The sequence below is a fragment of the Lissotriton helveticus genome, chromosome 2_1 (assembly GCF_964261635.1).
Source record: "Lissotriton helveticus chromosome 2_1, aLisHel1.1, whole genome shotgun sequence".
Lineage (NCBI taxonomy): Eukaryota > Metazoa > Chordata > Amphibia > Caudata > Salamandridae > Lissotriton > Lissotriton helveticus.
The window spans coordinates 1,539,351,326-1,539,495,504 of NC_136059.1; positions in this window are offsets into that span (position 1 = coordinate 1,539,351,326).

Here is a 144,179-nt window from a genome sequence, read left to right on the forward strand (position 1 = left end):
TCCCACTCCATACTACAAACAGGTCATCTATATATCTAAGCCATACTTTGACTTTTTTAAATGCCTGCATATATTGGGGGTCTGTTTGAATTTCCTCTTCCCATTTCCCTAGGAACAAGTTCGCGAAACTCGGCGCCAAGCTCGTACCCATACAAGTACCAGTAGTCTGTTTGTATAGCTCACCATTGAACATAAACACATTGTTCTCTAGGCATGTTCTTATCATGTCACCTATCATTCTTGTGTGCTCCAGGTACATTATATTACGCTCATTTAAATACGACATGCATGCATCAATGCCGTGTTTGTGTTCAATTATGGTGTACAATGCGTTAACATCCATTGTCATCAATAAATATTCTGGTTTCCAGTCTATGTTGTTAACTTTTTTCAGGAAGTCTTGAGTGTCCTTTACATATGACGGGAGCTTTCCTACATATTCCTGCAAAAAATGTTCGACGTATTTGGAGGCATTTTCGTAGACACTTCCTATAGATGACACTATAGGTCTCCCTGGCGGTGCTAGTGGGTTCTTGTGGATCTTTGGGAGAAAATAGATTATCGGCAGTTTTGGGTAATCTTTCTTTAGGAACACATATTCCTCCCATGATAAGAGGCCCTCCTCCTGCCATTTGGCTAGCTTTGACCACATTGTCAGGATGTTGTTTCTATACACTCCACCATTACGCTTACAGTAGAATGTTTCATTTTCCAACTGCCTCATGGCCTCTTCAATGTACATATCTCTGTCTTGTATGACCACATTTCCCCCCTTATCTGCTGGTCGTATTATAATAGAGGAATCAGTCGCTAGGGATTCAATCGCTTTTCTTTGTTTAAAGTTCAAATTAAAACCTCCTTCCTTTTCTCTAGAGTAGTGTTTGTATTTCAATATTGACTTAGGTGCGACGTTATGAAAAGTGTCTACATTGTCATGAGGGAGATTCGGATAAAACACAGATTTAGGTTTAAAACCCGTCAGGGCAGCTCTATCTGTAGTTATATTCCATGTCTCCATATCCTCATTATGGCTAGATATATTAATACTCTCTCCTTCCCTAAGTAGACTATGTGCTACTTGAATAGCGTTGGCATCGCCTACTTCTAAAAAGGGCTGACTAGGAGCTGTAGGTTCTTGTGCAATAAGAGTTTGAGTATCTGATCTTAGTGCATGCCATTTCTTCAGTTTTAACTTTCTTATAAAGCGAAAAATGTCTATTCTAGTCTCACTATAGTTGAATATTTCTGTTGGGCAGAATGAGAGTCCTAGGCTTAAGGTATTCTTTTCTATGTTAGTTTGCTCTCTACTTGATAAATTCACTATTGTTTTATTTACCATATCATTGTCCTCCATTATTGATTGCGCTTCTTGTAGCCCCCAAATCTGGTTCCCACTGACTCGCGTTCCACTCCTTTTCCTTTTCCTTTGTTTCCTCCTTTTTCTCCGCTGCTTGCTTCATCCGTCCCTCTTCCTGCTCCTCTTGCTTTTCCCCGTGGTCTCCCCCTGGTGCCTCTTCCTCTCTGTGCTGGAGGAGGTGAGAATCTTCCCGACTGCTGCCCCCTCTTCACCGCTCGGAATTCGTCTAAATACATCGGTTTAGATGTTATTATTTCCATTTCAGCAATTGTGCTGGTACTCTGTATGGAGCCATCCGTGTCTGACCCTTCTATGGTTTCTATATCAGGTTCTTTCCCTTGAGTGTGAGGGGTTCGGCTCACTGGAGTAGATTGTTTTATGTCGTACATATGGTCATACTTTCTGCTATACGTGAGGATGCGACCGGAATCATAGTCATTGCAATCTCTATGCAGTTTCCTTTGTTTCCTTATTTTTATGTCATCCTCATGCTGGGTCAGTCTGGCTTTCATGTCATCCTTGTATTTTTTTATGCTCGTTTGATCAGTCTCATTCTTAAGTTCTTCTTCAATGTCCATTATTTCTTTCAATATTCTCTCTCTATCCTCCCAGGCATATTTCACCAGTATACAGAGCATAGTTCTAGAGCTATTTGTTGAATTCTCAAACCACTCCTCAAGCATGCGTGGATTAGGAGATTCATGTGAGGGCGTGATATATATTCTCAATCCTCTAGGGACCATATTTTTGTCCACATAGTCTTGTAGGGATACTGCCTCCCACCATTTGGAGGTTTCATTCTTTTTCAATTTTTCATATTTTCTCAATTTTCCAATTAATGTGGTTTCCACTTGCTTCTGGGTCCCAGTCTGTTGTCCTTTACCGGGTGCTCTCGCCAACAATGACTGAGCAGCAAGTCTGCGTTGTGTGTCCTCTTCCATTTTTCTTTAATAGTGTTCGTATTACTTATTCTTTGGGCTTATCAGTAAGTTTCTCCTACGGAGCTTGAAATAGTTTTGCCGAGTGCTAAGGTTACATCACAATAGCGCCTTGGTTGTGTGTTCACGTTTCGCAGTCAGATTTTCGTTTTCTTTATATGCCCTGTGTACGTTCCTGCTTCCCTCCTTAGATAGGAGTTCCGGATGCCCTCGTAAATTATTATTTGCTTTTTCCGCCGAGTTACGCGCATTTAAATGTTCTCTTTAAATGCGCCCCTCCTGGGCTTATCAACTGTCTCTCACCATATAGGTGACTTATCACCCCGAGGTCCAATGCTCCCTCTTACACGCCCAGGACACCCGTCGGCTCCCCCGCGATCTCGGCTTTCACTCCGACGGTTTCCGCGTCTCCACGCTTTGCCGTTGGAGTTCCGGCTTTGAACTTGGGCTTACCTTCGGAATGTCCTCCGTCGGGCTGTAGGGCTGATTCGGTTGCCGTTTCTCGGGCAGGCGCCGCTTGTGGTCCGTCTTTCCCTCGCGACTGTTTCTGGACATGGGCCGGTAGTTCCACCTCGATCAGCTGCTTACTCTCCGCGGCTCGTTTCAGGGGGAACCGCCCGTAGTCTGGTGGTGCGTCGTACTGGCAGAGCCCCGTAAGATATTAAAGTTTCAATAATATCCAAAGTTATAACGCACTCTCAGAAGCCAGGATGTACACAGTGTAGTTTTATTGCTGTTACGCGTTTCGGAAGCCCTTGCTCACTTGCTCACACAACAATACCTCTGCTCTCAACCAGTTACATACACAGTTTGTGCTGGCTATAGAAACAGGACTGCACATTTAATTATGGCTGACATCTTGAAGTATGTCCATTTCACATGATTTCTTTTCTCACGATGTCTTACTTTTCTTACAAGAAAATCTTAATCCTTCTCTAAGTTAAGTACACTTTATCATTTATCGTTCTCATTCCTTCGCCACAGTGGCTGAATGTGCTATTCTGTTTCATTACCCCTATTCTTTCGCCAAGATGTCAGTCATAATGAAATGTGCAGTCCTGTTTCTATAGCCAGCATGAACTGTGTATGTAACTGGTTGAGAGCAGAGGTATTGTTGTGTGAGCAAGGGAGCAAGGGCTTCCGAAACGCGTAACAGCAATAAAACTACACTGTGTACAATCCTGGCTTCTGAGAGTGCGTTATAACTTTGGATATTATTGGAAAAAAAAAAAATATATATATATATATATAACATTTCTATGGCAAAATGAAACCCCTCATTTTGTTCCTTTGCAAATTAAATGTTTTAAGTGTTAACACTTTATTCCAATCAAGATGACTTCAGGTGTGCCATACTTTTGTCATAAGTAAGACTGTTAGCGCTCTAGTTGTTCTTTAGACTCTGGGGCATTCTGTCACTGGGCTATAGTTGGGCTACATCTGGCTGATATTTGGGCTACATTTGTTTTTTTTTGTCTCTGGTGGCCATATTTGGGCTACATTGGGTTACATTGGGCTACATTGGGCTGCATTTGGGCTCTAACATATATATAGCCCAATGTAGCCCAATATATATTTTTCAAAGTTAATTTTCGTAAAAACCACTGGAGCATATATCTTGAGACATAGCAAAGGCACATCGGGCTACCAGTCCCTACAATTTTGCCAAGTTTTGTGGAAATCCATTCAGCCGGTCGAGCTAAAAGTGAGTCCAACCGCCCTATGGAAAACTCAATGTTAAATACACGTTTTGGGACCCCCCTTTTTTCTCGGCCCCCGCTTGACGAAACCCCTCCAAACTGTAAGGGGACGCTCAGAAACAAAATGTGCCATTTTCCTGAAGATTTCAGCCAATTCCGTCCATCAACGCCAAAGTTATTCAACATAGAATTTTCAGAAAACCCTATTCAAAAAAATCCTAACTATATATACCTACTGGCGACCGCCAGTAGGTAATATATACATATATATATATATATATATATATATATATATATATATATATATATATATATATATATATATATATATATATATACATATATATATATATATATATATATTCACTGAATATATATAGGTTTCACACTAGTTATAGTTAGGAATTAGCATTAAAAAAAACCTATTAAATTCACGGAAAAAAACATAGGTTTCACACCAGTTATAGTTAGCTGGAAGTTTTACTCGCATAAAACCATTGAAATTCCCACGTTATAGTTAGTTGGACTCACTATAACTTGCGCGTGCAATGCACTGCTGATGACGTCACATATTACATCACTCATGACATGGTCAGTGACATCACTCATGACATCACTGATGAGACCATCCAGTGAATGTGTGTATTTAAAAAAAAAATATGTGTTATATATGTATATGTAAAAGTTGCTGGAAGAATAAATGTTTAAATAAGAGTTTACATGGATGTTTTTTTTTTTAAATTGATTGGTTAACTGGCTTATTAAGTGTATCTTAGTGAATACATCTATTAACAAGTAATGTTTAAATATAAATATTCAAATATATGTATTAGTGTTTCACTTTGTGTATAAGTGGCTGCATGGGTTGGTGATTAGCTACATGTGTGTGTATATGGGTTATTGGATGTTTGTTTTAATATCATTATGAGTGTCTATATGGTTTGGTGGGGGTATAACTTAGCACATAGATGCATGACTGACTGACTCTCTGCTTGTTTGTGTTTTGAAGACAGCATATGTGCAGGACTGTATGGGTGGATGAGTGTGTATATGTGTGTGTTAGTGAGTGAATGACTGTCTCACTAGTGTCTTTATCAGTGACTACATATGACTTAATCTAATATATCTGAATATTGATGTATATAAGTGCGTATATGTGAGAGTGAGGGATTGTAAGAGTTCCTGTTTAAATTAGTATGTGTTTCTATAAGTGATTTTTTAAGAGAGTAAGTATGTGTAAGTTTCCTTAGAAGTAAGGTGGTAGTGTGTGTATAGCTGTATATGCAAATAAATGGATGTTCAATAGTTTATTTGCTTGTGTGAGTATGTGTGTGAGTAACTTTTGGATGACTGTCGGTGTGTAACAGGATGTATAGGTGTATCACTACATATGATGAGTGAGTATATGTATGAGTGACTATATAGAACTGTTGGTGAATGAGTGGATGTGTATATAGATGGTGGAATTACTGAATTGGTTGTTGTAACTGGTATGGGTATCTCCATTTTTTTGAAAATTTTAGTTTCTATTTTGGATATGTGTTTCAAGGGTTACATTACAGTGAAAGGAGGTCTGTCACTCTGTCACAAGGATGGTCTCATCAGTGATGTCATGAGTGATGTCACTGACCATGTCATGAGTGATGTAATATGTGACGTCATCAGCAGTGCATTGCACGCGCAAGTTATAGTGAGTCCAACTAACTATAACGTGGGAATTTCAATGGTTTTATGCGAGTAAAACTTCCAGCTAACTATAACTGGTGTGAAACCTATGGTTTTTTCAGTGAATTTAATAGTTTTTTTTAATGCTAATTCCTAACTATAACTGGTGTGAAACCTATGTTTTTTTCAGTGAATTTCAATGGTTTTTTAATAGCAAATCTTTATAGGTATAAAAAGTGAAACATTTTAAAACTAATTTTATATTGTATAAATATGTTAATTTATTTTTTTATTTTTGACCCCGGGGCGCTCCCTGGGCGCGTACCGGTGAACGCACGGGTAAGCGCAATGTTATGGCGCGCCCCGGGGCGCGTACCGGTGATCGTCCCGATAGCGCTATTGCCGCGAACGAAAACAACATCGTGACGTATCGCGTAGCCGCCACGCCTTGCGTCATAAGACACGTATCGCGTAGCCGCGAGATGCGTCTTATGACGCACCGCGTAAGCGCACCCGGAAGCGCCCGAGCGTATACGGTCACGCATCGTAAGTGCCCCGACGCGCTTACGCTACGCGCCCCGGGACGTGCCCCAGGGCGCGTAGCGTAAGCGCGTCAAGCCATGTGACTTTAAAATAACACTTTTCATTGGTTCAGAACTTTTTTTTTTCAAAATTTTGAGAAACCCACCCATTTCTCTCACTATTGCTTTGTACTTGGAGAGAGCAAGAGGTGTTCTGTGTATTATCTTCTCATAATTTTCCTGATCTACAGCAATGGCTGCAAGGGAGTCATCCAGCAGTGATTCAGATGATTTTTTGCCTGAGGACCCTCCTCACCAGAAAAAAAAGAACCACTTCATCTGGGAAATTTTATGACATCCCTGAAGGACAAAAAAAAGTTAATGCTGCTAAAGTAACCTGCAAGATATGTGGCAGTATTTTATCCAGAGGCAATCCTCTAAAAAAATATAGCTTTGGAAATGCCAATTTAATTAGGCATGTCAAGAGAAGACACCCAAATACCTTTGCCAGGGAGAGTGTCAGGGACCTGGCACGGAATTTACCAACAGATGGCGGCAGCACCTCCACTGGTGGAGCAACACCTTCGGGAACACCACGTGGAAGAATGGTCCCTAACATACAGCCGGTGTTTGCAGGCATAAAATTTCTGTGCGTGGAGTGTGAGGAACTGCTCTGTTATGGGGAGCAGAGCGTTGAACTCCTTGCTATAAACAGACAGGAACACCGCTGCCCTCCCCGTCCCTAAATTTTCACATTTTTTTGCTCCTGTTGAGCAGTTTTGGAATCCCTGTTTTTGTTTTTCTCCTGAAAAAAATCCCCAAAAAATATAAAATCGTTTTAAAAAGTATAAAAAAATATAAAACAACAAAAAGAAAAAAAAAGTTCTTTTCAGAACTACCTTCAATTTATAAAAAAATGCTATTTAAAAAAAAAAAAGTCTGTCATTCTTTTATCTCCATGGTACGCTCCCTGGTACGCTCCACTGTGCGTGTACCGGGCGCTCCCCCCGCGAAAATCGAATTTAAAAAAAAAGTTTTTTACCCGAGGGACCCTTTTATGGCCTATGAGAAACCAACGGATAACTGTGGGTCAGAAAAAGGAACAATAACTATGTGTATGCGGCTATCAGGAGTATGTATACAGTGAAAACAAACTCAAGGACAATCACCCTTTGTGAAAGTATGTCCATCAGTTACGTATTCTGTACCGCCCAGTACATCATGTGGTCTACTCCACAGTAGGTAGTCCTTCTAATGCCTCCATAGGAGGTAGTTGTTAGGTAACGATGTCTGGTGATTGTTGGTTTGGTCGTAACTTGGAGCAGTACATTAGTGATAAGTGAAAATTAAATATGTGTTCATTTAAAATTTGGATAATGCAAGCAATATAACTTTATTCTGGAGACAAGCACATCCAATGTTAAAATCAATCAAGTGCAAAAATGAGGTCATATGGTTGAAACAAATAACCACTGACTGGGTAGTTTGGTCGACATGTTTCTGCGGACGACTAGAGGTCACTCTGTGCCTGCCGCTTCCTCAGGACCCATTCACTATTTTTGCTACTGCTTAAACGCCCAGTAGCCTGAGTGGAGTACCGACGGACAGAGCGGTGCTCCGTATTCCTGAGCTGTTTGCCAGGTGAGGCGATGCATTCTCTCCTTAAAAATAAGGAAGAAAACCAGAGATGAACAGGTGAACAGGTGACATGTAATATTTTTGCTACTGCTTAAACGTGATGTACAGAAAATTATATATACAAAAAGGAACATACATGAACAGGTGACATGTAATATTTCTGTTCATGTATGTTCCTTTTTGTATATATAATTTTCTGTACATCACGTTTAAGCAGTAGCAAAAATAGTGAATGGGTCCTGTTATATTGCTTGCATTATCCAAATTTTAAATGAACACATATTTAATTTTCACTTATCACTAATGCACTGCTCCAAGTTACGACCAAACCAACAATCACCAGACATCGTTACCTAACAACTACCTCCTATGAGGCATTAGAAGGACTACCTACTGTGGAGTAGACCACATGATGTACTGGGCGGTACAGAATACGTAACTGATGGACATACTTTCACAAAGGGTGATTGTCCTTGAGTTTGTTTTCACTGTATACATACTCCTAATAGCCGCATACACATAGTTATTGTTCCTTTTTCTGACCCACCTTTATCCGTTGGTTTCTCATAGTCTGTAAGGGGGATATAAACTGTGCCCAGGTCATTAAACAGTCCCTCGAACCCTTCTTCATTTGAATTGTATATTATATATTACCCTTTTATGGCCCCCACATCAAACCTAGTGGGTCAGGGGGGGTCTACCCTGCCCCCTTTTGATTATTTCCCCTTTTGTTTTTACCACCTCTTGTGTCTCGATCCTACCGAGACACAAGATGGCAGCCGCTCCGGACTGTTTCGAATGTTTACAGACACCCGAGAGCCAATCAGCTTGCCGTGCGCAGGTCGCGTGGCGCGCCCGGAGCGCTCCCCGGTACGCGTACCGGGGCGCGGCTCTAGATATATAAATTTTTTTTAACCTAAATTACTCAAAATCCTCTGGAGCACATATCTTGAGACATAGCAAAGGCACATCGGCTACCAGTCCCTACAATTTTGCCAAGTTTGGTGAAAATCCATTCAGCCGTTCGAGCTAAAAGTGCGACAGACTGCCCTATGGAAATTAACATGGGTAAAACACGTTTTGGGACCCGACTTTTATCTCGGCCCCCGTCTGACGGATCCCCCCCAAACTTTCAGGGAATGAGCGGAGCGCCGCGAGGCAAAGTTGCTGAACAATTCAGGCTGATTCCTCAACCGGCGCCAAAGTTATTCCAAATAGAATGTTGCGATTTCCCTATGGAAATCGATCCTAACTATAACTACCTACTGGCGACAGCCAGTAGGTAATATATATATATATATATATATATATATATATATATATATATATATATATATATATATATATATATATATATATATATATATATATATATATATATATATATATATATATATATATATATATATATATATATATATATTACCTACTGGCGGTCGCCAGTAGGTATATATAGTTAGGATTTTTTCTCTATGGGTTTTTTGAAAATTCTATGTCTAATAACTTTGGCGTTTGTGGACGGAATTGGCTGAAATTTTCAGGAAAATGGCACATTTTGTTTCTGAGCAGCCCCTGAAAATTTTGGGGGGGTTCGTCAAGGGGGGGCCGAGAAAAAAGGGGGGGCCCAAAACGCGTTTTTCCCATGTTAATTTCCATAGGGCGGTTGGCCTCACTTTTAGCCCGAACGGCTGAATGGATTTGCACGAAACTTGGCAAAATTGTAGGGACTGGTAGCCCGATGTGCCTTTTGTAGGTCTCAATATATGTGCTTCAGTGGATTTTGAGAAATTAATGTTCAAAAAAAGATATATATCTGTAGCAGCGGACTGGGCAGCGCTCCGCTACGCGTACTTTTCGCGCAACGGAGCTTTGTGAAGCGAAGCTGATTGGTTCTCCGGCGTCTGTCAACATTCCAAACAGTCCGTAGCGGCCGCCATCTTGTCTCTCGGTAGGATCGAGAGACAAGAGGAGGCCAAAGCGAAGGGGCAAATGACCATAAGGGGGCATAGTACATTGTCGCTCACCCCCTAGGTTTGATGTGGAGGTTTTAAAAGGGCCCCGCGGGGCAAAAAAAAATAAACATAATAATAATCGAACAGCTGAATGGATTTGCACGAAACTTGGCAAAATTGTAGGGACTGGTAGCCCGATGTGCCTTTGCTAGATCTCAATATATGTGCTTCAGTGGATTTTGAGAAATTAATGTTCAAAAAAAGGTATATATCTGTAACAGCGGACTGGGCAGCGCTCCGCTACGCGTACTTTTCGCGCAACGGAGCTTTGTGAAGCGAAGCTGATTGGTTCTCCGGCGTCTGTCAACATTCCAAACAGTCCGTAGCGGCCGCCATCTTGTCTCTCGGTAGGATCGAGAGACAAGAGGAGGCCAAAGCGAAGGGGCAAATGACCATAAGGGGGCATAGTACATTGTCGCTCACCCCCTAGGTTTGATGTGGAGGTTTTAAAAGGGCCCCGCGGGGCAAAAAAAATAAAAATAATAATAATCGAACAGCTGAATGGATTTGCACGAAACTTGGCAAAATTGTAGGGACTGGTAGCCCGATGTGCCTTTGCTAGATCTCAATATATGTGCTCCAGTGGATTTTGAGAAATTAACGTTCAAAAAAAGGTATATATCTGTAACAGCGCACCGCTTCGCGTACTTTTCGCGTTACGGAGCTTTGCGAAGCGAAGCTGATTGGCTCTCCGGTGTCTGTAAACATTCCAAACAGTCCGTAGCGGCCGCCATCTTGTCTCTCGGTAGGATCGAACAGCTGAATGGATTTGCACGAAACTTGGCAAAATTGTAGGGACTGGTAGCCCGATGTGCCTTTGCTAGGTCTCAATATATGTGCTTCAGTGCATTTTGAGAAATTAACGTTCAGAAACAAGATATATATCTGTAACAGCGCTCCGCTTCGCGGAGATAAAATTATATGTGTATTACCTAGCTGTTGCTAACACCAGTTAGCGACGGCTAGTAGAAGATAGCGACCATCTTGGGCCCCACTTTGCATGTGAGTGATATTTATCACTAATGTCATGCAAAGTGGGCATGCCAAGATGTTAGCGACTGGAAACAGTCGCTAACATCGCTATCTCCTATTATCAACTTTTGGAAATATTCGAGATAAGGGCGAATATCTCCAAAAGCTACCACCTGCCCTGAGCAGTTCTTAGCCATGTTATCCAATGGGAGGTGGATAACATGGCTAAGAGCATTAGCTCGGTAATGCATGAATATCGCTGAGTTTTCAGCGATATTAATGCATTGCGGTCGTTTTTTATCGTATTTCCGATAAACCTTGATAATAGCAAGGTTTATCTGCGATAATTTCTGACGGTAAAAAAATCGTTGCTAAGCATCGTTAGGGATAAATATCGCTTAACTTTGGTAATATGCCCCAACGTCTGTTAACGTTCGATTCGAAGGAAATCAGGAAGTGTTGAAAAACATTGTCTGCGCCATCTTGTCTTTTTTCAAATGCCACACTTTTGTCGTGCACGGCAGCCATTTTAGATGCCTTGACCAGACCCACTCTGTGCACGCTGTCGATCCTTAGCATGGCTCCCCACCCTCGCAAGCATCTCCCCCAGGCAGTGGTCACCCCCGCTCTCTGTCTTATGCATGGGTAATAAACCTCCCCCATCTGCGCTGCTGTTCCCTGAGAATCACACCCTGTGCCCGCCCGACACCTCCCTTTCGCCCTATTCACTACCGCACCCTCTGACACTCCTTTTCCTCTGTGTCCGATTGTCCAGGCTGGTCCTAGGGTATCAGCTAGCCCTGCAGATGTAGTTTATGGCCACAGCTGTAAAGAATCACCCCTCTTCAAAGGAGTTATAGTAGATCAAGGCCCACACTCGATGAGATCCGTCACAGCAGAAGCGTTGCTATTATCTGAAAACCATCCTGTATTGTGATTGGGGAGGGGACCGAGCCTGAAGCGGAAGATTCCAGGGATGACTGTTTGTACATCAAAGTTTTTACAATTATGTGTCACATTAAAAATATATAGCACTCCGACAAAGTAGTAAGATTATAAAACTTTAATAATTTATAAATATATACAAGAAAACAAAAATAGTAATAACATATAAACATTTTTAGGGAAAAACAACGAAGTAGCGGTCGGCTGTGCGAATAGTCCCAACGCAGCACAACGTCCAGATTTCCGGCGTGGGGCGTCGCGGGGGGTGGGTCATCAGTAGCAAACTGTTGTGCGAATAGTTCCAAGGCAGCAGAACGCGCCGAAATCTAGATGACACGAAAGTGATGTCTAGTAAGTTGCCACCCAGCAAATAACGGCATGGGGCGTCGCGGGGGGTGGGTCATCAGTAGCAAACTGTTGCGCGAATAGTTCCAAGGCAGCAGAACGATGGCACCAAGGTGATGTCCAGTAAGTTGCCGCACTGGTTTTGGTATCCTACAATGCTGCTCCGAATAACGGCGTGGAGCGCCCCGGGGGAGGCGGCGTGAACGGGCCTCTCCAGGTGGAGTGTCATCTGTTGTAGTGGGGCGCCCCTTTACCGTTTCAGTTGCCATTCCGTCCGTTTTTGGTCCACTGTGTCAAAAGCCGCAATTCAGCTGAGTTGCGCCCACTCTTGCGGTGCAGCGATAGGCGGCTGTCACAGGACTCTCAAAATGGCGGCAGGCTGTTTCCTTTTTGGGCCTGGTCCACTGAAATGGCCCTGGGACACCTTGGAAATCGGACGCTTGTCTGCTAGGTCTTGGACCCCATTCTCGAAAGCGTCCCCTCCGCCTTGAGAATTCATCAAAAGTTTTGGGGGCTCCGACTCCTGCAGGCTTCTGGTGGGGAGCGGCTGCCATGATTGCTCGCGGAATGACCACGACGGAGCCACGAGATGGTGGTGCTTTCATGCTGACGCCAGCTTCAGTCTGAAACATCCAGAAACAAGGTGGGGCTTTCATCGTTTGGGAAAAAAAAAAGTTTTCATCCTATGAAAAGTGTTGTTTTTAGGTCACATGATCATGCCTTCCATCATTAGGAAACCAAAAGTAAAATGAACCAATGAAAAGTTTTATAAACAAGTCACATGACCTGTTATGCGGCATAGGGTATAAAATGCGGAGAAAATACGTTGGCACGTGAGGCGGCGTCAGTAGCGGACCGATGTGCGAATAGGCCGAAGGCAACACAACGCGCCAAGATCCGGATGGCACCGAGGTGGTGTCCAGCAAGTTGCAGCACTGGTGTGGCCATCCTACAATGCTGAAAGTCGGCGTGGGGCGCCCCGTTGGCCTGTGAGTTTGCGTCAGTAGCGGACCGATGTGCGAATAGGCCGAAGGCAGCACAACGCGCCAAGATCCGGATGGCACCGAGGTGGTGTCTAGTAAGTTGCCGCACTGGTGTGGCTATCCAACAATGCTGAAAGTCGGCGTGGGGCGCCCCGTTGGCCTGTGAGTTTGCGTCAGTAGCAGACCGATGTGCGAATGGGGCCAAAGGCAGCGCAACAATATTTTCTGATTTGAAGACACCACAAGGCGCTGAGATGCCAAGATCCGGATGGCACCGAGGTGGTGTCTAGCAAGTTGTGGCACTGGTGTGGCCATCGTACAATGGTAAAAGTCGGCGTGGGGCGCCCTGTTGGCCTGTGAGATGGTGTCAGTAGTGGACTGATGTGTGAATGGGGCCAAAGGCAGCGCAACAATATTTTCTACTATATTTTCGGAGTAGAAGACACCACAAGGCGCTGAGATGCCAAGATCCGGATGGCACCGAGGTGATGTGTAAGTTGCGGACCGATGTGCGAATGGGGCCAAAGGCAGCTCAACAATATTTTCTGAAGAGAATACACCACAAGGCGCTGAGATGCCAAGATCCGGATGGCACCGAGGTGATGTCTAAGTTGCGGACCGATGTGCGAATGGGGCCAAAGGAAGCGTAACAAGATTTTCTGTATGGAAGATACCACTAGGCGTTGAGATGCCAAGATTCGGATGGCACCGAGGTGATGTCTAGCAAGTTGTGCCACTGGTGTGGCCATCGTACAATGGTAAAAGTCGGCGTGGGGCGCCCTATTGGCCTGTGAGATGGTGTCAGTAGCGGACTGATGTGCGAATGGGGCCAAAGGCAGCGCAACAATATTTTCTGACTGACACCACAAGGCGCTGAGATGCCAAGATCCGGATGGCATCGAGGTGATGTCTAAGTTGCGGACTGATGTGCGAATGGGGCCAAAGGCAGCGTAACAATATTTTCTGTATGGAAGATACCACTAGGCGTTGAGATGCCAAGATTCGGATGGCACCGAGGTGATGTCTAGCAAGTTGGTGTGGTCATCCTACAATGCTGAAACTCGGCGTGGGTCACCCCATTAGCCTGTGAGATGGCGTCAGTAGCGGACCGATGTGCGAATAGGCCGAAGGCAGCACAACGCGCCAAGATCCGGATGTCACCGTGGTGGTTTCATAGTTGAGAGGCACTTCATCTGCAGTGGGGCGCCGAGATCCGGATGGCACCGAGGTGATGTCTAGCAAGTTGCTGTACTTGTGTGGTCATCCTACAATGCTGAAACTCGGCGTGGGTCGCCCCATTAGCCTGTGAGATAGCTGTTCTTTGGATTTGGGCCTGGTCCACTAAAATGGCCCTGGGACACCTAAGAACTCGAACGCTCGATTTTTTTTTCCTTTCCTGTACATGCAAAAAAAGGTAAATGCCCGGTATGTTACACGCTTCATCTGCCACGATGAACTCTCCAGAGGAACCGAAAAAATATATAGTTGTGGTAACTATACCATGCATCGTCATATGGAGAGGTGGCACCAATTAATTATAGTGCTGCATAAAAGAGAGATTTGGAGGAGAACCCCTGACCTGCTAGTACATTCATCAAAGAAGTGGCACTGAGAGCTTCAGAGGCAAGGGAAACGGTCCCAAATATTTAGAAGAACTTTGGAAAGATTAAAATGACATGTTTAGATTGTGGTAAATTAATTTCATGTGGGCAGATGAGTGTTACTCTAATAAATACAGCATATGAACATCATCATAGTCGATGGTTGGTAGAGACATTTTGACTATATCCTGGACCTGCCCGTCCTCGCCCAAAATGGCGCCGGAATAAATGGGACTCGTAACTCCTTGTTGTGTACTGGTTGCAGAACCTTGAAATCACGAGATACGTATGCAGTTTTGAAGCACATGGCGGGCGGGGACGAGAATTGATTGAATATTTCGACATCCCTATTGATATTAAGTTCTGATGTGTTATTGATTACTGTACTGTTGAAAATTCGAATTAACGTCACCCATGGTACTTGCCCGTAAATGTATATCTAGATAATTTTATTGTAACTGGCCCTGTCGTATTTTAATTATAAAATGTACGTCCACCGATTCCGTAACTGTTAGACACCTTAGTTTTTGCAACCTAATGGCCCGCCCGTTACGTTCCTCTACAGTGTAAATGTCTATTCATCATATACGATTACAGTTTGCTCCGTGGCAGGCCCACGTGGTTATAGGCTCGTATTTGTATAATGAAATTTTCACAATAAAGGTTTTTAAAAGAAAACATGGTAGTAGTGTATACATTGGTAAAGTTTTTAATAATAGTGACTGTTTTAGAATCATTAAAAGGCAAGTGAAATAAAGCAGACCAATTACATGAAGGGTAAAAGGTATAATACGAAGGAACGCAGTAAAGATAAATGGTCAAGGGCTGTTGTGTTTTCTATTCCTGCAACATAAAGTGATCGATAAGAATCTCATATTCAGGCGTATCGGCGACTAAGACAGCAGGTCGACCCTCTTTTGCTCAACGGCTCCGTCATGGGACGAAGAAACGCTCTTTTTCTCGAAAAAAGAATATATTTTACTTGCAGGACAGTTGTAAAATTTCCGGGAAAGTACATTAGCCTGGAACATTATAACATATATTTAAGAGAAAATAATGTTCGGAAGTAATTAAAAGCGTAATTTTTAGGTGATATGACCAAGGCTTTCATCATTAGAATAAGAAAAGTAAAATGAACCAATGAAAAGTTTTATTAACAAGTCACATGACTTGTTATGCTTACGTTACGCGCTGCGCGCCCCGGATGACTTCCGGATGCGCTAACGCGGCGCGTCATATGACGCATTACGCGACAACGCAGGTCCAGAATATAGTCAAAATGTCTCCACCAACCAGCGGTCGAAACACAACCCCTTTCAGCAGGCTAAATAGTTCTGTTAAATGACAACAGAAGGGACAGGCAACAAGAACCATCAGTCAAAGAGGGGAGGGCTAGTTCTTCTCTACCGGGTTACATTGGGGCGCTACCGGAACTGATCGAATTGGTAGTCTACAGTGTTTCTGGATGTTTCAGACCGAAGCTGGGGTTAGCATGAGAGCAGCACCATTTCGTAGCTCCGTTGTGGCCATTCCGCAACCAATCATGGCAGCCGCTCTTTATCGTTATTTTGGGCGGGGTGGGTGGCGGAGCCGAGCTGTTTTGCAGCCATCATTGTGTGGAGTTCAGTTCATCTCACTAGTTTTGTATTTGTCATGAGGGGTTGTTCCTAATGTTTCTATTTTAGCGAGGTCAAAAAGAGATCCCATTAGTGGCCTACTGATTTTGCTCGATTCCTTTTCTTTTTTTTTACACGATTTTTCGTTATCTGCAAAGACTAAACAGAGTATTGCGACTCTGTGTTTGTTTGTAAATAGAGAATGAACCAAAGAGAACTAATTCTAAAACAGTAAATACTTGGATAACAATCAATCAAATGTAGAGAGAAGCAGGCACGACGGATTACAACGGGGGCAAAGGCCTGCGTTAACTACCTTTCACTATCTGCAAAGAGAGAGTACTCCTAATAGAAATGAGGGGGGGGGGCACCATTCAAAGCAGATCAGTGTGCATAAACACGAAAATGTTTTCACTTACCACGTACTTGACATTCGACAGCTTATGATATTTGCTATTAAAAAACCATTGAAATTCACTGAAAAAACCATAGGTTATAGACCATATATAGTTAGGAATTAGCATTTACAAAACCTTGAAAATTCACTGAAAAAACCATAGGTTATAGACCATATATAGTTAGGAATTAGCATTTAAAAAACCTTATTTTACTCACACAAAACCATTGAAATTCCATATATAGTTAGTTGCACTAACTATATATTGCGCACCCGCAATCCACTGCTGATCATGTCACATATTACATCATTCATGACATGGTCAGTGACATCACTGATGACATCACTGATGACATCTCAAATGACATCACTGATGACATCACTGATGACATCTCATTTGACATCAATGACCACATCACTGATGATATCATTCATGTGACAATACAATGCATCTCCTCACATTTTAATATAACCTCTGTTTCACCCAGTGTTAAATACAGAGTATAATTTTTGAAACCATTGACACACCAATACTAGTTACTACATACGTACTCACTGATTCCTACGTCTACACACACATTCACTCATTCACCCATACAATCATTCATACATACAATCACTCATCTTTACAACACTATCATATGCACTCATACACCTATACAGACACTCACACTCTGCCACTCATCCATGGAGTTACTCACACACCTAGTCAGTCCTGTAAAGAATCAATCACACTTCCATTTTCTTGTCTATACAGTTAAACATAGAGCACCTTACATTTTCAAACATATAGTAACACATACTTACTTTCTTATACAATCATTGATACAAGTACACATTGATCTGCACAGAGTCACACACCTCCCAGCCAGCCACACACACACTCAGTCTCCCATACAAATACTTGGACAATCAATCAATAACCCATATAGTTAATCATATAGCTACTGATCAACACATGCAGTAGTTTACAGAACAACAGACATAATGATGCACAAATTAAGACAGTTTAGTCACTAACCCATGCACTCAGTGAGACACATTTAATCACTCACTCATACATTCAGTCATGCACCTACTAAATCCTTCGTCCAGACAGTTATACATCTACTCATTCTTCAATATCTAAAACATATTTAAACTTTACAGAAACACACAGTCACTGGATGATGTCATCAGTGATGTCATCAGTGATGTCATTTGAGATGTCATCAGTGATGTCATCAGTGATGTCACTGACCATGTCATGAATGATGTAATATGTGACATGATCAGCAGTGGATTGCGGGTGCGCAATATATAGTTAGTGCAACTAACTATATATGGAATTTCAATGGTTTTGTGTGAGTAAAATAAGGTTTTTTAAATGCTAATTCCTAACTATATATGGTCTATAACCTATGGTTTTTTCAGTGAATATATATATATATATATTACCTACCGACCGCCAGTAGGTAATATATATATATATATATATATATATATATATATATATATATATATATATATATATATATATATATATATATATATATATATATATATTACCTACTGGCGGTCGCCAGTAGGTATATATAGTTAGGATTTTTTCCCTATGGGATTTTTGAAAATTCTATGTCTAATAACTTTGGCGTTTGTGGACGGAATTGGCTGAAATTTTCAGGAAAATGGAACATTTTGTTTCTGAGCAGCCCCTGGAAATTTGGGGGGAGTTCGCCCAGGGGGGGCCGAGAAAAAAGGGGGGTCCCAAAACGTGTTTTTAACATTGAGTTTTCCATAGGGCGGTTAGCCTCACTTTTAGCCCGAACGGCTGAATGGATTTGCACGAAACTTGGCAAAATTGTAGGGACTGGTAGCCCGATGTGCCTTTTGTAGGTCTCAATATATGTGCTGCAGTGGATTTTGAGAAATTAACGTTCAAAAAAAGATATATATCTGTAAGCGCGGACCAGGCAGCGCCCCGGTTCGCGGACCTTACGCGTATCGGAACTTCGCGTAGCGAAGCTGATTGGCTCTCCGGTGTCTGTCAACATTCTAAACAGTCCGGAGCGGCCGCCATCTTGTCTCTCGGTAGGATCGAGAGACAAGAGGAGGCCAAAACAAAGGGGGAAATAACCATAAGGGGGCATAGTAGATCCTCGCTGACCCCCTAGGTTTAATGTGGAGGTTTTAAAAGGGCCCCGCGGGGCAAAAAAAAATAAAAAATGTTTTTTTTTTTTTTCGTGGTTAGCGCCCGGTCCGCGAACCGGGAAGCGTTCTGGGGAGTGTACTACAATGAAAAATGAATGAAAGTCTTTTGAAATGCTGTATGTTAATTGATTGTTGGATTTGTTGATTATTTTTTATTTCCTTTATCTTCCCAGGGAGCGACCCGGTACGCGAACCGTTGAGCGCCACGGTGCGCGGACCTTAAGCGTTCCGGGAGTCCACCATTTTGTGTTTCAGTCGAATTAAGATACAAGATGGAGGGCAAATAATGTTCAGAATGGGTAGAAGGGGGCACGGTAGAGTTATCTTGACCCCCTAGGTTTTCTGAGGGTGGCTGAGGAGGCTTATATGTGCGAAAAAAAAAAAAAAAAATTTTAATTTCGCGAGGTTAGCTCCCGGTACGCGTACCGGGTAGCGCCCCAGGGAGCGTACTTTGTTGAAAATTAGTGAAAAAAGTTAGAGTAAAATAATAATTGTGAGTGATTAGATGTAGGGTAGCTCTGAGAAGAGCTTTTGGGTTTATGGTACATTTAGGTACTTATAAGTAGGTACCAATGCACATTTTTAAATTCAGAGTGAAAATTCTGTTGCCGTCATCTGAGAAGTGAACTCCATCTCCTCTGTAGATATCTTGCATGTAGTAACGCAAGTTATTGTTGTACAGGGAGCCCATTCCATGGTCTCTCATGTAAGCTGAAACAGATTTGTTTACATGCTTCCTCGACTTCTCAATTTGTGGACAAAATTGGTTTGACCACCTCCATTTCTGTCTTTGGCATATATTTGAATATACCAAGGCAGTCTGAGGAGCTGTCTTTCTTTTCACATAACTGTCTGTTTGCTTACCTTATACTTACTGTTCTTTTTTTTAAAAAATATTTTTTTGGGTTAGCTTCCGGTACGCGTACCGGGTAGCGCTCCGGGGAGCGAACTAAGAGAAATAGAGGTTGGCAGAGTTCTAAATATTCTAGCAATTTTTTTATAATGGGGAGGTAGTTCTGAAAAGAACTTTTTTTTTTATGTTTTTGTTGTTTTATATTTTTTTTAGTATTTTTTGAACATTTTTTTACTTTTTTTGTATTTTCTGAACGTTTTTAAAATTTTTTGGGTTTTTTTGGGGGGGGGGAAACAAAAACGATCCATTGTAAAGGGCTCAACAGGAGCAACAAAAAAAAAGAATTTATTTTTTGGGGCGTTTCGTACAAACATTAACATGATTTTGAATAGCTCGCAAAATCAAAGTGATGCTACTTTCCCTGTAGCAGATGAAATCGCCACATTCCACGCACACTTGCTTCACGTGCCCAAACAACATTTGGATGTTTGCGATCATCTCCCTCGCCTCTGGTCCCGACACCTCTGGAACAACCGATCTTCTTGCCATTGGGAGGGGATTTTGTTGCTCATCACGTAGCTGGGCAGCACTATAATTATTTGGGTGCCACCTACTCATATGCCGATGCATAGTGTGATTGCCGTAACTGTATTTTTTATCAGTTCCCCTTGACAATCTATCACCGCATATACGGCAAAACACGTAGCGTGCATTCACTTTTTTTTGCCCCTCAGGAATTCTATAGAATTGCCAAATGTAATTCTCCTTTCGATTGTACCTCCTGGGCTCCTCTGGCAAAAACCTTGGCTCTTCCTCCTCTTCCTCCTCTTCTTGTTCTTCCTCTTCTTGCAAAATTACTTCTGCAGGTGGTCCTCTCTTTCTTGGATTTGGTGGAGGTGGTGGGTTAGCACCAGCTGAAGCTACTAATGAAGCCATGTCAAAGTGTAAATAAAGGGTCTTTCTCTCACCAAGATGAAAGTCAGAGTGAGGAAAGAAGGAGGGGTTTTCATCATTTGGGAAAAGCAAAAGTTGTAAACCAATGAAAAGTGTTCATTTTAGATCACATGACCTAGTATTACATCATTAGGAAACCAAAAGTGAAATGAACCAATGAAAAGTGTTATTACCGAGTCACATGACCTGCTGTGTTTACGTTACGCGGTCGGCGCCGCGCCGCGGATCGCTTCCGGTTCGCGTACCGGTGCGCTTCCGGGTACGCGAACGTAGCACGTAATATGACGTATTACGCGAGAACGCGAAACGTCATGCTGACGCGACGCGTCACGATGTTGTTTTCTAACGCGAGAGGTGCGCAAAAGGAACGTTTACCGGTTCGCGGACCGGGTCGCGCCTCCGGATTGAGCTAACGGGAAGCTAACCGGTTCGCGTACCGGGAGCGAAACAAAAAAAATAATTTAAAAAAAATTGTATTAAAAACATGTAAAAAATATTTTTCTATTTAAAGAATAATACATTGTAAAGGTTTTGATATTAGCTATTAAAAAACCAATGAAATTCACTGAAAAAACCATAGGTTATAGACCATATATAGTTAGGAATTAGCATTTACAAAACCTTGAAAATTCACTGAAAAAACCATAGGTTATAGACCATATATAGTTAGGGATTAGCATTTACAAAACCTTATTTTACTCACACAAAACCAATGAAATTCCATATATAGTTAGTTGTACTAACTATATATCACGCACCCGCAATCCACTGCTGATGATGTCACATATTACATCATTCATGACATGGTCAGTGACATCACTGATGACATCACTGATGACATCTCAAATGACATCACTGATGACATCACTGATGACATCTCAAATGACATCACTGATGACATCACTGATGACATCTCAAATGACATTACTGATGACATCACTGATAAAATCATTCATGTGATAATACGATGAACCTCTTCAGACTCTAATATAACCTTAGATACACTCAGTGTAAACACAGACTCACAGATTGTCACTCATCCATGAAGTTACACACACACCTAGACAGTCATGCAAACAATCAATCACACCTCCATTTCCTTAACTATACAGTTAAACACACCTTACTTATTCAAACATATACTAAAACATATTTACTCACTTATACAATCCTGGATACAAGTTCACAATGATCCATACAGCCACTCACACATTCACTGGCTCTTATGCACAGTTATTTATATATGTCAACTCTCACATGTACTGTATTTTACATATGTACTTAATTTGACATGTAGCACTGAGATATCTATTCACTCACCAATACAGTCATGCACACAGTCAACCGCCCATACAGCTGTTTCCAACATGCACTTTTGAACCCATACATCTATGCACAGAGTCATACACTTCCCAGCCACCCACACACACACTCAGTCTCCCATACAAATGCTTGGGCAACCAATCAATAACCCATATAGTTACTCATATAGCTACTGATCAACACATGCAGCAGTTTACAGAACAACAGACATAATGATGCACAAATTAAGACAGTTTAGTCACTAACCCATGCACTCAGTGAGACACATTTAATCACTCACTCATACATTCAGTCATGCACCTACTAAATCCTTCGTCCAGACACTTATACATCGACTCATTCATACATATGTAAGACACAGTCACTTTGTGTGTGAATGTATTCCTTCTGTAAAAGTGAAGTTAGCCTAGGGCTGATTGGCCCATTCTGAATGCTGTGGAGGACAAAAGAGAATGTTTTTGATATGACACAATAGATCCGCGGATGAGGAGGTCTGACTAAAAGCCTGTATAAGTAAGCAAAAAAAAAGAAAGAAATACACACAGTCATTTTTTTGTAGCTGGCTGCTGCCATACTCCAAACCTCATCGACAGAAGCTTCATACAAGTTCTGGGTTCCTCCCTCATGTAAAAGATAGGCCGTTGACAGCATTGGTTTGCTGAAAATCAGTTAGTTACAAAGCTTCTGCAATGAAGTGCTTCAGCTGTCAGACGGTAGCCTGATCACATAATGAAGCACCGTGTTTTAAAGTGCACATTTGCTCAAACATTCCATGAACATAGAAAAAATACTTCTTCAATATATCCAAGGCCATCATGATTATTACACTTCTCAGATCCGCAACAGGTCTTTTATTTCAATTGTGACTTATTTTAACAATGCAGTATCACCACTTCTTCGAAATTATTGAGCTTGAAAAAAGACCCCAGGTGGCTTCAATACAGAAGAGAATTTCCAAACACAATTAATAACACCAAACGTTGTCTCTACTTTTATATTAGAAGCAAGTATTAGTCAGGGTACATGGGAGGGTAGATTAGCCTACTTGGGCATAACATTGTTTGTATGATGAGTAAGGCTGAACAAGGTATTTCACCGCAATTAATATGTATAAAAATGTTAGGACACTGGTTCAACCATTAGTTGGAGTTAAAAGTAATGTTTTAAATGTTGCATAGCTGAATCCTACTATGTGAGAATTTCACAGTAAGGGACATTAAGAAGAGTTGGTGATATTACGTTGGTGGTAATGAATTGATACGTATTACTGTTAGGTTGCACACCCTTGTTTTCTGAAACACAAGAAATATTTCAGCCTGTGTATACCAGATATCATGCTGAAGTGTTTTAATGTGTTTTTAGGTATATATTATTACTTATTATAATTTCATTTAGGTGAATTATGAAGTGTTAAAATAATTTTGGTCTTGGATATATTAAAAGAGTATTTGTCTACGTTATGTAATTTTAGAGCATGTATGCACTTTTTAACTCTGAACTATAATGGTGATCACGGTTGCACCTGACAGCCAAAATGCTTAAGGGCAGAAACTCTGTAATACACTGATTTAAGGAGATAAGAGTAACATCAAGGGCACATGAATAAATGAGGGCCTTGAAATCAATTGCTAGGTGAGGCTGAGCCAACAGACACATTTTTCACACTTTGAATTGTGTGATTCTATTTCTGCCAGTACTTGATATGTAAGCCCATGGCCTTTAAAATGAGTCTTGACGTTTACCTTTACTTACATATAAATCTTTTTTTCCAACTGCTATTTCAGCTTCAACGGAAAGAACTTTTGACTTGGCACAGTGGAAATGCATCCTTGTTTCAGTAAGGAATATTTGCTAATGAATGTCACACATGACTCTTGAATCATTGTTTTCTACAACCACTCATTCAGAGTGAACATATGCAGATATTAAATTCACCCCTTCATAGTTCTGTTCTGCTACATGGTTGCAATATTTTCACCATATTCATATTGTTTCTCTGGATTATGATTCTTTCTATAACCTTGATTATAATTGGGCACAGAGGGTGGGGACCATACTGGGTAGACAAAATTTTCCTAGGATGCAATATTTACAAGCAGCATTAATACCCTCTTTGGCCCAAGTTGACACTCAGAAAATTGAAAATTATGTACTTACTGCACCTAGTTCTGCATGTATCAGAGTTTATCCCCATGTTTTACTCAGGTAAATTACAGGCTCTGCAGTGATAAATTCATTACTCATTAATTTGACTGTTGTTGCACAGGGCTAAAAATTTAGCCCCGCACTGGTAATCGGGTACTCCGTCTTTTTTTGTCCCCAGGATAGTCACACTAGCACAAAGTTCTTTTTTCCATGGATTGTCACAATATTTCTCTTCCTGCTATGCTTACTGCTTTTCAAATTATCAGTATGTTCATATTATGCAGTCGGCTTGGCACATGATCAGTGCTCCCTATCTTCATCTGAATAATCACTCTGTCACTGTTCCAGTTCAACATTTTGATGGCCATATTATAGCTTTCTCTATTCATCCCTTGCTTATCCCATTACTACTTGGTTCCTTTTTAATTCCCAGACAGTCACATTAACTGTATTTTTGACCAGGTCATCACACTCCACTGTGCTATTATTGTGCTCCTTGAGGGAAGTTGGAATCTGACTACATGTTTGCCACCACTTATTTCCTGGTGTTTTGATGGTTTTTGACTTAATTTGTCTGGGAACCTGTTTTTCAGGTCCCCAGCCTGTCTGCTTTCTCTTATAAATTGATTCCATGTACTTTACACTCCAGATTGGATTCTCTGGGGTACCCTTATAAGACCCTTGTATATGATATACTATGTATGTACGACTGTGTTTCGCATAGTAAACTTTGGCTGGTTATGGGTAACATGGGTGTAGATCGCTCTATCATAAACCTTCTTCGGGAACTTTATGCTGGAGCATCTGCAAAAGTTAGATTTGGGAAAAATGGGGAATGCACCTAATCTTTTGGAATTAAAAGAGAGGTACGCCAAGGCTGTGTCCTAGCTCCATTTCTCTTCACACTCTATATTAACGATGTGGAGAGCACACTACTGAATGAGTGTAGGGACCTCCCAATGGTAGGGGAAAGGCCAATACCAACCCTGCTATACGGCGATGATGCCGTTCTTATGGCCAGAACTCCACAGGCTATGCAGAGGTTGGTTACCTCATTCTGTGATTTCATGACAAGGCTAGATTCGCGTATTAATTGTTCTAAGACCTTTACCATGTCTTGTGGATCTGGATCAAAAAATAGGAAAAGGGCACTCTATATTGGCTCTATCCCTGTTGATGTTTCCCCAACATTTTGTTACTAAGGAGTTTTAATTGACTGCAAGGGCCTATGGAATACCACTATTAGTACTAGGAGACTGCTGTTCTGCAAATCAATTATGGCCTTAAAGAACTTTAGCCATAGGATTGGGAAGAGACCAATCAATGCTAACCGGATATAAAGCTACCTGCGTAGCGATTGTAACATATGGCGCAGGTTTATGGGGACATTCCAACGTGAGCTCACTGCAGGTCGTTGAAAATCTCTTTATGAAATACTAGCAGCCCGTCCCGACCTTGTCCGGGTGCAACAGGCTTCCCCGAACCCCGCCCGCCCCGACATTGTGCAGCAGCCTGGGCCCCCGCCTGGCCCGTACCCCGCCTGCTCCGACCCCCGCCTGCCCCGACCCCCGCCTGCCCTGACCCCCGTCTGCCCCGACCCCGCCTGCCCCGACATGGGTCCCCTTACCTGAGCTGCCGCTCCTCCCGCCTGTTCGCTGCTCGCACCGCCGCTGGCCTGTCCGCTGTGTCCGCTGCTCGCACTGCCGCTGGCCTGTCCGCTGCTCCTCACGTCACCGCTCCTCCCCCGCGCCATGTCTGCCGCTCCTCGTTGAGCTCCTGGACGCCGCTCCTCCCCGCGCTCCTGACGTGAGCACGCACGTCGCGGCCGGCGCTACTTCGGAGGGACTAGTTTTTTTTACTGTAAATTTTTTAAATAACGTTTTTTAAAAAATGTATATAGCCTATAACCATCTACACACCCTGACGATTCCAACAGTGTAACGGGTGTGTGGATTGGTGCTGTGGTTCCCGAGTTTACCCGCCTCAAAGGCTGAAAGTTCGTCCTTTATTATAGTAGTATAGATCTACTAGCAGTACCACAGAGTGTTTCAACATATGTTTGTCATGTAGAATTAGGGGAGCCTTATTTGGAAGACACCATAAAAACGGCACCAATTCTACTATGGCACAGAATATGGACAGTTGATGAATGTAATTTAAACCGCACAATAATGAACAATGCGGTTGGGCTAGAGAAGAGTGATAAACTTAGTTGGCTGTGTTATGTGAGGAAATTCCTCACTTCATTGGGCATGGGGTATTATTTCACAGAACCATCTTCTTTATGTAACATTTCTAGAAAATCCTTAAAAGAAAAGTGTATGACTTATCTGCACGAGAATAGAACTAAGATTGAAATGAAGAAAATAACTGTAGTAGCTCATGAACAAATTATGTTTTCTAGAAATGTACAACCTTTTTTGAGCTTACCAATGAGTGACCAGGAAAGGTTTGTATTAATTCGTTTTAGATTGAACTTGTTGTTTCGGCTACTTAGTTTCCCAGTAATGAATGATTGGTCAAAAACTTTGATAAATTGTCTCTGCGATGAATTGTCAGTACAATCAGATATACATATATTATTTTTTTGTAAATTTTATTCTGTACCTAGACGAACGTGGGTTATTCCATTCCTGAAGACTATGGGAATTCATCGCTGTCGCCCTGCTTTTTTAACCATACAGAAGCTTGATAGTATTTTAAGTGTCGTATTTATTTCCTCATTCCTTAAAAATGTTTTTAAATCACGAAAATCAATTGTAATCTGAATTATGTGGAAATAACCTTTGTGTACTGTAATCTGCTGTATTGTAAGAATCTTTTTAATCATGATTTTCTTTTATTGTACTTTTATGGTTATTTTGTCTTAATAACCGAATAAAGTTTTGAAATTATATACTATGTACCCAGGGCATAGGTACCCCAGAGGCCTCCCAGGGGCTGCAGCATGTATTATGCCACCCCTGGGAAGCCTTCCAAAATGACACAACAGGTCTTCTACAGCAGCCTGTGTAAGGTGGTGTATGCATCCCTTATCTACCTATATCTACCTATATCTACCTTATCACTACACTTATTAACTTATCAGTCACCCCTATGGCAGGCCTTTTCTATCCTGAAGGCAGGGTGCTGGGCTTTGTGTGAGAGAGTGCCCATGCATGAGCAGAGCCCTCTGCAGCCTTCGGGATCTATCTTCTGTGGTTGTTAGTGATACAGCCTAGACCATATACTCTTAAGTGCAGTATAACCTCGCGGTGAATGCTGACTTTAAATCGGCTGCACAGGACCATGTCCTGTTTGGTGTCAAACACCTTGGAATCATACCTCCACACTAGTAACTGGTGTGGGAGGTATGATTCCTCCATGGTAGAACCACTAGTGTGGAGCACTGGGCTACCCGGTACCAGCTTTCCTTAACCCTGGCATCACAAAATGGTTGCTGCAGCCACAGGCACGATTATGCCCTTCTGCTGCTGGATGAAACTCCGACAGGAGAGACCTGGACTAGGGAGGTGTAACTACCTCCCAGACAGGCTTTAGTGTATTGGGGCTGGGCGAGTGCACTCCAAGAGTGCTCTGAAGTATGCACTGGGGGCACATTTGGTGTCCTTGTGCAGAGCCCATTTCAAACCCATTTCAGGGGCTGCCAGCCCCTGCTCGGGATGAAATTGAACAAAGGAAATGGGTATAGCCACCCCTCTTTTTAAACCCTCCCATAGGTGGGTCCCCAGTGTTTGTCCCACCCCTTCCTTGGGTATAAAGTAGGAACCCCTGACTACAGGACTTTAGAATTACCTGGACGAAACTCTGATACTGAATCCTGGAACTTCGATGAACTACACGACGCTAGATGACTGAAGAATCTCCTTTGGAGTAAAGGAGTTACTCCCCTGCGTGGCAGGCACCAAAGATGCATCTGACTGGTTTGCATCTCTGAAGCTCCGGCTGGATTCCAAAGAATTTGCAACACAAGAGGTGGGTACCCAGACGTCCCAGAGATTAACCTGAGCTCCCAGCAAAGCTGAGACCCTTAGCCCTCGTGAGGACCGTGGAACCAGAACCCCTGGACACCGTGTACATTTGCAAGTGCATATACTTCTTGGCAATCCTGAGGCTGTGTTTTGGGTTACTTGTAGCCCAGACCGAGCAGCATTTCCACCGAAGATTATTGGCCTACACTCCACAAGTGTTCCCTTCATGGGACAGCTCGAATCCAGCTCCCAGTCATTGTCGACGCCTCCTGGTCCTCTTGGCTGCAGAGTCAAGCTTCATCTCTTCGCACCTGAATCACTCGTAGGCATTAGTCTATTGTGCCCCTGGTCACTGGCAAGTGTCCCAGACTCGGTCCCCTCTGCTTTCAGGTTCTTCACATCTTTAGTCCTGTCTTGGATCACACTGGACACTTTCCTTCTTCACGGCAGCAGCACTTTGCAGCAGGTCGCCATTGAAACGACGAAATTTCCCAACACCATGTGACACCTATGCTCCGGGCTTCCATGGGTGAGGTAACTCCAGTACTCTGGTGCTCCCATGGGTGTTGGCCCTAGAACTCCTTAAGTGTAAAGGGGTTTTCTCAAAGTCCTCTCCTAAGTGCCCTTAAACTTTAAAATTCCAACCGTGACTTTCCCTTTTAGAAGCTAACGGAGCTCGTGTCTGTGTTCTCACACTGCACACGTCCCCCGTGCGTCCCCTGTGTCACTACCTTGGGTGGTTCCTTGGAGTCCCGGTGATTCTGCAAGCTCTAGGCTTTGTGTCTAGTCAAGTTGTGGTTCTTATACCACTTTCTTAATATATGGTTTGGTCTCCCCGTGGGGCCCATTGTATGGTGTGCTACTTACTTAAGTTATATTGTGTTTTTGTTGTGTACCAGGCTCTGTAATCTCATAAAGAGATTACTAGAGTGTTTAGTAATAAATACATATATGTTATATATATATATATTCACTGAAAAAACCATAGGTTATAGACCATATATAGTTAGGAATTAGCATTTACAAAACCTTATTTTACTCACACAAAACCATTGAAATTCGCATATATAGTTAGTTGCACTAACTATATATCGCGCACCCGCAATCCACTGCTGATCATGTCACAAATTACATCATTCATGACATGGTTAGTGACATGCTACAATCAAAAGAGAGAGTAAGGGAGTTTATTCACTCAGAGGTGAACTAGAGATCACTCCTATTCCCCTGGGAGGAAATGTATCAAAAACAATGAGAGGAGTATCCCCTATGAAGTTGAAGAACAGACGTATCTGGAGGGCTGGTTTTGGCAAGAAGGAAAAAATTCATCCTTTTGTTTAAAACCCCTCACTCACCAACCTAGTGGTGGCATGCTTCATCATCGGGGTCCACCTTGGCGTCCTAGCGACACCAAGGTGTGCTACGACACCTGAACTACAGTGGAGCGGGTTGTGACTGTGGGTGCGAAAAAATTCAAAGATGTTAAAAATTGTCCTGGTTGTACTCAAAAATTTAATTTTAATTATAGAGCAACTGAACAATGTTTAAAAAATACGAGGGCGAGATCCTGGTAGGGAAGTTACGGCCAAAGGATCTCTATATGTGTTGAGTGGTCAACATGTTTCTACCTTAAGGGCAATTGCCCGGTATTCATCAGGACCAGAAAAAACAGGTGGACAGGGGGTGTGTGCTCCCTAAAAAGCACACCCGTACCTTGATCCCCTGTGTACCTACTGGTAAAACAGCCAGTGGTATGTGCTGCTCAATAAAATAAGTGAGCAGATGAGAAAGTGAAAAAGAGACCTGTAGGGAGAGAAAAGGGGGGTAAACATAGTCAGGTTTAATGTAGGCTTACTCTCCTGTAACGTCGTGCAGTGTCTCAGTTGTATGAAATATAGTGCCATAAGGGGGGGGGGTTGTGATCTCCAAATAACATGATACCGCGGTGATGGGGTGAGATACTAATCAACATCTGTGCCAATAATAGGTGCACGCGGGTTGCATGCGATGTGAGCTCGGCACTTGTGTGCTTATTTATTCAGTATTTTGAGTGCCGGTATTGTAAAATACCCCCACATGACCCTATACTGATAGTTATATCCTGTGTCAGCCTCACCTAACACAACAATGTGTCATGCCCTCTTACGACCCAACACCGGCCAACAAACCATGGTCTGCCTCACTTATATTCTAGAATTAGTATTCCAATGTGTTTTTTCCCCCCTTCAGTTCTCTTATCTCATCACCTCCGTTTCTAACTCCGTTACTTGAGTATTTTAAGAGCCTCGCTGTTCACCAACAGCTCTGTTGCTCTACCTAGCGTATTTAATCGCCACAGCTAGACCGCAACAGCAGCTGGGCACTCTCCGCGGCCCAGACGTGACCGCTTTACATCCAACAAACTTGCGCCCAACAAGGAGAGGCCCAAACGGATTTGAAATTCGCCACACTTTATTGATGGAGATTAAAGCGTGCAGGCAGGAAAGGAAGCTTCACTTCTTGTAAAAATGTAAAGCGGTCACGTCTGGGCCGCGGAGAGTGCCCAGCTGCTGTTGCGGTCTAGCTGTGGCGATTAAATACGCTACAGCATTTGGAACGGGTGCCAGAGATGGTGGTTATCAAGTGCGGCGTGAGGTATGAAGAGAGCAACACTTGCCCACTTGGGAAATACAAGACTTTTTAATTCTTTTTGAAAACGGCGACTCACATGAGGACACAAGGCACTACAAAGACCATAAGGCCACTGTGTGACCACGCCCAGTGGGGCGGGATTTGGGATATTATCAGAAGCCTGAAACTGCCGTATTTCATTCGCAGAGAAAGCCGTAGCCCATGAGGAAGTGCTGACATGCACGACACGCGTCGGGCTGAACTTTTTACAAGAAGTGAAGCTTCCTTTCCTGCCTGCACGCTTTAATCTCCATCAATAAAGTGTGGCGAATTTCAAATCCGTTTGGGCCTCTCCTTGTTGGGCGCAAGTTTGTTGGATATATATATATATATATATATATATATATATATATATATATATATATATATATATATATATATGCTTACTCTCCGCGGCTCGTTTCAGGGGGAACCGCCCGTAGTCTGGTGGTGCGTCGTACTGGCAGAGCCCCGCCAGATATTAAAGTTTCAATAATATCCAAAGTTATAACGCACTCTCAGAAGCCAAGATTGTACATAGTGTAGTTTTATTGCTGTTACGCGTTTCGGAAGCCCTTGCTCCCTTGCTCACACAACAATACCTCTGCTCTCAACCAGTTACATACACAGTTCGCGCTGGCTATAGAAACAGGACTGCACATTTCATTATGGCTGACATCTTAAAGTATGTCCATTTCACATGATTTCTTTTCTCGCGATGTCTTACTTTTCTTTCAAGAAAATCTTAATCCTTCTCTAAGTTAAGTACACTTTATCATTTATCGTTCTCATTCCTTCGCCACAGTGGCTGAATGTGCTATTCTGTTTCATTACCCCTATTCTTTCGCCAAGTGGCTTTATAAGGGTCCAATGTCTCTGGGGAGTGCTAATAAAAACATTAAGTGAAAAAAACGTGAACTATAGTGAATAAATCATTACATTACTAGGTGACGTGATCTCATATTCTATCTTGTTATGAGTTCTTCCAGGTGACAGGTTCAATTGCTCGTGAAGTGCACGTGATATCTACTCTGAGCTCCTTGATTCTACCTGTTAGAATAAAACAAACGTATAATTACAATTGCGCTCCCATCACAGTTAAAAACATATGTACAGTTTCAAGCATTTCTTGTTACCATTAGATGAGAAACTCTTAAACATGATAGCCCTAAGTTATTGCAAATACCGATGAGTCAACATTTATAGTACTTTTCAATTGATACAGTATTTCCCTTTGAAGAACTATTACTATTTTCAACTTCAGGAATCATACAGGTGTACTACTAACTCTTCATGGTCATTATGCCCATAAGGCTGTCTCGTTTCTAATTCAAGGATCCGTTTGGATTCCTTCTTTCTCAGCTGTAGCTCTCTGTTTCCCCCTCTCGGGTTCAGGTTCACCTGTTCTATTGCAAAATATGTTAATAAGTTGCAATTGGATTTATGATATTGGGCAAAATGTCTCGCCACAGGGTATTGTGGGTCCCTGTTCGTGATTGCCCTCAGGTGCTGCATAACTCTGTTTTTCACCATAACTGTTGTGCTGCCCACATACCTCTTTTGACACGGACACTCAAGTACATATACTACATGTGTTGAGCTACATGTCAAAAATTGACCAATAGTCTTTCTCTTGTTCGTTCCATGAGGGATCTCAAACTCCTTTCGCATCGAGCTGTATCTGCAGGCTCTGCAGTGCCCGCACGGGAAAAATCCCACAAGGTTATGTTGGTTCCTATCCTTGTATTCTGTGATATCTCCCTTCGTAATTAAGTCCCTCAAGCTCCGACTTTTTCTGTATGTGATTGCTGGTCTTGCACTCAGTTTAGGGCCAACAATTGGGTCACTTTTCAAAATGTTCCAATTCCTTGAAATTATTTTCTTCACATTTTGAGACCCCCTGTTGTAAGTAAGGATTACTCTGGTGGTGTCATTCTCCTTATCCTCACATTCCTTTGGTGTCAGAGTATTTTCTCTTGTTATGCTTTCCATTTTAGATAAGGCCCTATTGAGGACCCATTTAGGGTAGCCCCTTTCCCTGAATCTCTGTATCATGTTGTTACTCTCTTGTTTGTACTCCTCGGTATTAGAGCAGTTTCTCCTTGCTCTTAGAAGCTCCCCATAAGGAATACTCCATTTAGGGTATCAGGGTGGCTACTAAGAGCATGGAGGACACTGTTGCCCGCAGTTTCCTTCCTGAACAATTTAGTTGTCAATCGGTCTCCTTCCGCCCTGACCTCAACATCTAAATATTTAACCTTATGTCTGTCCTTACAGTGAGTCAACTTTATGTTATAGTTGTTAACATTGAGTTGTTCCACAAAGTTTTCAGCTTCCACATCACTCCCACTCCATACTACAAACAGGTCATCTATATATCTAAGCCATACTTTGACTTTTTTAAATGCCTGCATATATTGGGGGTCTGTTTGAATTTCCTCTTCCCATTTCCCTAGGAACAAGTTCGCGAAACTCGGCGCCAAGCTCGTACCCATACAAGTACCAGTAGTCTGTTTGTATAGCTCACCATTGAACATAAACACATTGTTCTCTAGGCATGTTCTTATCATGTCACCTATCATTCTCGTGTGCTCCAGGTACATTATATTACGCTCATTTAAATAGTACATGCATGCATCAATGCCGTGTTTGTGTTCAATTATGGTGTACAATGCGTTAACATCCATTGTCATCAATAAATATTCTGGTTTCCAGTCTATGTTGTTAACTTTTTTCAGGAAGTCTTGAGTGTCCTTTACATATGACGGGAGCTTTCCTACATATTCCTGCAAAAAATGTTCGACGTATTTGGAGGCATTTTCGTAGACACTTCCTATAGATGACACTATAGGTCTCCCTGGCGGTGCTAGTGGGTTCTTGTGGATCTTTGGGAGAAAATAGATTATCGGCAATTTTGGGTAATCTTTCTTTAGGAACACATATTCCTCCCATGATAAGAGGCCCTCCTCCTGCCATTTGGCTAGCTTTGACCACATTGTCAGGATGTTGTCTCTATACACTCCACCATTACTCTTACAGTAGAATGTTTCATTTTCCAACTGCCTCATGGCCTCTTCAATGTACATATCTCTGTCTTGTATGACCACATTTCCCCCCTTATCTGCTGGTCGTATTATAATAGAGGAATCAGTCGCTAGGGATTCAATCGCTTTTCTTTGTTTAAAGTTCAAATTAAAACCTCCTTCCTTTTCTCTAGAGTAGTGTTTGTATTTCAATATTGACTTAGGTGCGACGTTATGAAAAGTGTCTACATTGTCATGAGGGAGATTCGGATAAAACACAGATTTAGGTTTAAAACCCGTCAGTGCAGCTCTATCTGTAGTTATATTCCATGTCTCCATATCCTCATTATGGCTAGATATATTATTACTCTCTCCTTCCCTAAGTAGACTATGTGCTACTTGAATAGCGTTGGCATCGCCTACTTCTAAAAAGGGCTGACTAGGAGCTGTAGGTTCTTGTGCAATAAGAGTTTGAGTATCTGATCTTAGTGCATGCCATTTCTTCAGTTTTAACTTTCTTATAAAGCGAAAAATGTCTATTCTAGTCTCACTATAGTTGAATATTTCTGTTGGGCAGAATGAGAGTCCTAGGCTTAAGGTATTCTTTTCTATGTTAGTTTGCTCTCTACTTGATAAATTCACTATTGTTTTATTTACCATATCATTGTCCTCCATTATTGATTGCGCTTCTTGTAGCCCCCAAATCTGGTTCCCACTGACTCGCGTTCCACTCCTTTTCCTTTTCCTTTGTTTCCTCCTTTTTCTCCGCTGCTTGCTTCGTCCGTCCCTCTTCCTGCTCCTCTTGCTTTTCCCCGTGGTCTCCCCCTGGTGCCTCTTCCTCTCTGTGCTGGAGGAGGTGAGAATCTTCCCGACTGCTGCCCCCTCTTCACCGCTCGGAATTCGTCTAAATACATCGGTTTAGATGTTATTATTTCCATTTCAGCAATTGTGCTGGTACTCTGTATGGAGCCATCCGTGTCTGACCCTTCTATGGTTTCTATATCAGGTTCTTTCCCTTGAGTGTGAGGGGTTCGGCTCACTGGAGTAGATTGTTTTATGTCGTACATATGGTCATACTTTCTGCTATACGTGAGGATGCGACCGGAATCATAGTCATTGCAATCTCTATGCAGTTTCCTTTGTTTCCTTATTTTTATGTCATCCTCATGCTGGGTCAGTCTGGCTTTCATGTCATCCTTGTATTTTTTTATGCTCGTTTGATCAGTCTCATTCTTAAGTTCTTCTTCAATGTCCATTATTTCTTTCAATATTCTCTCTCTATCCTCCCAGGCATATTTCACCAGTATACAGAGCATAGTTCTAGAGCTATTTGTTGAATTCTCAAACCACTCCTCAAGCATGCGTGGATTAGGAGATTCATGTGAGGGCATGATATATATTCTCAATCCTCTAGGGACCATATTTTTGTCCAGATAGTCTTGTAGGGATACTGCCTCCCACCATTTGGAGGTTTCATTCTTTTTCAATTTTTCATATTTTCTCAATTTTCCAATTAATGTGGTTTCCACTTGCTTCTGGGTCCCAGTCTGTTGTCCTTTACCGGGTGCTCTCGCCAACAATGACTGAGCAGCAAGTCTGCGTTGTGTGTCCTCTTCCATTTTTCTTTAATAGTGTTCGTATTACTTATTCTTTGGGCTTATCAGTAAGTTTCTCCTACGGAGCTTGAAATAGTTTTGCCGAGTGCTAAGGTTACATCACAATAGCGCCTTGGTTGTGTGTTCACGTTTCGCAGTCAGATTTTCGTTTTCTTTATATGCCCTGTGTACGTTCCTGCTTCCCTCCTTAGATAGGAGTTCCAGATGCCCTCGTAAATTATTATTTGCTTTTTCCACCGAGTTACGCGCATTTAAATGTTCTCTTTAAATGCGCCCCTCCTGGGCTTATCAACTGTCTCTCACCATATAGGTGACTTATCGCCCCGAGGTCCAATGCTCCCTCTTACACGCCCAGGACACCCGTCGGCTCCCCCGCGATCTCGGCTTTCACTCCGACGGTTTCCGCGTCTCCACGCTTTGCCGTCGGAGTTCCGGCTTTGAACTTGGGCTTACCTTCGGAATGTCCTCCGTCGGGCTGTAGGGCTGATTCGGTTGCCGTTTCTCGGGCAGGCGCCGCTTGTGGTCCGTCTTTCCCTCGCGACTGTTTCTGGACATGGGCCGGTAGTTCCACCTCGATCAGCTGCTTACTCTCCGCGGCTCGTTTCAGGGGGAACCGCCCGTAGTCTGGTGGTGCGTCGTACTGGCAGAGCCCCGTAAGATATTAAAGTTTCAATAATATCCAAAGTTATATTGCACTCTCAGAAGCCAGGATGTACACAGTGTAGTTTTATTGCTGTTACGCGTTTCGGAAGCCCTTGCTCCCTTGCTCACACAACAATACCTCTGCTCTCAACCAGTTACATACACAGTTTGTGCTGGCTATAGAAACAGGACTGCACATTTAATTATGGCTGACATCTTGAAGTATGTCCATTTCACATGATTTCTTTTCTCACGATGTCTTACTTTTCTTACAAGAAAATCTTAATCCTTCTCTAAGTTAAGTACACTTTATCATTTATCGTTCTCATTCCTTCGCCACAGTGGCTGAATGTGCTATTCTGTTTCATTACCCCTATTCTTTCGCCAAGATGTCAGTCATAATGAAATGTGCAGTCCTGTTTCTATAGCCAGCACGAACTGTGTATGTAACTGGTTGAGAGCAGAGGTATTGTTGTGTGAGCAAGGGAGCAAGGGCTTCCGAAACGCGTAACAGCAATAAAACTACACTGTGTACAATCCTGGCTTCTGAGAGTGCGTTATAACTTTGGATATTATTGAAAAAAACAAAAAAATATATATGTATATATATATATATATATATATATATATATATATATATATATATATATAACATTTCTATGGCAAAATGAAACCCCTCATTTTGTTCCTTTGCAAATTAAATGTTTTAAGTGTTAACACTTTATTCCAATCAAGATGACTTCAGGTGTGCCATACTTTTGTCATAAGTAAGACTGTTAGCGCTCTAGTTGTTCTTTAGACTCTGGGGCATTCTGTCACTGGGCTATAGTTGGGCTACATCTGGCTGATATTTGGGCTACATTTGTTTTTTTTGTCTCTGGTGGCCATATTTGGGCTACATTGGGCTACATTGGGCTACATTTGGGCTCTAACATATATATAGCCCAATGTAGCCCAATATATATTTTTCAAAGTTAATTTTCGTAAAAACCACTGGAGCATATATCTTGAGACATAGCAAAGGCACATCGGGATACCAGTCCCTACAATTTTGCCAAGTTTTGTGGAAATCCATTCAGCCGTTCGAGCTAAAAGTGAGTCCAACCGCCCTATGGAAAACTCAATGTTAAATACACGTTTTGAGACCCCCCTTTTTTCTCGGCCCCCGCTTGACGAAACCCCTCCAAACTTTAAGGGGACGCTCAGAAACAAAATGTGCCATTTTCCTGAAGATTTCAGCCAATTCCGTCCATCAACGCCAAAGTTATTCAACATAGAATTTTCAGAAATCCCTATTCAAAAAACTATTTTTGCTACTGCTTAAACGTGATGTACAGAAAATTACTCCACTCAGCCTACCTCCCCAAACAGCCCAGTAGGCTTAGTGGAGTACCGACGGACAGAGCGGTGCTCCGTATTCCTGAGCTGTTTGCCAGGTGAGGCGAGGCATTCTCTCCTTAAAAATAAGGAAGAAAACCAGAGATGAACAGGTGAACAGGTGACATGTAATATTTTTGCTACTGCTTAAACGTGATGTACAGAAAATTATATATACAAAAAGGAACATACATGAACAGGTGACATGTAATATTTCTGTTCATGTATGTTCCTTTTTGTATATATAATTTTCTGTACATCACGTTTAAGCAGTAGCAAAAATAGTGAATGGGTCCTGAGGAAGCGGCAGGCACAGAGTGACCTCTAGTCGTCCGCAGAAACATGTCGACCAAACTACCCAGTCAGTGGTTATTTGTTTGAACCATATGACCTCATTTTTGCACTTGATTGATTTTAACATTGGATGTGCTTGTCTCCAGAATAAAGTTATATTGCTTGCATTATCCAAATTTTAAATGAACACATATTTAATTTTCACTTATCACTAATGCACTGCTCCAAGTTATGACCAAACCAACAATCACCAGACATCGTTACCTAACAACTACCTCCTATGGAGGCATTAGAAGGACTACCTACTGTGGAGTAGACCACATGATGTACTGGGCGGTACAGAATACGTAACTGATGGACATACTTTCACAAAGGGTGATTGTCCTTGAGTTTGTTTTCACTGTATACATACTCCTGATAGCCGCATACACATAGTTATTGTTCCTTTTTCTGACCCACAGTTATCCGTTGGTTTCTCATAGTCTGTAAGGGGGATATAAACTGTGCCCAGGTCATTAAACAGTCCCTCGAACCCTTCTTCATTTGAATTGTATATTATATATTACCCTTTTATGGCCCCCACATCAAACCTAGTGGGTCAGGGGGGGTCTACCCTGCCCCCTTTTGATTATTTCCCCTTTTGGTTTTACCACCTCTTGTGTCTCGATCCTACCGAGACACAAGATGGCAGCCGCTCCGGACTGTTTCGAATGTTTACAGACACCCGAGAGCCAATCAGCTTGCCGTGCGCAGGTCGCGTGGCGCGCCCGGAGCGCTCCCCGGTACGCGTACCGGGGCGCGGCTCTAGATATATAAATTTTTTTGAACCTAAATTACTCAAAATCCTCTGGAGCACATATCTTGAGACATAGCAAAGGCACATCGGCTACCAGTCCCTACAATTTTGCCAAGTTTGGTGAAAATCCATTCAGCCGTTCGAGCTAAAAGTGCGACAGACTGCCCTATGGAAATTAACATGGGGAAAACATGTTTTGGGACCCCCCTTTTATCTCGGCCCCCGTCTGACGGATCCCCCTCAAACTTTCAGGGAATGAGCGGAGCGCCGCGAGGCAAAGTTGCTGAACAATTCAGGCTGATTCCTCAACCGGCGCCAAAGTTATTCCAAATAGAATGTTGCGATTTCCCTATGGAAATCGATCCTAACTATAACTACCTACTGGCGACCGCCAGTAGGTAATATATATATATATATATATATATATATATATATATATATATGTATATATTACCTACTGGCGGTCGCCAGTAGGTATATATAGTTAGGATTTTTTCCCTATGGGTTTTTTGAAAATTCTATGTCTAATAACTTTGGCGTTTGTGGACGGAGTTGGCTGAAATTTTCTGGAAAATGGAACATTTTGTTTCTGAGCAGCCCCTGGAAATTTGGGGGGCGTTCGTCCAGGGGGGGCCGAGAAAAAAGGGGGGTCCCAAAACGTGTTTTTAACATTGAGTTTTCCATAGGGCGGTTGGCCTCACTTTTAGGCCGAACGGCTGAATGGATTTCAACGAAACTTGGCAAAATTGTAGGGACTGGTAGCCCGATGTGCCTTTTGTAGGTCTCAATATATGTGCTCCAGTGGATTTTGAGAAATTAACGTTTAAAAAAAGATATATATCTGTAACAGCGGACCGGGCAGCTCCCCGGTTCGCGGACCGGGGCGCGTACCAGAACTACGCGTAGCGAAGCTGATTGGCTCTCCGGTGTCTGTCAACATTCTAAACAGTCCGGAGCGGCCGCCATCTTGTCTCTCGGTAGGATTGAGAGACAAGACGAGGCCAAAACAAAGGGGGAAATAACCATAAGGGGGCATAGTAGATCCTCCCTGACCCCCTAGGTTTAATGTGGAGGCTTTAAAAGGGCCCCGCGGGGCAAAAAAATAAATATTTTTTTTTTGTTTTTTTTCGTGGGTAGCGCCCGGTCCGCGAACCGGGAAGCGTTCTGGGCAGCGTACTGCAATGAAAAATGAATGAGAGACTTTTCAAATGCAGTATGTTAATTGATTGTTGGTTTTGTTGATTATTTGTTATTTTTTTTTGTTTTTTAAGCAATTATTTATTATTGTGATTGTGGTTGAAAATGTAATAACATTTCTAACATTTAACTAGTTTATTAATTACATATAAAAATGATTAAAGACTCAAACAATTTTTTAATATTACATACAATTTTATTTTTCGGATTGTTTTTCAAAATTTAATAGAACGTCTAGCATTTGACTGTCCGATATGTCCTCTTGTTGAGTGAACATAAGTTCCCACATTTGACCGTCATCATAATGAAGTAAATGATCCACAGATTCTACACATTGAACTAATTCATGGTCCCGTGATTCATCCATGAAATCTGAGTCATCATTGTCCTCAATATCTTTTTCTGTGTTGTTCTCCAGAACAATTTCAAAGGAAACATTCTGCTCACCTTCCATTTTATTGCTGTAATTTGCATAAAAAATAAATATATCAGTAGAGATAGGGCACTGTTGGGTTTAAGTTCAGACAGGTACTTGTGAGTTTATAACAGAGAAGTAATCTATGGGCACTGTATGGTTTCAGGCGTGAAGTAGTACTATTAAAAAGTGCCTGTGAAGAAGCCTAAGTAAATTCATAATTATACCACAGAAACCTAAATCAATCCATAATTATAATAAAGAAGCCTTTCTCAATGTCTAACTCTTACAGAGGGATAGTATATAACTATCTGAAAATGTTTTCAAATTTATAAAATAATATCTCACCTTCTAAAAACAAGTTTAAGTTGTGAGTGAAAATGATCTTGCAATGTAGTTCAGGAAGTAGTAGTCAAAATGGCTGTGTTTCTCTCTCTTCCTTTATATATATTCAGGTACATAACCAATCAAATGTCAGGTAAAAAAAGTAGAAAATGAAAGTAACATTTTAATTGGTTGTCAATTCCAACACTTCAGATGTGTTTTGTGAAGTAATTTACCTCACGGTATTTAGAGAGGTCTACAGGCTAAATGGCTAAATGGAATTCCAATCAAATTTGTGAAAATGATAGGGATTGGTATGTAGTATGAGCTAATCTATATTTGGTGAAATTGTCTCCAGTGGCTTTTCTGTGAACTACTTTCCCACCTTTTTTGATGGTGCGCTTCCTAGGGAGCGACCCGGTACGCGAACCGTTGAGCGCCTCGGTTCGCGGACCTTAAGCGTTCCGGGAGTCCACCATTTTGTGTTTCGGTCGAATTAAGATACAAGATGGAGGGCAAATAATGTACAGAATGGGTAGAAGGGGGCACGGTAGAGTTATCTTGACCCCCTAGGTTTTGTGAGGGTGGCTGAGGAGGCTTATATGTGCGAAAAAAAAACATTTTTTTAAAAAATTTCGCGAGGTTAGCTCCCGGTTCGCGTACCGGGTAGCGCCCCAGGGAGCGTACTTTGTTGAAAATTAGTGAAAAATGTTAGAGTAAAATAATAATTGTGAGTGATTAGATGTAGGGTAGCTCTGAGAAGAGCTTTTGGGTTTATGGTACATTTAGGTACTTATAAGTAGGTACCAATGCACATTCTTAAATTCAGAGTGAAAATTCTGTTGCCCTCATCTGAGAAGTGAACTCCATCTCCTCTGTAGATATCTTGCATGTAGTAACGCAAGTTATTGTTGTACAGGGAGCCCATTCCATGGTCTCTCATGTAAGCTGAAACAGATTTGTTTACATGCTTCCTCGACTTCTCAATTTGTGGACAAAATTGGTCTGACCACCTCCATTTCTGTCTTTGGCATATATTTGAATATACCAAGGCAGTCTGAGGAAAAAGTGCCATTAATTGCTCAAAGGTGTCCTTTAAAAGCATTTCCAGACCTACACCAGTCAAAGTGCCCAAGTCATTACCTCCACAGTGCACAATTAACAGGTCAGGTTTGGGCAAATGCATAAAGGTTTTCACCAATGGTATCAATTAGTGACATTTTAATCCTCTGTGGCCAAACCACTTAATTTCCACATCTTGTAAATTGAGGTTAGGTAAATTCCTGTTTTCAACGTACCTTTGAGCCCAGTGAATATAACTATGTCCAACAATCCAGACAGAAAACATGGTGAGAGAAGGTTCTCCTGCAGTCAGATGAAGTGTGGCAATGAAATGGCAGTTGAAAAAATGAGAGTGTAAAATGAAAAAAAAACTGTGGAGTTTCTGTGTTCATGAAGCAGTAACAGTGATTGGTGGATTTTGATTGCTGAAAACAGAAAGTTAGGGTGCATGGATGTGTTCTTTGAAAGATGTATTTTGAGTGGTCAATAAAAAATCATTAAATGAAAGAATGCACTGGATATGCAGGTGCACTGAGAGTTCAGAGTTCAATTGCAACATTGTTGTGTGAACTTGCAAACACCAGAAGTCTTCCAAGAGGTGGTTGCCATGCAGATAAGGCAGAAAGGGCAGAGGGGGGATGGGTTTTCATTTGAAAAAAAGTGAGGGAAGACTTTTGATTGGGTGACATGAGAGATATGTGTGAAGAATTACAGCATTTCTGTGCTTTTGATAGCTGCAGACTCTGGAGTGCATACCTTTTGCTCTGTTGAAGACAAATTGGTGTGTTTCTGAGACTGTTTTCAAACTCAAAGTATTTGCTAAGGTGAGAAAATATTTCTTTAATTTAGATAGAGAATAGTGTGCTTTAAGGAGAAAATTATGAATTATGTGGCGCAAATTGCTTGTAAATATGCTCCCACCTGTGCATGGAAAATTTAGATTTTGAATGTTTGTGTTACATAGACATGTTAAAAGTGATACAAACATGCTGCAAAGGCAATCAAAAAACGCTTTTATGTGTCTTAAGGACATTTTAAGTAATTTTCCCATGTGCAGTGTTTTGAAATTATGATTTGAAAATCGTTTTTGGGGAAAAGGAATTGTTTTTAAATTTATGACAAGGACATAATGGTGTATGCTTCTTTATAAGGCAATTGACTGTCCCTGATGTTATTTTTCCCATTTTAATGTAAGACCTTTCTCTGTGGCGCAAATTGCTTGTAAATATGCTCCCACCTGTGCATGGCAAATTTAGATTTTGAATGTTTGTGTTAAATAGCCATGTTAAAAGTGATACAAACATGCTGGAAAGGCAATCAAAAAACGCTTTTATGTGTCTTAAGGACATTTTAAGTCATTTTCCCATGTGCAGTGTTTTGAAATTATGATTTGAAAATCGTTTTTGGGGAAAAGGAATTGTTTTTAAATTTATGACAAGGACATAATGGTGTATGCTTCTTTATAAGGCAATTGACTGTCCCTGATGTTATTTTTCCCATTTTAATGTAAGACCTTTCTCTGTGGCGCAAATTGCTTGTAAATATGCTCCCACCTGTGCATGGTAAATTTAGATTTTAAATGTTTGTGTTACATAGCCATGTTAAAAGTGACCCAACCATGCTGGAAAGGCAATCAAAAAACACTTTCATGTGTCTTAAGGACATTTTAAGTAATTTCCCTGTGGGCAGTGTTTTCAAATTATGAATTGAAAATCGTTTTTGAGGTAAAGGAATGTTGTTTAAATTTATGTGCGCCATATGCCCCCAAATTTCGTTTTCAGGGGTGCAGCAGGGTGTTCTTGAGACACCCCTGCACCCTTGGAAAAATTCCTATTTTGTGATGAGCTAATTGCTAATCGCAAATTGCACCTTCATTCTTATGAGCCTCCTAGCCCATGGAAATGAATGGGTAATTTGCAATTAGCAATTTGCTCATTGCAAATTAGGAATGGTAAAGAATTGCTATTTATTCCTTAAAATTCGCTATTTAAGAAATGCAAAATAGTATGATGATACATATGGCGGTTCATCTCTAACAAGATAAGAAGCTTAGGGATACATTTATGATGACTGGCGCAATGAAGTGGACATCACTTACTTCATTGGTAGAGCTTTACATGTATTATGTCCTCTGTATTCTTCATCAAGCGTAACTTTAATCTGCAATCCTGAGTAGGCCTCACCTTAAACAAACCTCTGGATAGGCCACATCTTATTGTCATCCTGAATTAATCATTTAAAATGCTAGGGACAGATTTATGATAGGTGTATGCCTCTTTTGCGCCACTTAGAAAACACTGTCCATGGGGAAATGACTTAAAATGTCCTTAAGACACATGAATGTGTTTTTTTAAAACGTTTGCAATTTTTTTGGGTCACTTTTAACATGGCTATGTGACTCAAACAGTCAAAATCTAAATTCGCCATGCACAGGTGGGAGCATATTTACAAGGAATGTGCTCCATGGGGAAAGGTCTTATAATGTAATATTGGAAAAATGACGTCAGAGACACTGAAATGCCTTATAGAGAAGCATACACCATTATGTCCTTGTCATAAATTTGCAAACCATTATTTTTCCCCAAAAACGATTTTCAAATCATAATTTGAAAACACTGCACATGTGGAAATGACTAAAAATGTCCTTAATTTAAAATTTGCTATTCCTTATTTTGCGATTGCACTGAAGGATTTGCAAATTTTGCGATTCCTGAAATGCAATGTATCAAACAAAAAATATGTAAAAAATGATATTAAGGATTTGGAAACTACCACCAACTTCTAGTTTGTGGTAATTTGCGAATTCTTTTCAAAAAGCATTTTTTTCCAAAAAACAAAAGGTCCCATATGACGCCCATACATGCCCTTAGGGCATGTATGTGTGCCATATGCCCCCAAATTTCTTTTTCAGGGGTGCAGCAGGGTGTTCTTGAGATACCCCTGCACGCTTGAAAAAATTCCTATTTTGTGATGAGCTAATTGCTAATCGCAAATAAAGCAAATAAAGCGCAATAAAGTGGACATTACTTACTTCATTGGTAGGCCTTTACATGAATTATCTCCTCTGTATTCTTCATCAAGCGTAACTTTAATCTGCAATCCTGAGTAGGCCTCACCTTAAACAAACCTTTGGATAGGCCACACCTTATTGTCATCCTGGATTAATCATTTAAAATGCTAGGGACAGATTTATGATAGGTGTATGCCTCTTTTGTGCCACTGTGCGTCACTTTTATGATGCCGCTGTTCCGCCACCCATGGTGTGCTGCATTTACAATGCGGGGCATCATGGGGCAAAAATGGCACAGATGCGTGACGTATCTGTGCTGTAAAGGTAGTGATTGCTGGAGTTGTATCGCAAGTGCGATGCAGCTCAAGCAAGGCTCAGGGGTGACCCATCTCCACAATGTTGCGTCAACACCTATGCCTGCTTAAAGCAGGCGCAGGGTTTTGACGCAGCTTTCTCCTATCTGATTGTAAATACGGCACACCATGGGTCAATGTCAAGTAGTGTGTTAAGTTTTTGATCACTGTTATTGATTTACTGTTTGGTAATAATGGTTAATAACATTTTTTATTATATTTTACCACAGATTCAACTGCAGATCATTTCAAGATTTCACCATGCCAACAATAGTAAGACAGAGAAAGGCTGCAAAACGTCAAAGACAGCAGGTGAAATCAAATAATCAGCAGTCCTCTAACAAAAAGATTTGTCAAGTCACGAAGAAAGCACCGGGTAAGAGCACAAAATATTTTATAAGAAATATGTGTAGTAAAAAAAATATTACTACAGAAAATGTTTCAGTCCATAAAACGAGAAGGAATTCAAATGGAAAGGAAAGGCCAATCAAAAATTTTACTGCTAGAGCAAGAGATAACTCTGTGCATGATAGTAGAAGGAAACAACAGTTTAGGGAGATTCGTAAACGAATGTTCCGGAACAGGATAATTGGCAATTTGTTAAAAAATATTAAGAAAGGTCAACAGAAACTGGTTTTTTATAAGAGAAAAAAAAAAGTTGAGAAAGTTATTGATCAGGCATTTGAAATTAAACGTAAGTTATTTATTTTGATAATCAATAGAATTAGGAAGCTAAACAAGGCAATTTATGATTTCAAAAGAAATAGTAGATGGAAGAGAATAGTTAATCGTAGTAATTTTTGTGAAGTTTTTTCTGGAGAATGGATGCATAGTTCAAGCTCTGAGGCATTTTTCAATGAGGAGAGTTATTTCCAGGATAATGATTTGGTGCATGCAGTTGACACCAGTGGTCGAGCTTATGAAGTGAAAGATGGTTGTCCAGTTGAAAAAGAAAAACTTGTGACAACAGAGACAGAAGAGGTGTTAGGTAATGAGATTTTAGGAAGACGTCGTAAGGGTCCTGTGTACACCTGGAAGTGTAGTAGTATTTGCAGTGTGCGACAGGATTCCATCAATTTGCTTTGTGATTTTGTACGGTCATTTAATAAGAAAAGTTTGAAGCAGAAAATAAGGTTGTTGCAAGAATTAGATCCTTGCAGAGTAAGAGAAGTGACAGGTTTGCATGGTCATTCACTGGCTTGTCTTTCCAGGAGAGTATGCCAGAGTGTTTTTCATCATTTCAGGATGCTAGCAGTGCATCATAATAAAGTGAGGAAATTAGTTAGAATGTTGTATTATGCTAAGAGTCCAGCAATTATGCTTAAACAATTATGCGCTGCTCTTTTGCATGGTTCTGAAATAGATGTGAAGAATATATGTGAAGAAATTGAGTTTTGTTACTTTGGAAGTAAAGAGGAGAATGTTGAAATTGAGCAAGAAGAAGAGGGTCATGTGGAAGATAGTGTACAGGTTTCCAGTACAGATAATTTCCAGAGGGAAATTGCGACGTTTGAGGTGAAATCAAGTGAGAGGCCTAATTTCACTTGTGTGTGTTGTCGACGCACTTATTATAAGAATCAGACTAAGTTAGTGGATTTATATGCAAAAAGTGAAAGGGAAAATAATAGTGAATGGAAGGATTTCGCAACATACTTGATGGTAGAAAATTGTTTTGATTTGGGATTGGATCAACGTGTGTGTAGTTATTGTTGTTGCAAATTAAATCAAAACCAGATGCCTGCTAGAGCAGTTCATAATAATCTGGAATTGGTTGAGATTCCTTCTGAATTGAAGGATTTAAATACTTATGAATCTATTTTGATTCAAAGTATCCATCCCTTTCAGGCTATTGTAAGAATGGAGCCAAAGACAGGGAAATTGCCTCCATCAGATTTACAGAGAGGATTAAAGGGAAGAGTTGTTTATTTGCCTCTAGATTTGAAGAAAAACATTAACACAATTGGAGTAGAAAAAGTGGAAGAGGAACCTCTGATTATCTTAGTTAATGGGGTTCCAACAAAGAATAAGAAAATATGGCAAGATTTAGTAGATGTTAGGAAAGTTAAAAAGGCAACATTGTATTTGAAAAAAAAATAATAAATACTATAAGAATGTATATGTTGCAGAAGAGGAAGTAAGTGAGGAAGAGGATAGCGATTTGTGTGCTGGTCAAATTGAGAAAGTAGAACCCTCTACTAGTGAAGAAATATATGAACATTATAGTGTTCATCCTTTGCATTCCAAGGAAGTCATGGGGAATGCTATTGAGTTGTTTCAAATGAAACAAGCCAAAGGGAGTCCCATTAGTGTTTGGGAGGAAAGTTTGGAAGCTCGGTGTTTCCCACAGCTTTTTCCTACAGGTCAGGGAGGAAGATATGATGAGCGACCTCATCAAATTCCTGCTTCTGAATACCGGACTTTGCGATTGTATGCAGGAGATGCTAGGTTTCGACAATGCATTCCCTATTTGTTTCATCTCCTGTTTGAAAGCGATCTGTCTGGACTGTCATATGCAGTGAACCACATCTTGAAAAGTGGTATACACATGCAAAACATCTCGGCAAGTGACTTTATGGATAAAGTCAATGTCCAAGACAGTATTTTGGATTCTCACCTGATTAATCTCATGGCGTGTCAGCGTGGTACTAATGAGTACTGGTACCGTCGTCATGGTGATTTAAAATGTATGCTGAGGAACTTAGGTACTCCTACATGGTTCCTCACTCTCAGCTGTGCCGAGTATGGCTGGGAAGACTTACTTGAATTTCTACGAGAGGCAAATGCTAACGTAGATAACATCGAATTCAAGACACCCGGAGAACTGTGCTCTTTGGATCCAGTCAATGTATGTAGGTACTTCAATCATAGATTTGAAGCTATGATGTCTTTCATCATGAATAAGAAGAATCCACCTCTTGGAGAGGTGTTGGATTTCTTCTGGAGAAAGGAGTACCAAGCAAGAGGTGCTCCTCATATACATATGTTACTGTGGATCAAGGATGCACCTAAATTTGGAACGGATCCAGAAGACTCAGTGATGAGTTTCATCCAACAGTATTCTACGTGTGCTGTTCCAAACGCAAAGGAGAAGAAAAGTCTAAGAGAAAAAGTTCTGCGTTTCCAAAGCCATCGATGTGGAAAGTACTGCCGTCGTAAATTCCGAAACAAGGACAAGTTCTACACTAAATGTCGTTTCGGCTTTCCACGACCGGTGATTTCTAAAGGAAGAGTAAACAGTTTGATGTCTTCGCTGCGACACAATGTCATGAAGAAATCACCTAAAAACACTTACAATTTGAAGAGGAACGAAGAGTCCAAGTACATCAACGACTACAACCCGGTGATTTTGTCCATGTGGAATGCTAACATGGATATACAGTTTGTGGCTGATAACTGTATGGCTGTGGCTCGGTATGTGACGTCTTACATCACCAAAAAAGAGAAGACAGAATTGAAGGATATGTGGGAGGACATTTCCCATGAAAAGAGCCTCAGCAAGAAGTTGTACAGTTTCAGTCTGAAGATGTTGTCGCATCGAGAAATCGGAGCGTACGAATGTTCTGACCGGTTGTCTTCAGCAAGTCTCTATGCCAAGTCCAGGAGTATCGTTTGGGCGAGTCTTGGTCTTGCTGCAACGCGTAATCGAGTTCTCAAACCTGTGCGGGAAATTGAGTATTTGGCGGAAAAGGAGCCAAACAGTACCGACATTTTGAAGACCAACATGTTGGATACATATTATCCAAATCGAAGCATTCACCTCGACAATGTTTGTCTGTATGAGGTTCTTCAAAATTACATATTCAAGAGGAACATCAAAGAAGATACTGAGAAAGGAGTGTATGCTGTAATAGGAAGTGAGGGATGTCTGGTCAAGCAAAGAAAATGCCACTTGGTAAACCATCGAAAATTGAGTGGCGAATCTCCTGAAAAAAAGGAGTTTTTCTATTTAGCACTTTTGCAACTTTTCAAGCCTTGGCGTGCAGAAGAGGAACTGCTTGGAGATTTCCTCTGTTACGAAGACTCTTTCAATGCCGCCAAGGAGACCATAGAATGTCCTGCTTTTCCCAAATATGTAGAAATGTTGAATGCGGAAATTGAGCAGGAAGCAACGATTGCAGCCGAGATTGCCAGAGACAGTTCTCAGGACAGTCAGAGTTCTGCTTCATTGAGTCAGGATCCACTAGGAGGACCTGTTATTGAAAATGAAGCTGCCACTGCTATGAATGAAGTGGAAAGAGCCATGGCACATGCTCAAGAGGATGCGGTTAACTTAGAAGAGTTGGAAAGACAACTCAACGTTGAGCAGAGGAAAATATATGACGAAGTTACCATGCAAATTGATCATGGATTAAGTCATGACAAGAAAGAGTGCTCATGTACGTCGTTGAAGCCTGTCCGACTGTACGTGAGTGGAGAAGCGGGAACTGGAAAAAGTTTCCTCATTAAAGCAATTTCATGCTATTTGCAGGAAAGGACAGAGTCATCGCTGTCTTGTGTTGTCACCGCTCCAACTGGACTGGCAGCACATAATATTAAAGGGATTACTTTACATCGTTTACTGATGCTGCCAGTGGAGCATGACAACAAATTACAATATCACAAGCTATCTGGAGATGCTTGTTTTGAAGTTTCAAGAATCTTGAGGAAAATGAAACTTCTTATCATTGACGAAGTAAGCATGGTTTCCAATGTCATGCTTGCCTTTGTGCATTTGAGGATGCAAGAAGTTCTCAAAACAGAGTATGATGTGTTATTTGGTGGCAAACACATCATTGTTTTCGGAGATCTTCTGCAGCTGACACCAGTGAAAGGGCAACCTGTGTTCAAAATGCTCACGCATGAAGATACCAGGAAGTGCCTAGGCAGCATTGGCAACGTCAATATATGGTTAAACTTCAATTATGCTGAACTGCATGAAAATATGCGTCAGGCAAAGGATGAAGTTTACAAGACTATTCTACAAGATGTTAGAATTGGAAAAGTGACCGAGCATGGGAAAGAGGCTTTACATGCACGATTACTGACAAATTTATATCCAGAACAAGATGTTGTGCCTGAGAATATTTTTCAGAAAATTACTGAGAAGAAATCTGGAATATGTTTGATGCCAACTCTTGCAGAATGTGCCAAATTTAACAACAAAATGTTGCATTTAGAAAAGCAAGAGATTCTGAAACTGGAAGCTATTGATAGAGTAGAGCATATGGGATCAACAATTATTTTGTCTGAGAATCTGAAAACAAAATTGGATTCATTAGAGAAGAGTATATCTAAAACTGCAGGTTTTGAAAAGACTCTGAATGTGTGCTTGAACTGCCGTATAATTTTAAGAAGGAATTTACATGTTGAAAGAGGTCTGGTAAATGGATCAATGGGTAATGTTGTTGATTTTGTGAAATACAGAAATAGAGATGGAATTGAATTTTTAAAAATTAAATTTGATGGCATTGAGAAAGTACAGCTAATTGCTCGTTGTTCTGCTAGATTTTTGCTTGTAAAAGACTTATATGTTCGCCGTAAGCAGTTTCCTGTTTGCTTGGCATATGCGGTGACAATCCATAAATCGCAAGGTTTAAGTGTAGACAGTGCATTGGTGAATATTGGCAGTTCTGTGTTCAAGGAGGGTATGGCATATGTGGCATTGTCACGAGTTAGAACTTTATCGGGATTGTACTTGATTGAGTGTGATGTCACAAACATTTGTGCGGATCTAGATTGTGTTAAGGAATACAATAGGTTAAGAAGAGAGTATGTGCCACATTTGCCTCAGTATCCTTTGTTTGAGAAACGTGTGGTAGGCCGGAAACGAAGAAATGAGAACAATACTGGGGAGGTTGTAGCAAAAAGACAAAAAGTCAATGAACCTAAAATTACAAGCAGAAACAAAAAGGATTCTGTTGAAGATGTTGTTGGTTTTCAGTTTGAAAACAGTTCTGGTGTCAACTGCTATGCTAATGTAGTGGTTAATGTTTTGTTTTCTCTAAAAAATGTAAAAGAAGAGATTGTGGTCAATTCTGATCAAAGATTTTGCAGTTTGTTAAATTCTGTGTTAGAGAAATGTAGCACTGATAGAAGAAACATAGAAAGTGTGTCTGAAATTCGAAATCTGTTAGACAGATGTTCAGGCCAAACACAATTCTCTCAAAATATTCAGCAAGATTGTCAGGAGTTTTTAATGTATATGCTTGATGTATTACATGCTGAAGGTGTAGATGTAGATCAGCTGTTTGGGCTTTCTTATCAATGGCAGCATGACTGCGAGAACTGTATGGTATCAAGTACTACTAGTGTAGACTCAGAAAGATTTATATATTTAACTTTGCCAGACAGTAAATCAGTCTCCTTTAATAAGCTAGTAAAAGCAGCTGATCACAACATGGAGTGTAGCCAATGTAAATCTGAAATGATGTCCACATTATTTATACGAACATATGGTCAGTATGTCATTTTAATGTTCCAACGATGTAGGCCTGATGGAACAAAATTGACAACTTTAATTAAAAATTTTGTAGCTTCGCAGTTGTCAATATCAGGAAGGACTTTTGTAACTGCAGCAATTATATATCATGACGGCCCTTCAATAACATCAGGACATTACACAGCTTATTTAAAGTCTAGAAATGGCTGGTCATTCTGCAATGATTCTGTTTTAATTTAAAAAAAAAAATTGCCGTATGACCTTAAAAACTCTTACCTGGTGTTTTTAAAACCAAAATTTTAGGGAAATAAGCTCGGGATATGCTCTGTGTAATTTCAAGAAGTTCTAATGGCTCCTACACAATTTGGCCTTGAGGATAAGTGTAGTTCAGAGACATAACTTCTAACCATAGGACTGGACGTCATGGACAAATACGTGCACTTTCAATGAGTTCAGAAAAACTGTTTCTTTTTATAAGCTAATTGAAGCAGCCAATCAAAACATGGAGTAGAGGGAATGTAATTCTGCAATGCTGTCTACTGTTTTACATTGCTTTGTGATTAAAAGTGATGTAGAGAATTAAATAATTGTAGTAGTCATAGAGGTAGTGTAAGTCTGCTTCATAGTAAGCAGTATCAGTGTCATAGGAAATGTAGAACATGAATGAGCAAGAAGGGGAAGATATTACTATTCCAGGATTGTGAAAATGATCTTCAACATTTTAATTCTGAAAGTTGCGGAAATGCCAAATGACGGGATTGGCTTACAAGAAATCCAAGAGTTATAAATGGCTCTGACCAGATTTGGCCTTGTGGAAAATTGTGGTAGAGAGCAAGAAGTCATTTATTGCATGTAATGTGTTTTTAAAAACGATGGAGATTTTCTTTCAGAAAGTGGCGGGCTGAAAGTAATAACAGCACAAAAGAGTGTAAGCTGTTCATAGGACATCCTTGGACGTCATGAAAAGTAAGTTAACTTTAACGAGTTCTGAATTTTGATTTCTGATGTTGTATGGGTTTTTTAAACACAATCATTTTGATTGTGTTTTTTTTTCCCCGCTGTTACATGATGAATACCTTCAAGTCACTGTTTTTAGTGAAATTTGATACATTCTGAGAACAGCAAAAATAAACCATTTAACATGTATAATTAATTCTGTACTGTTTGCATTTATGATGTATATGTAGAACTGTGTAGGAGGCATGGAGAAGGTGAGGCTTCTGTAAGTGTCAAAGTTGTTGCATGCAGTGCTGCACTTCTGCGTATTCTTTCATATGCTAGACTACATCTGCACAATGAGATACCTAAGCAAAGGAAACACAAGTGATGTGATTGTGAAATGAGCAAAATAAATTGCACGTATTTCAATTACATCACCTGTGTTTCCTATCATTATGAATCACATTGTGCAGATCAAGTTTAGGTCTGTCCAGGGAAACATAGGAGATTTGGACTTTGTTGAAGAGTGCAGTGGACATGACTCACTTCATTGGTAGACCTTCACATGTATTATCTCCTCTGTACTCTTCAACAAGTGTAAATCTCATCTGCAACCCTGAGTAGGCCTCATCTGAAACAAACCTCTGGATAGTAGACATCTTATTGGCATCCTGAAGCAATTATTTAAAATTTTAGTGTCTTGCGACACTTTTCTGAAACAACAGCAATGCAAAAGATGCACCATGTTTTAAGATAGGCCTCACTTCATCTGCATCAAGATACTGTTAGTTTAAAATGTATATCTTTAGGACTGTGTAGGGGGCCTGGAGAAGCAGAAGCTTCTGTAAGTGTCAAAGTTGTTGAAAAACTGTTTGTCCTTCAATTTTTTTCCTTGTCTTTTCTAATTTTTAAATACATTTTTTAATATTTTTCAAATGTTTGTTCTCTCTTTCACAGATTGAAAGTATAAAAACAAAAAGTGAGTAATTTAACGACAATTATAAGGTAAATATTTTGTACTGTTTTCGTTACATTTCTATCACATTTAACTACTATTAGTTCCACTGCTTCATTTCTTTAACACTCAGTTTCCTGCCTTTGCTACTTCCCTCATTCCTTTCTCTATTACCTACTTACTCAACTCCTTCCACTCTTTTTCTCAGTCCCTCTCTTCTCATAGTTCCTCACTCTTGTTCACTCACTGCGTCTCTATTACTCTTAGTGTCTTTGACTGATCACTCTATCACTACTTGTTCATAATGCTTTCTCTGTGTAGTTGAAGCACACTAAGGGGAATATTATGAACACAGCCAATAAAATTATTGCTCTTTTTATTGGCAGAAAACTGGTGCAAAAGTGGTTTTAGTGGCAATTTTCTGCCAGAAAAGCAGCTTTAGCGACACATTTCTGCCAATAAAAGCTGCAAAACTTTTATTGCCTATGTTGATGATATGGCTCTATGTTAATTACATTTCTTTGCTGTTTCAATTAATCTTTTTCTGTTATTTTTTGTTTTCTGTTTTCTATTTTTTCTCTCTGTTATTCCTCATGTTTTAATCTTATTTTGAACATTCACTCACATTCTCCAAGAAACTCTTCTTTGTTAATGTTATACTCTCTTTTTTTTTCTTTCACTTCGTTATCTATTTTGTTTTTCACAATTATACCCTCTTCTGTCTTTTCTTCGGTAAATAGATCTATTAAACAGTATCTCTTCTTTACTCCCTATAGCTGTCTTTCTTTTAACATCACTCTCTGTTTCCTTTCCTTATACTTACATTTTTTTTATTTTTTTTATTTTTTTGGTTAGCTCCCGGTCCGCGTACCGGGAAGCTAACCCGAAAGCGAACCAAAAGAAATAGAGCTTGCCAGAGTGCTAAACATTCTAGCAATTTTTTTGGAAAGGGAAGGTAGTTCTGAAAAGAACTTTTTTTTTATATTTTTGTTGTTTTATATTTTTTTTTATTTTTTGAACATTTTTTGTTTTTTTGTATTTTTTGAATGATTTTATATTTTTTGGGGTTTTTTTTGGGGGGGGGAAACAACAAAAAACAGGCGTTGAAAAGGGCTCAACAGGAGCAAAAAAAAATTACTGGGGGCGGTTAGGGCAATCATGGTGTTCATACGCCAGGTTCAGTGCATTGATGCTCATGTTGCCACAAGCTAATAATGCACGACAGTGCATACATAAGTGGATCATGTGCCCAAAATTTTGTTGAATATTTGGCACAGTTTCCCGTGCCTCTTCTGGTGTTAGAGAAACCGGTATTGTTGGTCTGGCCACAGGAGTTTGTCTGGGATTGTCGTGCATATCCCTTAATTCCGCCCGGCTGTAATTTAGGGGATGTTTCCTCGTCATGTGCCTGTGCATTGTGTGATTGCCAAAGCTATATTTTTTGTCCGTCCCTCTGGACAATTGTTCCTTGCATATCAGGCAGGTGACATACCTCGCGTTGACCTTTTTTTGGCCACGAGGCATTGAAAAAAACTGCCAGATGAAACTGGCTTTCTTTCTGGAAATCCGGGGCAACTCTTCCAAAAATTGTGGTTCTTCTCCCTCCTCATCCATTTCTTCTTCTTCCTCCTCAGTGTTGATAAGGACCTGGGGAGGTGGTCCTTTCTTCCCATGAGGAGGTGGTGGTGGTGGTGGGGGTCCACCAGCTGAAGCTACCATTGAAGCCATTTTCCAAGAAACAAAATAGGTCTTCCTCTCACAATGATGAAAGTCAGAGTGAGGAAAGAAGGAGGGGTTTTCATCATTTGGGAAAAAACAATACTTCTCAACCAATGAAAAGTGTTATTTTTAAGTCACCTGACCTAGCCTTCCATCATTATGAAACCAAAAGTGAAATGAACCAATGAAAAGTTTTATTAACAAGTCACATGACCTCTCACGCTCATGTTACGCGCTGCGGAACGCTCCCCGGTTAGCTTCCGGGTCGCTCCGCTTCGCGCCTCGGTACGCGCCCCGGGACACTTCCGGGTGCGCTAACGCGATACGTCACAAGACGCATTTCGTGGCAACGCGATACGTCGCGCTTTCGCGCCGCGGATCGCTTCCGGGGAGCTGCGTTTCGCGCCTCGGTCCGCGCCCCGGGGCACTTCCGGGTGCGCTAACGCAGAACGTCATAAGACGCATTACGCGGCAACGCGATACCGTCACTATGTTGATTTCTTACCGGTTCGCGGACCGGGTCGCGGCATCAATTTGAGCTAACGGAAAGCTTCCCGGTTAGCGGACCGGGAGCGAAACAAAAAAAATATTTAAAAAAAATTATTAATAAACATATAAAATATATTTTTGGATTTAAAGAAGAATACATTTTACAGCTATAGATATTAGCTTTTAAAAAACCAATGAAATTCACTGAAAAAAACATAGGTTATAGACCATATATAGTTAGGAATTAGCATTTACAAAACCTTGAAAATTCACTGAAAAAACCATAGGTTATAGACCATATATAGTTAGGAATTAGCATTTAAAAAACCTTATTTTACTCACACAAAACCATTGAAATTCCATATATAGTTAGTTGTACTAACTATATATCGCGCACCCGCAATCCACTGCTGATCATGTCACATATTACATCATTCATGACATGGTCAGTGACATCACTGATGACATCACTGATGACATCTCAAATGACATCACTGATGACATCACTGATGACATCTCAAATGACATCACTGATGACATCACTGATGACATCTCATTTGACATTACTGATCACATCACTGATGACATCATTCATGTGATAATACGATGAACCTCTTCAGACTCTAATATAACCTTAGATACACTCAGTGTAAACACAGACTCACAGATTGTCACTCATCCATGAAGTTACACACACACCTAGTCAGTCATGCAAACAATCAATCACACCTCCATTTCCTTAACTATACAGTTAAACACACCTTACTTATTCAAACATATACTAAAACATATTTACTCACTTATACAATCCTGGATACAAGTTCACAATGATCCATACAGCCACTCACACATTCACTGGCTCTTATGCACAGTTATTTATATATGTCAACTCTCACATGTACTGTATTTTACATATGTACTTACTTTGACATGTAGCACTGAGATATCTATTCACTCACCAATACAGTCATGCACACAGTCAACCGCCCATACAGCTGTTTCCACATGCACTTTTGAGCCCATACATCTATGCAGAGAGTCATACACCTCCCAGCCACCCATACACACTCTCAGTCTCCCATACAAATACTTGCGCAACCAATCAATAACCCATATAGTTAATCATATAGCTACTGATCAACACATGCAGCAGTTTACAGAACAACAGACATAATGATGCAAAAATTAAGACAGTTTAGTCACTAACCCATGCACTCAGTGAGACACATTTAATCACTCACTCATACAGTCAGTCATGCACCTACTAAATCCTTTGTTCAGACACTTCTACATCCACTCATTCTTCAATATGTAAGACATATTTTAACTTTACAGAAACATACAGTCACTGGATGTTGTCATCAGTGATGTCATCAGTGATGTCATTTGAGATGTCATCAGTGATGTCATCAGTGATGTCATTTGAGATGTCATCAGTGATGTCATCAGTGATGTCACTGACCATGTCATGAATGATGTAATATGTGACATGATCAGCAGTGGATTGCGGGTGCGCGATATATAGTTAGTACAACTAACTATATATGGAATTTCAATGGTTTTGTGTGAGTAAAATAAGGTTTTTTAAATGCTAATTCCTAACTATATATGGTCTATAACCTATGGTTTTTTCAGTGAATATATATATATATATATATATATATATATATATATATATATATATATATATATATATATATATATATATTACCTACTGGCGGTCGCCAGTAGGTATATATAGTTAGGATTTTTTCCCTATGGGATTTTTGAAAATTCTATGTCTAATAACTTTGGCGTTTGTGGACGGAATTGGCTGAAATTTTCAGCAAAATGGAACATTTTGTTTCTGAGCAGCCACTGGAAATTTGGGGGGAGTTGGTCCAGGGGGGGCCGAGAAAAAAGGGGGGTCCCAAAACGTGTTTTTAACATTGAGTTTTCCATAGGGCGGTTAGCCTCATTTTTAGCCCGAACGGCTGAATGGATTTGCACGAAACTTGGCAAATTTGTAGGGACTGGTAGCCCGATGTGCCTTTTGTAGGTCTCAATATATGTGCTCCAGTGGATTTTGAGAAATTAACGTTCAAAAAAAGATATATATCTAGAGCCGCGCCTGGAGCGCTCCCACGTACGCGTACAGGGGAGCGCTCCAGGCGCGCCACGCGATCTGCGCACGGCAAGCTGATTGGTTCTCGGGTGTCTATAAACATTCGAAACAGTCCGCAGCGGCCGCCATCTTGTGTCTCGGTAGGATTGAGACACAAGAGGTGGCAAAAATCAAAGGGGGAAATGAGCAAGAGGGGGCAGGGTACACACCCCCTGACCCCCTAGGTTACATGTGGGGGCCATAAAAGGCTCCCGCGGGTGAAAAAAAAAATAAAAAAAAATTCGATTTTCGCGGGGGTGAGCGCCCGGTACGCGCACCGGGGAGCGTACGGGGGAGCGTACCATGGAGATTAAAAATGACAGACTTTAAAAAAAATAAAGCTTCTTTTTAAAAATTGGAGGTAGTTCTGAAAAGAACTTTTTTTTTCATTTTGTTGTTTTATATATATTTTTTTTTTGTTTTTTTTGTTTTATATTTTTTTAGACTTTTTAAAACAATTTTATATTTTTTTTGTATTTTTTTCAAGGGAAAAACAAAAACAAGGATTCCAAAACTGCTCAACAGGAGCAAAAAAAATTGAAAATTTAGGGACTGGAAGAGCAGCGGTGTTGCTGTTTCTTTAGGGCAATCAGTTCAACACTCTGCTCCCCATAGCAGAGCAGTTCGTCACACTCTGCGCACAAAAATTTGATGCCCGCAAACACCGGCTGAATGTTAGGGATCATTCTTCCACGGGGTGGTCCCGAAGGTGTTGCTCCACCAGTGGAGGTGCTGCCGCCATCTGTTGGTACATTCCGTGCCAGCTCTCTGACACTCTCCCTGGCAAAGTTGTTAGGGTGTCTTCTTTTGACATGCCGGATCAAATTGGCATTGCCAAAACTATATTTTTTCAGAGGATTGCCTCTGGATAAACTACTCCCACATATTTTGCATGTTACTTTGGGAGCGTTCACTTTTTTCTGTCCTTCTGGGATGTCGTAAAATTTCCAAATGAAATGGGTTTTTTTCTTTTGCTGAGGAGGGTCCTCATCCAAAAATCCCTCTGAATCACTGCTGGATGACTCTCTTGCAGCCATTGCTGGAGATCAGAAAAGTAGGAGATAGAGTAGACACAACAGCTCTTGCTCTCTCCAAGTACAAAGCAATAGTGAGAGAAATGGGTGGGTTTCACACAATTTGGAAAAAAAAAAGTTCTGAACCAATGAAAAGTGTTATTTTAAAGTCACATGGTTTGACGCGCTTACGCTACGCGCCCGGGGCGCGTCCCGGGCGTGTATCGTAAGCGCATCGGGGCGCTTACGTTGCGCGATCGTATGCGCTTCCGGGTGCGCTTACGCGGTGCGTCATAAGACGCATCTCGCGGCTACGCGATACGTGTCTTATGACGCAAGGCGTGGCGGCTACGCGATACGTCACGATGTTGTTTTCGTTCTCGACAATAGCGCTTCCGGGACGCGCATTAGTACGCGCCTCGGGGCGCGCCGCCAGATTGCGCTTACCCGTGCGTTCACCTGTCCGCGCCCCGGGAGCGCACTAAAAATAATATTAAAAAAAAATAAAAAAATTATAAAATATAAAATTAGATTTAAAATGTATTATTTTTATAAAGATTTGCTATTAAAAAACCTATGAAATTCACTGAAAAAACCATAGGTTATAGACCATATATAGTTAGGAATTAGCATTTACAAAACCTTGAAAATTCACTGAAAAAACCATAGGTTATAGACCATATATAGTTAGGAATTAGCATTTAAAAAACCTTATTTTACTCACACAAAACCATTGAAATTCCATATATAGTTAGTTGCAGTAACTATATATCGCGCACCCGCAATCCACTGCTGATCATGTCACATATTACATCATTCATGACATGGTCAGTGACATCACTGATGACATCACTGATGACATCTCAAATGACATCACTGATGACATCACTGATGACATCTCAAATGACATCAGTGATGACATCATGACACACCAATACCAGTTACTACATACGCACTCACTGATTCCTACGTCTACACACACATTCACTCATTCACCCATACAATCACTCATAAATACAGTCACTCATTATTACAACACTATCATATGCACTCATACACCTAGTCAGTCCTGTGAAGAATCAATCACACTTCGATTTCCTCATCTATACAGTTAAACACAGAACACCATACTTTTCACACATAAACTAACACATACTTACTCTCTTATACAATCACTGATACAAGTACACATTGATATGCACAGTCACACACCTCCCAGCCAGCCACACACACACTCAGTCTTCCATACATCCACTCATTCTTCAATATGTAAAACATATTTAAACTTTACAAAAACACACAGACACTAGATGATGTCATCAGTGATGTCACTGACCATGTCATGAATGATGTAATATGTGACATGATCAGCAGTGGATTGCGGGTGCGCGATATATAGTTACTGCAACTAACTATATATGGAATTTCAATGGTTTTGTGTGAGTAAAATAAGGTTTTTTAAATGCTAATTCCTAACTATATATGGTCTATAACCTATGGTTTTTTCAGTGAATTTTCAAGGTTTTGTAAATGCTAATTCCTAACTATATATGGTCTATAACCTATGGTTTTTTCAGTGAATATATATATATATACATATATATATATATATGTATATATATATATATATATATATATATATATATATATATATATATATACATTTATACATTGTGTGGTTCTCCTTTCATTTAGACATTCTGGTAAACCAAGCTGCTTAACACACCTTCAAGACTTAGCCTGAAGGCGGCTCTCCTGAGCTACCACTTGGATAGCTTTCAATAAAGGTTGTCTCAACCTATCATCAAACAGGGCTGTTTGGACTGGTGCAAGGTGCCCGCTATAACTAGTGGACAGCATATGCCAGACCAACTTCTCACATTGGTGTGCAGCGGTTGGATTCAAGCTTGCTATTGCTTTACCAGATAATCTCATTGAGTGACTAACTGAAAACCACTCTAGGCACATAGGTACATATAAATCAAGAATAGAATAAAGTAAGTTCTACTGAACTTAGAGTTGGGTGCCAAAGGCTTAGTACACGCTTTCTCCAACTCCAGAGTGGGTTTAGTAGTCCCACTAGAGTAGGTAGGTGCAGACACCACACCACACTAGTATGTCTTCAAGGGCTGAAGCCAGTAGCTCCAGATTAACCAAGTATGACCATGACCCATTTCCAGAATTGAGGACCATGGCCACGTCTAGGAAATTGAAGACAGGGAGACACCCAAACACTCAATGCCTCGTAGAGGCCTTGCTTTTAGATGACCTCAGAAAGACCCCAGGGTCTGATGAGGCAGGCAAAGTGGGTGGGACAGCAGAAGGGGAATGGCAAGGAAGTGAAAACGTCCAAGACCTAGACTCTGAAGCTGGCCAGGAGGATCAGGATGATTCTAACCTGGACAGTCCAACTCTCCCAGTGGAGGAAGGAGAGAACCCCCTGGGGCCTCTCTTCGCCCGTGCAGGAAGAGTTAGCAGTGTACCTAGGAGGTCTAGATCTCCTTCTCAGGATTCTAATCAATCTGGCACATCTGTAGGGACCTCTTTCTCTCATAGGACGTCAGCCTCCTATAGGAGAGAGTCCTCCCATGATAGAAATTGCAGACTGCTAGCATTTGAGGAAGAGAAACTCAGAATCAGGAGAGAACAGTTAGCTTTAGACAGGGAATCCCCGGAGCTCCAGAGAGCTTCTAGAAAGTTGGGGCAAGAGCCCCATGGTGGCAGCATCAGTGTCCCGGGAGGTAGATATCATACTCATGACCATCGGCACCTGAACAAGATTTTTCCTACCTACCAAAGCGGGGAGGACATCCACAAATGGATAACTGCTCTTGAGAGGGCCTGTAAAGTACAAAGGGTCCCTCAGGAGCAGTGGGCAGCAATCTTGTGGCTCTCTTTTGAAGAAAAAGGCAGAGACAAGCTCCTGACTGTAAGAGAAGAGGATGCTGATCATAATACTGTCTTGAAGAGTGCTCTGATTGATGGGTTTGGCTTACCCCTGAGCAATAAAGGATTACGTTCAGAGACACCCAAAAGGCACAGACTCAAGACTGGGTGGACTTTGTAGATTGTGCTACCAAGGCTCTGGAAGGTTGATATGTGGCAGCAAGGTGCATGACTATTTAGTATTGTACAATTTGATTATGAGGGAGCAGATCCTTAATAATTGTCAAAACCAGCTTTTACACCAGTACCTGGTGGAGTCTGATCTGACGTCTCCCCAAGAATTGAGAAAGAAGGCACACAAATGGGTCTGAACTAGGATAAGGCCTAAGAATCAAGGTGATGAGCAGAAGAAAGATTCTACCAAGTCCCAAGAGAAAGGTGGGGATAAAACAAAAGATAAGTCCCCTACAGGGTCCCAAAAATCCATGTCTGGGAGTGGGTTCCAAACTCCTTCCTTCCCTGAAAAGGAACCCTATTGCCATGTGTGCAAGAAACCCTGTCACTGGAAAAATTACCCCATTTGCCCTAAGGTTAGCGATAAAGAAAATGTTCCTCCAAGCAATACTACCATTCCTCCTGGTACTATTAGTAGTAATCCGCCAGGTGGTAGTAATGCACCCAAAAAGTTAGGTGCATTCTCATGGGGAACTGAGGTGGACCCTGGTTTAGAAAGGCCCCCCTAACAAGCCTCCTCAGATTGTGATGGTGGCATGGGATTTGCCACTTTTACTATGATTCCCAATACTTTGGGCAAGTATAGACAGGAGCACTTAATCAATGGTCAGAAAGCTGTGGCATTCAGGGACACAGGGGCTAGTGTCACCATGGTGACAGGGAAACTAGTCCCCCCTCACCAGCTTTTACCTGAGTTTAAGTACCAGGTGACAAACATTGATGGTATCAGAACAAATCACCCCATGGCCATAGTCAATCTCAGTTGGGGAGGGGTCACTGGCCCATAGAGAGTGTCAGTGTTCCCAAACTTGCCTGTATATTGCCTGATGGGCAATGATCTAGAGATTTCAGCCTGGGCTGAAGTTGAATAGCAGGTCCGTCTTAGAATGTTGGGCCTCCCTGAAAGAGTGAGTGGGGCTGTGAGGGCCACAGCCCAACCCCAGGGACATTTTAGAGAGATGGAGCCTGAAAGAATGGCCCACTCTACTCCCCCACAGAGCAAAGGGGTTGGGGAACAGTCTTCCTCCCCCCCAGACTATAGGTAAGGGTCAGCTTCCTCAGGGAACTGAGCCTACCCTTTGTGAAGGAACTGCCACAGAGGTGCCAGGCCTGGCAGCACCCCTGAAGGCAGAGGACCCTTCCAAGGTGGTACCCGGTCTGGACCGTTTAGCCTGTCCCTCTCTACCCTCCTTCCATCAGCCCAGGGCTGCAGAGGTCAGGGAGGTCAGTGAACCATACAGGACCCACTGTCCAGAGGTAACCCCCATCAGCAGTTTAGGGGCACCCGGTCCAGTAGCCCTAGCCAGGTAAAAATTCCTCAACCCCCTGAGGGATCCCTTTTGACAGTGAATAGGGACCACCCCCAGATGGATAATATTGGGCAAGGGCAACCCTGGGACCAAAAGGTTCCAAACCTGCCATGTCCCTCCAGTGTTCCACCCAAAGGGACTCAGCCCCCAGCTGTAGGCAGCCACAGGTTGACCCTTAGAGCAATGTGCAACTAAGTCATGGAAAGAAAGGCATCCATGGTGACCAGTGATCTGAGGAAGCTGAGACCAACTTTATTAGGGCCTCACTTCCCTACTCAGACACCTCACCAGCCTTTCACTTTACCAAAACACACCTTAGGTAGTAATTCCCCATGGTGGAGACCCTCCCATATCCTTAGAGTGAGGGATTGCTTAGTGGACCATAATACAGGGGGTAACCATGCTAGTGCATGTAATTCCTTATATGGCCACTTAGTCAATAAAAGCTCAACTGGGCAAGGTTAGCCTTATCTCCTTTTATTTGGGGGGGGATATGTAGGAAGGTTCAAGTTCAAGTTCAAGTTTAGCATTTGTATAGCGCACTACTCACCCAGAGGGTCTCAAGGCGCTTGAGGGAGGGGGGTACTTTACTTATCGAATATCCAAGTTTTTAGTTGTTTTCTGAAGGAGAGGTGGTTCTGTGTAAGGCGGAGGTGGGTGGGGAGAGAATTCCAGGTTTTGGCCGCTAAGTTGGAGAAGGATCTTCCCCCCATAGTGGATCTATGGATGCGTGGAATTGCGGCGAGGGCTTGATTGGACGATCGTAGTTGGCGGGTGGGGGTGTAAAAGGACAGGCGCGAGTTGAGGCATTCGGGTCCTAGGTCGTAGAGGGCTTTGTGTACGTGGGTGAGGAGATGGAACGTTATTCTCTTATTAACGGGGAGCCAGTGGATGTCTTTCAGGTGACTGGAAATGTGAGCTTGGCGGGGGATGTCTAGTATGATTCTGGCTGAGGCGTTTTGGATGCGTTGGAGTTTTTTCTGTAGTTTGATGATGAGACGGCGTTGACTTGTCTGGTCATCAAGAGGGAGGAGTCTAGGATGAAGCCCAGGTTACGTGCGTGGTCCGTAGGTATGGGTGCGTTTCCTAGGGCCGGTGGCCACCATGAGTCGTCCCAAGCGGAGGGGGATGAACCTAAGATGAGGACTTCCGTTTTGTCTGAGTTCAGTTTTAAACGGCTGTTCTTCATCCACTCGGCTACTTCTTTCATTCCTTCGTGTAGGTTGGTTTTGGCGGTGTTTGGGTATTTGGTGAGGGAGAGGATCAGCTGGGTATTGTCTGCGTAGGAGATGATGTTAAGGTTGTGTTGGTGCACGATGGATGCGAGGGGACTCATGTATACGTTGAAGAGGGTGGGACTGAGTGATGATCCTTGTGGAACGCCGCAGATGACTTCAGTGGCCTCTGATTTAAAAGGGAGAAGGCGGACTCTCTGGGTTCTTCCGGCGAGGAATGAGATGATCCAATCCAGTGCTTTTCCTTGTATTCCGACGTTGCTGAGGCATTGTATAAGGGTGCTATGACAGACTGTGTCGAAGGCTACTCAGAGGTCAAGTAGGATGAGGGCAGCTGTTTCTCCGTTGTCCAGTAGAGTTCGAATGTCGTCTGTTGCTGCGATGAGGGCGGTCTCGGTGCTGTGTTTGGCTCGGAACCCGGACTGTGAAGGGTCGAGGGATTTGTTGGATTCGAGGAAGGCGGCGAACTGACTGTTGACGGCTTTCTCAATGACTTTGGCAGGGAATGGGAGGAGCGAGATAGGGCGGTAGTTCTTAAGTTCAGTGGGGTCTACTGTGGGTTTCTTGAGGAGGGCGCTGAGTTCGGCATGTTTCCAGCTTTCCCGGAAGGTAGCGGAGTTGAGGGAGCAGTTGATGACGTCTCGGAGATGGGGTGCTATAATGGAGTCTGCTTTGTTGAAAATTTGGTGGGGACAAGGGTCGGTAGGCGATCCAGAGTGGATGGAGTTCATCAGGCGGACGGTGTCTTCAGTGGTGATTGGGTTCCAGGCGCAAAGGTTGTTGGAGGGGGGTTTTAGTTCAGAGGTGGGTGGGGTGGACTGGGCTCCGGACTGGTTTTCAAAGCTGTTATGTATGTCAGTGATTTTGTTGTGGAAGAATGAGGCTAGGGAATCGCAGAGGTCTTGGGAGGGAGTGATGTCGTTGGTGCCGGCGGTGGGGTTGGTAAATTCTTTGACGATGTTGAATAGTTCCTTGCTGTTGTGGGCATTGTTGTCGAGTTGATCCTTGAATGCTGATTTCTTGGTGGAACGGATCAGTTGGTGGTGTTTGCGGGTGGCGTTCTTGAAGGTGGTCAGGTTGTCAGTGGTTGGGTTATTTCTCCAGTCTTTCTCGAGGGTGCGACAGAACTTCTTAGATTTCTTAAGGGTATCGTTGAACCAGGAGGCTTTTTTGATACCTTGTTTGATTTGATGTTTTTTCAAGGGTGCTAAATCGTCAGTGCAGTGGGTGATCCAATGTGTGAGGTTGGTGGCTGCGAGGTTTGGGTCCGATGATTTTGCAGGGGGGTTTTGGAGAAGCGATGTGAAGAGTTGGTCGGTGGTAATTTTGTTCCAGTTTCTGCGGGGAATTGGTTGAGGGTGGTTGTGGGTCGTAGTCTTTTTGTAGTTGAAGTGGACGCAGCTGTGGTCTGTCCAATGGAGAGCTGTGGTGTGATTGAAGGAGATGTGCTTGCTGGAGGTGAAGATTGGGTCGAGCGTGTGCCCGGCATAATGGGTGGGGGTGTTAACAAGTTGTCTGAGTCCGAGATTGGCGAGGTTGTCCAGAAGGGTGGTAGTGTTGCTGTCGTTGTTCTTTTCCAGGTGGAAGTTGAGGTCTCCCAGTAGAATGTAGTCCTCAGAGAGGAGGGCGTGTGGGATGATGAAGTCAGTGATGTCTTCGCTAAATTGTGAGCGGGAATCTGACTACATGGTTGGCCCACTTTTTTCCTGGTGTTTTGATGGTTTTTGACTTAGTTTGGCTGGGAACCTGCTATTCAGGTCCCCAGCCTATCTGCCTTCTCTTATAAATTGGTTCCATGTACTTTAGGTACGCTCCAGATTGGATGCTGGGGTACACTTATAAGTCCCTAGTTTATGGTATACTATGTACCCAGGGCATAGGTACACCAGCGGCCTCCCAGGGGCTGCAGTATGTATTATTCCACCCCTGGGAAGCCTTCCAAAATGACATAACAGGTCTGCTACAGCAGCATGTGTAAGGTGGTATATGCACCCCTTACTCAGATATAGGTTTCGTATATCGACCTTATCACTACACATATGACCCTATCAGTCAAACCTATGTCAGGCCTTATCAATCCTAAAGGCAGGATGCTAGGTTTTTTGCGAGGGGATGCCCAGGCATGAGCAGAGCCCCTCTGCAGCCTTCAGAATCTATCTTCCGGGGTTGTTAGTGATGCGGCCTAGACTATATACTCTTTTTTTTTTTTCAAAGAATTTTATTATTATGAAAAAGCAAATGAAGATACACAATACAAGTGTCAGTGATACAATTGATATAGGATAAAACAATCAAAATATAGTAGGCAAGCATACGTTGTAAAAGAGACATCTGTAACAAGGGTAGCCCGCCAGAATCAGAAAAATAAATTAAGTATGGTAAAAACAGTTAATATATATCAGAAACAAGAACCAAGAGTATCACTATCAGTTAGAGAACCCAAGGAAAAGAAAGGAAGGGAAAGAAGAAAGAAGAAAGAAGAAAAGAGAGAAGAGAAGAGAAGAGAAGAAAGAGAAAGAGAGAAAAAGCAATAAAAGAAAACGAGGAAGATTTCCACCGGACCATCCCAACAGACAAGACACCATTCAACCAGACATATCAAAGGGGTATTGTACAACCAACCCTTTGGAAGATAAATCCATGTAGGTATCCAAAGCAGTCCAAACACCACTAGCAATAGACGGAGAAAGAGGGGCGTGGTCAACCGAGGTATGAGCACTACGTAAAAAGGAAACCCAAGCCCACCAAGTATGATAAGAAACTGAAGCAAATGATTTCCACTCCATTAAAATTACTTTAACTGCAACAGTCAATAAAAGATCTAACAGCTGTAATTCCATGAAATCTAAGGGAAGAGGGACTAGGGATGCTAAAGGGCCTAATAGGATTAATGGAAAAGATAGTTGAAACTGAATACCAAAAATGAGAGTGAGGTGTTTGTGAATGAGATCCCAAAAGGGTTGAAGAAGGGAACAGTCAAAGAACATATGAGGAAAATCGCCTGGTAATAAGCCACAACTCCAACAAAGATTGTCCTCTTTGAGATTCAACGAGTGTAAGCGAGTAGGAGTCCAATGGAGAAGGTTAACGGAGAAAAATTTAGATTGCATTAACGATGGGGCGATTTTATTACAAAGAGAAAATTTACCAATCATCTGCCATGTGTCTGAAGAAATATGGTCCGTGACACTCTGGTCAAAATGGTGTAACCATTTTTGCTGAGCTACAGTATGGGTAGGTATTGAAGGAGATTGTAAACATTTATAAATTTTAGAAGCTACGTGACCAGTCCTAATCCATAATTGAAAGAGAGTAATCGTAGGGGAAGTAGGATGAAGGCGCACCTTAGTAAGTGCCACTTTGATCTTGAGAAAGGTATAAAAATCTAAGTTAGATAAAGAAAACTGTTGAGCTAAAGAGGAAAACGGTAATGGAGCATTATTGGAATCATAGAGATGATTAACAAGCGAGATCCCTTTAGAAGCCCAATAAGACATCAAAGAAGAAGCAATAGTAATTTTAATTTTAGAATTCCGCCAAATAGACGACCACCTAGATTTGTGTAATGGAGTCGCCATCCTCTTGTCCACCGTTTTTACCTTAGCAATACTATCCAATATAATTGAACGGGAAAAAGGAATAGACAAGGTAGACGCAGTTACAAAAGAAGCAGTCGGCAAAGGAGAGGCCAGTTCTTGCTCTATTAGCAACCAAGATGGAACATGAATAGGAGGGGATGAAAACCAGAGAGCACCTTGAGATGCCAGAAAGGCAGTTTGATATTTTCCCCAATCGGGAAAGTTACAACCTCCCATATCATAAGGTTTTCGTAAGAATTTATAAGCAATTCTAGCCCTTTTATTATTCCATAAAAATTTAGAAGTAAGAACATCAAGCTCATGAAAGAAGTAAACATATCATTTTACTAGGAGCATGGAAGAGACAAATTAATAATAGGCGTAATCATTATTTTAAGAGTCTGAAGGCACCCCCACCATGAAATGTGTTTCGGAGACCAGGCGTCCAAAAAACGTCGTACTTTAAGAATAGTCTGATTTTCATTATAAGCAACTGTATCATACAAGGTGGAACAAAAATAGATACCCAAATACTTCAATTGCTTAGATTGCCATTTAAAGCCAGCAGAGCCCATATGTGTAGAGAAACAATAAGCGTTCAGTGTTTTGATGTTTTTTTACTTAGTTTGACTGGGAACCTGCTATTCAGGTCCCCAGCCTATCTGCCTTCTCTTATAAATTGGTTCCATGTACTTTAGGTACACTCCAGATTGGATGCTGGGGTATACTTATAAGTCCCTAGTTTATGGTATACTATGTAGCCAGGGTATAGGTACCCCAGCGGCCTCCCAGGGGCTGCAGCATGTATTATTCCACCCCTGGGAAGCCTTCCAAAATGACATAACAGGTCTGCTACAGCAGCCTGTGTAAGGTGGTGTATGCACCCCTTACTCAGATATATCTACCGTATCACTACACATATGACCCTATCAGTCACCCCTATGGCAGGCCTTATCAATCCTAAAGGCAGGATGCTAGGTTTTTTGTGAGAGGGTGACCAGGCATGAGCAGAGCCCCTCTGCAGCCTTCGGAATCTATCTTCCGGGGTTGTTAGTGATGCGGCCTAGACTATATACTCTTAAGTGCAGTATAACATCGTGGTAAATGCTAACTTTAAAATGGCTGCACAGGACCATGTCGTGTTTGGTGTCAAAAACCTTGGAATCATACCTCCACACCAGTAACTGGTGTGGGGGGTAAAATTCCTCCATGGTAGAACCACAAGTGAGGGGCACCAGGGCTACCCGGTACAAGCTTACTTAACCCTGGCATCACAAAATGGATGCTGCAGCCACAGACACGAGTCTGGCCTCCTGCTGCTGGACGAAACTCCGGCAGGGGAGGCCTGGGCAATAGGTTGCCTGTCACAGGGAGGTGTACCCACCTCCCAGACAGACTTTAGTGTATTGGGGCTGGGTTGGTGCACTCCAAGAGAGCTTTGAAGTCTGCACTGGGGGCACACTTGGTGTCCCTGTACAGAGCCCAGTTCAAACCGGTTGCAGGGGCTACCAGCCCCTCCTTTGGCACGGAATTGGACAAAGGAAATGGGTGTAGCCACCCTTCTTTCCAAACCCTCCCATAGGTGGGTCCCAGAGTTTGTCCCACACCTTCCTTGGGTATAAAGTAGGAACCCTTGACTACAGGACTTTATATTTACCTGGACAAAACTCTGATACTGAATCCTGGAACTTCGACGACCTACACAACGCTAGATGACTGACGAATCTCCATTGGAGTAAAGGAGTTACCTCCTGCGTGGCAGGCACCAAAGACGCATCTGACCGGTTTGCATCTCCAAAGCTCCTGCTGGACTCCGAGGAATTTGCAACACAGGAGGTGGGTTCCCAGGCTTACCAGAAGCTAACCCGAGCTCCCAGCAAGTCTGAGACCCGTAGCCCTCATGGGGACCATGGAACCGGAACCCCTGGATACCGTGCACATTTGCAAGTGCATATGCTTTTTGGCAATCCTTGAGGCTGTGCTTTGGGTTACTTGTAGCCCAGACCCCGAGCAGCATTTCCACCGAAGATTGTTGGCCTACACTTAACGAGTGTTCCGTGAGCTCACCCTTTGCGTTTTCTCTCAAGGTACCTTTGCGATCACAGGTCCGTTGACTTGCGGGTCCCTGAGAAGGCAACTTTAACTTTCCTTGGGCTTTCCTGGTTGCTCCAGATGTACCCTGACTCTCCATCATTTGGTGAGTCCCTTGGACCTTGCTGGTCCACACTGAAGCATCTTTTCTCCTTCTGCGTGGATTGCTGTTGCTAAGGATTGTTGTGTTCAATCCAAGCACCAATGCCGCAGCACTCAACATCCTTCGTGGGACAGCTTGAATCCAGCTCCTGGTCATCGTCAACGCCTCCTGGTCCTCTTGGCTGCAGAGTCAAGCTTCACCTCTTCGCACCTGAATAACCCGACATCGGTGGACTGTTGTCTATCGTGCCCCTGGTCACTGGCAAGTGACCCAGACTCTGTCCCCTCTGCTTTCAGGTTCTTCACATCTTCGATATAGGCTTGGATCACACCAGACACTTTCCTTCTTCTCGGCAGCAGTACTTTGCAGCAGGTCGCCATTGAAAATAACGACAATTCTCGACACCATTTGACACCTATGCACCCAGCTTCCCTGGGTGAGGTAACTCGAGTACTCCGGTGCTCTCATGAGTATTGGCCCTTGAACCCCTTAAGTCTAAAGGGGGTTGCTCAAAGTCCTCTCCTAAGTGTCCTTAAACTTTAAAGTTCCAACCGCGACTTTCCTCATAGAAGCATACGGAGCATGCGGCTGTGTTCTCACACTGCACACATCCCCCGTGAGTCCACTGTGTCACTACCTTGGGTGGTTCCTTGGAGTCCCGGTGAATCTACAGGCTCTAGGCCTTGTGACTAGTCAAGTTGTGGATCTTATACCACTTTCTTAATATATGGTTTGGTTTCCCCGTGGGGCCCATTGTATATTGTGCTATTTATTTAAGTTCTATCGTGTTTATGTTGTGTACATGGCTCTGTAATCTCATAAAGAGATTACTAGAGAGTGTTTAGTAATAAATACATATATTTTATATATATATGCCTTGTGTGGTTCTTCTTTCATTTAGACATTCAAGAGGTTATGATCTGGTAAACCAAGCTGCTTTACACTCATTCAAGACGTAGCCTGAAGGCTGCTCTCCATAGCTACCACTAGGATAGCTTTCAATAAGGTTTGACTTAACCTATCGTCAATAAAGGTTGTTTGGACTGGTGCAAGGTGCCCACTATAACTAGTGACCAGCATATGCCAGACCAACTTCTCACACTCCTGAGATGCAATTTTCTTTTCCTTGTGTTCAGTCTTCAACCTTGTTAACACTAAATTTACATTTGGCCCCCTCGCTGGTGATCGAAGAGTCTATATGTTTGCATTCTGCTCCTAAGTATGTGATATTGTTTCACAGTCCCCATCAGCATGGATTACTGCACTTTTGCTCTTTTCACAGTAATTTGTTGGCAGCAGGCTTTTGTTGCGTGTGTTTCTTTGTAATTCATGGACACTGTAAATGTCTCTTTGTTTAATCTGACTACTGATTTCACACCACACTAGTTAAGCGTTGCTATATGTGTTCTCTGTTTTTTCTGCCATCATAATATTTTGTCATTACTGAGGTTGTTGTTAGCCGTAGTTTGTTCACTCTTATCTTCTCCAATTCAATGCACCCAGACATTAGCTGTAGATACTGCATTTAAGTATATATTACTGTGCTAAAGTTTCTCTCTGTTTTCTTTACAGTTCCTGGGGTCTATCCTGAAGCAAGTCCCATAAAGAGAATGGCACGTCTCATTAATGGAGGAATTCAGTTTTCAGATTGTCAGTTTCGTCCATCATGAGAATGAGGAGGTTAGTGCTCTCAATGGTCAGCATTGAACCACTGGGGAAGTCAATTTAACACAAAGGCAGAGAAAGATAGAGCTGTGTATTCCAATTGCACTGTGATTGGTAAAGTTCATTTTTTACTATGGGTACACAGGACTGGAATTGACCAGTCGGAAAAATAAGGTATGATTCCCCCACTCCCTGTAAAAGCCAACCTACTAAGAATCAGATGGAGATGAACTCCATGAGGTAATTCCTCTCCACTGGGCCATGTCTGAACTGGGGTGGCAGAGTGGGCTAAAGAACGCTGATGGATTAATCCTAGATCAGTTGACTGGGGGTGAGTGCTTGTATTGTCAACGCTCTGTCCATCATTTCCTTTGGTTTTTCTTTGTTCGCCATAAGTTGGCAGGGTATGCTCAGGCGTGAGTCCCTTGCTCACTTTGCCACTGGATTCAAGCAAGCCGGGCTGAAGACGGCTGAAATGCCAGAAACCGGTCCTCGGTAGCTTGTTTCCGGTCCAGGGAAGGCAAGGCTTGGCAGTTTGGGCTGGACTATTCCCATGAGGCACAGGGTCAGACTGATTTGCATATGGCCATGTCTGAACTGGGGTGGCAGAGTGGGCTAAAGAACGGTGATGGATTAAACCCAGATCAGTTGACTGGAGGTGAGTGCTTGTATTGTCAACGCTCCGTCCATCATTTCCTTTGGTTTTTCCGATGATAAGAATGAGCCAGTAATGTGTGTATTCCATGCAATTTGTGACAATTCTCGTCTGAACACCATATCATCAAGAAACAGGCGTGGTGCTGCGGTCACTAAGAGCCCGTTAGGTGCTATATTGGCTCTAAGGTACTCTGTTATGATGGCCACTTGCATGGCTATCTTGGCTTATTGCTTCTTTAGGGCCGTGAAAGAATTCCAGTAATCGCAGTGGTTGCTTGTCGGTGTGCTACTGTCTGCTCCGAATAAGTTTGGTGTATTTAAAATCCAGTGTTAACAAATTAGCTGAGAAACGAGCACAGAACAATCACAGGGAAGCTCTCTTGGAGACCAACACAAGACCCACTGAAATTGTCTTTTCTTGTGTCACCACCTTCACCTCCAACTCCAATCAGATCAATTGTACCATTATGTATCATTGGGGTATTTTATGCACTTGGTCCCTTTAGATCCCACAGCCACAATTCACTTTTAAGTGTACCCAGAGCAACCTGAATGACCTCCTGGCATACATGAGACCCCATGTTCAACAGTCCCACATGCAGAAAACCTTGTGGGCCTTATCACCTGTCACAAGACACTATCCCTGTGGGTCATGCTGGGTATGCCCACACACTAAACATTCCAAAAAGGTCAAGTTGAGCCCCCAATTCACCTGGATACAGGAAGGTCATACTAACTGCAATACAAAAAAAACTGTGTTGACGTGATGACCTGCGAGTGTGGCCTTCATTACGTGGGAATGACCATGAGGGCTATCAAAGCCAGAATATTAGAGCACCCAGGCAATATCTGCTGCAGGCACAGCACTACAAAAGTGTGCAATCACTTTTGTGACCACTCTCCAGATGACCTCCGGTGGACGATTCTAGAAGCAACTAGCTCTGTTAACCTTTTCAGAAAGGAGCAATGGTGGATTTTCTGCCTCTACACCAACAGCAAAGGTGCGAATGGTGAAATCCTTTGGTGCGAGGTGTAATTCCCCAGTCAGTCCCCTGTGACATCAGATACTCCCTTACCATGGAAGTATTAATATTTGCTTCATACATGGGATCTGATCTAACATATCACCACTAACACCATGTCACATATGGGACGCTCTGCTTTGGAGTCTCACACACCACACTAAGCCGTGCTTATGATAAGCATTTTGTGAATGGGCATGGGCATCTTCTTCATTAACACAAATGTTTCTGTTGATACCAATGATGCGGTACCCCCATGAAAACATGAACTGCTTAACCGCGGTTCGAATTCCGCCGCAGTGCAGCGGTTTTAATTAGTGGGCGGGGCCGCATCAGCGACAGGAGCACTTAACGGGTTAAACTGTCTTAGTCTACTGTGTTAGACACTGCTGTACTAATACCATTTATGACTTTGGGCATTTGACTACCACATAATCCAAGATAGCTGCCACTGAGGGATGATACTTTCACTACACCAGCATGCGAGGGTTCGCTCCTATTGGCTCGAGCATGCCCCTTCTCTTCTCCTCATTAGCCATTGGCCCAATAACGCTATCCAAGCATCCTAATATATTGGGAATAGCCACTTGGCCGCCCAATGTTACTTTTTAATGAGAAGGCCTATATTTCCAACATGTAAGTAGATGTCACTATACCTAGATTCCACCATGAGGGATGGCTAGCGGTTATTCGCACCCGGCTTTCTCTCTGTCACTATATATCTGAGAACGATTAGGTGCACCATAGTTTTCTACTACTGTCACTGTCCATTAAGAAAACATTCAACATTCTCAGTTTACTGCTAAGATGCCGCCTTTCAAAAGCCATTGTTGACTTTGGGCTGGCCTGCATTTGACCACTACACATTCCGAGATGGCCACCACTGAGGCATGATACCTATGTGTTGGAAATGGGGGTCTCTGGTTGGCGCAGTGCAGCACTGGCGACAAGCAGGGACCCTCTCTCCCAAGTCAGGGCAAAGGATTACCTTCAAGAACAACCCCTGCTTACCCTCTAGGTAGTGTGGCGCAAGCAGTCTAGGTTAATCTCTGGGGCACATATGGTTAAACATTTGCCGTATCACACCCTTCACCACCAACCCACCACACAATGACACCAAACTGTATTATTTAAAAATATATTCTCTTTATATCTTTTCAGCAGCAGGCTTGTAAATACAGCCTTTCAGGTTAATTGCAAAATTCCAGTTACTTGTAATGTGCCACAGTTCTTACTCAGCTCTTAATAGTTCTGTACTTTAAAAATGTCAGGTTCCAGGTACTCTCAGCAAAGTCACAGTGGTTAACTTAGCTTATTTCTCTTAATCCTTGGACCAATGTTCCTGGGAAAAAAAGGACCTTTCCCAGTTTAATTTTTGATTTGCAATGGTCCAGGCACCGTGCGCTGCGTGTGGACCCCTTTCGCTCCCTTTGGTACGCTTCCCAGAGCCTCAGAGCGGCTCGTTCGGTAAATCCAGCGCGGCCCCGCTAAACCTCACGCATCTCGCGTGAGACGCGTACGGCGCTGAGCAAGGGGGGCGAGGCGTACTGTGCGCTGGAACTGTGCGAGGCGTACTGAAGCTGGGAGACAGGATGGGAACGTCTCCCAGGTACGGCCACACAGCGGAGGGGCCTCAGGGGGCTCGAGAGAGTGCGTGCCTCACGGACTTCGGGTCCTGAGCGCCACGCACTTAACACACAGAGTTACAGTACCTTCTTGGGGGATTCGAAGGGCCCAGCAGCGGGGGTCAGTTTTGATCACGTCGCGATGCTCCTTGGAGGCAGGGCGGGCTACGGCTCGTCAGACGCAGGCACAGGGCACTTCAAGGACGGTGCGTTGTGGGGGGCAAAACAGACGTACCCGCAGCGTACGCTTCGACCCTGGAGGGGGAGCAGCTGCAGGCGGGGCTGATGGGGGTACGATTCGAAGAACCAGACGTACCAGCCAGGCGCTGCCCGCAGCACTTCACTTCACAGCTGCGGGGAGCGTGTCTCAGCGCCCGGGTCACGGAGGGCACAACTTGCAGGCAGAGTCCGTCTTTGCTGGGCAGCCTGCGACACGGGGATCAGCAGGCGGCGATGCTCGGACCGGACAGATCCTCCTTCACGATGTGAGCTACGGCTCAGAACGGGGGCAGTCACGGTGCTCGGACCAGCGTGGGGCTGGTCTTCACTTTGCAGCTGGCACACGATCAGGCCACAGTCACGGTGCTCAGGGGACACAGATGCACAAATTGGTAGAGAGCGCGGCGTAGCAGCACGACGCTCTCAGCTCTCCTTCACTCGGCGCTGCAGGGACAAACAGCACACGCCAGCAGCAGCTTCCTTCAGGGGGGTAGCGCCCACTGTTCCTGGGGCGCTGGTCAGGGGGCAAGTTCCACAGCAAGCCCTTGGAGATCTTTAGTAGAAGTTTGGCACAAAGTTCAATAAAAGCAAAAGTCTCTTGTAGCATTCACAAGCCCTGGCACTCCTGGTGCACTTTACTGGGGACTGACAGTAAATCCAATGAACCAATCATGGAAATCAATCACATATACATTTTGCACAGGGAGAGCATATGCACTTTGGCACTGGTCAGCAGTGGCAAAGTGCCCAGAGTCATTAAACCAACAAAAACAGGTCAGAGAGAGTATTGGAGGAAGGCAAAAAGTTTAGGGATGACCCTGCCAAGAGGGCCAGGTCCAACACTATGTTATACCAGCATGGCAGGGGCTTGCCCCTGTTGGATCAATATTGCCCCTCCTCTCCTGTCTTCATTGGCCATTTTATCATCCCTCCTTCCTGCAGCTGCACGCACCCTACCTGAGATAAATCACTCCAATTACCCGAACTTTAAAGGGCGGGTCTTCTACCCTACTGAGTCTCTATCCAGGTGACCGGAGGAAGGTAGGTCTCTTGCACTCTGCGCAGAAACCATATGAGTATGGTTGCTTCTCTAGAAAAATTTCAGCTTTTCATTTTCTTTTCACCCTAAGGTCATTTGGGTCCCGTTGATTTATTGTTTCTTAATGCTGAGCATCCTTGCTCTTTCCACAGTTAGCAGCTAAGCTCTACCCTCTGCTTTTGACCTATGGGGCATTATAGATTGATACAAAGGATAAGACACGTCATTCACACCTGAGGACAACTAATCACTTATGATAGACTGCGTAACACCAACACAGATTGGTTTTATGTTGTTTGTTAGACCAATGTCCACTTGCCTGTTCTGTTAAATTTGATATTTCAGCGTGAGATTCACTTCTTTCACGTTGTGGTAACTGATCAGCGCCAACAATAGCATGAGCATATCTACCTTAGGAGACACAATGATACACTGTGCTGGAAAAGGGATACTGGTCTGGTGACGCATTGCACCATACATTCAAAACATTAGTTTACTGTGTGTTTTCTCTGTTTTCTTATTCATTTTCTAGGTTGGATGATCAATTTTAAACTTTTTGAACAAGATATTTTCTTTCAGGAGAATACCTACACGGCATATTATGTCTTAAGTGTGGGGTAGGTTTATCCTCCTTTTCTTTTAGGTACTTAAGAAGTAGCGGAGATCTATTTTGGGCCATCAGTCGTGAAACATGTCAACCTGACCACACTCACAGGATACATCATGTCCCTGTAGTAGCCCCCACCAAATTATGTTTTTTTAATCCTGCCAGGAGAACCATCACATTAAAGTCAAGTTCGGTGTGTCTTAGACAGTTTTAGTGTCCCCTTATTTCAATATACACATTCACTCCACCCCATACATTCAAAACGCCCTCACACTGATGCTTCTCATCAGACGGCAAAAAAGATGAAAGATCTTACCTAAAGCTACCCTTTATGGATCCCTACGAGGAACAAGTCCAATGATGATACATTGCATTCTCATGGATGTGTGAGGGTACCAATAAATATTTATTAGGATTCCTGCTTCTTTGCCCGCACTTTTTTCTTCTTCACTTTCTGGAAGGAAAATTACCTCCAACTCTTTTGAGTTATCACTTTATGAGCCTAGGTACAGGATCTTTATTGGCTCCCACTCCCCCCCCCTTAATATTGTTTGAGTCATATTCATGGTAATGAACAAATCTTTTCAATGTCCATAAGATATAACATAACATTACATAATAAACATTTCTCTCAACTCATTAAAAGCTATTTCAAAGTGAGAGACAACGTGTATAGAGTTTAATCAAAGATGAATGCTCCTCTATAAGTAAGACTCTCATAGAGTGGGCAGGAGTTGCTGCTTATTCTGAACTCAGACTGTCTTTAATTCACTCTCATATTAGGGTTTTATTTTCCGGTGCATCGGTAAGTGCCTCGCCGCCTGTGATGACACTGCTCTGATCTTACACTTCCTTCGAAGCATGTTCTTATCTGCCCGGTTCATCTTAACTCCTAAACATTCAGTAAGTATCAAGTGTATTTCTTACAATAATCATAGATCTATTCCCCTGAGATAAAATGTCACCCGTACGAACAGAACAGACACATGTTGAAAAGGAAGTCATATGGGACTGAGGAGCATCTGGGTGTACATTGTTCAGGTAGGTTTGTAATTTCATTAATGGAGCTTGACAGTAAATTAATGATGACCGGTGAACCCTTCCTCACTCAGCACTTCCTCTCATCCAAAAGTGTGATGGCCATGGATAGCCAAATCATGTCAGACTGAAAATCTTCCACAGAGTAGATGAGGACTAAGCTAGCAGAAACTAGACTAATAGTTCCTTTGTTCAGGTGACCACTGCTGCATTCCATCAGGGATAGTTAGGCGCCTCTTTTGGTGATCTCTCCTGATAGATCCAAGTGATTGAATAAGATTAATCACGTTTAATCAATGTAGCAGATAAAGCGGAGGAAGGTCTAAAGCTATGTAAAAGCTTTGAAATGATTCTCTCAGAGAGACCTACTAAAAAGACAACAGCGCTGTCTGTTTCTACCTGTTGTCAGGGAGGGGTTCTCAATGATTGAAGGGCAAAACAGAATCTGGTCTAATCCCTGTACAGTAGACTTGAGGAAGAAAGGATAAGCCCTCCTGCTAAAGAAATCTCACTTCTTCATCACAAAGAAGGCTCATGAACTGAACTTTCCTTGCAGTGCCTTTATGTGAAACACTAGAGAGAGAACCTAGTGAAGGAGCACGGATAATGACTGAACTCTCATCTTATTATCCAAAGATGCTTCTTCAGTTCCATGGTATGAACACCCCAGCATAGTTGTGTAAGAGTATCCTTAAATCATGCCTTCTGGGCACTGAATATATTTGCTTTAGCAGTGGAGAATCATTCGCCAATGCCAGTTGTAAACATTGAAGGTCCAATCAAGAACCCCATCTTTAGTTTTTCTTTCTAATATGGAATCTCTTGTCCTAAATATCTGTGTTTGGTTAATGTCACCCTTAGGCTGTGAGTTGTCTTTCACTCTTTGCAGGATATAGTAATCGGCTTTCAAATATGTGCCAGAGTTCATGAATTCGAATGCCGTCAAGTACTTGAAGAGTTCAAGGGTTCCCTCTTAGCTACTGAGCTGGTAAGACCCATGCATCTCTTTCTGTCATATTTTGAACTTTCCTCAGCAGCAGCGGTTTACATTTGCAAAAGTGTATTTTACAATTAGATCAAAGTTTACAAGAAAAAAAAGCAAAAATATGTCTAAAGACTTATGCGGTCTACAGTACCGAAAACAAAAATGTATCAAATAGATGGCTAGTGCAGCCTCCCGTGCCTGATGTGTATATAACATTTATTGAAAAAATATTGAAATTTGTTTAGAAATTTTTTTTTTAAGGCACTTATGATACCAAATGCAACAACCTCTTAAATTCACCATAAATGACAAGTAATTTAACTTTCGCTTCCTCCTTTGGATTACTCATGACTTCAGAAGTGATAGAGCATAGACGGAAAGGCCGCTTTCCAAGACAACTCATATTTAGGAATGTGGGTGTTCAATACAAGACCGGGTCTAAGACCAGGCCCTGGACTCAAGGGTGGCGGTGCTCACGATCAAACGTCAGGCATGGGTAAAGGCTGGACTCTGCATCCCCAGAATACAAAATACAGCTACATTGAGGAAAGGGACGGGGACTACATTAAGGAAAGGGACGGGGATGAGGATATATTCTATAGCACACAGCTTACTGTGCTCAAAACTGCTGCTGAAATAGTGACTGTCCCTGGCCAGGAGGCAACTGGTACTGACCCTGGTGTGTTGTGTTACAGGATTACCTTTCCTCTCTTTTGGCAAGGTGGAGGGGCCTTCTTGAGGTTAACGTTAACAATCCACCCTGACATATGGCAGCGTATGGCAGTGTGATTGCATTATAGGGGTTTGGAGCATACTTCTGATAGAGCCCAATGCTATGTTGGCTAAAATACTGCTTCCAAGTTATTAAAATCAAATTGGAGCGCTCAGTCAGATCTCATTGGAAGCAAGCCTGCCTATAAGACCGGCAATGAGATCATAGATGGGTCTAAGAGAGGCTGAAAGCAAGACAGGAAAACTTGGGGTATAAGCTGCAGAGGGCTGCATTCTTCTCTGCAGGTTTTGTCCTCACCCAGTAGAAACACTCAGTTTACTTGTGTACTTTATTTCTGGTCTCCTCCTTTGACTTTGACTTTGTGAACATGTTCAAGTTTAACAGCGTGAACACCGTAATAATAATAAATTATGTTTTCATTTATAGGTCTTGTAGCTGTATTTTCGTCATTTCATAGTGTTGCCACATGTCTTGACAATACTATTTTTAATAAATTAATAACCCAGGCACAAATAAATATCACTAAGGCCCAGGGATTTAAGTGGGCTGGGTCTTGCAGGTGCCCCAGCTGTTCTAAAAAGCATGTGCGGGGATGGCTCCCTATCAGGCTCTTTATTTTCCCACACCCTCTGGGCAGAAACCTCAGTTTTGTCTGACTCCTGTTTCCCTGGAATGTCTGCTCTGATCCCACTGCTTGAAGAACAAATGTTCATTGCTACTGAGAAGCGTAGCTCTTTTTCCAGTGCAGCACACTGTGCAGAACAGAAAGACACTTTCTAATATAATGCAGAGTACATCATTACAGTGTTCACCACAAATGACATTAACTTTCACTGTCCTCTACTAGAGGAGGTTTCTACCTTTCATATGGTTGTATACTTTTACAGTCAAGGCAACTATGATACTTACTTGCTGTTGTTACACAAAAGGACATATTCCCCAGCCAGGGCACTCCAAGGCCAGGTTATGCTGTTCTCATTTTTTTTTAATCTGTCCATTTATATGGAGCGTACTTTGTCCGAGGGCACTAAATCAATTTACATGTAAACCATACGTTTTTTACGTGGCAAATGTTTTGCAGTAAGAAATGCTCTGAGTGTGTAATCGGGCCGGGAAACCTCTTGGGATAGCTGTGCGCCTTACTAATTCAAAATAATATTTATCGAGGTATTGGATCATGTATTTTGTTAAACGCCAATGTTGCTGAAAAATTGTTATGAGAGAAAGGAAAGGGCTTTACCTGAATATCCTTCTTTAAACACAGGAAAAAACAGAAGATGGCTTATTTAAATTAACCTTTGAAAATCCACCATTTGAGAGAGAAAATACTTAAAAGGAATCAAATTATTTGAAAAGCACCGAGCATGTTTACCTTCAGATATAGCCAACAGAAATACATACCATTGACAAAGCCGACAGCCCTGGCTTCTTGAATATGTAATGTTACTTGCTGTATTATATATCTGGATGCAGTGACAGAAGCACCAAAATATCAGAGGGGTGAAACACAATGCAAAAGCACATATTTTTAGCTTACGTGTATTTAACCCACTTGCTTATTTATATCTGCCTCGCCCCTTTGAGAGACCCACCAGTTTTTTCATCCCACATTGACCCTTCATTGCAGGCCAGGGTTTATTTCGCAAAGCACACTCCAATCAGTAACTTGCTGCATTCCATTTTTTTCTTTCTGAGCGTGATGAACTGGCAACTATGGTAAACGTTTATGCACGTGGTAATTCAGCATTATTCACAGCTGGGTGAAGCCTAAGCTGGGGTTGTTGCAAATTGCTGGGGGCTTTGTTTCAATGATTTTGTGGCTAATCTTGTTAATTGTTTTCTGATTCTAACTTCTGTGGCCTTCCTCCCCCACACTGCAGTGTAACTGAAAGTGCGGGGGATTAATTGTCCCTTGCCACCGCCCACCTGGGCTATCTGCAGGTAGGGATTTTAAGTGCATAGCGTGGCACACACCGAAGGAGCCTCTCACTCCATGTGCCGCGTGTTCAATAAAATGTGAACATCGGCTACTTTTCTTAGAAAGCAAATGTGGGTGAAAAGGTTGGCATGTGTATGGAAATGAGTGGTAAACTGTACGGTACCACACTATACATATTTTGGCTACAGTGTAAGTCGTTTTACAATCGTTTTCTGATCTGAAGAAACCTGATTCATATGTTTCTTTTCTTAAATAGGATTATACTGTAATTGCGTGTACAGGTGATTTTCCTAGAATTACATTTGTAAACATGTGCTGCTTTTGTGGGCATTCTCCCTAGGGCAGGATGACATGTTGCATATTTATTAGCACTCATAATTTCTGCATCTACAATTTTGTCAACTGCCCCTATATTGTGGCCAAAGCACACCCAGTCATTTTCTTTGTCGGGCATACTGCTACAACCAATTCATAAACCACAATATCTGCTTGGTCACTCTATCTTGCTCTCTGCCTCCCTCTGAGAACGCGGAAGAGAACACATGTGCGCTGGCACAGACAAAGCATTGCAGCGCTATTCAGGTATCTCCCTGATGGTAAACTACACAGCTAGCTGAAGTCATGTTTTAAGGTCTCAGCTTGATGAAAGCAGCGCATGTGCTGCTCTCGTCATATGAGGGCTTCTTGGAATCAATACAATTCAGAAGCTCGCTTTCTGCTCTGCCCGTGTTTTACATTGGTGCACGTCATTTTGCGTCACCAATTATGCAAAACCGGGTGTTCTGATTGTCCAGGAGGGGTTTTAGTCCCTCCTGGTTACCACCCTCTCTCCTTTTGGCCCCGTCCACCAGGATTGCATCTTTTACTAGCGGCGGGAGACAGTGGCTCCTAATTCACAGCTACGCACTTTTTGTTATCACTCGGCTTTGGCAAAGGCAGCCGAGTTTTTATTTCATCTAACAGATTTGGGTACTTAAGAGTATGGACACCAACTAAATGTCCATAATCTTCATGACACAGAACCCAAGTGATTAGGAGCCACATATATTGATGCTTCGTTGCTTTTTATTATGATGGTGAGCGACTCATCCAAGTTGACTGCGGAAAGCTCACAAGGAGCATCTTGATTTTATTGCATTGAAATACTCAGTGAAACAAAGTGGTGATGAACACTTTCTCCTGCCAGTATGAAAGGGTTTATTTTTACTGTCTTGGAGTTGCAGATCTTCAGAAGGGTTTCCCATGCTTGGCCACTAAACACCTTGGTCCCCAAATACTTGTGTTTTGGTATTTTCTGACATCCACGTGAACACCAGTTTGCAAATGGGTAAGAATTGCATGTCAGCTGGTAGTTACAGCATCCCGTATTGACGGGTACAGTAAATATATCTCTATTCTTTAAATAAATATTAACAGGTCAAAGCTGTCAGAATTTAAGAGGGGAAAAAAACTATGGTAGGTCCCTTATCATGCACATTTGCACCAAGATCTGAATGTTACTTCCAGGAAACTTGTAATAGGTGCTATTTATCATGCCCAATAAACAATGTATCCCATGGTATTACTTATCTGGTGAAATAAAAAATAACCCAATGATGCTGCCATGCTCTATTTACCTGTCCAATGTGTGGACCTGCTCAATGTCCTCTCGGTATCTCTAGAGCAGTGGTCTTCAAACTTTTTTATGCTGCATCCCCCGTCCCATCTAATAAAAAAATAATAAATCATCACCCGCCACACACAATCTATCTGTTAATTTGGCAATGCTTGAAAATGTCTAAGCATATTTAAACATTGCACTTAATTTCTATTATCCCTTTTAAAAATACAATCAAATCCATGATTGCCAAACATACTATTCTGGTAACCAGCTCTTACTAAAGTGTATAAGTATCCACAGTGGGATTATCAGAAAAATGCGGGGAGGTCTGAGGAGTATTTGGAGTCCCTTCCTATTTGACACCTATTCCCAGCTATTATATAAATGACAAAATATTTTAGTGATGGCCCATTACATAGCGGCATACTGGCACTCATTTTTTTCACTTAAAACACTGTGATCACATGATGCCTTTCTTACCCCCCCCCCCCCCAGAATCAATTAAGGCTCCCCAGTTTGAAGACCTCTAGACTTGAGATTGCCATTTTTCCTTCCAAAGCCAATAGTGCTTCCATCTTTTGACGTTTTCTGGATGAAAATGCTTCTAAAGAGTCTGTTTGATTAGACCTCTCCAAAGAGTATCTAAATATGTAAACAATAAGTCACACTTTACTCCGAACCCAGCCAGCACACATGAGTAAATCCACTTGCGTAAAGGAATTTCAGGAACAAGGCACAGATGAAGGAAAAGAGAATACTGGGGTGGGTGTTCTGAAAAGGGGCGTGATTCATTGAACAAGATGAGCCCAACGAGTGACAAAAACCTAAACACAACTGTTAGAACTGGCTATTTCTGGTAGGCTAAGACTGACGCCAAAGCCAGGCAGAAACCACCATTCTAGTCAGGGCAAGGGAGTCACATGCCAAAATAACCCCTGCTCACCCCCGTGGTAGCTTGGCACGAGCAGACAGGCTTATCCCGGAGGCAATGTGTAAAGCATTTGCGCCAGCACACAACAGCAACAACATCCTAGGCACACCACAAAAGGAACTCCACACAATGTTATATAAAAATAACTTCTGTATTGTCAAAACACATCAGATAGAGATCACACATGTACATTGTGCCAACTGGCACGGGCAATATTCACAAGGGATTATGCACAAGACAGGGCCACATGGGCCACTGTCAGAATCAGCACTTAGTAAAAATAGCACTTCTAGAACATAGAATATAGGATATAAAATCACTGTAGCACAAATTAGCAAGTATAGCACACAACCAGTAACTACTGGTAACAGGTAAGTACCACCTATGCATCCCTAACCACCTTAGGAGAATGTCACGCAGGGAACCAGGACCTCTCTAGGACCACCTGTACTGGAAAGAACAACCACCTAAGAATAAAATACACTTAGGGGTATCAGCAAGAACACATTACACATGATGCATCAAAAATACATTCAGAGGTGCAGGGAAGGAAAAACACATGATGCATAAAACCTACATTCAGCGGTGTAAGAACAAGGCACATGATGCATCAAAAACACATTCAGAGGTGCAGGGAAGGAAAAACACATGATGCATAAACCAACACATTCAGAGGTGTAAAATCAAGGAAGACACATGATGCATAAAAACATTCAGAGGTGCCAGACCATAACTCAATAGCGCAAAAACACATGATGCCTAAAAACATTCAGAGGTGCAAGATCAAGGTGCGTAATCATATTAAATGCATTACATTTCCTAGTACCACATCACATTGCGCAAAACTCACATTAGGCAATTACCGTCACATAGATAATCACATTGCGCCTAAATAAAATCACATACCAGCCCCCATCTAATAAAGGGACTAAAGAGCCCTGTGTCCAGAATGTCAGGGCGCGCTGCCAATGCAGCGCCAGTCAGGGGTGCGCCACCAGCGCAAAACCTAAACGTTGCAGGTGCCCACTACTTGCTGGGCACCTGGGAACATAAAACTGCAACAGGGTCCTCACTGACCCTAGAACAGAACTGTGCCCAATTGTTGGAGCCACACAGGCTCTGACACCACACTGCGCAGAACGTTGGAGCCACACAGGCTCTAGAACAATGGTAGGGAGAAACACAGCGTTGGAGCCTCGGGTCTCCGACCACCTGACTGTGTCCCTCAAGAGCCTCTCAGGGCTGGCAAAACAATGGCACCTCGCGACGTGCTGGGCTCGTAAATCAAAATATGAGCGGGAGCCTCTCGGGGCTCAAGTACAATGCCCGGAACGTTGGAGTCCCTCACGGGGGACTCAAAAACAACTGTGAGCCTCTCAGGCTCTAATTACACAACTGGCCCCAGGAGCCTCGGGCTCCAATCATCAAGGATGCGAGCATCATTGGAGTCCCTCACGGACTCAAGGCAGTCACAAAGTGCCCCCTCGTTGGAGCCTCGACGGGCTCTGAAGATTACAATGCCCCCTGAAGCCCTCGTGGCTTCACAACAACAATGTGCCCGAAAATCAGGAGGGGCACTGGGTAGGAGGGGGCGGGCACCGGCAATGTGCCCCGACGCCCCCTCTGACAATACTGGCCCCTTCGATGGAGTCCCCCCCTCTGGGGACTCACTAAGCCATAACTGCTCCCCTTCCCCAAAGCGGCCCCACACTCACCGGTCTGCTTCCCACCGGCAGCTCTCTTCTCCGACTGCGGGGCTCTCTCTTCGCTCTGGGAGCCTTGCGGTCAGACTTCTCCGGTTGCTCCATCGCAGAGCGGGCCACGCGCTGGGTCAGGTGGAGGCGGGGTGGGCTCTCGTCCTCCCCCTTGATGGCGATGCACCCTCGGCCGCCGGCGGGGCTCTCCCAGGGCACGGGAGCCCCAAGAGAGGGTCCAAGTACTTCCGGGTTGCCCTGTTGTCCCGCCGCAGCTTGCCTGACTTCCGGGTCGCGGCAGGCAAAAAGAAGGTCCATCAAGTATACAGGGGCTGGGCAGGGCTCAGGGAGGCAAGCCTTCCCCTGAGCCCAAGCAGCAGCATGTCCCTGGCAGGATTCCAGTCAGAAACAAGAACATTTAGTAAGGGGACACAGCCCCTTTTTATACAGAGAAATCCTTCGTCTAGCAGGGTGCAGGCAGTGTGAGAACCAGCTAGAACTGGTTATAGGGAATTCCTTTCACTGACCAGGCTAGGGACATCAGACGCACCCCAGGGGGTGGAGCCAGCATTGTGTGGGGAAAACCCAGCCTCACTCAGGACCCTCCGACCAGACAGTCAATCCACAAGCAGGCCCAGGCTCACTCCTCTCCTCACGATTCAGAAAAGGGGGTGGTGATGAACAGAGTGTCTGAATTAAGCAGATCACTCTTACCTAGTCCAAAGATCAGGGCTTGATCCATCACCGTTATTTAGCTCACTGCCCCATCCCAGCTCAGAACCTGGCTATATGCAAATTAGTCTGTCCCTGGCCCAGTGCATCATGGGAACAGGGCAGACCAAACTACCAAGCCAATTCTTCACCAGAAAGGAGACAAGCTTCCGGGGACCGGTTTCTGGCATTACAGCCGTCGTCGGCCCGGCTTGCTTGAATCCTGATGGAGCAGTGAGCAAGGGACTCATGTCTGAGTATACCCTGCCACACCTATAGTGGCCAAAAACGATTCAGAAAAGGGGGTGGTGATGAACAGAGTGTCTGAATTAAGCAGACCACTCTTACCTAGTCCAAAGATCAGGGCTTGATCCATCACCGTTATTTAGCTCACTGCCCCATCCCAGCTCAGAACCTGGCAATATGCAAATTAGTCTGTCCCTGGCCCAGTGCATCATGGGAACAGGGCAGACCAAACTACCAAGCCAATTCTTCACCAGAAAGGAGACAAGCTTCCGGGGACCGGTTTCTGGCATTACAGCCGTCGTCGGCCCGGCTTGCTTGAATCCTGATGGAGCAGTGAGCAAGGGACTCATGTCTGAGTATACCCTGCCACACCTATAGTGGCCAAAAACGATTCAGAAAAGGGGGTGGTGATGAACAGAGTGTCTGAATTAAGCAAACCACTCTTAAATAGTCCAAAGATCAGGGCTTGATCCATCACCGTTATTTAGCTCACTGCCCCATCCCAGCTCAGAACCTGGCTATATGCAAATTAGTCTGTCTCTGGCCCAGTGCATCATGGGAACAGGGCAGACCAAACTACCAAGCCAATTCTTCACCAGAAAGGAGACAAGCTTCCGGGGACCGGTTTCTGGCATTACAGCCATCGTCGGCCCGGCTTGCTTGAATCCTGATGGAGCAGTGAGCAAGGGACTCATGTCTGAGTATACCCTGCCACACCTATAGTGGCCAAAAACGATTCAGAAAAGGGGGTGGTGATGAACAGAGTGTCTGAATTAAGCAGACCACTCTTACCTAGTCCAAAGATCAGGGCTTGATCCATCACCGTTATTTAGCTCACTGCCCCATCCCAGCTCAGAACCTGGCTATATGCAAATTAGTCTGTCCCTGGCCCAGTGCATCATGGGAACAGGGCAGACCAAACTACTAAGCCAATTCTTCACCAGAAAGGAGACAAGCTTCCGGGGACCGGTTTCTGGCATTACAGCCGTCGTCGGCCCGGCTTGCTTGAATCCTGATGGAGCAGTGAGCAAGGGACTCATGTCTGAGTATACCCAGCCACACCTATAGTGGCCAAAAACGATTCAGAAAAGGGGGTGGTGATGAACAGAGCGTCTGAATTAAGCAGACCACTCTTACCTAGTCCAAAGATCAGGGCTTGATCCATCACCGTTATTTAGCTCACTGCCCCATCCCAGCTCAGAACCTGGCTATATGCAAATTAGTCTGTCCCTGGCCCAGTGCATCATGGGAACAGGGCAGACCAAACTACCAAGCCAATTCTTCACCAGAAAGGAGACAAGCTTCCGGGGACCGGTTTCTGGCATTACAGCCGTCGTCGGCCCGGCTTGCTTGAATCCTGATGGAGCAGTGAGCAAGGGACTCATGTCTGAGTATACCCTGCCACACTTATAGTGGCCAAAAACGATTCAGAAAAGGGGGTGGTGATGAACAGAGTGTCTGAATTAAGCAAACCACTCTTACCTAGTCCAAAGATCAGGGCTTGATCCATCACCGTAATTTAGCTCACTGCCCCATCCCAGCTCAGAACCTGGCTATATGCAAATTAGTCTGTCTCTGGCCCAGTGCATCATGGGAACAGGGCAGACCAAACTACCAAGCCAATTCTTCACCAGAAAGGAGACAAGCTTCCGGGGACCGGTTCCTGGCATTACAGCCATCGTCGGCCCGGCTTGCTTGAATCCTGATGGAGCAGTGAGCAAGGGACTCATGTCTGAGTATACCCTGCCACACCTATAGTGGCCAAAAACGATTCAGAAAAGGGGGTGGTGATGAACAGAGTGTCTGAATTAAGCAGACCACTCTTACCTAGTCCAAAGATCAGGGCTTGATCCATCACCGTTATTTAGCTCACTGCCCCATCCCAGCTCAGTACCTGGCTATATGCAAATTAGTCTGTCCCTGGCCCAGTGCATCATGGGAACAGGGCAGACCAAACTACTAAGCCAATTCTTCACCAGAAAGGAGACAAGCTTCCGGGGACCGGTTTCTGGCATTACAGCCGTCGTCGGCCCGGCTTGCTTGAATCCTGATGGAGCAGTGAGCAAGGGACTCATGTCTGAGTATACCCTGCCACACCTATAGTGGCCAAAAACGATTCAGAAAAGGGGGTGGTGATGAACAGAGTGTCTGAATTAAGCAGACCACTCTTACCTAGTCCAAAGATCAGGGCTTGATCCATCACCGTTATTTAGCTCACTGCCCCATCCCAGCTCAGAACCTGGCTATATGCAAATTAGTCTGTCCCTGGCCCAGTGCATCATGGGAACAGGGCAGACCAAACTACCAAGCCAATTCTTCACCAGAAAGGAGACAAGCTTCCGGGGACCGGTTTCTGGCATTACAGCCGTCGTCGGCCCGGCTTGCTTGAATCCTGATGGAGCAGTGAGCAAGGGACTCATGTCTGAGTATACCCTGCCACACCTATAGTGGCCAAAAACGATTCAGAAAAGGGGGTGGTGATGAACAGAGTGTCTGAATTAAGCAGACCACTCTTACCTAGTACAAAGATCAGGGCTTGATCCATTACCGTTATTTAGCTCACTGCCCTGTTCCCATCATGCACTGGGACAGGAACAGACTAATTTGCATATAGCCAAGTTCTGAGCTGGGATGGTGCAGTGAGCTAAAAAACGGTGATGGATCAAGCCCTGATCTTTGGACTGGGTAAGAGTGGTCTGCTTAATTCAGGCACTCTGTTCATCACCACCCCCTTTTCTGAATCATTTTGTCCACCATAAGCGTGGAAGGGTATACTCAGATGTGAGTCCCTTGCTCATTGCACCATCAGGATTCAAGCAAGCCGGGCCGACGAGGCTGAAATGCCAGAAACCGATCCCCGGTAGCTTGTTTCCTTCCCAGTATAAGAATTGGCTTGGTAGTTTGGTTTGCCCTGTTCCCATCATGCACTGGGACAGGAACAGACTAATTTGCATATAGCCAAGTTCTGAGCTGGGATGGTGCAGTGAGCTAAAAAATGGTGATAGATCAAGCCCTGATCTTTGGACTGGGTAAGAGTGGTCTGCTTAATTCAGGCACTCTGTTCATCACCACCCCCTTTTCTGAATCATTTTGTCCACCATAAGCGTGGAAGGGTATACTCAGATGTGAGTCCCTTGCTCATTGCACCATCAGGATTCAAGCAAGCCGGGCCGACGAGGCTGAAATGCCAGAAACCGGTCCCCGGTAGCTTGTTTCCTTCCCAGTATAAGAATTGGCTTGGTAGTTTGGTTTGCCCTGTTCCCATCATGCACTGGGACAGGAACAGACTAATTTGCATATAGCCAAGTTCTGAGCTGGGATGGTGCAGTGAGCTAAAAAACGGTGATGGATCAAGCCCTGATCTTTGGACTGGGTAAGAGTGGTCTGCTTAATTCAGGCACTCTGTTCATCACCACCCCCTTTTCTGAATCATTTTGTCCACCATAAGCGTGGAAGCGTATACTCAGATGTGAGTCCCTTGCTCATTGCACCATCAGGATTCAAGCAAGCCGGGCCGACGAGGCTGAAATGCCAGAAACCGGTCCCCGGTAGCATGTTTCCTTCCCAGTATAAGAATTGGCTTGGTAGTTTGGTTTGCCCTGTTCCCATCATGCACTGGGACAGGAACAGACTAATTTGCATATAGCCAAGTTCTGAGCTGGGATGGTGCAGTGAGCTAAAAAACGGTGATGGATCAAGCCCTGATCTTTGGACTGGGTAAGAGTGGTCTGCTTAATTCAGGCACTCTGTTCATCACCACCCCCTTTTCTGAATCATTTTGTCCACCATAAGCGTGGAAGGGTATACTCAGATGTGAGTCCCTTGCTCATTGCACCATCAGGATTCAAGCAAGCCGGGCCGATGAGGCTGAAATGCCAGAAACCGGTCCCCGGTAGCTTGTTTCCTTCCCAGTATAAGAATTGGCTTGGTAGTTTGGTTTGCCCTGTTCCCATCATGCACTGGGACAGGAACAGACTAATTTGCATATAGTCAAGTTCTGAGCTGGGATGGTGCAGTGAGCTAAAAAACGGTGATGGATCAAGCCCTGATCTTTGGACTGGGTAAGAGTGGTCTGCTTAATTCAGGCACTCTGTTCATCACCACCCCCGTTTCTGAATCATTTTGTCCACCATAAGCGTGGAAGGGTATACTCAGATGTGAGTCCCTTGCTCATTGCACCATCAGGATTCAAGCAAGCCGGGCCGACGAGGCTGAAATGCCAGAAACCGGTCCCCGGTAGCTTGTTTCCTTCCCAGTATAAGAATTGGCTTGGTAGTTTGGTTTGCCCTGTTCCCATCATGCACTGGGACAGGAACAGACTAATTTGCATATAGCCAAGTTCTGAGCTGGGATGGTGCAGTGAGCTAAAAAACGGTGATGGATCAAGCCCTGATATTTGGACTGGGTAAGAGTGGTCTGCTTAATTCAGGCACTCTGTTCATCACCACCCCCTTTTCTGAATCATTTTGTCCACCATAAGCGTGGAAGGGTATACTCAGATGTGAGTCCCTTGCTCATTGCACCATCAGGATTCAAGCAAGCCGGGCCGACGAGGCTGAAATGCCAGAAACCGGTCCCCGGTAGCTTGTTTCCTTCCCAGTATAAGAATTGGCTTGGTAGTTTGGTTTGCCCTGTTCCCATCATGCACTGGGACAGGAACAGACTAATTTGCATATAGCCAAGTTCTGAGCTGGGATGGGGCAGTGAGCTAAAAAACGGTGATGGATCAAGCCCTGGTCTTTGGACTGGGTAAGAGTGGTCTGCTTATTTGAGGCACTCTGTTCATCACCACCCCCTTTTCTGAATCATTTTGTCCACCATAAGCGTGGAAGGGTATACTCAGATGTGAGTCCCTTGCTCATTGCACCATCAGGATTCAAGCAAGCCGGGCCGACGAGGCTGAAATGCCAGAAACCGGTCCCCGGTAGCTTGTTTCCTTCCCAGTATAAGAATTGGCTTGGTAGTTTGGTTTGCCCTGTTCCCATCATGCACTGGGACAGGAACAGACTAATTTGCATATAGCCAAGTTCTGAGCTGGGATGGTGCAGTGAGCTAAAAAACGGTGATGGATCAAGCCCTGATCTTTGGACTGGGTAAGAGTGGTCTGCTTAATTCAGGCACTCTGTTCATCACCACCCCCTTTTCTGAATCATTTTGTCCACCATAAGCGTGGAAGGGTATACTCAGATGTAAGTCCCTTGCTCATTGCACCATCAGGATTCAAGCAAGCCGGGCCGACGAGGCTGAAATGCCAGAAACCGGTCCCCGGTAGCTTGTTTCCTTCCCAGTATAAGAATTGGCTTGGTAGTTTGGTTTGCCCTGTTCCCATCATGCACTGGGACAGGAACAGACTAATTTGCATATAGCCAAGTTCTGAGCTGGGATGGTGCAGTGAGCTAAAAAACGGTGATGGATCAAGCCCTGATCTTTGGACTGGGTAAGAGTGGTCTGCTTAATTCAGGCACTCTGTTCATCACCACCCCCTTTTCTGAATCATTTTGTCCACCATAAGCGTGGAAGGGTATACTCAGATGTGAGTCCCTTGCTCATTGCACCATCAGGATTCAAGCAAGCCGGGCCGACGAGGCTGAAATGCCAGAAACCGGTCTCCGGTAGCTTGTTTCCTTCCCAGTATAAGAATTGGCTTGGTAGTTTGGTTTGCCCTGTTCCCATCATGCACTGGGACAGGAACAGACTAATTTGCATATAGCCAAGTTCTGAGCTGGGATGGTGCAGTGAGCTAAAAAACGGTGATGGATCAAGCCCTGATCTTTGGACTGGGTAAGAGTGGTCTGCTTAATTCAGGCACTCTGTTCATCACCACCCCCTTTTCTGAATCATTTTGTCCACCATAAGCGTGGAAGGGTATACTCAGATGTGAGTCCCTTGCTCATTGCACCATCAGGATTCAAGCAAGCCGGGCCGACGAGGCTGAAATGCCAGAAACCGGTCCCCGGTAGCTTGTTTCCTTCCCAGTATAAGAATTGGCTTGGTAGTTTGGTTTGCCCTGTTCCCATCATGCACTGGGACAGGAACAGACTAATTTGCATATAGCCAAGTTCTGAGCTGGGATGGTGCAGTGAGCTAAAAAACGGTGATGGATCAAGCCCTGATCTTTGGACTGGGTAAGAGTGGTCTGCTTAATTCAGGCACTCTGTTCATCACCACCCCCTTTTCTGAATCATTTTGTCCACCATAAGCGTGGAAGGGTATACTCAGATGTGAGTCCCTTGCTCATTGCACCATCAGGATTCAAGCAAGCCGGGCCGACGAGGCTGAAATGCCAGAAACCGGTCCCCGGTAGCTTGTTTCCTTCCCAGTATAAGAATTGGCTTGGTAGTTTGGTTTGCCCTGTTCCCATCATGCACTGGGACAGGAACAGACTAATTTGCATATAGCCAAGTTCTGAGCTGGGATGGTGCAGTGAGATAAAAAACGGTGATGGATCAAGCCCTGATCTTTGGACTGGGTAAGAGTGGTCTGCTTAACCCCTTCCCTGCTGCCGTCGGCCATTGGCCGTCACAAGCACTGCCTTCATAGTGCTGCGCACGTCCAACGGCCGACGTTGCCCCACCCGTGCACGGAAACGCCCGCAGTGCAGTGGAATTACCGCCGCGGTTAACGGGTTAATTCAGGCACTCTGTTCATCACCACCCCCTTTTCTGAATCACTCCTCTCCTCACATCAGCTTGCTAAACACTCCATTCACCACCGGGGCAGACCCTCCCAGACTCTCGGAGCCAGGCTCACCAGCCAGCCTCCACCAATCACACGCCAGACACAAATTACAAAAATATGCCAACTTCTGAAAGTGGCACTTCTACACTAGACACAATCATGCCGCATATACCATTGCGCAGCATTCAATCTCACGAGTTCACACATACAACACTCGGCCCTGCACTCCCCACACACCAGGAACTACCATGGGCATACATATTCCCCATTCATTCCTATGGGAGGGCGGGTCACTCACCACACATGCACAGAGAGCTCACGCACTTTACACTGTGCCACAGTGAAAAAGTGCGCAGAGGCCTAAAATCACCAACACTAGGTCAAAGAAACAGGCTAGGAAAAAGCAAAAAGTTTTGGGGTGAACCTGCCAAAAAGGGTCAGGTCCAACACAACCCCGTTCCAGCCAAAACGCAGGGTAGACCAATCATTCCACTGATGGGCTTCCCTGCTTTGGGCGACAAAACACGGACACGGGCCCGCACGGCAGGGACACCCTCCGGTTTTTCGCCACTCTGAACCCACATGTATTTCTCTCAACAAGAGCTCTCTGGCACAACTAGGATACCCCACTGGTACTCTCTAGTCATCCACGGTCAGGACCAGGCCCTAGACCATCCAAATGTCACAGGTCCTGACCACTTCACAGAGTGGGGGGCAGTAACCCCTGGCACACAATAGCCATTCTCCACTCTCCCTTCTAAGTGTAGCTACAACTACCACTGATTCTTCAACCTAGGGACCACACCCTCAGGCTGACCAGAGGTCACTGGCAAGAATGCCCCACCCTACCTCTACTTCTGGGTTTCCGCACCCTCACAGGGAAGCACTCAGCAGAACACAATTCTCCTACCAGATCAGGACCTCACTCCATCACTGGTCTACCACCTGGAAACTATTCTATTTCTGAGGTACAAAGCACACAGCACAGTTCCTCTTCGAGCAGGTGGGGGGACACAGCACACAGCAAAGTCCCCTTTCAAGCAGTTGGGGGGACACAGCACACAGCAAAGTCCCCTTTCCTCCACCTTAGCGGAAACAACAAACTGCAGGTGAGCCCCAGATCACACAGCAAGGGCAGCCCCCTCAGTCTCTTCAGCTGATCTACTTTGGTAGAGATTCCTCTTGACCTGGAAGCTTCTTAATCTCCCAACCTAGGATCTAATCCCCAGGTTGCACCGGGGTCAGGAGTCCACCGTCCCTCTGCACCCCCTTCCAGAGTTCTGCACCCTCCCACCTTGGAGCGGTACCCCTGGAAGCAAAAAACGGTCAGGACACTGATTACAGATGCCCTTCCCTCCAGGTCAGGCTGAACCTGAACCAGGCCTCCCCCCTCCTCGGGGAACGACCTCCAGAGGCCCCACAAATGGTCAAGCACTCTAGACGGTCAAATGCCCAGCGAACCAGGACTTCTGCACCCTCCTCTTAGGAGCGGTACTACCCAACACCAGGACCGCCGGTGTTCTGGTTACAGACACTCCCCGTCCTCTAGACACAGGAAGATCCTCCTCAAATGACTTGTAAGTACAGCCTAGGCCCCTGACCTGGCGCTCCCTTAGGGAACCCTCCAGGCCCTGAGACAGGGTTTCGGGCCAACGTGGGACACACCGTCCCACACTCACTCCGCCTCCACTGAGATAGGACGTGAGCCCCTACACCCCTACCATCCTACTGGGACCTAGCTGCACTACACATGAACCTCTTCCCCTACGCAGTATCATCAGATACACAAGCCACTACTTTTAGAATCACTCCCTAATGCCTCTGCAAGACATCCAGCACACCGCCTGATATCCACCTTCTTGTCCAGTGCCTCTGCAGGACCTCCTGCACACCACCAGAGGTACACCTCCCATGCAAGCTCCTTAAAAAAAACCTCACACCAACTCCTCCAGTTCAACACACCACTCATCCACACACTCCCCCTCCAGACTGGTGAAACAGTTCCTCACTGCCTCTGACTCTCAACCTGTACCCCTCTTACTGAGCACCAGGCACCATACTCCGGGAGCTGGGAATGGGACTTCACGCACTAGACACAATTAAGCTGCCACCACTGGATCCTACCATACTGGGGAATCCAGACACACACACTACACTCAGGTGATAACCACCCTCCTGAGAAAGCCATTTCTCCTCCACACTCCGTCTCTTCCATCTACCCACACAGGGACAGGAACAGGGATTGGGCACTGAACCCAGCAAGGGATTCCTAATCTATGGGAACCTCCCCCTGTACTGGAGTCCCGCCCTGTCATTTTCTCTCATCTGCCACTAAACATAAAGCGCAGGAACACCATTTGAAAATGACACTCTTGAGGAAAAACAAAATCATAAACAATAATCCAAAACATGTGACTATCTAAAAATTGCAGAGTTTTGTAATGTAGCCAGCTGTCGCTGTGGCACTGCGCAAACACAAGTCCTAATCCGCACCGCTGACCAACAATGTTAGAACTGGCTACTTCTGGTAGGCTAAGGCTGACGCCAAAGCCAGGCAGAAACCACCATTCTAGTCAGGGCAAGAGAGTCCCACGCCAAGATAACCCCTGCTCACCCCCTTGGTAGCTTGGCACGAGCAGACAGGCTTATCCCGGAGGCAATGTGTAAAGCATTTGCGCCAGCCCACAACAGCAACAACATCCTAGGCACACCACAAAAGGAACTCCACACAATGTTATATAAAAATAACTTCTGTATTGTCAAAACACATCAGATAGGGATCACACATGTACATTGTGCCAACTGGCACAGGCAATATTCACAAGGGATTATGCACAAGACAGGGCCATATGCACAACTGTCAGAATCAGCACTTAGTAAAAATAGCACTTCTAGAACATAGAATATAGGATATAAAATCACTGTAGCACAATTTAGCAAGTATAGCACACAACCAGTAACTACTGGTAACAGGTAAGTACCTACGCAACCCTAACCACCTTAGGAGAATGTCACGCAGGGAAACAGGACCTCACTAGGACCACCTGTACTAGAAAGAACAACCACCTAAGAATAAAATACACTTAGGGGTATCAGCAAGAACACATTGCACATGATGCATCAAAAATACATTCAGAGGTGCAGGGAAGGAAAAACACATGATGCATAAAACCTACATTCAGCGGTGTAAGAACAAGGCACATGATGCATCAAAAACACATTCAGAGGCGCAGGAAAGGAAAAACACATGATGCATAAAACTTACATTCAGCGGTGTAAGAACAAGGCACATGATGCATCAAAAACACATTCAGAGGTGCAGGGAAGGAAAAACACATGATGCATAAACCAACACATTCAGAGGTGTAAAATCAAGGAAGATACATGATGCATAAAAACATTCAGAGGTGCCAGACCATAACTCAATAGTGCAAAAACACATGATGGCTAAAAACATTCAGAGGTGTAAGATCAAGGTCCGTAATCATATTAAATGCATTACATTTCCTAGCACCACATCACATTGCGCAAAACTCACATTAGGCAATTACCATCACATAGATAATCACATTGCGCCTAAATAAAATCACATACCAGCCCCCATCTAATAAAGGGACTAAAGATCCCTGTGTCCAGAATTTCAGGGCGCGCTGACAATGCAGCGCCAGTCAGGGGTGCGCCACCGGCGCAAAACCTAAATGTTGCAGGTGCCCACTACTTGCTGGGCACCTGGGAACATAAAACTGCGACAGGGTCCTCACTGACCCTAGAACAGAACTGCGCCCAATCGTTGGAGCCACACAGGCTCTGACACCACACTGCGCAGAACGTTGGAGCCACACAGGCTCTAGAACAATGGTAGGGAGAAACACAGAGTGGGTGCCTCGGGGCTCCGACCACCTGACTGTGTCCCTCAAGAGCCTCTCAGGGCTCACAAAACAATGGCACCTCGAGCCTCGCTGGGCTCGTAAATCAAAATATGGGCGGGAGCCTCTCGGGGCTCAAGTACAATGCCCGGAACGTTGGAGTCCCTCACGGGGGATTCAAAAACAACTATGAGCCTCTCAGGCTCTAATTACACAACTGGCCCCAGGAGCCTCGGGCTCCAATCATGCGTCGTTGGAGTCCCTCCCGGACTCAAGGCAGTCACAAAGTTTCCCCTCGTTGGAGCCTCGACGGGCTCTGAAGATTACAATGCCCCATGAAGCCCTCGTGGCTTCACAACAACAATGCACCCGAAAATCAGGAGGGGCACTGGGTAGGAGGGGGCGGGCACCGGCAATGTGCCCCGACGCCCCCTCTGACAATACTGGCCCCTTCGATGGAGTCCCACCCTCTGGGTGTCGGGATCCAGCTGATGCGCCTGCCTAGACAGGAATTAAGAAGCCCGAAGAACTAGGGACTACAGGTCCCAGAAGGCTTAGGGGCAGGAGGAGGTAATTTAGGCACCACGCGCGCACGTAGTCGTGCGCGTAATTCTGAGTTTGAATTCCTCAGCGGTCCAGGAGGAAGACGCCGACTTCAGGAGGGTGCCATTTGGTCTTCGTGTTCCCGGAGAGCGGGAATCTGCCTGCTGGGAGAGAAAAGACTCGACGGAGAAAACGGCTTCAGGTAAGAGAGAGGAGCGGCTGCTCTTGCTCTCTGTTCAGAGACTTTGTCAAACAAATAGAGACGGCTGCCGTCGGCTTCGTGAAGTAACGAATGGTCCGAGCAGCAACAGAGCTCTAATGCTGCGCTGACAGCGGGAGGTTGGAAACGACAATCGGGAAGCGGAACCCTTATAGCATCACATCGATCCTGAGGAGCAAGAGGAGCCTAACACTGGGGACTCACTAAGCCACAACTGCTCTCCTTCCCCGAAGCGACCCCGCACTCACCGGTCTGCTTCCCGGTGGCAGCTCTCTTCTCCGACTGCGGGGCTCTCTCTTCGCTCTGGGAGCCTTGCGGTCGGACTTCTCCGGTTGCTCCATCGCAGAGCGGGCCACGCGCTGGGTCAGGTGGAGGCGGGGTTGGCTCTCGTCCTCCCACTTGATGGCGATGCACCCTCGGCCGCCGGCGGGGCTCTCCCAGGGCGCGGGAGCCCCGAGAGAGGGTCCAAGTACTTCCGGGTCGCCCTGTTGTTCCGCCGCAGCTTGCCTGACTTCCGGGTCGCGGCTGCGGCCAATCACAGCGCGGCCCTTGGGTAGGGAGACGGGACAGCGCCTCCCAATCGCTCTCCGGGCCGGCGGCTTCCTCGAGCACCAGCATCACTTCGGGCCAATGCCGGGTGGGCACCGGCTCGTTTAGAATAAACAATAATTCGAGGTGGGCACTCGATAGGCTCCGCAATCCTGGGCAAATGCAGGGTGGGCACCTGCCAAAGCGCTCCCCAGCGCTAGAACCAAATAAAGCGCTATGGGCAAAGATAAAGCGCTCCTAAGCGCTAGGGACAGCATACAAGCGCTTCCAGGTGCTAGAAGCTACAAGTCAAGCGCTCCCAAGCGCTAGCAGGCATAAAGAAGGTCCATCAAGTATCCAGGGGCTGGGCAGGGCTCAGGGAGGCAAGCCTTCCCCTGAGCCCAAGCAGCAGCACGCCCTTGGCAGGATTCAAGTCAGAAACAAGAACATTTTGTAAGGGGACACAGCCCCTTTTTATACAGAGAAATCCTTTCTCTAGCAGGGTGCAGGCAGTGTGAGAACCAGCTAGAACTGGTTATGGGGAATTCCTTTCACTGAACAGGCTAGGGACATCAGACGCACCCCAGGGGGTGAAGCCAGCATTGTGTGGGGAAAACCCAGCCTCACTCAGGACCCTCCGACCAGACAGTCAATCCACAAGCAGGCCCAGGCTCACTCCTCCCCTCACATCAGCATGCTAAACACTCCATTCACCACCGGGGCGGACCCTCCGAGAATCTTGGAGCCAGGCTCACCAGCCAGCCTCAGCCAATCACATGCCAGACACAAATTACACAAATATGCCAACTTCTAAAAGTGGCACTTCTACACTAGACACAATCATCCCGCATATACCATTGCGCAGCATTCAATCTCACGAGTTCGCACATACCAAACTCGACCCTGCACTCCCCACACATCAGGAACTACCATGGGCATACATATTCCCCATTCATTCCTATGGGAGGGCAGGTCACTCACCACACATGCACAGAGAGCTCAAGCACTTTACACTGTACCACAGTGAAAAAGTGCGCAGAGGCCTAAAATCACCAACACTAGGTCACAGAAACAGGCTCGGAAAAAGCTAAAAGTTTTGGGGTGAACCTGCCAAAAAGGGCCAGGTCCAACAACAACAAATCCCACCCCCCTGTAGAAGACAGCTTGTGTCACAGACACACTGGACTTTTGAGAGGAGCAGATAGGCAAAACAAGCATTGAAAATGCAATAGATCTCCCTTTCATTAAGTTAAAGCCATTTGCTTTGCTATTGGTGTTGTATAGCAAAGCAAATGGCTTTAATTTAATGAAAGGCAAGACCTATTGCATTTTTTATGCGTGTTTAAGTCTCTGGCTGTCTCAAATTGAGACATACTGCATCTAGTATATGGGCTTCCGCCTGCCCATAAGCTTCCCATTTTGCTGCCACCATCGTCACTCTTCAATGTTATCCACATCATTCCACAGCACACCATGCCAAATATTTCCGCTACACAACTTCACACCACGCCACACAATTCCACAACAAAGAATTCCAATCTACCACAACTCCCACTTGCACTATCACCAATCCCGTCATCTCTCCCCTACACACTCACTGCCCCCTCATACTCACTCATACTCACAGTACCCCCTCTCATCTCGCAATACCACCGCCCCTCTCATCTCTCCCTCATACTCCCTGTCTCCTCTTTATACTGCCTGCCCACAAAGGCTACCTTCCTGTACCACCTCACGCTCTGCACTGGTCCAACTCTCGCCGCCCCCCATATGGGCCCTTCTACTCGTACCTCTATCTCTCTCTGTCTCTTACTTTCTCTCACCCTTCTCTCTCGCTCTGTCACACTCTGATCCCACCTCTCTAATATGGTTCAATTCAAGTCTTCAAGCACAGTTTCTTTCCTGGCCTTTTAAAAAATGTCTGTCCCTCAAACCCGCGTTCTCCTCCTCTTCTTCATGTGTATTCTGCGTACACATGTGCTCCCTATTTCTGCATCTGTGGCTTGCTCTCCCCTTCTTTCTCACGCACTCTTTCTGCTCCTCTATCTCTAATGCAATCATCACTTCGTGCACAAACTACCTATTCCTGTTTATCCTCCTTTCTATCTATTCTGTGCAGCTCTCACCCTTTCTGTTCACCATGCCACATAATGCCACCGCAGAAATACACCATAAAATTCCATCCCACAACTAACAATTCCAATACAATGCGCATAATTCATCTTAACACCACATACATCCACTACACTGAAAACCAAGACACATCGGTTAAAGACTTTGTCATTCACAACGTAAATAGCTCTAACTCTTGCAAAATGAAGACCTGTTGTATTGCAAATGTTTGTTAAATTATCCAAGCCAATAACTACACAGGTCTCTGCTTATTGACTGAGGGGTATCACGGGTGATGAAGATGCTCAGTGGCTAACAAAAGCAAGGCAATGAAATGTTCAGACTAGATGAATAGTTTAGAAAAATGCACCAGCACTAAAAAAGATGGTGCCTACCTTAACCAATAGCTGTCAATCCAGAAACATGTAATATTATTCTCTAAGAATATGTGAGTCACAACAGCAGTCCCAGCTCTTTCTAGGTAACCTAACACTCTGCACTGGTATTGCATGTATTTATGCATAGATATTTCTATAATCTGAACATCAGAAATATTGGAGTGTTTATGGATGGGCCAGCCTATCAAATAATGTACTCCATTTGGACAGGGTAGTGGAGCCATGTACTCCACTGACCTGGCAGACTTACAGCCCACCATATTGAGGGATTTCTGCCAGCCTGAAAATTCCATGCTAGTGTGTAGGACTTGAGTCAATAACATGAAAAGTTGTGGGAAAATCCAGCTTGCACAACTGCAGGGTCGGCTTTGACTGTGAAGTGAACAGATTAGTGGTGTTTCATTGATGCATTTAACCCTGATTCAAGTGCAGCTATTGCACAATTCTTGTTGATTTGTCCTCTAGCTAGATATTAAGTTCTTTCTTTAAAAAAGAATCTTTTGATTGAGTTTAAGATCACAATACTGTAACACTGCATCGTCAATTACCCCATGCTCCCCTTGAACAACAACCAATTGAGTTCCAGAATACCATGAAGTAGACCCCACTTAAGTCAACTGCGACCAGTCTGAGTACGGTAAACTATGGATAGATCTGTGCTCCAGACAGCTGTGTGCTTTCCCCTGAGAACTTCCTATGGGTATTTTTTGCTGCTCTTTCCACTGTCCCCAGACTCTATCATACTTTTGTGAGCATCCTCTAGACTTATACACTGCTTCTTTAACTAAAGAGCAGTAACCCATCCCTCTTAGCCGTTTTGAGATTGGGGGGCCCCATAGATCTCCAATGGTCCACTATGTGACGTTTAGCGAAAACACAACCTATCCCAGCCATCATTTTTGGTCCCTTTACCCATTCCATCTGTGGAATATTTCCATGATTCCTAATATGGGGTTGCGTTCTATCAGAAATCGTCATACCATTTCTTGGTTTGGAGAAAAGCAGATTCCAATACACCTGAATCACCCGTCATTCCTATACCACATGCATAAGAGAACCTCTGGCCTTTCCAAAACTGAGACTTTCAGGGCAGCTGTCGCTCCCCATCCTCCACAGCCTGTCAGGGGTGTAATACATTCTATGAAAGTATTTAAACTGGACTAATCTAAAAAGAAGCAATATTTACAATTCTTCAGTTGCCATTGTTTGCCTCAATCCATTTGTTATCATCCAAGGGCCGCAGGTCTGATTCCTTTCTTTCCTGCAATTTGTTTAGCAGGTCTGGAACGTTTATCACCAGAGTTCTGTATAAGCAAGATCTGTCCTTCCTACCAATAGCTGACATCATGAGTCAGAATTCTTATGGGCTGTACTCTGTGAGAGCTGATATGTGTGCCTTGTGCCTGACTGCCAATTGGTAATTTCGATTATGCATCATTAATTAAAACTGTTGCATACACAGAGCATAAGTGATTAAATAGGATTGATTGTGTTAAATAGCAAGGTAAAAATGAAAGTTATAAGAGCCTTATTTGTCCAATTATGTCCATTTCGTGATTCTTTGGGTTAAAATCGAATGTGCTCCATTTGTCCGTTCCGGTGCCGATGTTGTTTTGCCTGAAAGGGAATCTTGCATAGATTTGCATATAAATAAGTCTTGTGCGAAGTGCCGCTATGCAGACTACACTTATGAGATTCGTGGGACCAAGTGTCTCCTATGATGGTCTTTCTGCTAAGCTGTCCTTTGTTGTGTGTTGGTTGTATTGTAATGCTTATTGGAGTTGTGCGATGTGCCAGGCTAGAATGGTTCTAACTTCAGTCTCTTCTGTATTGTAAAAGTTTCTTTTTCATATGGATATTGAATCCATAACTAAAATATTTTGGTAGTTTGGCTGCTACATAGTTGTTTAGTACGTACCAGGCATGTACTCTCTTCACAAGTGCAGGCTTATCTTTTTCCAATGACAGTGCTTTGATGGTCTTGTTAACCACTTTCTTGATGCTAGTGTGGGACGCTGATGTTGCCCATAGGTTCTCCAGACCAAGTTGACTTAGGGAGTTTCTAAGATACGTCCCCAGCGGTAAGTTCTTTCTTAGTGATAGTTCAACCCAAAGTTGCCAGTTCAGTGTATCTTGCTCTGCCCCTGTGATCTTGTGCCAGCATTTAATAAATGCACCCCTTCTGGCCAGTAAATGCTTCTGTAACCCAAACTCTATCCTTATTTGGGCAGGGGAGGTGTATTTTGGGAGGCTGAAGATTGTTCTAAATGACCTGGTGATTATTTTTCCACAGTAGTGATGTCTCTTCCTCTCATTGCCTCGCTCCCGTATGTTATCGTTGGAAGGAGTTTGGCTTGGATAACCTATAATAGAGGGCTCTGAGAGGGCCCGGCAATCACTTTTTAAAAAGTTTTCTTGGTGAAGGATAATGTATTACCTTTTTGTTTAAGTGTATCCATATGAGGGTTGAAGGAGCCTTTGTTATCTAGTAGAACACCCAAGTATTTGTATTCATTTGTTGATTCTAGTCCGTGTGGGTCTAGAAGCCTAACTGCTGCATGTCAGCGCTGTTAGAAAAGAAAGAACTGGGATATGTGTAAATCGTATTCAGCTTTGATTGGGTCATAGAACATTATATGGTGTGTCTGCCAGACATCTCCCAATTTAGGGATCCCCAACTTATCTCAGTGTCCTAGATCCCTACCGTTTCCGATAGCCATGTACTCATCCACAGTGGCTTATTCCTAGTGGGCACCCTCCACTATCCAACCCACTGCAGTGCCTCTTTCCAGCTAATCACAGGAATGGCTGAATATAACCGGGATAGTGGGCATGGGGGACTCCCATACAGCGAAAACCATGGGTCCTGCCCGGTTAAGGGAGTCTGCTCAAATCTCATAGCTTGGTCCCACCGATCCCTAAAGATCCAGTCATTAACCACAAGTAGGTGGACTGACTAGTAATACAGGGTAAACAACTGCGTTAAGGGTTTTAGTGTATAGGAAGTGATGGCGCTCAGCAAATATACGTATAGTGTGTTTGGATGAACGAGTGAGTATGGTGCTAAACAGGAAGGGGAGACCCTTGTAACCCCTCAATGTGTGTAGGGAAGACCCTACAGCAAAACAGTACAAAGTTATCCTGTGCACTCATTCAAATTAAAGCAAGTAAATACAACATTCGACGCATGCAATATGTGCAGAATTCTTCGGTGATACTGGATATTCTTTATTCTTTTGGGAAACGCAACCAGCCAACACGTGTTTTGTCAGGGAAAAGTAATCCCATGCCTCTTCGGGGCTGTTGAAAGTTGCGTGAACGTAGTAAAGTCCCAAAGTCGGTGATAATTCCAACCCCGCTGGGTGCACAATCCGACCGTAGATATTTGCAAGACAGCAAACTAAGTCTGTAAGAAGTCTTGTTTGTGTGAGGTATTCAGAGAATCGGTGATAATTCCAAACCGGCAGTCAGCACATCTCATCAATGATATGATCGGGTCTGAATTGGTTGGCTTGGTTTATAATATCATAAAGTAATGATGCCGCGAGTAGGGGATTAGTAAGAGTCCAAATGGTAATACATTAAAGTTCTACGGGGTCAATAGCACACCGGGATGCGGTGAAATCTACGGTTGGAGCGGAGCTAACAAATGGACAGAACAAGTGTGTGTGTTCCCCGGGTCTTTTTGAGAGAGAAACAACGATTGCGCGTCCTGGCGGCACCCGTTCTAACGTGTGTGTGTGTATTTACTTGCTTTAATTTGTCTGAGTGCACAGGATAACATTGACTAGTAATACAGTCTGATGTCTACTGCCCCTAGTCTGCCATCATAAGGGGATTCTATGCACTTCTTATTGGAGATTCACAGCGCAGTTCCTCCCTACTTGTAGCTATTGATGTTGGCCAGTAAGGTTGTAAATTAGTGGGTACAGATTTTGTGGGGCTAGTGTTGCAAAACTTATAACAGCTATGGCAAGGCCACCGTTTTGAAGAGGGCTATACGCCCCGTAATGATCGGGGGAGGGAGCTCCATCTTGCCATATATCCCTTAAATTTGCGAGTCACAGTGGTGATTTTCCTGTCCCAGCGTTCCTGCGGGTCTCTTGATATGAGCATGCTCTAATGTTAGACATTTGGTTTCTGATTGGCAAAAGTATGCACCCTGTCCAAGCAGAAGCCATAATCCTGCTCAGGGTAAGCTAGATCCACACTTAAAGATAACCTGTGCTCACACTCTGGCGAGGCTTACCTAAAGAGGAAATGTGTAAAGTATTTGTGCAACACACACACAGTAACACAATGAATACACCACAAAAAGACTCCAAACAGGTTGAGAAAAAGCCCGTTATCATATTATAAACAAAAAAAGACTAAAGTGACAAAAATCCAATGTACAGACTTTGAGATATTGAATTTTAAAGGCATACATGCAGTAAAGTGCTTAGAAGCAAGTATTGCTAAAAAGGTTACTTTATGTCATGCTGGACCGGGTCAAAGTCAAATATCAGGCTGAACACATGGAAGCGCAGGCCAGCTAAAGGATCCACGCAGTACCCAGTGAACAAAGCACCTTTCCTGGTCGCAAACAAGTGAGATGTGTCGATCTGCGCCATGTAGTGAAGGCGATTTGTCTGTTCCGAAGACGGGTGCTGCAGTCAAGAGGCGCCGAACAACTTGTCGCATCGGATTCTACCAGGCAGTTGAGGGGATGCAACAATCTCACCAAGCAGCAGTGGTGGTGTACGCTGTCTGATGCATCGATCTCTGAAGGCAAAGTGCTGGTTCCAATGTGATGTGCTCATTTTACTTGTGCAACCGGATCGATGCACCCATACTGCTATACACAGACAGAAGATGCGGCAAATTCCGTGCTGCAAGTATCTGGCCACATTCAGTGAGCTCAGGTGCAGGAGTAGGGGTAGAAACTTTGATATCCCTGAGCCTCAAGCAAGAGGAGGCAAGCCAACAAGCCCTTGGAGATCACTTGGAGGGAAGGTAGAGTCCAGCTCTCCTTCAGCAAAGAGCATCAGACAGCAAGGTAACACAAGAGAAAAGCAAACCTTCCAAGCCTGCAGTCCAAAGATTACTTATTTAAGCAGCACAGCAGTTCTTGTAACAGAGATTCAAGTTCAGGATCCAGAAGTGTCTATTTTTTGGGAGGGGTCAGAAACCCAGTACTTATTCTCAAAAGTGCATTTGTTGTAGTGTGGGGTGACGTCAAGGCCGCTATCGGAAATGCACATGTTCCCCTTACAGGCCAGACCTATCTGCCAGGCTATCTGTGGGGGGTAATCAGTCCTTTGTGTGGGGACAGGATACTACCTATTCAAGTGAAGTGTTAACCTCTCCATTCCAACAAGCCCAGACAAGGTCGTCAGAATGCAGATGTATGTAGATGGGTACTCAAACACACCTATCCTTCATGTGTTGTGGCTGTCTAGAGGAAATACACAAAGCATGGCTGTCCGCCACCTCAGATATGCATTGGAGACGGGCTGCCAGGCACACAAAGCAGTGAGTGCAGAGAAAGTCCACTTTCTAAAAGTGGCATTTCTAAAATAGTTATGTTAAATTCAATGTCACCAGTAAGTAGGGGTTATCACTACCATTCCAAACATATGAAACAGGAAACAGCTACTAATCTCTGATCAGGAATTATAGCTTAAAAAGTGTATTAAGGAATTCCTGAAGCTAATCTATGAGGAAAGTGGTCCTCGCAGTAGTGAAAAATGAAATATCCTGTTTTTCACTACCAGGACATGCAAACTATAAAGTAAATGTCCTACCTTTTGCTTACATACCACCCTGCCCTAGGGCCTACCTAAGGCCTACCTTAGGGGTGACTTATATGTAATAAAATTGGAGTTTCAGGCTTGGAAAGTAAGTCGTAGTGGCAGTAAACTGTCCACAAAGGCATTGCAGTGGCAGGCCGAGATGGGTTTGACAGGCTTCTTCTTGGTGGGACAATCATGGCTGCAGCACACTAGCGGCAGTAAATTTGCAAAGGCTGGGTTTATGGTATACCACCTTACAAGGGACTTACAAGTACATTAAATAGGCCAATTAAGTATACACCAATTGCACAAATGCTTAGGGAAGAAGCACTTGCGCTTTAGCACTGATTAGCAGTGGTAAAGTGCTCAAAGTCCTAAGGCCGACAAAAGATTCAGCAAAATGTGCAACCAAAACAATTGGGGTAAGACCACCATAAGACTGACAGGTCTAACCCCAAGTATTTAAATGCTCCAGATCGCCGGGGAGTCTGGAAGTAAATCTAAAGAACCCACCATAGGGGTTATGACTGATTCCCCCCAGTTCGCCCTCAGGCCTGACACTTCTTTGCAGATTTTAGAATATAAATTAGCTTTAGGATGGATTTGTTTAGGCAATGGATATAAAGGAGGACCATGTCTGCATACAAAGAGATGCGGCCCTCTAATTTTCTGAAATACCTCAAGCGCTACACCTGCACATCCCGCCAATCTATTTGGCCTGTGGTTCAGTTGCAAGAGTGAGCAGTAGAGGAGACAGCAGGCCTCTGCCTATCTGGAACTGCTGTGAGTAAATCCTGTTCACTCTCACCCTAGCCCTTAGCATCATGTATACCAGCCTCACATACTAAAGGAATCTAGGACCAAAATTAATATTTTCCAAGATATAGTGGAGTAAAGACTATTCAAATGGGGCAAAGACCTTCTCAAAGTCAAGTTGCATCATGGCTGTGTGGTCAGATGCAGAATGTATATGGTCCAAGTACATATTTAGCCTCCTAAGACAAGGCCTTGTGCCTCTGACTGGCATAAAGCCATTTTGATCACAATGCACTAGGGGTCTCACCTGTTTCAGTAGCCTGGTTGCTTAGGCCTCTGCAACTATTTGACTTAAATATTTATTAGGGCGATCAGTCTGTAAGACATGCCGTCTGTCGGTGGCCTATATCGTTTGGGGAGGGCTACCACTGAGGCACTCCAGATATCATAGGGAAGTAGCGAAGCTGTCTCTGCAGCTTCAACCATCGTGAGAAAGTGAGAGAGTAGTGTTGATGCAAACCTTTCCAAGAATTGCATATGGAATCCATTTGTACCAGACACCTTCTCAAATTGCATCTCCTACAAGGCTGCAAATAACTCCTCCTTTGACAGATGAGTATCCAAATTCACCCTTCCACTGCCGGAGAGCCTCGGCATGACCAGGGTTGCAGCTAAGGGGTTTTGTTGCTCCAACCTGCCCGGCTGCTTCGATTGGTAAAGTGCCTCATAGTAATGTGTGATTTGTAATGGGTCACCTCAGTCGGGCCCCATGTCTATGGGACAAACCTGTCTTCCAGAGTTGGTTGCAAGACTGTTTAGCAATTTTCCTGTCTTGCCTCAAATTCGTACTCTCGGTTTTTAAAAATCAGACACTGGTGTCCTGGCATGAGTCATCAGTTTCTGTTTAAGGGCCTCCTTAGTAGCCTCTAGACTACAAAGTGTTTCATGATCTCTCATTTGGTTAAGTCGATATTCTAATTCCCCAATCTGCCTTTCCAGTGCTGCACTTTTCTTTCTCCTCCCACAGAGTATGCTATTATTAACCCCCAAAGAACTGCTTTCATTGCCACCCACACTGTGATTAGGAAGACTTCTATTGTGGAGTTTGCTCTTAAGTAGAGTTCCATCTTTTTCTTCATGTGTTCTTAAAACCTAACAACCTTCAGCCACCCAACCTAAAGGCTCCAGTGCATGTTAGACCTACACCTCCCTAGTCCCATCGTTAATTAACCCCTTCCGCGCTAATGACAAAGCCAGCTCCTCATGGGCGTTACCTGCGCTACGCGGATGACGAGCTGGCTTTGTCATAAACAGGCCATTTTTTAAATTCCAGCGCACAGCGGGAAAACGCGGTAGCGCGGTAGGGGTTAAATCGGTGATTTGCCCAGCATTACCCCTGCGTGCATTGTAGGTCCTGACGACTATCAGAGTCCAGCAGCTGGGAGGAAGAAGTAGTCTAGTATGTGACCTATGGGAGTGGGAATAATATGTGAACTCACATGCCGACTTGTTCTTTGCTCTCCACGGATTGCAAAGCCGCTGGGACTCAGCCCATGGTGCAATGGTTTAGCCCCACTTTTAACATCAAGTTGTAGGTACATGACATCATTGAAATCCCCCTACGATAAGCTCCTCATCCAGGCCTGTGATAACTGTCATCAGATTTTTCATCGTAGTCGGCTGCAGGGTCGGTGGAATGTACACAGACACTACTGCCAATGGAATGCCAAACAGGAAGCGACTAACCACAACATATCTATCTATGGCATATCAGATAGTGTCCACGACCATCAGGGGAAAAGTAACTCCTCTGGAACCCCTAGTGAACCCTGCATGATTAAAGACATAATGTTCCAAAAAGGCACCGCTATTCCCAAGAAAATGTGTCTTTTGCAACAATGGAACCCCTAGGACCCGATTGTGGGCCTCTCGAAGGATTGTTCTGTATTTTATTTTATCCAGCAACCCACTGAAATTCGAAGACAATTGCTTGTAGGGGATGGTGTTGCTGTCAGGGGTCATGGCAGGTCATTGCAACCATTTGACTGGGGTCCGCAGTCTGTCTTGCATGAAACGTAGTATTGTGACCAAAATAAACCATAAAGTACCCAACTGTTCCCCCAACAACCCTCTACTCAACACCTCTAAAGTGGAAGCATTTGTAGTCTCTAAAACAAGCAAACCCCAATAGAAACAACATACAATACAATGTAATAATAAATCAAAATGAAGTAACCACAATGATCTTGTGCAGTGGGGAGTGCTTTGCCTCGAACCAGCCCCTGTCTCCAGAGGCAATGTGTCTGTTCTCCCTCAGCAAATGAGAAAACACTTGTAGCTCTACATGGAAGAAAGAAAGGAAAGGGACCAAACCCTTCCTCTATTCCGGTGAATAATGTCTCATCATCCACTAGTAGGGTCCCCTCCCCAGTAATCACCAGAGCTCTATGAGGAGGATGCCCTATGTTTATCCTCCTGTTGTAACCAGATTTTGCCTCCTATCAGACTGCTGCATTTCAGCCTAGAGTGGGATGGTTGACCCCATTCAGTCTCCCAAGATGGCATTAGCTCCTTTGTTGATATGGGCAGTTGTTTCATCTCCGCCGCTCAGATTCAGGCATCTTAAGAGCTTTAAAATAAAAATGGTTCCCCACTGATCCATAACTTTTAGTTTGGCAGGGTACATCAGCACATTCAATGTACATAGCCCTGACTTTCCACTTAACCTCTAAGAAACATTTATGAAGGAGCTGTACTTAACTGTGTAATCGGAGAAGAGCATAAACTTGGAGTCGGTGCAAAGGACGTCTGGATGTTGGCATGCCTGCTGCGGGATAGAGTTTCTGCCTACAAAGTTCAGTACCCTAATGATAATGGCTCTAGCTGTGCGACCGGCAGAGGGCATGGGGCCAGCGTTCTGTATGCCCTTTCCAGAACGAAATAGGGGGATAGCTCACAATCCGGGACTCTGGTTCTGAAATATTCTGTGAGGAATTTCTCTGGGTGCTCCTCCCCCACGCCATCTGGCAGGTCTACCAGCTGGGAGGGGACAGAAGGGTCCTCCCTACACACAATGCAGGGGACATCTGCCCACGCTTGTCTCTGTGAGGCCATGTCTTACTGGCTCAGTGTTGGGGCCCCCTCTCTCCCCTCCTCTCTCCAGATGTCCTCCTGAGACACCATGGTGATCAGGGGTGGCGTAAGGCTGGGATTTTGTGACCGTCACTGCCCCCATTGGCCATAGCAGTCTCCCAGGACTTCTGGGCACCCAGAGGGGATCACCTCCTGAGGTTGAAGCTATGTGCCCAGTCTCCTAACTCTGGGGAGAGACATCTTGTGTGGGTCCCGGCCCACCTGGGTTGTAATCTTAGTCCTGGATGCTCATGCTGCCCATCCAATCTCTTCTACTCTGGCCCACCAATTCGGCTCATCTGTCACAATCCGATGTGGCTGCCTCAAAGTGAAATGAGGTCCCTACCACTTCCCTCCCATGTGGCTGTTTCCTCTGTGCCCCAAGAGTCAATGCGGAGGCAAAGATGTATCGCCGCTATGGGATTGTAGCTCTAGGTTGGGTACGTTGGCAGTAGGCCAGTCTTCCGGCATGTCGTTGTTTGCCTAATGCTTTTCTCTCATCCCTGGCTCCCTACACAGGCTTGAGTAGGACAAAGGGTACATGCGTAGGGGCTGCAACATGGATGTTTGCATCAGAGAAAAGGTCGCCCCATAGTCGGCTCGCCCAGTCTGCAGTTGCAGCCCTGGCCACGTGTGGCACCCAGTCTGGCTCCTCTACTCTAAGGTACCTGCTCTGCTGTTTCCAGCCACCGCTTGGAAGTGAAAGCGGCTTCGTGCCACACCCCGGCCACTTGGCTGTCTTCTCTCCCTTGCGCGCCCCAGGAGTTGATGCACAGGGGGTTCACAGTGACTCCACAGCTTCAGGTGATGTTTGTCACCAGCAGGCACATGTCCAGGCAGGTCGTACGAATACCCAGGCTGTCGATCGCCAAAAATTGTCTGTCATCCCGGACTCCCTGGATGGGCTCCAGTGGGACAAAAAGGGTTAGTATATGTGCCACTGCATCGGTGCATCGGCATAATCTCTTCAGTGCTGACTCCCCCTTCACCTTGGTTAAATGTATTCAAATTCCTTGCAAGCCAATGTTGGAAACAAGGCAAAATATATTTTATGAGCTCATGATGCCTCAATTGCTTGCTGCACTGTAAGGATGGACAATTGCCTACTTGACCTATCTGACCATGTACCTTTCAACTTTCAGGTTCCAGCCTAAGTGCCATCTCTTTGGCCTTTGATTCGGACCACTGCTAGCAGTAGTTTGATGGGAGTTCGGACCATCCTTCCTACACGCTGAATTATCCAGTACTTGAGATAACTGGCCATTGTGCCCCATTGTTCCAGGCTGAGACACCCGGCCTTCAATAGGACTGTCTTCAAACAATCCTCGTTCGCCCTCCCCCCCTCACCTGTCTTGAGGAAGACTCACTGTGACCACCCATTGGATCACTACAGGGTCGAAACGTCGAGGCTTTTTCTAGGTCCAGCACCACCAGGATTCTATACTAGGAAAGATAGGAATCTTTGGATTGAAATCAACATCTGGCCTATTGTTAACACTTGTATATATGAAAATACTTACACTTCACCACCTGAGCACCATGCACATCTGTCACTAATATGCACTTTATGTTTACTATTGATCTTGACAGTCTACCTTGGTAAATATCAATGAATAAAGTAATTCTGATATAAATAACCTCATCGCAAAACTTATTTTGATCTCGTGTCTTATTCATTAAGTGCTAAGACTGTGTTTAATTGCTGTGTGTTAGAGAGCTTATGTTTCAGATTGCATTAATAGCATCCTCAACCTAAGTTTATTGTACCCGACAGAACTAATTCCTACTTTTGCTGTAGTCCAGTCAGCTGGTGAGTACGGATTGTGTCACGGTGCGCCTCTTGTGTAAGGGGAGCAACTTGAGGATCTTACATGGCATGAGCAGAGTTAGGAAAGCAGACAGAGGAGATGGCATTGATCTGTGATTTCATGGTGAGCTTGTTGTCAATTAATATTCTGAGGTTTCTGGCATGGTTAGAACGAGTGAGTGTGGGTACTAGGTCTGATGGCCACCAGGAATCATTCCATGTGTTGCTGCGATTGCCAAAATCAGTACTTCCATTTTGTCTGTATTCAGCTGCAAGCAGTTGTTTTTCATCCAGTCAGTGACATTTGTCATGCATCTGTGGAAATTGGTTCTGGTGGTGGTGGGGTTGTTGGTGAGTGAGAGGATGAGTTGGGTGTCCTTTGCATAGGAAATTATGTTGAGAACGTGGTATCTGATAATGTTGGCCACTGGGGTCATATATGTGTTGAAGAGTGTGGGCTTGAGTGATAAGCCCTAGGGGACACCGCAAGTGACCTCCTGCGTTCAGAGGTGAAGGTGGGAGGTCGATCCTCTGGGTACTTCCTGTGATGAAGGAGGTGATTCATCTGAGTGAGTCCCCTTGGATGCCGATATAGTGGTGTCTTTCGATCAGTGTGTGGGGTATAGGCTGCCGAGAAGTCAAGGAGGTTCAAAGCTGCTGTTTCTCCTCAATTGAGGAGGATTTGTATGTCACTGGTGGCTGCGATAAGAGCAGTGCTGTGACTGCTATGGAAGACGGATTGGGAGGCATCGAGTAGCTGATTCTGCTCCAGGTTTGTCATGAGTTGACTCAGCATTTTTCAAGGTATCAGGAAATGTTGCAGAGGTGATAGATGTTGTGAGTAGGGTGGTGAGTTCATGGCCTATCATTTGGTTTTCAAGGTTGAAAATGTGTGGGCATAGGTCTGTGGGATGAATTACATGGTGGAATTCGTGTCCTGCGTAGAAAGGATGTTACAGGTGGTCAGTGTGTGGTTCATGTCAGTTATGGTGGTGGCGTATCTGTTGAGGACGTCCATAGGTGTGGGTTGGGGTTCGAGGTTTCTGTAGATGGTTGCAATCTTGTCGATGAAGAAGTGGGTGAGGTTGTCGCACAGCTCCTGTGAGGGTGTGAAGGTTAGGGAGTTCCTTAATGATTTAAAAAAGTGTCCTTGGTGTTTCTGGCACTGGTTTCGATGCATGCGGCAAGGACTGTCTTCTTTATTGCCCTCAGCAGGCATAGGGTAGAGGTTGAGGGAGGTCTTGAAGGGTGCCCTGTCTGAGATGTCCTTGCACCAGCTCCTCTACAACTCTTTGCTGTCTTGTTTCGCTGTTCTGAACTCTTGGGTGTACCAGCTGGCCTTTTTGGAGGATTTTCTCTGGACATTGCTCTTGATGGAGACAATGATGTCTGCACAATTGGTGATCCAGGCTTTGAAATTTTTCACTCACTGTTCGAGGTTGGTGGCGCTAATAGGGTGGAGATGTTGTGGGCATTCGCCCAGCTGGTCTCTGAGATTTTGTTCCACCACCGGTATGGGGTGTTGACCATCTTGGGGGTGGTGGTGCAGGGGTTGGAGATGCTGAAGTGGATGATGGAGTGATAGGTCCATGTGAATTCTGTGACATGGCTGTATTTAACACGGTTGCTGGTGATGAAAATTGGGTCCAGCGTGTGTCCTGAGGTGTTTGTAGGGTCGTACATGATTTGGGTATATCAGGGGCTGCTCATACTATCCAGGAGGTGTGCAGTTTTTTTGTCGGTGGGGTCATGGATGTGGAAATTTAGGTCTCTCTGGAACATCTAGTCCTTGGAATCTAACACTGGGGGTGCAATGAAGTCTGGTATGAAGTTGCAAAAGCTGGAGCATGGCCCTGGGGAATGCAAGGGTGCCTCCAATGGTTGTATTGTCTTCCGTGTGGAGCTTGAAGTTGAGATGTTCCATGGGGGTGGTGGTGTTGTCGGTGGTGTTGGTACACTGTATGGTTTGTTGGTGCGGTCCTGGTGAGTGATTTTATATGCGTCTGTATCGCTGTGGCAATGCCTGGGGTTCATGTGGGGTTGAGCTAGGTCTCAGTGAGGAAGACGATGTTGGGTGTGAGGATGGTGATGAAGTCCTAGAATTCAGGGGAATGTTTGCATAGTAAGCGTGTGTTGAGAAAGGTGCATGCGAGTTTGTGTTTTTGGTCAGGTGATGTCTGTGGTGTAATCATGTTGGGGCTGGTTGTGGGGCTAGTATGTGTGCAGTGGCAGCTGAGGTGGCAGTGGGTGCAGGTGAAAGGTCCTACTGTGGAGCGTGGCTCGCGCAGTGGCAGTGTTTGTTGCGGCAGTCGGGTTTGAGGGTATAGAGCTTGGCAATAGTATATCTTTGGAGTCAGGAGAGTCAGGGGACATGGCACTGGGTGCGGTCCATGAGCAGACGGGCACAGACATGCTTGCCTTTGGTGTACCTTCGCCGCATTAAGTGGGTCATGGGGTGGGCGAGTCGCCTGTTCGTAGGAAGAATGCTAAATTGGGAAAACCCCTGCGGTGTCAGTAGATCAGTCTGGAACAAGCAGGAACTAGAGCCAAAAAGCAAGAGGCAAGCCAGGTGCATAGGTGCCTACTAAATGGGGTATGGTAAAGTCAATGAGACATCCAGTGTCAGCAATAAATCCAGGTCTAGCCATTGTTTTCACAAAAAAAAGTAATTTACTTCTAACATACAAATGTATACAGCTCATAAATTTGAGAGTGTACGCAAATAATACACAGCTATCAAAGCAATAATCGCTGTGAACTGAAACTTAAAGAACTAATCTAGGCTACTCCTCTGAGAAAGGTATAACATAGTTCTTCAATGAATATTGGGACATTAGCCCTTATAAAGTAAGTGGTGGGTAACATTATTATTTTTACTCTTTTAAGTCCGTCTATTCCCCCCCATAAGTAATTGTGGTGAGGTGGATCATGGATAGTACCCAATGACAATTTTTCGTGGGTGACATCACCTTTCTATCTTTATTGTTTCTCAGGCAAACAAAAGGCTGTGCGTGCCAGTGAAAGGAAAGACCACACTGAATGTTGTCTTTTCTAAAAACCCACCAAGTGGGATCAGAGTGGCTCCGCCTCAGCCCAGCTGATGTTGCCCCAGACCTTCCCTTCTAAATGTGGTGCACCTGCCCCTGTCTGATGAAGACAAGCAGCAACAACACCAACAATGAGGAGACTTCAAAACGCTCTCTGGTTGTGTTCCATTGAATATTCACTGGGGGAATCTTCCTCAGACCCAAACACAACCCCATCACCCAAATAACCAGTCCACCCTAGGTTGCAGCAATTATCAGGAGATGGAGACAGACGCCACCACTGATTCTGGAGAGTGGTCTGACCTAGTGCTAAGCTGCTTACGGCACTTCAGTTACCGACTAGGCTCATTGGAATGATGGAGACATGCTCACCACGAGGTGATATATAAGGCCGCGTGAAGCAACAACATAGGAAGTGGATGAGGTGTCTGGCGCATCCTGTGCTTTACAGAGTTCGATACTGTCCGGGTCTGAGCACTAACACTTCTTTCACCAGCACTCGGGGCAAAGCAGCTTATGGCATCAGCATTTATCCCGAGGCCTGTTACACTATTAGTGGAAAGGGTTCGCATTTCTCAGCAAAAGTGCAACACTTACAAGGGCACCTACCCTCTACTGGGGCTGCCAGATGTTTAGTGGGACAGTACCAACGCTACTCGTAAGTCTACGGTACTTTTATTGCACAGCACCAGTACTTCTTATCAGGGCAACGGTACATTCAGCTGGGCATTGCCGAGGTTTCACTTCATGGCTCCTGTTCTATTATTAGGACAGTGAAGGTGCTTGTTATGCAGGCTGCTATATCTGCAGTTGGTAGGAGAGAAATTTCACGGCAAGAGTGCTTCACCTTTCAATGGGATAGTACTGGCACTTCTCAGTGGAACCCCTATACCTTCACACTGAGCTCGCACACTCCGCCCTGCAGCTCGGCGGTGGAGTTTAATGTCAGCGAGAGCCTGCAACTGGCTCCTGCTGCCGCCATGCTGGAATCCAGCGAGATAACTCGGCGGGTTGAGGGCCTGCTGCTGAGAAGTTTCCGAGAGCGGCAAATCCGCCCTTCTACCTTCTGTGGTCGATAACGTGATTATCATTGAGCAGGACATAACTGACACCGGATGTTTACAACGCTGCAAATCAGCGGTGGCCAATACTGTGGTAGGGCAGGCAGGGGTGAAAGCCTGTTACCGACTCTGCTCATTGGAATGATGGAGACATGTTCACCACAAGGTGATGTATAAGGCCCCGTAAAGCAACAACATAGTAAGTGGATGAGGTTTCTGGCATATCCTGTGCTTTACAGGGGTCGATACTGTCTGGGTCTGAGCACTAACACTTCTTTCACCAGCACTCGGGGCAAAGCAGCTTATGGCATCAGCACTTATGACGAGGCCTGTGACACTATTAGTGTAAAGGATTCGCACTTCTCAGCAAAAGTGCAATACTTACAAGGGCACCTACCCTCTACTGGGCTGCCAGACGTTTAGTGGGACAGTACCAACGCTACTCGTGAGTCTGTGGTTCTTTTATTGCACAGCACCAGTACTTCTTATCAGGGCAACTGTACATTCAGCTGGGCATTACCGAGGTTTCACTTCATGGCTGCTGTTCTATTATTAGGACAGTGCAGGCGCTTATTATGCAGGCTGCTATATCTGCAGTTGGTAGGAGAGAGATTTCACGGCAAGAGTGCTTCACCTTTCAATGGGATAGTACCGGCATTTTTCAGTGGAACCCCTATAACTTCACACTGAGCTCATGCGCTCCGCCCTGCAGCTCAGCGGTGGAGTTTAATGTCAGCTAGAGCCTGCACCTGGCTCCTGCTGCCGCCATGCTGGATTCAAGCGAGATAACTCGGCGGGTTGAGTGCCCGCAGCTGAGAATTTCCGGGAGCGGCAAATCCGCCTTTCTACCTTCTGTGGTCGATAACGTGATTACCATTGAGCAGGATATAACTGACACCGGATGTTTACAGCGCAGCAAATCAGCGGTGGCCAATACTGTGGTAGGGCAGGCAGGGGTGGAAGCCTGTTACCGACTAGGCTCATTGGAATGATGGAGACATGTTCACCACGAGGTGATATATAAGGCCGCGTAAAACAACAACATAGTAAGTGGATGAGGAGTCTGACTCATCCTGTGCTTTACAGGGGTCGATACTGTCTGGGTCTGTGCACTAACACTTCTTTCACAAGCACTCGGGGCAAAGCTGCTGATGGCATCAGCACTTATCACGAGGCCTGTTACACTATTAGTGGAAAGGGTACGCACTTCTCAGCAAAAGTGCAATACTTACAAGGCCACCTACCCTCGACTGGGCTGCCAGACGTTTAGTGGGACAGTACCAACGCTACTCGTGAGTCTGCGGTACTTTTATTGCACAGTACCAGTACTTCTTATCAGGGCAAATGTACATTCAGCAGGGCATTACCGAGGTTTCACTTCATGGCTGCTGTTCTATTATTAGGACAGTGCAGGCGCTTGTTATGCAGGCTGCTATATCTGCAGTTAGTAGGAGAGAGATTTCACGGCAAGAGTGCTTCACCTTTCAATGGGACAGTACCGGCAATTCTCAGTGGAACCCCTATACCTTCACACTGAGCTCACGCGCTCCGCCATGCAGCTCAGTGGTGGAATTTAATGTCAGCGAGAGCCTGCACCTTGCTCCTGCTGCCGCCATGCTAGAATCCAGCGAGATAACTCGGCGGGTTGAGTGCCTGCTGCTGAGAAGGTTCCGAGAGCGGCGAATCCGCCCTTCTACCTTCTCTGGTCGATAACGTGATTACCATTGAGCAGGATATAACTGACACCGGATGTTTACAGTGCCGCAAATCAGCTATGGCCAATACTGTTGTAGGGCAGGCAGGGGTGGAAGCCTGTTACAGACTAGACTCATTGGAATGATGGAGACATGTTCACCACGAGGTAATATATAAGGCTGCGTAAAGCAACAACATAGTATGTGTATGAGGGGGTATGGCTTGGAGCGCGATAAAGGACGACGTGCTCGGGTAGAGCTCCTGCTTGAGCTCCCCTCTCCCGGGAAATTTCTCCTGCATAGCTATCCTGACACAGTCGGATGCTGTTGGCGGACCCTCGCCTACCTTCCGCCCAGCTACTGACCTGCTGGGGAGTGGATCGGACGTGGGGATCCGCACCAGCCGACACTGCGAGGCGGTGACCGGCGCGGTCAAGACCTCCCTGGGGCCGCTATCTAAGCGAGGCCGGGGCTCTGGAGCTGCACCTAGGCCACACTCTGCGGCCTGCGCGTGACATCACCGGAGCCTAGTGGCACCTGGAGGCAGACGCTGCACAACTGCCTGCACTGCTGGCCGGCTCCTGATGGGTCGCTGGACCCTTTTCACCCGGCAACCCTACAAACGAACACGGCGGAAAAAGACGAGTGGCGGAGGCGCCGGACAGCGCTGCAACCTACAGGACTGAACAATCTGTGGACCTGGGGGACGCAGAGCGGAGGCATCACCACGGCGACGCCTCGAATGCGCCACCTAACCTGGCGTGAGACACTGGTGAGTGCCCACGAGGACCGACGACGGGAGGGCTGGAGGCGGCTCCTCCCCACCCCCGGCACACACCGGCACCTGAGTCTTGCTGGCAGGGACGCTTAACCAGGCCTCGTGACCCCGCCAAACTCACTGCAAACCTTACGCGGCTGAGGGGCCGAGGCTAAGTGGCACCCCCCCCCATTTCCTCTGCTGACCCTAAGCGGCGACGGCGAGGGCCTTCTGGAGCGCACCGGGGGGCGACCAACGAGGCCCCCCACCAGACTGAACATCGCCCGCTGCCTGCTACATCGAGGGGTCTGAGCTGCCCACCCCCCACCCCCGTCTCTCCCCCCCTGCAGCCATCACCGTCGGAACGTGATACAACAGGCGGCATGTGAGCCTGCAGTCGGGGACACAGAGAGAGCCCTACCCACCATCTGCCGCCATCGGATGCAGGTACAGGGAACCGCCGCCATCAGAGACCTGACGATTTCGGGGACGATGTGCCGCGAACTGCACGGAGGAGCGCTCTATCACGAGAGAACCCTTTGAGGCGGACTGGGAGCCATTGCCACATGACAGACACCCCACTGCCGTTTCCCACCACTCAGGGAACAGCAATAATGGCGCGACTATCGCGCGCTGGTGCCTCTGCCCTATGCCGTCTGGGCGCTTATTATGAGGGAGCTGGACCTGCTCGAACACTTGAAGACACCCACATTCAACTGCTGCCTGCCTCGAGCATCTGAACATTCGCAAGTGAGCGCATATAACGGATCTGTTGCTACGAAGCTGCGGACACTGCGGGACACCACCACCTTTGTCAATGCAATCTGTGCTTGTGACTACTGAACTCCCAGAATACTACGTACTGACCGCCTGAACCTGCGACTTGCACGATCCCGCTTGCACGCCAGCCCTGCACGGTTGCTGTACCTAGCCCATGTCTGGAGGGGTGAAAACACGGACCTGCACCGGAGGTACGTCGATCAAAGGGAAGCTCCCCAAGGCGACGTCCAAAATGGATGCAGAACAAGTCACGTCCAAACTAGACCATGTACTGGCCGTCATGGAGCGGCTGGAAGAATCCCTCCAACAGACTCGCACTTCCATGGAGTCCAAGATCGACAGCGTGGCGATAGACTTGACCCACCTCAGAGCCGACCACAAGAAACTACAGGACCGCACTTCGACACTGGAGGCAACGGTGTCGACGTTGGAGCCTACGGTGACCCAGACAGACAAGCATGTCCAGGATTTACTCAACCGGGTGGAATTTCTAGAGGAACGAGCTGAAGACGCGGAAGGACGCGCACGGAGGAATAACATCCGCTTGGTGGGTGTCCCAGAGAAATGGGAAGGGATGGGCCTAGTTGGACGCGTTGAGGCCTGGTTACGGGACTTGCTGCCGGAAGGAACACTGTCGCCCCATTTTGTGGTGGAACGAGCTCATCGGATACCCACACGGCCCCTCCCCACTGGCTCCAACCCCAGGCCTCTAATCTTCCGATCCTTAACTACAGGGACCATGACACGGTCCTACGTGAATCCAGGAAACTTGGCGACGTCCAGATCGACAACGCTACAGTGATGTTTTTCCCTGACTACACAGTGCAACTCCAAAGACAACGCCACTCCTTCCTAGCAGTGAAAAGACGTCTGCGCCAAGAGAACCTCAAGTATTCACTGCTTTTCCCCGCTAAACTGCGAGTGGTAGCACAGGACAAAACGCACTTCTTCACCAGCCCAGATGAGGTTGAGGCCTGGCTGGACGGTGGCGTAGCTGAGGCGCCTCGGAGAGCACAGGGGACCACCACGACTATGCGTGCCCGGGGATCCAGACGGCGCCGTAGACGCAGAACTTCTACCCCCCCCCCCCGCTCTCAGGAGGTGCCTACACGCTCTCCACCCGCGGATCTAATATTACAGGAACAACAAGACGCGCTCCGCAAGGTCACAGAAATCAGCAGCTCCCCGACCCCTTCCAACGCCCCGAGTACTAGCCCGACCACGTTTCCAAGCGATGATGAGGCGATCTACGGCCTACCAGACTCCCAACAGTCCTCGGACCCTCCGGACGTCATGCCTCAGACTGTGGAACTCCTTGGCTGAGCTGGCCCACAGGCTCTGCTACCTTGCAACACGACAGCAGTGCAGCGAAGCAGGTATCGTTTTGTTTAGCTCTGAAGTTAGCGGCCCCCTGGCACTAACTGCTGTAGGACTTTCCCGGCCATGGAGACTGAGCGACACAGCGACACAGTGAGTAACGCATCATTATGCACCCGTGGCCCTATCCTCTACCCTGCTGAGCTCAACACATCTGCTGTGACTGCGCACGCGCCAGAGACCTTTGTCCTAGCCCCTCTGGCGACAGGAACTCCATACGGGTCCTGAACCTGTTCCCTGTCATTACGTGCCCCCCCTCTCTCCCCCCCCCAAATGTATAACTTGAAATGTCCTGGGCGGGTGGCATCTGGGGTCTACCCATCAGGCACGGCCTCTTATCTTTAGGCTGGGAGAGGTGACATACCTCTAGTGGACATAATTGCTCTTCAGACTTTGATTGCGAAAGCCGATTGCCACCCCCCTAGAACTGTATAGTTTGCTATAGCTCATTTGAGAGTTTGGACGGCGACATGTTGTCTAGCCGACCTTTTGGTATTACCTACAATGTTACCTTTTCTTGGCTTTGTATGTCCCCCTTCTCCGCTTTTTATATTGTGCATCTGTGGGAATTCTTGAGAACTGTAATAATGCTTGGTTGTGGATTAGGGATGGGGGTGGAGACGGGGAGTTTGTGGAGTACTCAGCCTGCTGAACTGAATCGGACCGGCGGGGAGGGGACCTACATGAGTGGTGAATATGGCTGAAATCAGGTTTTGTACCTGGAATGTCAGGGGCATGAACACACCAGCTAGACGCTATCAGATTTATTCCTATCTTAAACGCCATAAGATAAATATAGCACTGCTCCAAGAAACACATCTAAATACTGTGGAGGTGCGCGCTTTACACCGTAGGTGGCGTGGGCAGCTCTACGCCACAGATTACTCCTCTTACGCACGAGGCGCCCTGTTGTGGGTTAGTCCTGGGACCCCCTGGGTGGTTACGAACACACACATAGACACCGAGGGTAGATATGTGGCGGCTCAGGGCAGGGTAGATGGGCAACAGGTGGTGCTGGTCTCTTTGTACTCCCCGAACACTGACCAGAGCAGCTTTCTAACGCGCCTCTCTACGACATTGGCGACCTGGCACACAGCCCCATGGATACTGGGGGGAGATTACAACTGCGTATTAGACACGATACTCGACCGCTCCTCCCCACCCCCAGCCAACGCACCGACACATGGCACCACGAGGGCATTACTGGACTGGGCTACACAGTAGGATCTTCGTGATGCTTAGCGAGTTCACAATCCCGCAACACAGGTGTACTTCTATTACTCTGGCGCCCACAACCTGCACGTACGCCTGGACAGATTCATGGTGCCCACCGACCTCCTCCCACTTGTCACTGACACACGATACATGGGACGCACTCACTCGGACCACAACCCACATTTCCTGACCATTGCCTGGGAACGCCCGCACCCACCCATCCCAACCTGGCGACTCCAACCGGCGCTGCTGCTGGATGCGGCCTTTCGTGACTCTCTACTAACACAGACAGCCCAGTACTTTGAGGAAAACACAGACACGGCGTCCTCTCCCCAGATCGAATGGGACGCCTTCAAAGTAGAGATTCGGGCCCACTGGTTCGGCACACAAGGACACATGCAGCGCCAACTGGAAGGCGACTTAACACGGTTGGAGACCGCCCTGCTCGATAGAGAGCAAGATGCGGTGGATGGCGCAGCTGACCCGCTGACAGAGGCACGAGCAGAACATGCGTGCCTCCTGGAACGACTGCGCACTCTAAATTACGCAGCTCACTCGGCGCGTACACACCACCTGAGCGATAGACCAGGTAAATTATTGGCGTGGTTGATTTCACGGGAGGACCGGGCGGCCCCGGTGGCGGCAATACACGTGGACGGGAAGGGCCTACAGTACTGACAGCATTCACGACACACTATGCCGCTTTATATCGATCCAGACTCCGCAACCCCCACCCAGACATAGATGAATATCTCTCCCCCCTTCAGATGCCACAACTCACTATTCCACAACAAAATGAGCTCGGAGCCTCACTCACACCTGAAGAGCTCCGTGACACTATCTTTAATCTATCTAACGGCAAAACCCCTGGCCCGGACGGGTTACCGGCCGAATTTTACAAAGCTGGCTCAGATATACATGTGCCAAAGCTCCTAAAGATGTACGCCGCAGCTGCGGAAGACTCCCTTCTTCCTCCCACGCTGAACGAAGCCAACCTGATATCCATACCCAAACCTGGTAGGGATACTACACGAGTGGGCTCTTATCGGCGCCTGGCCCTCCTAAACACGGATTATAAAATACTTGCTTCTACACTGGCCCGGAGACTGGCGCCCCTGGTCCCCCTACTGGTGCACCGTGATCAGAATAAATGTGTTCCCACGCGCCATACCTCTTATAACATACGTCGACTGTTCCGTGTTCAAGAGTACGCTGTACGACACTGGCCTTGAGCGGGGGGCCTAGTGTTAGACCTGGAGAAAGCGTTCGATTCTGTTGAGTGGCCGTACCAGGGGGCAGTATTGAAGAAATATAACCTAGGAGGCGGCTATGAGACCATGGTGGATCTACTTTACCACGTACCAACAGTTCGAGTCCGCACTGGTAAACTGATCTCTGACGCCATCCGTGTGCGCAGAGGCACCAGACAGGGCTGCCCCCTGTCGCCACTGCTGTTCTCCTTGGCCATGGAACCTCTAGCCACAATTCTCCGGTCACAGGGGGATGAATGGGGGATCCCGATGGCGGATGGACTTCAAGTGGTCTCACTATATGCGGACGACCTGCTCTTATACGTCAGAGATCTAACTGCTGTCCCAGCAACACTCACCGACATCTTCCAAACATTTGAGGAAATGTCGGGTCTGCGGGCTAATTGGTCCAAGTCGGGAGCTTACTCCTTCAGCTCGGATACACCGGAGAACGGTATCCGCCTCGGCGGCACACGGCTGCAGTGGTACCCCACCACATTCCGCTATCTGGGAATCCACATATACCAAAACCCGGCGGATATCCTAGAAGGGAACCTGATGAGAGCGATTGCCGCCATCCGTGCCCAGATTGGTTTCTGGAGGACCCTACCCCTTAACGTGCCTAGTCAGGTGTCACTGGCCAAGGTGATAGTCCTACCACAACTATTATACTACTTCTCTAATATTCCGACTTACGTCCCCACTAGAGTATTTCGAGACATTGAGATTCTACTTCGCAGCCTTGTCTGGAGCGCGGGCCGGCCCCGCGTAGCGTTGACTAAATTATACATGCCCACTACCTCGGGAGGCCTGGCGGTTTCCCAACATGGAGCTGTACTACCTGGCCGCACAGATGCAATGGGTGTCGGGATGGCTTAGTGGTAAAGGCCTAGACGATACTGCCTCAGATGTCACCGTCTGGACCCAAACACAAATCTGCGCATTATTCCATCCCCTAGCTCGACCCCCTTGTCCTCCTCAGCTACACTAAGCTGTGGCACGCAAGTGCTTCCTTCGCTGCTTACGGCTCACCCGAACCACTACACCGTATGCTCTGATACTCCCTCTCCAAGGCACCCCTGGGGCGGTGGGGGCACTGACGGAGGCCCAATTGACCAGCTGGACGCAGGCGGGAGTGGAAACGCTGGGCGACCTCTACGCCGACGGAGAGCTACTTTCTTTTGCAGACCTCGCCACCAACACAGACCTTCCAGCCGGGCAGTTCTTACTGCATGCATCTATTGTACGCACACTGACCGGCCTCTGGGGCGATCTCTCAGAGGAACCGCCGATGCATCAATTCATACAGTATCTACATGTCATGGGCAACGGCTCCCATGTGGTACACTGGCTGGCGCAGGCCCTCCTAGCACACACACAACCTTCCCTCTTGCCACTAAGGGAGAGATGGGCAGCAGACAGGGGTAGGGACTGGACGGATAAAGAGTGGGAGAGGATGCTGCAGGGGCCGACCAACATTCCTCGCAACCCCCGCTTTAAGCTCATACAATTTTACATCCTACACCAGGCCTATCTCACTCCTGACAAAATTAATAGATACTTCTCCCTTACAGACACTGCCTGCCAACGCTGTTCCCTGGTGGGAGCGGACCTCCTACATATGCTTTGGCACTGCCCGAATATTCAGTCGTACTGGGAGGAGGTCACAACAGCACTCATACAATGCACAGACGAACATGTACCGCGAACGTGGGAAGCCTGCATACTGGGACTTTTCAAGTGCACGAAGTTGAACAAGGTACCGGCACAGGTCTGGGATATGGGTTTCATTACGGCCAAACGCTTACTCACCAAACACTGGAAAGCCGCCACTCCCCCACACACCCGGCACTGGCACACATCCTTCACCAACTGGGCATGAGCGGAAAGTGCAGTACTCCACCGGGAGGATACGGCGGGCCTCAGGAAGTTCCCCATTGCGCAGATCTGGGACGATCTCCTTACCTCCTTTCAGCAGGCTTGCCAGGAACGTGAGACGGCTTGAGATAACATGACCCACTCCTACCGCGACGACACGAGGTGCTGCGGAACGGCGCGACGCTTGGCCCCTCCCCCCCCCCCCCTCTCCGGCTACCGACACACCTGTACCACTGTTATCGCTTTTGCTTCTCGCTCACCCGCTATAGACTTTTCCGGACTGCACAACGCCCATGTGTTCGCTCCCCCTGATCACTCACAACACATGCCCCACTACCGCTGGCGGCTAGCTGCCCCCCACCCCGAGACCACTGACCCACCCCTTATTGATACGACTGAAACGACCTCTCATCATATCCCACACCAGCAATGCTGTTACTTTCCCACTTCCCGCCCCGCCGTTATCCCACTGTTGTATTTACACATGTTTTTGTTTACACATCGGTCAAGTTCCCCGACCGAACCCTATATTGCAACAGACAGCGACATTTCACACGCAGCGACACTGTTACGGGACAACATGTGCCTGGTGGCATGATACACTCCCGGCACGTTAACATCTGGTCATTTCCTACACATGTGAGCGGCAACCTATGACAGGGACGGATACCCCTCTCGGACACCGGGAGACCAATCATATGAGCAGCCTCTCGTCTCTGACGAGTGCACACACGCAGCTGTCACTGTGGGACGCCTTGCATATCGAGCTACTGATCATCTTAATCTTAACTGCAAAGGTCATGCTCTGCCGTCACCGGCGATACGAGCCCACTTCCTTGCATTAGTGAGCTATACTAATATACGCCTGCCCACTTCATGACGACTTCACACACACGAAACCTTCAATCCATCTGTAGCCTATCCACACAACACCTAGCAACTACCTCTCCCGATACACACTCCTTGTGGACAGAGGCTGTTGCCACAGATAATACAATGTTGAAGACGCGCTGATAACCCTGCATGATTGCCCGCAGAAAATAGGAAAATCCATAGACATGTTTGTTAATCGAACTTTGTGTTCTACTATGTCCGCATACTTAACTTATACTTCGCCGCCGGACCCCCGGGTTGTCGGCTAAATGGCTGTGTTATCTTGTCCAATCCTTCATGGTTACCATCCTTTGCAGCCGGCCCCCGCGGGTTGTAGGCTATATGCTGGGTGAATGCCGGACTGTCTGTCTTCAGCAATGAAGGTCTTTAAAAAAAAAAGAAAAAATAAAAATATAGTAAGTGGATGAGGTGTCTGGCGCATCCTGTGCTTTACAGCGGTCGATACTGTCCGGGTCTGAGCACTAACAGTTCTTTCACCAGCACTCAGGGCAAAGCAGCTTATGGCATCATCACTAATCACGAGGCCTGTTACACTATTAGTGGAAAGGGTTCGCACTTCTCAGCAAAAGTGCAATACTTACAAGGGCACCTACCCTCTACTGGGCTGCCAGATGTTTAGTTGGACAGTACCAACGCTACTCGTGAGTCTGCGGTACTTTTATTCCACAGTCCAAGTACTTCTTCTCAGGGCAACTGTACATTCAGCTGGGCATTACCGAGATTTCACTTCATGGCTGCTGTTCTATTATTAGGACAGTGCAGGCACATGTTATGCAGGCTGCTATATCTGCAGTTGATAGGAGAGAGATTTCACGGCAAGAGTGCTTCACCTTTCAATGGGATAGTACCGGCACTTCTCAGTGGTACCCTTATACCTTCACACTGAGCTCACGCGCTCCTCCCTGCAGCTCAGCGGTGGAGTTTAATGACAGCGAGAGCCTGCACCTGGCTCCTGCTGCCGCCATGCTGGAATCCAGCGAGATAACTTGGCGGGTTGAGGGCCTGCTGCTGAGAAATTTCCGAGAGCGGCGAATCCGCCCTTCTACCTTCTCTGGTCGATAACGTGATTACCATTGAGCAGGATATAACTGACACCGGATGTTTACAGCGCTGCAAATCAGCAGTGGCCAATACTGTGGTAGGGCAGGCAAGGGTGGAAGCCTGTTACCGACTAGGCTCATTGGAATAATGGAGACATGTTCACCACGAGGTGATATATAAGGCCCCGTAAAGAAACAACATAGTAAGTGGATAAGATGTCTGGCGCATCTTGTGATTTACAGGGGTCGATACTGTCTGGGTCTGAGCACTAACACTTCTTTCACCAGCACTCGGGGCAAAACAGCTTATGGCATCAGCACTTATCACGAGGCCTGTTACACTATTAGTGGAAAGGGTTCACACTTCTCATCAAAAGTGCAATACTTACAAGGGCACCTACTCTCAACTGGGCTGCCAGACGTTTAGTGGGACAGTACCAAAGCTACTCGTGAGTCTGCGGTTCTTTTATTGCACAGCACCAGTACTTCTTATCAGGGCAACTGTACATTCAGCTGGGTATTACCGAGGTTTCACTTCATGGCTGCTGTTCTATTATTAGGACAGTGCAGGCGCTTGTTATGCAGGCTGCTATATCTGCAGTTGGTAGGAGAGAGATTTCCCTGCAAGAGTGCTTCACCTTTCAATGGGATAGTACCGGCATTTCTCAGTGGAACCCCTATACCTTCACATTGAGCTCGCGCGCTCCGCCCTGCAGCTCAGAGGTGGAGTTTAATGTCAGCGAGAGCCTGCACCTGGCTCCTGCTGCCGCCATGCTGGAATCCAACAAGATAACTCTGCGGGTTGAGTGACCGCTGCTGATAAGTTTCCGTGAGCGGCGAATCCGCCCTTCTACCTTCTGTGGTCGACAACGTGATTACCATTGAACAGGACATAACTGACACCGGATGTATACAGCGCTGCAAATCAGCGGTGATCAATACTGTGGTGGGGCAGGCAGGGGTTGAAGCCCGTTACCGACTAGGCTCATTGGAATGATGGAGACATGTTCACCACGAGGTGATATAAAAGAAAGCGTAAAGCAACAACATAGTAAGTGGATTAGGTGTCTGGCGCATCCTGTGCTATACAGGGGTCAATACTGTCCGGGTCTGAGCACTATTACTTCTTTCACCAGCACTCGAGGCAAAGCAGGTTATGGCATCAGCACTTATCACAAGGCCTGTTACACTATTAGTGGAAAGGGTTCGCACTTCTCAGCAAAATTGCAATACTTACAAGGGCACCTACCCTCTACTGGGCTGCCAGACATTTAATGGGACGGTACCAACGCTACTTGTGAGTTTGCGGTACTTTTATTGCACAGCACCAGTACTTTTTATCAGGGTAACTGTACATTCAGCTGGGCATTACCGAGGTTTTACTTCATGGCTGCTGTTCTATTATTAGGACAGTGCAGGTGCTTGTTATTCAGGCTGTTATATCTGCAGTTGGTAGGAGAGAGATTTCACGGCAAGAGTGCTTCACCTTTCAATGGGATAGTACCTGCACTTCGCAGTGGAACCCCTATACCTTCACACTGAGCTCACTCGCTCCGTCCTGCAGCTCAGCGGTGGAGTTTAATGTCAGCGAGAGCCTGCACCTGGCTCCTGCTGCCACAATGCTGGAATCCAGAGAGATAACTCGGCTGGTTGAGTGCCCGCTGCTGAGAATTTCCGGGAACGGAGAATCCGCTCTTCTACCTTCTGTGGTCGGCAACCTGACAACCATTGTGCAGGACATAACTGACACCGGATGTTTACAGCGCTGCAAATCAGCAGTGGCCAATACTGTGGTAGGGCAGGCAGGGGTGGAAGCCTGTTACCGACTAGGTTCATTGGAATGATAGAGACATGTTCACCACGAGGTGATATTTCAGGCCTCGTAAAGCAACAACATAGTAAGTGGATGAGGTGTCTGGCGCATCCTGTGCTTTACAGAGGTCGATACTTTCCGGGTCTGAGCACTAACGCTTCTTTCACCAGCACTCGGGGCAAAGCAGGTTATGGCCTCAGCACTTATCACGAGGCCTGTTACACTATCAGTGGAAAGGGTTCGCACTTCTCAGCAAAAGTGCAATACTTACAAGGGCACCTACCCTCTACTGGGCTACCAGACATTTAGTGGGACAGTACCAACGCTACTCGTGAGTCTGCGGTAATTTCATTGCACAGCACCAGTACTTCTTATCAGGGAAACTGTACATTCAGCTGGGCATTACCTAGGTTTCACTTCATGGCTGCTGTTCTATTATTAGGACAGTACAGGCGCTTGTTATGCAGGCTGCTATATCTGCAGTTGGTAGGAGAGAGATTTCACGGAAAGAGTGCTTCACCTTTCAATGGGATAGTACCGGCACTTCTCAGTGGAACCCCTATACCTTTACACTGAGCTCACTCGCTCCGTCCTGCAGCTCAGCGGTGAAGTTTAACGTCAGCGAGAGCCTTCACCTGGCTCCTGCTGCCGCCATGCTGGAATCCAGCAAGATAACTCGGCGGGTTGAGTACCTGCAGCTGAGAAGTTTCCAGGAGCGGCGAATCCGCCCTTCTAACTACTGTGGTCGATAACGTGCTTACCATTGACCAAGATATAACTGACACCGGATGTTTACAGCTCTGCAAAACAGCAGTGGCCAATACTGTGGTAGGGCATGAGGGGTGGAAGCCTGTTACCGACCAGGCTCATTGGAATGATGGAGACATGTTCAACACGAGGTGATATATAAGGCCGCTTAAAGCAACAACATAGTAAGTGGATGAGGTGTCTGGCGCATCCTGTGCTTTTGAGGGGTCGATAATGTCCGGGTCTGAGGACTAACACTTCTTTCCCCAGCACTCGGGACAAAACAGCTTATGGCATCAGCACTTATCACGAGGCCTGTTACACTATTAGTGGAAAGGGTTCGCACTTCTTAGCAAAAGTGCAATACTTACAAGGGCACCTACCCTCTACTGGGCTGCTAGACGTTTAGTGGGACAGTACCAACGCTACTCGTGAGTATGTGGTACTTCTATTGCACAGCACCAGTACTTCTTATCAGGGCAACTGTACATTCAGCTGGGCATTACCGAGGTTTTACTTCATGGCTGCTGTTCTATTATTAGGACAGTGCAGGCGCTTGTTATGCAGGCTGCCATATCTGCAGTTGGTAGGAGAGAGATTTCACGGCAAGAGTGTTTCACCTTTCAACGGGATAGTACCGGCACTTCTTAGTGGAACCCCTATACCTTCACACTGAGCTCACGCGCTCCTTCCTGCAGCTCAGCGGTGGAGTTTAATGTCAGCGAGAGCCTGCACCTGGCTCCTGCTGCCGCCATGCTGGAACCCAGCGAGATAATTTGTCGGGTTGAGTGCCCGCTGCTGAGAAGTTTCCGGGAATGTCGAATCCGCCCTTCTACCTTCTGTGGTCGATAACGTGATTACCATTGAGCAGGACATAACTGACACCGGATGTTTACAGCGCTGCAAATCAGCGGTTGCCAATACTGTGGTAGGGCAGGCAGCGGTGGATGCCTTTTACCGACTAGGCTAATTGAAATGATGGAGACATGTTCACCACGAGGTGATATTTCAGGCCTCGTAAAGCAACAACATAGTAAGTGGATGAGGTGTCTGGCGCATCCTGTGCTTTACAGAGGTCGATACTTTCCGGGTCTGAGCACTAACGCTTCTTTCACCAGCACTCGGGGCAAAGCAGGTTATGGCCTCAGCACTTATCACGAGGCCTGTTACACTATCAGTGGAAAGGGTTCGCACTTCTCAGCAAAAGTGCAATACTTACAAGGGCACCTACCCTCTACTGGGCTACCAGACATTTAGTGGGACAGTACCAACGCTACTCGTGAGTCTGCGGTAATTTCATTGCACAGCACCAGTACTTCTTATCAGGGAAACTGTACATTCAGCTGGGCATTACCTAGGTTTCACTTCATGGCTGCTGTTCTATTATTAGGACAGTACAGGCGCTTGTTATGCAGGCTGCTATATCTGCAGTTGGTAGGAGAGAGATTTCACGGAAAGAGTGCTTCACCTTTCAATGGGATAGTACCGGCACTTCTCAGTGGAACCCCTATACCTTTACACTGAGCTCACTCGCTCCGTCCTGCAGCTCAGCGGTGAAGTTTAATGTCAGCGAGAGCCTTCACCTGGCTCCTGCTGCCGCCATGCTGGAATCCAGCAAGATAACTCGGCGGGTTGAGTACCTGCAGCTGAGAAGTTTCCAGGAGCGGCGAATCCGCCCTTCTAACTACTGTGGTCGATAACGTGCTTACCATTGACCAAGATATAACTGACACCGGATGTTTACAGCTCTGCAAAACAGCAGTGGCCAATACTGTGGTAGGGCATGAGGGGTGGAAGCCTGTTACTGACCAGGCTCATTGGAATGATGGAGACATGTTCAACACGAGGTGATATATAAGGCCGCTTAAAGCAACAACATAGTAAGTGGATGAGGTGTCTGGCGCATCCTGTGCTTTTGAGGGGTCGATAATGTCCGGGTCTGAGGACTAACACTTCTTTCCCCAGCACTCGGGACAAAACAGCTTATGGCATCAGCACTTATCACGAGGCCTGTTACACTATTAGTGGAAAGGGTTCGCACTTCTTAGCAAAAGTGCAATACTTACAAGGGCACCTACCCTCTACTGGGCTGCTAGACGTTTAGTGGGACAGTACCAACGCTACTCGTGAGTATGTGGTACTTCTATTGCACAGCACCAGTACTTCTTATCAGGGCAACTGTACATTCAGCTGGGCATTACCGAGGTTTTACTTCATGGCTGCTGTTCTATTATTAGGACAGTGCAGGCGCTTGTTATGCAGGCTGCCATATCTGCAGTTGGTAGGAGAGAGATTTCACGGCAAGAGTGTTTCACCTTTCAACGGGATAGTACCGGCACTTCTTAGTGGAACCCCTATACCTTCACACTGAGCTCACGCGCTCCTTCCTGCAGCTCAGCGGTGGAGTTTAATGTCAGCGAGAGCCTGCACCTGGCTCCTGCTGCCGCCATGCTGGAACCCAGCGAGATAATTTGTCGGGTTGAGTGCCCGCTGCTGAGAAGTTTCCGGGAACGTCGAATCCGCCCTTCTACCTTCTGTGGTCGATAACGTGATTACCATTGAGCAGGACATAACTGACACCGGATGTTTACAGCGCTGCAAATCAGCGGTTGCCAATACTGTGGTAGGGCAGGCAGCGGTGGATGCCTTTTACCGACTAGGCTAATTGAAATGATGGAGACATGTTCCCCACAAGGAGATATATAAGCCCGCTTAAAGCAACAACATAGTAAGTGGATGAGGTGTTGCCCCCTCTCTGAATGTTCTGCCACTTCTTCTCATGATTCATGGCTGCATCTTCATAGCATCGTATCATGAAGAGATATCACCAGACGTCATCCAATCACAGGGCGTAGGAGATAACGTTATGGGGTGAAGGCTCCAGGATGCCTGCTCAGCCTACTTAATGTATTAAGTCAAACCTCTTACATTATACAGAAAGCAATCAGAAATGGGACAATGCAATAAGTATTCGCTATGCTTTATATTTTAGTTGCAGAAGTGAAGCTGCATATCCCTGTGCCTTTCCATCACCAGCGGCAAATCACAGTCCATTGCAAATAAAAAAGCAAAAGTAAAAAACATTGTCATTTTCAACACCAACAGCTCTAACTTTAACAAATGCGAGACCTATTGCATTGCAAATGCTTGTTTCTTTTGGGGCTTATCTGCACTAACTACAGGTTCAGCCTCTCCCCCAGGTTTCTTGGATGAGGTCTGGCTATGGACCTGTAAATCAGTTTGGCTCTCGCCAACCTCTGAGTGGTCATTCCCAAGGAGACAATCAAGGGGAGGTCTTTATTGACTAACAACTTTCTCCAACTAAGGAACCCAGCTATTGCTAGGGGCACTACAGCTACAGGCCTAACAGTGACCTCCCCTGGGATAGCCCTTACTCTTTTTGTTTCCCCTGGGACATACTGGTTTGAGAGTACCAACCTGTCATGCACCACAGTGTGACTGACACAGGTATCTCTCAGGGCAGTGGCTGGGATTCCATTCACCAGTAGGTGGTGGAAGTGTCTACTTTTCTCTGGAATCTCCAACTTACCTTTTGTGCCCATTTTCCAATTGAACGCTAGGGGGTCTTCCTCATCTGAGGAATCACTCTCCAAAGCTACACTGGTAACCCCTGGAGCTACACTAGGGGTTCTTAGCACAGCTAGGGTCCTTGGTGTTGTGTCCTGTCTTTTGACAGTTTTGATACCATACCTTGTTGGGATCCCAACTCTTACCTTGGTACCTAGTTTTAGTATGTGAGGTGACTTTGGGCCCACCCTCCTGGACAGGTTCTTGGTAGGCTACCTTAGACTCTTTTATTTGATCTTTAAGAAGCTCACTGTCTTTCCTCTGGGGAACTTTGTTTTACCCCTTTCTTTTGGTCACTCCCAGTAGACATCTTAGTCACCCTTGTCTTGACCAGGTGGTCAGCTTTCTTTTCCAATTCCTGGGGACAAATTGGACCTAGGTGTCCCATATACTGATGCAACTTTTCCTCAACGCAATTACTTAATATGTGTTCTTTCATAAACAAATTATAAAGACCATCATATTCTTGCACTTTACTTCCAGTCAACCAGCCACGTTGTGTTTTCATTGAGTAGTCTACAGATTTCACCCAGGGCTGACTCTGGATTTTCTGAGCCCTCCTGAATCTAATTCGATACTCCTCAGAAGTGAGTCCAAATCCCTCAATCAGGGTGCCCTTCACGAGTTCATAGGACTATGCTTCTAACCCACTAAGAGTCAGAAGTCTGTCTCTGCTATTACCAAAGAACAGTTCCCAACGGAGTGCTACCCAGTGAGTTTTTGTCACTTTTCTGGCTTCACAAGCTCTCTTAAAGTCTGTGAACCACTTGGTGATATGATCACCATCCTCAAATTTGGGGACAATCCCTTTGGGGATTTTGGGATCATAAGATTGCTCTCTGACCCTGTTTATTTAATTGCTGCCATCATTGATTGGAGCTAGGCCCATTTCGGCTCTTTCTTTTTCTGGAGCCAGGAGTCTGGTCTCTTAGTCCAATCTTTTAGCCAACCTTACTAAAAGTTGGTCTCTTCATTGAGGCGGTCCTCAAGGGACTCAGAAGCACCTGACCCACCTGTGTGGTATCCAGGTGCTGTGAGTTGTGTTCCTGGAGTAAGGGGCACAGGGACCCTGTTCTCTCTAAGAAGTGAGGGGGTTGGACGTTATCCTCACCCCCTCCCCCTTCTTCCCCATTTGAGAGGGCCTCATCTTGCTCAGAGGAGTGGTCCATTGCAAAACCTGCCAACAGCTCTTTGAGCTTTTGTTTGGAGGGATGGGACCCCATAACAATGTTTTTAGGTTTGCACAGATACCTAAACTCCTTAAATTCTAAATGGAGGGAAGGGGTGAGGTCGAGCTCCTCAACCATATTCTCCATGCCAATTGGTATGTTTCCACTAACAGTTGGGTTCTTCTTAAGAGACATTCTGAAAAAAATCAAAACCCTCTAACCCATAACTATGGTGAGTTTTTATTTATCTAAAATTCTAAATGGACTTAACCAAGGCCCTAACAAGGCTTTTAGTCACTTGAAAAATGTGTCTATTCAAACAATTCAAAATTATAAAGACTATTTAGGAGTTCTGTCGTGTGATCAGCTGTTTACCAAGTCAGTTCAACAAATGCAATGATTGTAGACCCCACCACTGATCCACCAATGAAGGAAGCCGGGTCTGTATTTACTATACCAAAGTAAGCTATTGTGTGCACCGTATCCAGTGGATCCCCAAAGATAGGCAGAGGCTAAAGTAGATAATACTTTACTCTCTATATGTGCTAGTGTGAGCGAGTATAAAAGCTTTATCAGAGGGTAGTTGTATGCATTTATTTTACCTACTCAGGCAAGAAATGATGCCACACACTGAAAGACTGAACTCAGACCATTTTGTTTGTATAACAATTTTATTTAGTTGTATTTTATTTTCTAAAACCAAGCCAGGTCTGTTACAGGTATGTGCGATAATACTTTGCAAGAAGAATGCAAGCAACTACAGTTTGAATACAGTTGAATGCAACTGGATGGGTTACACGTAAGTCACTTGTTCATAAAACAATTGGACTTACTTTTCAGTTACTTTTTAGATTACTTTGCTTATTACTTTTCAGATTACTTTTCAAGTTACTTTTTCTGCTCAGTGTGATATGCCTAGATACCACACTGGGATATTTCCTAGAGAAAAGGAAAGTAAATCAGTTTTTGTACATATAAAGTTTCTTAGGGTTTCATACAAACCAACTCAATGCACAGAACAAATTACACAAGAAAGCAGTCAATGCCTTCCTATGGGAGTAAACAATGTTAACAGTTTCGAGGTAAGTACTTAGGGTTGAGAGTTGTTTTTTTGGGGTTAGAGCCAGGGTTCCCACAAGGTCAAGGATGTGCTCTCAAAGTACCTTGAAAAGCACTAGGCCGGCTGGGTACAGAGTGATGAAGCTGAATGTTATCCAAGGGGTGATAGCGTGCCTCCGTTTGGTGGCTGCTAACAAGAAGGTCAAAAGGTTGTGGGATCAAAGCTCCTGGACATAAGCTCAGGGCAAAGGGGGATACAAGTGAGCACACAAAGTGCAACCACAGCGGCACAGGGGCGGCAGTGTGCAGGGTGCTGTTTTGGGGTCTGGTGCTCTGTTGTTTTCAATGGGAGTTGCCGATTTTGGATTTTGGCTGCAATATCGGTGTAGGAAGTCTTCCGGGATGAACCAACAGTTGAGCAGGTAAGTAGAAGGACTATGATACATAGGTGCACCTCAGGTTCTCTTCTCCAGGGTACAGGGCTAGGTGGATGTAGGCTTGCCTTTTGAGATCTGATTTTACCTTACCGCGGCTTTCGCGGTTGGGGGGTCTCCGTACAGGGTCTGCAGGTGATGTCGGGGAGTCCTGGAGGGGTCAACCCATGATGGACTCGGACTTTGGCGTGCTGGGGGACCTTGCTGGGGCCAGTGGGTCACTCAGACTCGGGCCGTAGGCCTCGGGTGCGGTGATGGTTCCTGGAGTCAGGCTCAGAGTCTTTCATTGGTGATTCTGTTGAATAGCGCTGCTGTTTACAGCAGATACGGTCTTTGTTGAAGGCAGTCAGTCCACCCAAGGGTTCTGGTGGTCGCTGGCTGCAGGACAAGGCGATTTTTTGCCCATGTTTTCTGGAAACTGCAGACGGGCCAGTAGGGCTGAAGCCAAATCAGTTCTCTGCAGTCTCCTCTGCTGGGCGTCTTCTTTCATCCTTCTTCTTTGTAGGTTGGGGGAATCTGTCTTCTTGGTTCAAGGCTTGAGGTTCTTTGAAATCTGAACCTGTGTTTAAAATATCATTATTCTGCTTTGATTTTGATATCAGAGAAACAAAAATGGCAAGTTTTATATGTGTGTGTATTTTCATCACGATACAATGATGAATGCAGAAGTTATTGACAAATTCATTCTGAGCCCACAGGTTCTATGTTGTGAACAGCAGCCATCTTAGGTGTTGCCCTTTACATAGGCATATACATGAGCCAATGATTCTGGTAGAGCAAGTATTAAAGGACACGTACCCCTTAGCTTGAGTTCTCCCTGACTCCCATTTGACCTGAACAGGCTGAATCTGCCTACGTGATGTTGGCCTCACCAAACCAGTCCATGCCCTCTAGTCAATCTATATTAAAGATCTGAGCAACTTGTTGTGTACATTGGCCTGAGCAAGATTAGAAGGCCGAATACAGTAGCCATGCCTGTTTATGACCCACAAGCACCCCTTATCCTACATTTCTATCTTCCACACCTGGCTCTGTTTCTCTGCTTCTGGGCTTTTACAATGGGGAGGTGACTGTTTATATGATGGGGAGGAAACCAGTTCTATTGTGAGCTTCTCCGGCCTGCACAGGAAAATATGTGAAGTTTGACATATGTTCATGATGGAAGATGGGTTGGTCAGTTTGGGCAAGTAGAATGGAATTCATAATTATAGCCTGCTTTGTTATGGTACCATGGGAGCGACCTACAATGATGTGTGTCACAGCAAGAATGTGAGCCTAGGGGCAAACTTTTTGTATAAAAAGCCTGCCTGAGAAAGCTCAGGCAGACTCCCTCTTTCAATTGTAAAACTACGGTTGGACGACGAAGCCTCATAATTAATTATAATAAAGATGTCTTTTAATTTTACAGATTGGCTGTCAATTCCTTTGCTGCTTTATTATGCAAACTGCTGGTTAGATCTCTGATGGGGAGTGAGTCATTTTCTACTTTTCCTCAGGCTGTCCCTAAATACTGTATTTTGGGGGCATTTTAGGGATCTTGAAGTCAGTATCCAATCAGCTACTGACCTTAGGGTGACTACACCCTTGGTGTGCTCACTGCATGTGGGGGAGTGGGCACAATCCCCGATCCTGATTGGAGAATGCCTGCCCTCTACAAGACGACAGGAATTGAAAAGTGGACTTCACTTCAACTCCCCCACCTGAGGGGTAGAGTTGACATAGGTGGGCACACCTTCTGGACTGTTCTAATTTTTCCCGCCTGTCATCTTGCCAAAAAGGAGGGGAGACTGGAAGGGGGCTTGCTTCTGATAGCAGAATAGGCTGGGGGTCATGTTACAAACACGACTAGGCATGTAAAGCTCTCCTGCCACAAATGGCTCTTCTTGACCTGGGGAGGTGTGACCACCTCTGCCAAGGAAAGGCTTTGTTTCTGGGCTCAATGATCAAAGGTTCCCACCCCAGAGGTCCAGAAACATGTCTTGTGGTGGGAGGCTGGTGTTTACTAAGATGCCCTCTGAGTACATTGTATAATAAATCCCACACTGGCATCAGTATGGGTTTTTATGCTATGAAGTTTGTTACCAAACTTTGCAGAATTCAGTAAAGCCATTATGGTGCTGTGGAGTTCGTAACGAAAAAGTCCCAGACCATATATTGTTTATCCCTTTACTGCACTTACAATGTCTAAGAATGGACTTAGACACTGTAGGGGTACAGTGTACCCTCACCAGTTTTATAGTGCACCCAGCTAGAGGGGTGTCTGACCTATACCATAGGCAGTGGGTTGCAGGCATGGAACACAGAAATGTGTGCCATGTCGACTCTTCACTTTCCTCTGCACCAAAACATGCAGCCTGCAATGGCAGTGCGTTTGTGTTAAGGTACAGGACCTCTCAGGATGGCACAATATGTGCTGCAGCCCTTCGAAGTCTTTCCTGGTCATAGTGGCCTTAGTACCCATGGTACCTATAACAAGGAACTTACATTTGGACAGAGAGGTGCCACTTGGGGGTGCAAAGGTACCGTTTTGGGAAAGAACACGGGCCCTGGGAACCTGATTGGCAGTGACCCAGGGCACATCAAAGTGCATCAGAAATCTGGCAACAAGTGAGAGGGTTACTGCAACAGAAACCCAGCTTCTTACACAAGCCTCCACCAGCCCAAAGGCCAGGAGACTCACCCAAACCTGGGAGAGTCTTCCTAGTCTTTCTTTCAGGCAAGGAAGAGTAGAGAAACCCACCTTCCTATAGTAGGAAAATGATTACATTTTTTCTATACAAAAAAAAAAAAAAAAGTTTACGGAGTGCCAAAGTAATACCTACAAATTACCATGGTACTTACCAGAAAAAAACCATGTCAAATTAAAGAACACACAGGATTTTTTTACACTGTTTTTAGATAAAATTCAGTAGTGCAGCACATTATAAGTAGTATTGCAATGCTGAATTATTATTCTTTTTTAAAGTAAAAAAAAATGTTTTAATGTCACAACCAGTTCAGAACACTGTTTGTAAAATATAGTGTAGTACAGTATATTTTTCAAGTTTTTACATATGTATTTGTTTGTAATTGCTTTCAAGTTCCACTGTACTTCCAAGATGGTACCTTAGCGGTCTGTGATTTTTTTTTAAATATCCAGAAACGTATAGATAATTTGCCCTACCTAGTACCACTTTATTAAACTGGTAGTAGATTACCCAGTACTCAGCCAAAGTGTGGGTAAAACAACATGGCTGCCTCTTACATTGATAAAGGCAGCCATCATGCAATCATATACCACTTGTCATTGGCAAGTACTGCAAAATTACTGTGAAATTTAGCTGTGTTTCACAGCCTCATAGGTCACTAAGTTTAAATGCCTTATAACTTTTGAAAATGTATTCCCTACTTACCTACCCACAAGTAAAAAGTGTATTGAAAAGGAATGTTTCAGGAAGAAACGTGCTTTTGGACCCTCTGATTTCTTTGCACATCCTTGACCAATCAACATGAAACTGTGCATCATCTGACAATGTAGAAAAAGCAATAGGCCTGCAAAGGTTCATGGAGAGTCATTAAAAAGACATACATTTATTAATGCTCCAATATCTATGAAGTTCCTAACTCTGGGGATCCTAACTATAAATACAGAGTGTCTAGAACCACTCTGTAATATATCTCATGCAATGTCCGTATTGAAAGTAATTCATGATAAAAGAAACAGTCCCTGTAAGCACCAAAAAAGAGTGGACCAAAATGACAACAACACACAAAAAGTGTACAAATTGATAGCCACTGGTTTTTAGGTGTTGAAAAACATTGGAAACTAATGCAAGTTACCCTCAAGAATTGCCAAAAAATATATCTTGAAATTAGGAAACCCTTCCCATGATGTAAATCGTAAAAAAACAATGTTGGCTTTTTCATTAGAGTGTATAGAAAAGTGATAGATGGAATGCTTGAATGAATCTCATCCACTGGTAATTACTCGGTCCGCATCCCAATCCATAATTATTTTCCATAGCATGCTTGCTCAGTTTAGACTCAGCCATATGCAAATCAGTCTTGACTCTGTTCCAATGGGAACAGGCAAGGTTCTCCCTGAACCGAAACACAAGCAACCGAGGACTGGTTTTGCCCTAGTTAAGGCTAACCAGACAGGTATAGCTTGGTTCACATGACATAGAGAATGTCCAGATATGGTTTCTGTGACACTGTGTAACTGGAATAAATCTTTACCTGGATTGGAAAGCTTCTTGGCAGTCCCTTATTAAGGAACCATGACCTCTTCTGCATTTTATTTAAGGATAATTCCGCTTCCTTTGTTTGTTGGAATTTCCCACACACCAGGATTCTTAACTTAGTCTTCCACCCCATGCAGATTCTGTGTCTGTGACATCATCAGACATTGCCGGTTAGCAGAAATAGAAAGATAACAAGCCAAGCAGATGGTTGCTGAAAGTGTCATAATGGCTCCATTGCTGTTGCCTAGGACACTGAGGATGAGAGTTCTAGATCTCAGGCGCAGTGGTCACTTTCCTTGGAGACTTGGAAAGAGGAGGTTGGAGCTGTGTTAGCTTATGAGAACTGCAATTTCTTTCAACACTGACATTTATTAGTGTACTTGAATAATACTACTACTGGTAAGTTCATTTTTGTATTAGATTGCTTGACTGAGGGTCCTAATAAAGTATGTGGATGATATACTCAGTCAAAATGGCACAGATACTTCTTCCGCCATATTACATGTGCCTAAGACTACAATACACATGGAATATGATGGATGGGACTTCTGTTACATTTTGACTCTAAATCATGATGTTCATATTTACCTAAAATAGAATTTAGACACTGTTCTACCTCTGAAGGCCTTGTAGTTTCAGAAAATTAAAATTAAAGTGTTAGGATTTGAGTGATGACAGTTACAGATGATACAGTTTGATATTGTTTGATGTACGATATAGGTATTGACAATTCTGGGTGTAGAATTAGTGGGTTAAGGGAAGAGTTTAAAATATTGAAGAATAAGGTCTAGGGACAGAAGTATGACTTCAGTATTTAGGGGATCTTTTTAAGGTTATCAGGGAGAGGATTCAGGGTGTGGGTTACAGGATTAAAGAAACCCTGCTTTTACATTTCTTTAATAATACAGATGGAAATGTTTTAGATATGAAGTACGTTAATGAGTGTTTCGTGAATTTATTGCCCATCTGTACGAAAAATATGCAGGTTTATTATTCACAAGTAACATTGCACTCAATTCATCTCAATGTGACACACATGACTTTACTAGTAATTCAATTAGAAGTGTTGCAAAATAACTGGACCTATTTCGCAGTAAACAATGTGAATATCAAGGTACAAACACTCACACACAACCCCCTTGAGTACATAGTTTTATTGTTATCTATAATAGTTTCTATGACAAATATGTACGTCTCTCCGATCTTCTTCTTTCTCAGCTTTCAATTAAGTATACCCAAAGATATTTGTGCACCATGTGCCAGATTAGATGATGCCCACTTCGTAAAAAGATTATGATTTACGTTTCCATGTTTAATTTTTTTTTGTGATTGATTATGTTTTCTTTTGTATTTTCAAAACATCTAAACGTGTGTTAATTGAGCGTGAAGTGTTTTAAGTGTTAGGGGGTGAAGGCTGTAAATGTTATGCCTTACCTAATTTGGGAAAATCTTTTATCGTCAAACATTCCCTTAGTGGTTTAGAGCTGTTTTTTTAAAATTAAAACATATCTTTTTGTGATTTATTGTCCACAAAATTCTAGGCATCTCTATTTTTGCTTTGCTATTGCACACATTTAGGTTTTCTGATAAGTTTAGTTTTTTGCTGCTCAGTTGGGCTAAAATTGTTGTTAATAAACTCTGCTCCTCCTTCTGTCTGTTCATGTGAGTCTTGTGCTTGATTGCTCCCAAGTTGTACACACATGTTATGAACCTGGGTAGTGGTACAGAACAAGAGGAAAACCTACAGGCTGGGGTGAAATTGAAGAAGTATTACTTGTGTTCTGTGCAAACACTATTTACCATCCAGAGATATCTAATAAATGTTTATATTAGGGCTGGACTTGTATACCTATCAAAGAGAAAAAAGAATAGATGCTTTTGAGGTATTTTTGCAGCTAATCAATGTCAATGGTGATGGTTTCATATCTGTTGGTCAGCCTTACAACCTGCCAAAATATTAATATTCGGAGAGACGGTAATATTCGTTCTAGATGTTATGACCAGGAACAGAATGAGGTGGTGTTCATCTTGGCCCTGTATGCAAGGTCACCTCAGATTTTTTCCTTCATTTGCTGAACCCGTTTTTGTTAGCTTTAAGGCCTCTGCGCACTTTGCTCCTGCTAATCAGTGGTAAAGTGATTTTGCTCTCCCATCAAAACAGGGTAAAATTGGCCTCGCCTGATTGGTTACTGTTAGAAGCGGCTGTTTCTAGTTGGCAGAGGTATACACTTCTGACAAATAGGGACACACCTTTTCCAGTCAGGGCAAGGAGATCACACACTTAGATAACCCCTGCTCACCCCCTTGGTAGCTTGGCAAAGCAGACAGGCTTATCTCAGAGGCAGTGCGTTAAGCATTTATGACCACATACAGTAATAAAGTGAATACACTACAAATGGACACGACACCGTAGTATTATAAAAATAAGTATTTTTATATAAGGCTTAGCACAAGACCAAATAACGACAAAAATATACCACAGTCTCAATAAATACTCTTGGAAGGAAAAATAATAGTTCAAGCACGGTTTCTTCTTAGCACAAAAGTCTTTAGTATCAAAAGCAACTCTTCTTCTCTAAAACACAGTTCTTGGCAACAATGTAACCCACACGGGAGTCACACGACGTCGAGGCAAAGTTAATCCAAAGGTTCGGCGTCGACCGCGAGGAGCGCTACGTCGAGCCCGGAGTCGCACAGACCCCAACAACACAGTACCTTGGAAAAGTGAAGCACTCGATGATCAGCGGCGTCGAGATGTCCGGCGTCGCGTCTTCGGCGTCGATCGGGCCTCGGAGTCGGGGCGATCTGCAGCGGCGTCGACCGAAGTCAGGCGGGAGCAGCGCTCACGGGATGAAGCAGGATACGACGTCGTCGATGTCGATGTTGCAAGAGTGAGCAGCGCTCACGGCGTCGAGAGGGCTCGGAGTCGATGCGATCAGCGGCGGTGCAGACACGGGGTCACTTGGAGCTGGAGCCGAACTCACTACTCACTGGCGTTGCTGCTGGCGTCGATCGGGCCCGGCGGCCGGCGTCGAGGAAGCGGGACACTGGAGCCGTTACTCACGATGTCGAGCTGGATTCGGCGGCGGCCGTCGGCGTCGAGATTGCTGGATTCTTTCAGAGGTGCTGGATTCACAAACTCCAGCAAATAGCACTTTAAGCAGATGAAGTCCTTTAGCCCTGTGACTTCAACAGGAGACTGGCACTCTTCCAGCCCTTGGAGATTTTCTCAGCAAAGAGTGAGAGTACACACACAGTTCCTCTCTCCTGGTTCCTTGGCAAAAATAAAGAAGCAATGCAGGATTCCCCCAACAAACAGCACTCTGGCAGAAGGGGTAGGCAGTCCTTAGATCAGCAGGCTTCTTGTCCTTGGTTCAGGTTTCCTTGTCAGAAGTGATCTGAATTCTTGGTTCAGGGGTCCTTCTCTTATACCCCTTTTTGGCTTTGATCCCTTTGTCCATGCAGGGGAATTTCCCCCATCCTGGGTTTGTTGTGGGTGTTGCCAGGCCGAAGCACCTGGCCTATTCACTGGGCAGGGCAGAGTCCTCAGCCGCTCAGCAGGAGCGGAGCCAGCATTGTATCAGGCAGGGGCAGGGCCATCAGCTGCCCGGCAGGAGGCGGGCCAGGAAAG